The 142,946-nt window shown below is 45.2% G+C and overlaps 22 non-coding genes across 22 annotated transcripts; all 22 read left to right on the forward strand.

Annotated features, from left to right (window-relative positions):
* The first annotated feature begins 3,227 nt into the window (after nt 1-3,227).
* Nucleotides 3,228-3,300, forward strand: TRNAQ-CUG (transfer RNA glutamine (anticodon CUG)). The gene has a single exon. It is a non-coding gene; the product is annotated as a tRNA-Gln (tRNA).
* Nucleotides 3,301-6,790: 3,490 nt separating this feature from the next.
* Nucleotides 6,791-6,863, forward strand: TRNAQ-CUG (transfer RNA glutamine (anticodon CUG)). The gene has a single exon. It is a non-coding gene; the product is annotated as a tRNA-Gln (tRNA).
* Nucleotides 6,864-13,907: 7,044 nt separating this feature from the next.
* TRNAQ-CUG (transfer RNA glutamine (anticodon CUG)) lies at nt 13,908-13,980 on the forward strand. Its single transcript has one exon. It is a non-coding gene; the product is annotated as a tRNA-Gln (tRNA).
* Nucleotides 13,981-21,033: 7,053 nt separating this feature from the next.
* TRNAQ-CUG (transfer RNA glutamine (anticodon CUG)) lies at nt 21,034-21,106 on the forward strand. The gene has a single exon. It is a non-coding gene; the product is annotated as a tRNA-Gln (tRNA).
* Nucleotides 21,107-24,596: 3,490 nt separating this feature from the next.
* On the forward strand, nt 24,597-24,669 carry TRNAR-CCG (transfer RNA arginine (anticodon CCG)). The gene has a single exon. It is a non-coding gene; the product is annotated as a tRNA-Arg (tRNA).
* A 3,491-nt stretch (nt 24,670-28,160) lies between these two features.
* On the forward strand, nt 28,161-28,233 carry TRNAQ-CUG (transfer RNA glutamine (anticodon CUG)). The gene has a single exon. It is a non-coding gene; the product is annotated as a tRNA-Gln (tRNA).
* Nucleotides 28,234-31,712: 3,479 nt separating this feature from the next.
* TRNAR-CCG (transfer RNA arginine (anticodon CCG)) lies at nt 31,713-31,785 on the forward strand. Its single transcript has one exon. It is a non-coding gene; the product is annotated as a tRNA-Arg (tRNA).
* Nucleotides 31,786-35,276: 3,491 nt separating this feature from the next.
* TRNAQ-CUG (transfer RNA glutamine (anticodon CUG)) lies at nt 35,277-35,349 on the forward strand. Its single transcript has one exon. It is a non-coding gene; the product is annotated as a tRNA-Gln (tRNA).
* Nucleotides 35,350-38,839: 3,490 nt separating this feature from the next.
* On the forward strand, nt 38,840-38,912 carry TRNAR-CCG (transfer RNA arginine (anticodon CCG)). The gene has a single exon. It is a non-coding gene; the product is annotated as a tRNA-Arg (tRNA).
* A 3,495-nt stretch (nt 38,913-42,407) lies between these two features.
* TRNAQ-CUG (transfer RNA glutamine (anticodon CUG)) lies at nt 42,408-42,480 on the forward strand. The gene has a single exon. It is a non-coding gene; the product is annotated as a tRNA-Gln (tRNA).
* Nucleotides 42,481-45,970: 3,490 nt separating this feature from the next.
* TRNAQ-CUG (transfer RNA glutamine (anticodon CUG)) lies at nt 45,971-46,043 on the forward strand. Its single transcript has one exon. It is a non-coding gene; the product is annotated as a tRNA-Gln (tRNA).
* Nucleotides 46,044-54,533: 8,490 nt separating this feature from the next.
* Nucleotides 54,534-54,606, forward strand: TRNAR-CCG (transfer RNA arginine (anticodon CCG)). Its single transcript has one exon. It is a non-coding gene; the product is annotated as a tRNA-Arg (tRNA).
* Nucleotides 54,607-58,101: 3,495 nt separating this feature from the next.
* TRNAQ-CUG (transfer RNA glutamine (anticodon CUG)) lies at nt 58,102-58,174 on the forward strand. The gene has a single exon. It is a non-coding gene; the product is annotated as a tRNA-Gln (tRNA).
* A 3,490-nt stretch (nt 58,175-61,664) lies between these two features.
* TRNAQ-CUG (transfer RNA glutamine (anticodon CUG)) lies at nt 61,665-61,737 on the forward strand. The gene has a single exon. It is a non-coding gene; the product is annotated as a tRNA-Gln (tRNA).
* An 8,490-nt stretch (nt 61,738-70,227) lies between these two features.
* On the forward strand, nt 70,228-70,300 carry TRNAR-CCG (transfer RNA arginine (anticodon CCG)). The gene has a single exon. It is a non-coding gene; the product is annotated as a tRNA-Arg (tRNA).
* Nucleotides 70,301-73,795: 3,495 nt separating this feature from the next.
* TRNAQ-CUG (transfer RNA glutamine (anticodon CUG)) lies at nt 73,796-73,868 on the forward strand. The gene has a single exon. It is a non-coding gene; the product is annotated as a tRNA-Gln (tRNA).
* Nucleotides 73,869-77,358: 3,490 nt separating this feature from the next.
* Nucleotides 77,359-77,431, forward strand: TRNAQ-CUG (transfer RNA glutamine (anticodon CUG)). The gene has a single exon. It is a non-coding gene; the product is annotated as a tRNA-Gln (tRNA).
* A 12,056-nt stretch (nt 77,432-89,487) lies between these two features.
* TRNAQ-CUG (transfer RNA glutamine (anticodon CUG)) lies at nt 89,488-89,560 on the forward strand. The gene has a single exon. It is a non-coding gene; the product is annotated as a tRNA-Gln (tRNA).
* A 4,957-nt stretch (nt 89,561-94,517) lies between these two features.
* Nucleotides 94,518-94,590, forward strand: TRNAQ-CUG (transfer RNA glutamine (anticodon CUG)). Its single transcript has one exon. It is a non-coding gene; the product is annotated as a tRNA-Gln (tRNA).
* A 13,512-nt stretch (nt 94,591-108,102) lies between these two features.
* On the forward strand, nt 108,103-108,175 carry TRNAR-CCG (transfer RNA arginine (anticodon CCG)). Its single transcript has one exon. It is a non-coding gene; the product is annotated as a tRNA-Arg (tRNA).
* A 3,492-nt stretch (nt 108,176-111,667) lies between these two features.
* On the forward strand, nt 111,668-111,740 carry TRNAR-CCG (transfer RNA arginine (anticodon CCG)). Its single transcript has one exon. It is a non-coding gene; the product is annotated as a tRNA-Arg (tRNA).
* Nucleotides 111,741-122,354: 10,614 nt separating this feature from the next.
* On the forward strand, nt 122,355-122,427 carry TRNAR-CCG (transfer RNA arginine (anticodon CCG)). The gene has a single exon. It is a non-coding gene; the product is annotated as a tRNA-Arg (tRNA).
* Nucleotides 122,428-142,946: the final 20,519 nt, after the last annotated feature.

Genomic DNA, 142,946 nt, shown 5'->3' on the forward strand with positions numbered 1-142,946 from the left:
GGGACATGGTTCTTAGCACCACGAGCTGCGAGCACGACTGCTGTGCCCACAGAACCCCCTGCACAGACCCTGTAGTGCCAATGTTACAGTTGATCACCCCCCACCTGCCTGTGGGCGCCACCCACTCTTTTCTAGATCTTTACGTTTGTGCATCTGAAATATGAAAGGTTTTCTTATCTCTTTATCTGATTCGTGCTCGTTCATTTTTAGGTTGAGCATAAGTGTACGGCCTCTTGTATACTTTAGTATACTTGTATGTGGGCTTAAAGAGATTTCATTTTCTGGTTTCAGTGTCATTTAAAAATAGTTCCTTTGATAGCGGTCAATCATGCCTATTAGTCCCTCCTTTTTCTCTTTGGGAGCAGGCACCAACTACTGTATAATTATGCTTTGTCCTGAGTATCTTGTCTTTAGGGGACTGCTTTTTTATGTTGTTTCCTGTTTGTGTTCAGGGAAGCTTCTCAAAGCATTCTTGATCTTAGTTTAGCTGTAAACAAGGCTATAAATCAGGCTGTTATCTTGGTCACCTTTGGTTTTGTGGGCTCTCTGCGCCCTCTCTAAGCTGCCTAGTTAATTTTCTCTAGTCTATTGAGTGTGGCTGCTGAGCAAGAACAGAGGTTCACTTGTGGATTTTAGTTAAGTACTTGTTTTAACTCTGGGAAGGTATTGGAGACCTTTAATGAGTAACAGCTACATTACAGAAGGGCATAGTCATTTTTTGGTGGCACGGGGAGATTAAGTGATGTTGAGCTGACGCTGTGACTCAAACCCCGGTCCTTGATTCTAAAGTCTGCAGTTCTAGACTTTGCACCACACCTTCTCCCTGTTGTACCAGGTTTTTGGAGAGTGCGTAAGGCATTCCAGTTCCTTTAATTATTGCAAGGTGGCAGATGGGTTTTATGTTTACATATGGCAGCCGCGCCTTTCTTACGTTCGGCACGGCTCGGCCACCTCCATTTATTACTTACTTAACTACTTATTTTTAATTTGCAAGGGTGTTCTATGGGCCACTGGTGTCCTTTCACATGCTCCTGCTTGAGAGATGAAAGGCCATCCCTGTGGCCTCACTCCAGTCTGCTCCACCTCATCTGAAGAGGCAAGCAAGCACACACATCCACCCTACCCCCCTCACATGGCTTTGTTTGCAAACAGTACAGAGCAGCTTCTGCCCACCAACGATGTGCACAACTACGGCGCTAACCGACAATCTCTCGGCCGATGAACCGCCCCCTTGCCAGCTTAGGCGATGCCCTTAAAATTATTGAACGAATAGTCGCCCCGTGCTGTACTGCGGATGTTCCGTCCATTCTACATCCCTTTCCTCCAGACAATGGGACACCGGAATGTACATCCTACGGGTGAGGCAGCCAGTGGGGTGTTCTTTATGGCAGGCTGGAAGCGAAAAGGATGTAGTAGGAGCACTGGGTCTTTGGGATTTCTTAGTCTGTGAATTAGAAGCGTGAGTGTTGGTGGTACGAGTCGCTATCTTAGCCAGCATCCATACAATCCTGCTCCGGTTCAGCTAGTCATTTGGCATTGTGAATCCTCCTGAATGCCTTGCTCTGCTCGCAGTTTGCTGTAGTTACAAAAAATAGTCATTTTTGGCGACCCATCGGTTGGTGAGTGGAAGACGGTATTGTTACTGAGCATCCGCTTGCAGCAGTAGATGCGATGGAAGAGAAGAACAAGAGAAGAAAACTGCACTGATAGAAAAGAGGAGTTTGTTACATAGTGTCTATGTTTTGAAGAAATTTGGGCCTGATTTAAGGAAAATGGCACTGCACCCAGTGCAGCACCACTTACCTTGCCCCCCTTAGCGCCCCCCTAACGCTACAATGTATGAGCCCCATCTAAGACACGGTCCGCCATGGCGATAGTTAGGGAATTAGAATCAATTTTTTTTACACTTGCTCTAAGCTTTGCAGGATTAGCAACAAAAATGTTGACACTAATCCTGCAAAGCCCATTGACACCCATTGCAAACAATGGTGTTCCTCCTTTTAGCGCCTGCTTTGAGCAGGGGTTAAAAGTGCCGAAAAAAGACGCAAAGAAATCTCCTAGATTTCTTGGTGTCATTTTTTTTATCCCTCTTATGGGGAGCGCCCCCTTTGCACACTTTATGCCTGGCGCAAAGGGTTACAAAGTGGCGCAATGCATGTATTGTTCCACTTTGTAAATTTGGCGCTGTGATTTTGTCCTTGCTGGGCCACACGAGCGTAATAAAAAATATGATGCTCATGTGGTGAAAGGAGGCACTAGGGGCTCGTAAATCTTCCCTTAAATCTTCTCCACAGTCTTTCCTTGCCTTGTGTTTCATACTCATGTTTGTTTTGGTCAGTTTTCTTTCTGGTTATGGTGGATCTGTTCATCTCATTATAAACTTGCATGGCTTATCCCTGATGGCATCACCTAGGGGTCCATTTATGATCCGGCATCTTCATATCTGCCACTAGAAGTCTTGTCATTTATGGGATGTTCATCCAGCCCTGCATTGTTAGCACATAGCAAACAGTGCTCTGTAAATATCAGCTTCAATTTTAAGGTTGAAACCGTACAAGGTGTTGTTGGAATAAGCGCCAGAACTAGTTGTAGGTGTCATGCATTGCATAAAGCCACTCGGCATACATGTGAGTATTTTTAGGGGGATTTTATTTTCTACACTTATTGCATTCGGCTGACGAGACAGCAAAAGCTGCCAGTAGGAAGGTTTCTTTTAAATCAAAGATATGTTCATAGCATGGCTGTGCGTGAGCCCTCCTATCCTTTGGTATTTTCGGGTGCCTCCCACCAGATACAGCATGGGACAGTAGGTCACCCTCTTCAGGCATTGGCCCTCTTTTACTGTTAGTGGGGGCATTTTCATGACCACATGATCACACCCGTCTAAAAAGAGGTGCCAGCGGTTGTGCAATACGACATCCATGCACACATCTACCTACTTCAGGTTTCCATAGGACTCGTCCTCTGCTGACATCATCTGTCACTTTCAGAAGCCTCTGCTTAGGATGACCAGATGCTCAATGTCACAGGGACACGGCTTTTCCAGTTCATGTTTTGATTTAAAGTAGTGCATTCTGGGAGTTGTAGTCATGGTTAGACAAATTGGAACAAGATACCTGATAACTGATATGTACTGACAAAGTCCAGAAAGGGTGCCTCTGTGACTGGTCACTTTATCTCTGACGACCCCTGACACGAGATGTCCTGCACCAACACCTTTTACAACTGGCCCAGTGGCCTAATGGATAAGGCATCAGCCTCTGGAGCTGGGGATTGTGGGTTCAAGTCCCACCTGGGTCGCGTGAGGAGCTGTTTTTTATATCCCTGGAAAATAGGACCAGATGCAAGCTTGTGATATTTATAGAAAATTACGTTCATCAAATTATCTTCAGAGGGTCCGTCTTTGTTATATGAACGCCACCATTTTATGAGTTCTATGTAAGGAGCTGCCTTCCGGCACCTACCACCACCTGGATGGATGCAAGTTTGTCTCATGGCCGTTGACCTACCTAAAAGGGCTTTACCAGCAGGCAAGTTGTCCCAGCAGCAGCCCAAGCACCATAGGGGACATGGTTCTTAGCACCACGAGCTGCGAGCACGACTGCTGTGCCCACAGAACCCCCTGCACAGACCCTGTAGTGCCAATGTTACAGTTGATCACCCCCCACCTGCCTGTGGGCGCCACCCACTCTTTTCTAGATCTTTACGTTTGTGCATCTGAAATATGAAAGGTTTTCTTATCTCTTTATCTGATTCGTGCTCGTTCATTTTTAGGTTGAGCATAAGTGTACGGCCTCTTGTATACTTTAGTATACTTATATGTGGGCTTAAAGAGATTTCATTTTCTGGTTTCAGTGTCATTTAAAAATAGTTCCTTTGATAGTGGTCAATCATGCCTATTAGTCCCTCCTTTTTCTCTTTGGGAGCAGGCACCAACTACTGTATAATTATGCTTTGTCCTGAGTATCTTGTCTTTAGGGGACTGCTTTTTTATGTTGTTTCCTGTTTGTGTTCAGGGAAGGTTCTCAAAGCATTCTTGATCTTAGTTTAGCTGTAAACAAGGCTATAAATCAGGCTGTTATCTTGGTCACCTTTGGTTTTGTGGGCTCTCTGCGCCCTCTCTAAGCTGCCTAGTTAATTTTCTCTAGTCTATTGAGTGTGGCTGCTGAGCAAGAACAGAGGTTCACTTGTTGATTTTAGTTAAGTACTTGTTTTAACTCTGGGAAGGTATTGGAGACCTTTAATGAGTAACAGCTACATTACAGAAGGGCATATTCATTTTTTGGTGGCACGGGGAGATTAAGTGATGTTGAGCTGACGCTGTGACTCAAACCCCGGTCCTTGATTCTAAAGTCTGCAGTTCTAGACTTTGCACCACACCTTCTTCCTGTTGTACCAGGTTTTTGGAGAGTGCGTAAGGCATTCCAGTTCCTTTAATTATTGCAAGGTGGCAGATGGGTTTTATGTTTACATATGGCAGCCGCGCCTTTCTTACGTTCGGCACGGCTCGGCCACCTCCATTTATTACTTACTTAACTACTTATTTTTAATTTGCAAGGGTGTTCTATGGGCCACTGGTGTCCTTTCACATGCTCCTGCTTGAGAGATGAAAGGCCATCCCTGTGGCCTCACTCCAGTCTGCTCCACCTCATCTGAAGAGGCAAGCAAGCACACACATCCACCCTACCCCCCTCACATGGCTTTGTTTGCAAACAGTACAGAGCAGCTTCTGCCCACCAACGATGTGCACAACTACGGCGCTAACCGACAATGTCTCGGCCGATGAACCGCCCCCTTGCCAGCTTAGGCGATGGCCTTAAAATTATTGAACGAATAGTCGCCCCGTGCTGTACTGCGGATGTTCCGTCCATTCTACATCCCTTTTCTCCAGACAATGGTACACCGGAATGTACATCCTACGGGTGAGGCAGCCAGTGGGGTGTTCTTTATGGCAGGCTGGAAGCGAAAAGGATGTAGTAGGAGCACTGGGTCTTTGGGATTTCTTAGTCTGTGAATTAGAAGCGTGAGTGTTGGTGGTACGAGTCGCTATCGTAGCCAGCATCCATACACTCCTGCTCCGGTTCAGCTAGTCATTTGGCATTGTGAATCCTCCTGAATGCCTTGCTCTGCTCGCAGTTTGCTGCAGTTACAAAAAATATTCATTTTCGGCTACCCATCGGTTGGTGAGTGGAAGACGGTATTGTTACTGAGCATCTGCTTGCAGCAGTAGATGCGATGGAAGAGAAGAACAAGAGAAGAAAACTGCACTGATAGAAAAGAGGAGTTTGTTATATAGTGTCTATTTTTGAAGAAATTTGGGCCTGATTTAAAGAAAATGGCACTGCACCCAGTGCAGCACCACTTTCCTTGCCCCCCTTAGCGCCCCCCTAACGCTACAATGTGTGAGCCCCATCTAAGACACGGTCCACCATGGCGATAGCTACGGAATTAGAATGACATTTTTTTACACTAGTTCTAAGCTTTGCAGGATTAGCAATAAAAATGTTGACGCTAATCCTGCAAAGCCCATTGACACACATTGCAAACAATGGTGTTCCTCCTTTTAGCGCCTGCTTTGAGCAGGGGTTAAAAGTGCCGAAAAATGACGCAAAGAAATCTCCTAGATTTCTTGGTGTCATTTTTTTGGTCCCTCTAATGTGGAGCGCCCCCTTTGCACACTTTATGCCTGGCGCAAAGGGTTACAAAGTGGCGCAATGCATGTATTGTTCCACTTTGTAAATTTGGCGCTGTGATTTTGTCCTTGTTGGGCCACACGAGCGTAATTAAAAATATGATGCTCATGTGGTGAAAGGTGGCACTAGGGACTCGTAAATCTTCCCTTAAATCTTCTCCACAGTCTTTCCTTGCCTTGTGTTTCATACTCATGTTTGTTTTGGTCAGTTTTCTTTCTGGTTACGGTGGATCTGTTCATCTCATTATAAACTTGCATGGCTTATCCCTGATGGCATCACCTAGCGGTCCATTTATGATCCGGCATCTTCATATCTGCCACTAGAAGTCTTGTCATTTATGGGATGTTCATCCAGCCCTGCATTGTTAGCACATAGCAAACAGTGCTCTGAAAATATCAGCTTCAATTTTAAGGTTGAAACCGTACAAGGTGTTGTTGGAATAAGCGCCAGAACTAGTTGTAGGTGTCATGCTTTGCATAAAGCCACTCGGCATACATGTGAGTATTTTTAGGGGGATTTTATTTTCTACAATTATTGCATTCGGCTGACGAGACAGCTAAAGCTGCCAGTAGGAAGGTTTCTTTTAAATCAAAGATATGTTCATAGCATGGCTGTGCGTGAGCCGTCCTATACTTTGGTATTTTCGGGTGCCTCCCACCAGATACAGCATGGGACAGTAGGTCACCCTCTTCAGGCATTGGCCCTCTTTTACTGTTAGTGGGGGCATTTTCATGACCACATGATCACATCCGTCTAAAAAGAGGTGCCAGCGGTTGTGCAATACGACATCCATGCACACATCTACCTACTTCAGGTTTCCATAGGGCTCGTCCTCTGCTGACATCATCTGTCACTTTCAGAAGCCTCTGCTTAGGATGACCAGATGCTCAATGTCACAGGGACACGGCTTTTCCAGTTCATGTTTTGATTTAAAGTAGTGCATTCTGGGAGTTGTAGTCATGGTTAGACAAATTGGAACAAGATACCTGATAACTGATATGTACTGACAAAGTCCAGAAAGGGTGCCTCTGTGACTGGTCACTTGATCTCTGACGACCCCTGACACGAGATGTCCTGCACCAAAACCTTTTACAACTGGCCCAGTGGCCTAATGGATAAGGCATCAGCCTCTGGAGCTGGGGATTGTGGGTTCAAGTCCCACCTGGGTCGCGTGAGGAGCTGTTTTTTATATCCCTGGAAAATAGGACCAGATGCAAGCTTGTGATATTTATAGAAAATTACGTTCATCAAATTATCTTCAGAGGGTCCGTCTTTGTTATATGAACGCCACCATTTTATGAGTTCTATGTAAGGAGCTGCCTTCCGGCACCTACCACCACCTGGATGGATGCAAGTTTGTCTAATGCCCGTTGACCTACCTAAAAGGGCTTTACCAGCAGGCACGTTGTCCCAGCAGCAGCCCAAGCACCATAGGGGACATGGTTCTTAGCACCACGAGCTGCGAGCACGACTGCTGTGCCCACAGAACCCCCTGCACAGACCCTGTAGTGCCAATGTTACAGTTGATCACCCCCCACCTGCCTGTGGGCGCCACCCACTCTTTTCTAGATCTTTACGTTTGTGCATCTGAAATATGAAAGGTTTTCTTATCTCTTTATCTGATTCGTGCTCGTTCATTTTTAGGTTGAGCATAAGTGTACGGCCTCTTGTATACTTTAGTATACTTATATGTGGGCTTAAAGAGATTTCATTTTCTGGTTTTAGTGTCATTTAAAAATAGTTCCTTTGATAGTGGTCAATCATGCCTATTAGTCCCTCCTTTTTCTCTTTGGGAGCAGGCACCAACTACTGTATAATTATGCTTTGTCCTGAGTATCTTGTCTTTAGGGGACTGCTTTTTTATGTTGTTTCCTGTTTGTGTTCAGGGAAGCTTCTCAAAGCATTCTTGATCTTAGTTTAGCTGTCAACAAGTCTATAAATCAGGCTGTTATCTTGGTCACCTTTGATTTTGTGGGCTCTCTGCGCCATCTCTAAGCTGCCTAGTTAATTTTCTCTAGTCTATTGAGTGTGGCTGCTGAGCAAGAACAGAGGTTCACTTGTTGATTTTAGTTAAGTACTTGTTTAACTCTGGGAAGGTATTGGAGACCTTTAATGAGTAACAGCTACATTACAGAAGGGCATATTCATTTTTTGGTGGCACGGGGAGATTAAGTGATGTTGAGCTGACGCTGTGACTCAAACCCCGGTCCTTGATTCTAAAGTCTGCAGTTCTAGACTTTGCACCACACCTTCTCCCTGTTGTACCAGGTTTTTGGAGAGTGCGTAAGGCATTCCAGTTCCTTTAATTATTGCAAGGTGGCAGATGGGTTTTATGTTTACATATGGCAGCAGCGCCTTTCTTACGTTCGGCACGGCTCGGCCACCTCCATTTATTATTTATTTAACTACTTATTTTTATTTCGCAAGGGTGTTCTATGGGCCACTGGTGTCCTTTCACATGCTCCTGCTTGAGAGATGAAAGGCCATCCCTGTGGCCTCACTCCAGTCTCCTCCACCTCATCTGAAGAGGCAAGCAAGCACACACATCCACCCTACCCCCCTCACATGGCTTTGTTTGCAAACAGTACAGAGCATCTTCTGCCCACCAACGATGTGCACAACTACGGCGCTAACCGACAATCTCTCGGCCGATGAACCGCCCCCTTGCCAGCTTAGGCAATGCCCTTAAAATTATTGAACGAATAGTCGCCCCGTGCTGTACTGCGGATGTTCCGTCCATTCTACATCCCTTTCCTCCAGACAATGGGACACCGGAATGTACAGCCAACGGGTGAGGCAGCCAGTGGGGTGTTTTTTATGGCAGGCTGGAAGCGAAAATGATGTAGTAGGAGCACTGGGTCTTTGGGATTTCTTAGTCTGTGAATTAGAAGCGTGAGTGTTGGTGGTACGAGTCGCTATCGTAGCCAGCATCCATACACTCCTGCTCCGGTTCAGCTAGTCATTTGGCATTGTGAATCCTCCTGAATGCCTTGCTCTGCTTGCAGTTTGCTGCAGTTACAAAAAATAGTCATTTTTGGCTACCCATCGGTTGGTGAGTGGAAGACGGTATTGTTACTGTGCACCCGCTTGCAGCAGTAGATGCGATGGAAGAGAAGAACAAGAGAAAAAAACTGCACTGATAGAAAAGAGGAGTTTGTTACATAGTGGCTATGTTTTGAAGAAATTTGGGACTGATTTATGGAAAATGGCACTGCACCCAGTGCAGCACCACTTACCTTGCCCCCCTTAGCGCCCCCCTAACGCTACAATGTATGAGCCCCATCTAAGACACAGTCCACCATGGCGATAGTTAGGGAATTAGAATAAAAAAAATTTACACTAGTTCTAAGCTTTGCAGGATTAGCAACAAAAATGTTGACACTAATCCTGCAAAGCCCATTCACACCCATTGCAAACAATGGTGTTCCTCCTTTTAGCGCCTGCTTTGAGCAGGGGTTAAAAGTGCTGAAAAAAGACGCAAAGAAATCTCCTAGATTTCTTGATGTCATTTTTTTGATCCCTCTAATGGGGAGCGCCCCCTTTGCACACTTTATGCCTGGCGCAAAGGGTTACAAAGTGGCGCAATGCATGTATTGTTCCACTTTGTAAATTTGGCGCTGTGATTTTGTCCTTGTTGGGCCACACGAGAGTAATAAAAAATATGATGCTCATGTGGTGAAAGGAGGCACTAGGGGCTCGTAAATCTTCCCTTAAATCTTCTCCACAGTCTTTCCTTGCCTTGTGTTTCATATTCATGTTTGTTTTGGTCAGTTTTCTTTCTGGTTACGGTGGATCTGTTCATCTCATTATAAACTTGCATGGCTTATCCCTGATGGCATCACCTAGGGGTCCATTTATGATCCGGCATCTTCATATCTGCCACTAGAAGTCTTGTCATTTATGGGATGTTCATCCAGCCCTGCATTGTTAGCACATAGCAAACAGTGCTCTGTAAATATCAGCTTCAATTTTAAGGTTGAAACCGTACAAGGTGTTGTTGGAATAAGCGCCAGAACTAGTTGTAGGTGTCATGCATTGCATAAAGCCACTCGGCATACATGTGAGTATTTTTAGGGGGATTTTATTTTCTACAATTATTGCATTTGGCTGACGAGACAGCTAAAGCTGCCAGTAGGAAGGTTTCTTTTAAATCAAAGATATGTTCTTGCATGGCTGTGCGTGAGCCCTCCTATCCTTTGGTATTTTCGGGTGCCTCCCACCAGATACAGCATGGGACAGTAGGTCACCCTCTTCAGGCATTGGCCCTCTTTTACTGTTAGTGGGGGCATTTTCATGACCACATGATCACACCCGTCTAAAAAGAGGTGCCAGCGGTTGTGCAATACGACATCCATGCACACATCTACCTACTTCAGGTTTCCATAGGACTCGTCCTCTGCTGACATCATCTGTCACTTTCAGAAGCCTCTGCTTAGGATGACCAGATGCTCAATGTCACAGGGACACGGCTTTTCCAGTTCATGTTTTGCTTTAAAGTAGTGCATTCTGGGAGTTGTAGTCATGGTTAGACAAATTGGAACAAGATACCTGATAACTGATATGTCCTGAGAAAGTCCAGAAAGGGTGCCTCTGTGACTGGTCACTTTATCTCTGACGACCCCTGACACGAGATGTCCTGCACCAAAACCTTTAACAACTGGCCCAGTGGCCTAATGGATAAGGCATCAGCCTCTGGAGCTGGGGATTGTGGGTTCAAGTCCTGCGTGAGGAGCTGGTTTTTATATCCCTGGAAAATAGGACCAGATGCAAGCTTGTGATAGTTATAGAAAATTACGTTCATCAAATTATCTTCAGAGGGTCCGTCTTTGTTATATGAACGCCACCATTTTATGAGTTCTATGTAAGGAGCTGCCTTCCGGCACCTACCACCAGCTGGATGGATGCAAGTTTGTCTGATGCCCGTTGACCTACCTAAAAGGGCTTTACCAGCAGGCAAGTTGTCCCAGCAGCAGCCCAAGCACCATAGGGGACATGGTTCTTAGCACCACGAGCTGCGAGCACGACTGCTGTGCCCACAGAACCCCCTGCACAGACCCTGTAGTGCCAATGTTACAGTTTATCACCCCCCACCTGCCTGTGGGCGCCACCCACTCTTTTCTAGATTTTAACGTTTGTGCATCTGAAATATGAAAGGTTTTCTTATCTCTTTATCTGATTCGTGCTCGTTCATTTTTAGGTTGAGCATAAGTGTACGGCCTCTTGTATACTTTAGTATACTTATATGTGGGCTTAAAGAGATTTCATTTTCTGGTTTCAGTGTCATTTAAAAATAGTTCCTTTGATAGTGGTCAATCATGCCTATTAGTCCCTCCTTTTTCTCTTTGGGAGCAGGCACCAACTACTGTATAATTATGCTTTGTCCTGAGTATCTTGTCTTTAGGGGACTGCTTTTTTATGTTGTTTCCTGTTTGTGTTCAGGGAAGCTTCTCAAAGCATTCTTGATCTTCGTTTAGCTGTAAACAAGGCTATAAATCAGGCTGTTATCTTGGTCACCTTTGGTTTTGTGGGCTCTCTGCGCCCTCTCTAAGCTGCCTAGTTAATTTTCTCTAGTCTATTGAGTGTGGCTGCTGAGCAAGAACAGAGGTTCACTTGTTGATTTTAGTTAAGTACTTGTTTTAACTCTGGGAAGGTATTGGAGACCTTTAATGAGTAACAGCTACATTACAGAAGGGCATATTCATTTTTTGGTGGCACAGGGAGATTAAGTGATGTTGAGCTGACGCTGTTACTCAAACCCCGGTCCTTGATTCTAAAGTCTGCAGTTCTAGACTTTGCACCACACCTTCTCCCTGTTGTACCAGGTTTTTGGAGAGTGCGTAAGGCATTCCAGTTCCTTTAATTATTGCAAGGTGGCAGATGGGTTTTATGTTTACATATGGCAGCCGCGCCTTTCTTACGTTCGGCACGGCTCGGCCACCTCCATTTATTACTTACTTAACTACTTATTTTTAATTTGCAAGGGTGTTCTATGGGCCACTGGTGTCCTTTCACATGCTCCTGCTTGAGAGATGAAAGGCCATCCCTGTGGCCTCACTCCAGTCTGCTCCACCTCATCTGAAGAGGCAAGCAAGCACACACATCCACCCTACCCCCCTCACATGGCTTTGTTTGCAAACAGTACAGAGCAGCTTCTGCCCACCAATGATGTGCACAACTACGGCGCTAACCGACAATCTCGCGGCCGATGAACCGCCCCCTTGCCAGCTTAGGCGATGCCCTTAAAATTATTGAACGAATAGTCGCCCCGTGCTGTACTGCGGATGTTCCGTCCATTCTGCATCCCTTTCCTCCAGACAATGGGACACCGGAATGTACATCCTACGGGTGAGGCAGCCAGTGGGGTGTTCTTTATGGCAGGCTGGAAGCGAAAATGATGTTGTAGGAGCACTGGGTGTTTGGGATTTCTTAGTCTGTGAATTAGAAGCGTGAGTGTTGGTGGTACGAGTCGCTATCGTAGCCAGCATCCATACACTCCTGCTCCGGTTCAGCTAGTCATTTGGCATTGTGAATCCTCCTGAATGCCTTGCTCTGCTTGCAGTTTGCTGCAGTTACAAAAAATTGTCATTTTTGGCTACCCATCGGTTGGTGAGTGGAAGACGGTATTGTTACTGTGCACCTGCTTCCAGCAGTAGATGCGATGGAAGAGAGGAACAAGAGAAGAAAACTGCACTGATAGAAAAGAGGAGTTTGTTACATAGTGTCTATGTTTTGAAGAAATTTGGACCTGATTTAAGGAAAATGGCACTGCACCCAATGCAGCACCACTTACCTTGCCCCCCTTAGCGCCCCCCTAACGCTACAATGTATGAGCCCCATCTAAGACACAGTCCACCATGGCGATAGTTAGGGAATTAGAATAAATTTTTTTTACACTAGCTCTAAGCTTTGCAGGATTAGCAACAAAAATGTTGACACTAATCCTGCAAAGCCCATTGACACCCATTGCAAACAATGGTGTTCCTCCTTTTAGCGCCTGCTTTGAGCAGGGGTTAAAAGTGCCGAAAAAAGACGCAAAGAAATCTCCTAGATTTCTTGGTGTCATTTTTTTGATCCCTCTTATGGGGAGCGCCCCCTTTGCACACTTTATGCCTGGCGCAAAGGGTTACAAAGTGGCGCAATGCATGTATTGTTCCACTTTGTAAATTTGGCGCTGTGATTTTGTCCTTGCTGGGCCACACGAGCGTAATAAAAAATATGATGCTCATGTGGTGAAAAGAGGCACTAGGGGCTCGTAAATCTTCCCTTAAATCTTCTCCACAGTCTTTCCTTGCCTTGTGTTTCATACTCATGTTTGTTTTGGTTAGTTTTCTTTCTGGTTATGGTGGATCTGTTCATCTCATTATAAACTTGCATGGCTTATCCCTGATGGCATCACCTAGGGGTCCATTTATGATCCGGCATCTTCATATCTGCCACTAGAAGTCTTGTCATTTATGGGATGTTCATCCAGCCCTGCATTGTTAGCACATAGCAAACAGTGCTCTGTAAATATCAGCTTCAATTTTAAGGTTGAAACCGTACAAGGTGTTGCTGGAATAAGCGCCAGAACTAGCTGTAGGTGTCATGCATTGCATAAAGCCACTCGGCATACATGTGAGTATTTTTAGGGGGATTTTATTTTCTACAATTATTGCATTCGGCTGACGAGACAGCAAAAGCTGCCAGTAGGAAGGTTTCTTTTAAATCAAAGATATGTTCATAGCATGGCTGTGCGTGAGCCCTCCTATCCTTTGGTATTTTCGGGTGCCTCCCACCAGATACAGCATGGGACAGTAGGTCACCCTCTTCAGGCATTGGCCCTTTTTTACTGTTAGTGGGGGCATTTTCATGACCACATGATCACACCCGTCTAAAAAGAGGTGCCAGCGGTTGTGCAATACGACATCCATGCACACATCTACCTACTTCAGATTTCCATAGGACTCGTCCTCTGCTGACATCATCTGTCACTTTCAGAAGCCTCTGCTGAGGATGACCAGATGCTCAATGTCACAGGGACACGGCTTTTCCAGTTCATGTTTTGATTTAAAGTAGTGCATTCTGGGAGTTGTAGTCATGGTTAGACAAATTGGAACAAGATACCTGATAACTGATATGTCCTGAGAAAGTCCAGAAAGGGTGCCTCTGTGACTGGTCACTTTATCTCTGACGACCCCTGACACGAGATCTCCTGCACCAAAACCTTTAACAACTGGCCCAGTGGCCTAATGGATAAGGCATCAGCCTCTGGAGCTGAGGATTGTGGGTTCAAATACCACCTGGGTCGTGAGAGGAGCTATTTTTTATATCCCTGGAAAATAGGACCAGATGCAAGCTTGTGATATTTATAGAAAATTACGTTCATCAAATTATCTTCAGAGGGTCCGTCTTTGTTATATGAACGCCACCATTTTATGAGTTCTATGTAAGGAGCTGCCTTCCGGCACCTACCACCAGCTGGATGGATGCAAGTTTGTCTGATGCCCGTTGACCTACCTAAAAGGGCTTTACCAGCAGGCAAGTTGTCCCAGCAGCAGCCCAAGCACCATAGGGGACATGGTTCTTAGCACCACGAGCTGCGAGCACGACTGCTGTGCCCACAGAACCCCCTGCACAGACCCTGTAGTGCCAATGTTACAGTTGATCACACCCCACCTGCCTGTGGGCGCCACCCACTCTTTTCTAGATCTTTACGTTTGTGCATCTGAAATATGAAAGGTTTTCTTATCTCTTTATCTGATTCGTGATCGTTCATTTTTAGGTTGAGCATAAGTGTACGGCCTCTTGTATACTTTAGTATACTTATATGTGGGCTTAAAGAGATTTCATTTTCTGGTTTCAGTGTCATTTAAAAATAGTTCCTTTGATAGTGGTCAATCATGCCTATTAGTCCCTCCTTTTTCTCTTTGGGAGCAGGCACCAACTACTGTATAATTATGCTTTGTCCTGAGTATCTTGTCTTTATGGGACTGCTTTTTTATGTTGTTTCCTGTTTGTGTTCAGGGAAGCTTCTCAAAGCATTCTTGATCTTAGTTTAGCTGTAAACAAGGCTATAAATCAGGCTGTTATCTTGGTCACCTTTGGTTTCGTGGGTTCTCTGCGCCCTCTCTAAGCTGCCTAGTTAATTTTCTCTAGTCTATTGAGTGTGGCTGATGAGCAAGAACAGAGGTTCACTTGTTGATTTTAGTTAAGTACTTGTTTTAACTCTGGGAAGGTATTGGAGACCTTTAATGAGTAACAGCTACATTACAGAAGGGCATATTCATTTTTTGGTGGCACGGGGAGATTAAGTGATGTTGAGCTGACGCTGTGACTCAAACCCCGGTCCTTGATTCTAAAGTCTGCAGTTCTAGACTTTGCACCACACCTTCTTCCTGTTGTACCAGGTTTTTGGAGAGTGCGTAAGGCATTCCAGTTCCTTTAATTATTGCAAGGTGGCAGATGGGTTTTATGTTTACATATGGCAGCCGCGCCTTTCTTACGTTCGGCACGGCTCGGCCACCTCCATTTATTACTTACTTAACTACTTATTTTTAATTTGCAAGGGTGTTCTATGGGCCACTGGTGTCCTTTCACATGCTCCTGCTTGAGAGATGAAAGGCCATCCCTGTGGCCTCACTCCAGTCTGCTCCACCTCATCTGAAGAGGCAAGCAAGCACACACATCCACCCTACCCCCCTCACATGGCTTTGTTTGCAAACAGTACAGAGCAGCTTCTGCCCACCAACGATGTGCACAACTACGGCGCTAACCGACAATGTCTCGGCCGATGAACCGCCCCCTTGCCAGCTTAGGCGATGGCCTTAAAATTATTGAACGAATAGTCGCCCCGTGCTGTACTGCGGATGTTCCGTCCATTCTACATCCCTTTTCTCCAGACAATGGGACACCGGAATGTACATCCTACGGGTGAGGCAGCCAGTGGGGTGTTCTTTATGGCAGGCTGGAAGCGAAAAGGATGTAGTAGGAGCACTGGGTCTTTGGGATTTCTTAGTCTGTGAATTAGAAGCGTGAGTGTTGGTGGTATGAGTCGCTATCGTAGCCAGCATCCATACACTCCTGCTCCAGTTCAGCTAGTCATTTGGCATTGTGAATCCTCCTGAATGCCTTGCTCTGCTCGCAGTTTGCTGTAGTTACAAAAAATAGTCATTTTTGGCTACCCATCGGTTGGTGAGTGGAAGACGGTATTGTTACTGAGCATCTGCTTGCAGCAGTAGATGCGATGGAAGAGAAGAACAAGAGAAGAAAACTGCACTGATAGAAAAGAGGAGTTTGTTATATAGTGTCTATTTTTGAAGAAATTTGGGCCTGATTTAAAGAAAATGGCACTGCACCCAGTGCAGCACCACTTTCCTTGCCCCCCTTAGCGCCCCTCTAACGCTACAATGTGTGAGCCCCATCTAAGACACGGTCCACCATGGCGATAGTTACGGAATTAGAATGAAATTTTTTTACACTAGTTCTAAGCTTTGCAGGATTAGCAATAAAAATGTTGACGCTAATCCTGCAAAGCCCATTGACACACATTGCAAACAATGGTGTTCCTCCTTTTAGCGACTGCTTTGAGCAGGGGTTAAAAGTGCCGAAAAATTACGCCAAGAAATCTCCTAGATTTCTTGGTGTCATTTTTTTGGTCCCTCTAATGGGGAGCGCCCCCTTTGCACACTTTATGCCTGGCGCAAAGGGTTACAAAGTGGCGCAATGCATGTATTGTTCCACTTTGTAAATTTGGCGCTGTGATTTTGTCCTTGTTGGGCCACACGAGCGTAATAAAAAATATGATGCTCATGTGGTGAAAGGAGGCACTAGGGGCTCGTAAATCTTCCCTTAAATCTTCTCCACAGTCTTTCCTTGCCTTGTGTTTCATACTCATGTTTGTTTTGGTCAGTTTTCTTTCTGGTTACGGTGGATCTGTTCATCTCATTATAAACTTGCATGGCTTATCCCTGATGGCATCACCTAGGGGTCCATTTATGATCCGGCATCTTCATATCTGCCACTAGAAGTCTTGTCATTTATGGGATGTTCATCCAGCCCTGCATTGTTAGCACATAGCCAACAGTGCTCTGTAAATATCAGCTTCAATTTTAAGGTTGAAGCCGTACAAGGTGTTGTTGGAATAAGCGCCAGAACTAGTTGTAGGTGTCATGCTTTGCATAAAGCCACTCGGCATACATGTGAGTATTTTTAGGGGGATTTTATTTCCTACAATTATTGCATTCGGCTGACGAGACAGCTAAAGCTGCCAGTAGGAAGGTTTCTTTTAAATCAAAGATATGTTCATAGCATGGCTGTGCGTGAGCCCTCCTATCCTTTGGTATTTTCGGGTGCCTCCCACCAGATACAGCATGGGACAGTAGGTCACCCTCTTCAGGCATTGGCCCTCTTTTACTGTTAGTGGGGGCATTTTCATGACCACATGATCACATCCGTCCAAAAAGAGGTGCCAGCGGTTGTGCAATACGACATCCATGCACACATCTACCTACTTCAGGTTTCCATAGGACTCGTCCTCTGCTGACATCATCTGTCACTTTCAGAAGCCTCTGCTTAGGATGACCAGATGCTCAATGTCACAGGGACACGGCTTTTCCAGTTCATGTTTTGATTTAAAGTAGTGCATTCTGGGAGTTGTAGTCATGGTTAGACAAATTGGAACAAGATACCTGATAACTGATATGTACTGACAAAGTCCAGAAAGGGTGCCTCTGTGACTGGTCACTTTATCTCTGACGACCCCTGACACGAGATGTCCTGCACCAAAACATTTTACAACTGGCCCAGTGGCCTAATGGATAAGGCATCACCCTCCGTAGCTGGGGATTGTGGGTTCAAGTCCCACTTGTGTCGCGTGAGGAGCTTTTTTTTATATCCCTGGAAAATAGGACCAGATGCCAGCTTGTGATATTTATAGAAAATTACGTTCATCAAATTATCTTCAGAGGGTCCGTCTTTGTTATATGAACGCCACCATTTTATGAGTTCTATGTAAGGAGCTGCCTTCCGGCACCTACCACCAGCTGGATGGATGCAAGTTTGTCTGATGCCCGTTGACCTACCTAAAAGGGCTTTACCAGCAGGCAAGTTGTCCCAGCAGCAGCCCAAGCACCATAGGGGACATGGTTCTTAGCACCACGAGCTGCGAGCACGACTGCTGTGCCCACAGAACCCCCTGCACAGACCCTGTAGTGCCAATGTTACAGTTGATCATCCCCCACCTGCCTGTGGGCGCCACCCACTCTTTTCTAGATCTTTACGTTTGTGCATCTGAAATATGAAAGGTTTTCTTATCTCTTTATCTGATTCGTGCTCGTTCATTTTTAGGTTGAGCATAAGTGTACGGCCTCTTGTATACTTTAGTATACTTATATGTGGGCTTAAAGAGATTTCATTTTCTGGTTTCAGTGTCATTTAAAAATGGTTCCTTTGATAGTGGTCAATGATGCCTATTAGTCCCTCCTTTTTCTCTTTGGGAGCAGGCACCAACTACTGTATAATTATGCTTTGTCCTGAGTATCTTGTCTTTAGGGGACTGCTTTTTTATGTTGTTTCCTGTTTGTGTTCAGGGAAGGTTCTCAAAGCATTCTTGATCTTAGTTTAGCTGTAAACAAGGCTATAAATCAGGCTGTTATCTTGGTCACCTTTGATTTTGTGGGCTCTCTGCGCCCTCTCTAAGCTGCCTAGTTAATTTTCTCTAGTCTATTGAGTGTGGCTGCTGAGCAAGAACAGAGGTTCACTTGTTGATTTTAGTTAAGTACTTGTTTAACTCTGGGAAGGTATTGGAGACCTTTAATGAGTAACAGCTACATTACAGAAGGGCATATTCATTTTTTGGTGGCACGGGGAGATTAAGTGATGTTGAGCTGACGCTGTGACTCAAACCCCGGTCCTTGATTCTAAAGTCTGCAGTTCTAGACTTTGCACCACACCTTCTCCCTGTTGTACCAGGTTTTTGGAGAGTGCGTAAGGCATTCCAGTTCCTTTAATTATTGCAAGGTGGCAGATGGGTTTTATGTTTACATATGGCAGCAGCGCCTTTCTTACGTTCGGCACGGCTCGGCCACCTCCATTTATTATTTATTTAACTACTTATTTTTATTTCGCAAGGGTGTTCTATGGGCCACTGGTGTCCTTTCACATGCTCCTGCTTGAGAGATGAAAGGCCATCCCTGTGGCCTCACTCCAGTCTGCTCCACCTCATCTGAAGAGGCAAGCAAGCACACACATCCACCCTACCCCCCTCACATGGCTTTGTTTGCAAACAGTACAGAGCATCTTCTGCCCACCAACGATGTGCACAACTACGGCGCTAACCGACAATCTCTCGGCCGATGAACCGCCCCCTTGCCAGCTTAGGCAATGCCCTTAAAATTATTGAACGAATAGTCGCCCCGTGCTGTACTGCGGATGTTCCGTCCATTCTAAATCCCTTTCCTCCAGACAATGGGACACCGGAATGTACACCCTACGGGTGAGGCAGCCAGTGGGGTGTTTTTTATGGCAGGCTGGAAGCGAAAATGATGTAGTAGGAGCACTGGGTCTTTGGGATTTCTTAGTCTGTGAATTAGAAGCGTGAGTGTTGGTGGTACGAGTCGCTATCATAGCCAGCATCCATACACTCCTGCTCCGGTTCAGCTAGTCATTTGGCATTGTGAATCCTCCTGAATGCCTTGCTCTGCTTGCAGTTTGCTGCAGTTACAAAAAATAGTCATTTTTGGCTACCCATCGGTTGGTGAGTGGAAGACGGTATTGTTACTGTGCACCCGCTTGCAGCAGTAGATGCGATGGAAGAGAAGAACAAGAGAAGAAAACTGCACTGATAGAAAAGAGGAGTTTGTTACATAGTGCCTATGTTTTGTAGAAATTTGGGACTGATTTATGGAAAATGGCACTGCACCCAGTGCAGCACCACTTACCTTGCCCCCCTTAGCGCCCCCCTAACGCTACAATGTATGAGCCCCATCTAAGACACGGTCCACCATGGCGATAGTTAGGGAATTAGAATCAAATTTTTTTACACTAGTTCTAAGCTTTGCAGGATTAGCAACAAAAATGTTGACACTAATCCTGCAAAGCCCATTCACACCCATTGCAAACAATGGTGTTCCTCCTTTTAGCGCCTGCTTTGAGCAGGGGTTAAAAGTGCTGAAAAAAGACGCAAAGAAATCTCCTAGATTTCTTGGTGTCATTTTTTTTATCCCTCTAATGGGGAGCGCCCCCTTTGCACACTTTATGCCTGGCGCAAAGGGTTACAAAGTGGCGCAATGCATGTATTGTTCCACTTTGTAAATTTGGCGCTGTGATTTTGTCCTTGTTGGGCCACACGAGCGTAATAAAAAATATGATGCTCATGTGGTGAAAGGAGGCACTAGGGGCTCGTAAATCTTCCCTTAAATCTTCTCCACAGTCTTTCCTTGCCTTGTGTTTCATATTCATGTTTGTTTTGGTCAGTTTTCTTTCTGGTTACGGTGGATCTGTTCATCTCATTATAAACTTGCATGGCTTATCCCTGATGGCATCACCTAAGGGTCCATTTATGATCCGGCATCTTCATATCTGCCACTAGAAGTCTTGTCATTTATGGGATGTTCATCCAGCCCTGCATTGTTAGCACATAGCAAACAGTGCTCTGAAAATATCAGCTTCAATTTTAAGGTTGAAACCGTACAAGGTGTTGTTGGAATAAGCGCCAGAACTAGTTGTAGGTGTCATGCATTGCATAAAGCCACTCGGCATACATGTGAGTATTTTTAGGGGGATTTTATTTTCTACAATTATTGCATTCGGCTGACGAGACAGCTAAAGCTGCCAGTAGGAAGGTTTCTTTTAAATCAAAGATATGTTCATAGCATGGCTGTGCGTGAGCCCTCCTATCCTTTGGTATTTTCGGGTGCCTCCCACCAGATACAGCATGGGACAGTAGGTCACCCTCTTCAGGCATTGGCCCTCTTTTACTGTTAGTGGGGGCATTTTCATGACCACATGATCACATCCGTCTAAAAAGAGGTGCCAGCGGTTGTGCAATACGACATCCATGCACACATCTACCTACTTCAGGTTTCCATAGGACTCGTCCTCTGCTGACATCATCTGTCACTTTCAGAAGCCTCTGCTTAGGATGACCAGATGCTCAATGTCACAGGGACACGGCTTTTCCAGTTCATGTTTTGATTTAAAGTAGTGCATTCTGGGAGTTGTAGTCATGGTTAGACAAATTGGAACAAGATACCTGATAACTGATATGTACTGACAAAGTCCAGAAAGGGTGCCTCTGTGACTGGTCACTTTATCTCTGACGACCCCTGACACGAGATGTCCTGCACCAAAACCTTTTACAACTGGCCCAGTGGCCTAATGGATAAGGCATCTGCCTCTGGAGCTGGTGATTGTGGGTTCAAGTCCCACCTGGGTCGCGTGAGGAGCTGTTTTTTATATCCCTGGAAAATAGGACCAGATGCAAGCTTGTGATATTTATAGAAAATTACTTTCGTCAAATTATCTTCAGAGGGTCCGTCTTTGTTATATGAACGCCACCATTTTATGAGTTCTATGTAAGGAGCTGCCTTCCGGCACCTACCACCAGCTGGATGGATGCAAGTTTGTCTGATGCCCGTTGACCTACCTAAAAGGGCTTTACCAGCAGGCAAGTTGTCCCAGCAGCAGCCCAAGCACCATAGGGGACATGGTTCTTAGCACCACGAGCTGCGAGCACGACTGCTATGCCCACAGAACCCCCTGCACAGACCCTGTAGTGCCAATGTTACAGTTGATCACCCCTCACCTGCCTGTAGGCGCCACCCACTCTTTTCTAGATCTTTACGTTTGTGCATCTGAAATATGAAAGGTTTTCTTATCTCTTTATCTGATTCGTGCTCGTTCATTTTTAGGTTGAGCATAAGTGTACGGCCTCTTGTATACTTTAGTATACTTGTATGTGGGCTTAAAGAGATTTCATTTTCTGGTTTCAGTGTCATTTAAAAATAGTTCCTTTGATAGCGGTCAATCATGCCTATTAGTCCCTCCTTTTTCTCTTTGGGAGCAGGCACCAACTACTGTATAATTATGCTTTGTCCTGAGTATCTTGTCTTTAGGGGACTGCTTTTTTATGTTGTTTCCTGTTTGTGTTCAGGGAAGCTTCTCAAAGCATTCTTGATCTTAGTTTAGCTGTAAACAAGGCTATAAATCAGGCTGTTATCTTGGTCACCTTTGGTTTTGTGGGCTCTCTGCGCCCTCTCTAAGCTGCCTAGTTAATTTTCTCTAGTCTATTGAGTGTGGCTGCTGAGCAAGAACAGAGGTTCACTTGTTGATTTTAGTTAAGTACTTGTTTTAACTCTGGGAAGGTATTGGAGACCTTTAATGAGTAACAGCTACATTACAGAAGGGCATATTCATTTTTTGGTGGCACGGGGAGATTAAGTGATGTTGAGCTGACGCTGTGACTCAAACCCCGGTCCTTGATTCTAAAGTCTGCAGTTCTAGACTTTGCACCACACCTTCTTCCTGTGGTACCAGGTTTTTGGAGAGTGTGTAAGGCATTCCAGTTCCTTTAATTATTGCAAGGTGGCAGATGGGTTTTATGTTTACATATGGCAGCCGCGCCTTTCTTACGTTCGGCACGGCTCGGCCACCTCCATTTATTACTTACTTAACTACTTATTTTTAATTTGCAAGGGTGTTCTATGGGCCACTGGTGTCCTTTCACATGCTCCTGCTTGAGAGATGAAAGGCCATCCCTGTGGCCTCACTCCAGTCTGCTCCACCTCATCTGAAGAGGCAAGCAAGCACACACATCCACCCTACCCCCCTCACATGGCTTTGTTTGCAAACAGTACAGAGCAGCTTCTGCCCACCAACGATGTGCACAACTACGGCGCTAACCGACAATGTCTCGGCCGATGAACCGCCCCCTTGCCAGCTTAGCCGATGGCCTTAAAATTATTGAACGAATAGTCGCCCCGTGCTGTACTGCGGATGTTCCGTCCATTCTACATCCCTTTTCTCCAGACAATGGGACACCGGAATGTACATCCTACGGGTGAGGCAGCCAGTGGGGTGTTCTTTATGGCAGGCTGGAAGCGAAAAGGATGTAGTAGGAGCACTGGGTCTTTGGGATTTCTTAGTCTGTGAATTAGAAGCGTGAGTGTTGGTGGTACGAGTCGCTATCGTAGCCAGCATCCATACACTCCTGCTCCGGTTCAGCTAGTCATTTGGCATTGTGAATCCTCCTGAATGCCTTGCTCTGCTCGCAGTTTGCTGTAGTTACAAAAAATAGTCATTTTTGGCTACCCATCGGTTGGTGAGTGGAAGACGGTATTGTTACTGAGCATCTGCTTGCAGCAGTAGATGCGATGGAAGAGAAGAACAAGAGAAGAAAACTGCACTGATAGAAAAGAGAAGTTTGTTATATAGTGTCTATTTTTGAAGAAATTTGGGCCTGATTTAAAGAAAATGGCACTGCACCCAGTGCAGCACCACTTTCCTTGCCCCCCTTAGCGCCCCCCTAACGCTACAATGTGTGAGCCCCATCTAAGACACGGTCCACCATGGCGATAGTTACGGAATTAGAATGACATTTTTTTACACTAGTTCTAAGCTTTGCAGGATTAGCAATCAAAATGTTGACGCTAATCCTGCAAAGCCCATTGACACACATTGCAAACAATGGTGTTCCTCCTTTTAGCGCCTGCTTTGAGCAGGAGTTAAAAGTGCTGAAAAATGACGCCAAGAAATCTCCTAGATTTCTTGGTGTCATTTTTTTGGTCCCTCTAATGGGGAGCGCCCCCTTTGCACACTTTATGCCTGGCGCAAAGGGTTACAAAGTGGCGCAATGCATGTATTGTTCCACTTTGTAAATTTGGCGCTGTGATTTTGTCCTTGTTGGGCCACACGAGCGTAATAAAAAATATGATGCTCATGTGGTGAAAGGAGGCACTAGGGGCTTGTAAATCTTCCCTTAAATCTTCTCCACAGTCTTTCCTTGCCTTGTGTTTCATACTCATGTTTGTTTTGGTCAGTTTTCTTTCTGGTTACGGTGGATCTGTTCATCTCAATATAAACTTGCATGGCTTATCCCTGATGGCATCACCTGGGGGTCCATTTATGATCCGGCATCTTCATATCTGCCACTAGAAGTCTTGTCATTTATGGGATGTTCATCCAGCCCTGCATTGTTAGCACATAGCAAACAGTGCTCTGTAAATATCAGCTTCAATTTTAAGGTTGAAACCGTACAAGGTGTTGTTGGAATAAGCGCCAGAACTAGTTGTAGGTGTCATGCTTTGCATAAAGCCACTCGGCATACATGTGAGTATTTTTAGGGGGATTTTATTTTCTACAATTATTGCATTCGGCTGACGAGACAGCTAAAGCTGCCAGTAGGAAGGTTTCTTTTAAATCAAAGATATGTTCATAGCATGGCTGTGCGTGAGCCCTCCTATCCTTTGGTATTTTCGGGTGCCTCCCACCAGATACAGCATGGGACAGTAGGTCACCCACTTCAGGCATTGGCCCTCTTTTACTGTTAGTGGGGGCATTTTCATGACCACATGATCACATCCGTCTAAAAAGAGGTGCCAGCGGTTGTGCAATACGACATCCATGCACACATCTACCTACTTCAGGTTTCCATAGGACTCGTCCTCTGCTGACATCATCTGTCACTTTCAGAAGCCTCTGCTTAGGATGACCAGATGCTCAATGTCACAGGGACACGGCTTTTCCAGTTCATGTTTTGATTTAAAGTAGTGCATTCTGGGAGTTGTAGTCATGGTTAGACAAATTGGAACAAGATACCTGATAACTGATATGTACTGACAAAGTCCAGAAAGGGTGCCTCTGTGACTGGTCACTTTATCTCTGACGACCCCTGACACGAGATGTCCTGCACCAAAACCTTTTACAACTGGCCCAGTGGCCTAATGGATAAGGCATCAGCCTCCGGAGCTGGGGATTGTGGGTTCAAGTCCCACCTGGGTCGTGTGAGGAGCTGTTTTTTATATCCCTGGAAAATAGGACCAGATGCAAGCTTGTGATATTTATAGAAAATTACGTTCATCAAATTATCTTCAGAGGGTCCGTCTTTGTTATATGAACGCCACCATTTTATGAGTTCTATGTAAGGAGCTGCCTTCCGGCACCTACCACCAGCTGGATGGATGCAAGTTTGTCTGATGCCCGTTGACCTACCTAAAAGGGCTTTACCAGCAGGCAAGTTGTCCCAGCAGCAGCCCAAGCACCATAGGGGACATGGTTCTTAGCACCACGAGCTGCGAGCACGACTGCTGTGCCCACAGAACCCCCTGCACAGACCCTGTAGTGCCAATGTTACAGTTGATCACCCCCCACCTGCCTGTGGGCGCCACCCACTCTTTTCTAGATCTTTACGTTTGTGCATCTGAAATATGAAAGGTTTTCTTATCTCTTTATCTGATTCGTGCTCGTTCATTTTTAGGTTGAGCATAAGTGTACGGCCTCTTGTATACTTTAGTATACTTGTATGTGGGCTTAAAGAGATTTCATTTTCTGGTTTCAGTGTCATTTAAAAATAGTTCCTTTGATAGCGGTCAATCATGCCTATTAGTCCCTCCTTTTTCTCTTTGGGAGCAGACACCAACTACTGTATAATTATGCTTTGTCCTGAGTATCTTGTCTTTAGGGGACTGCTTTTTTATGTTGTTTCCTGTTTGTGTTCAGGGAAGCTTCTCAAAGCATTCTTGATCTTAGTTTAGCTGTAAACAAGGCTATAAATCAGGCTGTTATCTTGGTCACCTTTGGTTTTGTGGGCTCTCTGCGCCCTCTCTAAGCTGCCTAGTTAATTTTCTCTAGTCTATTGAGTGTGGCTGCTGAGCAAGAACAGAGGTTCACTTGTGGATTTTAGTTAAGTACTTGTTTTAACTCTGGGAAGGTATTGGAGACCTTTAATGAGTAACAGCTACATTACAGAAGGGCATAGTCATTTTTTGGTGGCACGGGGAGATTAAGTGATGTTGAGCTGACGCTGTGACTCAAACCCCGGTCCTTGATTCTAAAGTCTGCAGTTCTAGACTTTGCACCACACCTTCTCCTTGTTGTACCAGGTTTTTGGAGAGTGCGTAAGGCATTCCAGTTCCTTTAATTATTGCAAGGTGGCAGATGGGTTTTATGTTTACATATGGCAGCCGCGCCTTTCTTACGTTCGGCACGGCTCGGCCACCTCCATTTATTACTTACTTAACTACTTATTTTTAATTTGCAAGGGTGTTCTATGGGCCACTGGTGTCCTTTCACATGCTCCTGCTTGAGAGATGAAAGGCCATCCCTGTGGCCTCACTCCAGTCTGCTCCACCTCATCTGAAGAGGCAAGCAAGCACACACATCCACCCTACCCCCCTCACATGGCTTTGTTTGCAAACAGTACAGAGCAGCTTCTGCCCACCAACGATGTGCACAACTACGGCGCTAACCGACAATCTCTCGGCCGATGAACCGCCCCCTTGCCAGCTTAGGCGATGCCCTTAAAATTATTGAACGAATAGTCGCCCCGTGCTGTACTGCGGATGTTCCGTCCATTCTACATCCCTTTCCTCCAGACAATGGGACACCGGAATGTACATCCTACGGGTGAGGCAGCCAGTGGGGTGTTCTTTATGGCAGGGTGGAAGCGAAAATGATGTAGTAGGAGCACTGGGTCTTTGGGATTTCTTAGTCTGTGAATTAGAAGCGTGAGTGTTGGTGGTACGAGTCGCTATCGTAGCCAGCATCCATACACTCCTGCTCCGGTTCAGCTAGTCATTTGGCATTGTGAATCCTCCTGAATGCCTTGCTCTGCTTGCAGTTTGCTGCAGTTACAAAAAATAGTCATTTTTGGCTACCCATCGGTTGGTGAGTGGAAGACGGTATTGTTACTGTGCACCCGCTTCCAGCAGTAGATGCGATGGAAGAGAAGAACAAGAGAAGAAAACTGCACTGATAGAAAAGAGGAGTTTGTTACATAGTGTCTATGTTTTGAAGAAATTTGGGCCTGATTTAAGGAAAATGGCACTGCATCCAGTGCAGCACCACTTACCTTGCCCCCCTTAGCGCCCCCCTAACGCTACAATGTATGAGCCCCATCTAAGACACGGTCCACCATGGCGATAGTTAGGGAATTAGAATCAATTTTTTTTACACTTGCTCTAAGCTTTGCAGGATTAGCAACAAAAATGTTGACACTAATCCTGCAAAGCCCATTGACACCCATTGCAAACAATGGTGTTCCTCCTTTTAGCGCCTGCTTTGAGCAGGGGTTAAAAGTGCCGAAAAAAGACGCAAAGAAATCTCCTAGATTTCTTGGTGTCATTTTTTTTATCCCTCTTATGGGGAGCGCCCCCTTTGCACACTTTATGCCTGGCGCAAAGGGTTACAAAGTGGCGCAATGCATGTATTGTTCCACTTTGTAAATTTGGCGCTGTGATTTTGTCCTTGCTGGGCCACACGAGCGTAATAAAAAATATGATGCTCATGTGGTGAAAGGAGGCACTAGGGGCTCGTAAATCTTCCCTTAAATCTTCTCCACAGTCTTTCCTTGCCTTGTGTTTCATACTCATGTTTGTTTTGGTCAGTTTTCTTTCTGGTTATGGTGGATCTGTTCATCTCATTATAAACTTGCATGGCTTATCCCTGATGGCATCACCTAGGGGTCCATTTATGATCCGGCATCTTCATATCTGCCACTAGAAGTCTTGTCATTTATGGGATGTTCATCCAGCCCTGCATTGTTAGCACATAGCAAACAGTGCTCTGTAAATATCAGCTTCAATTTTAAGGTTGAAACCGTACAAGGTGTTGTTGGAATAAGCGCCAGAACTAGTTGTAGGTGTCATGCATTGCATAAAGCCACTCGGCATACATGTGAGTATTTTTAGGGGGATTTTATTTTCTACAATTATTGCATTCGGCTGACGAGACAGCAAAAGCTGCCAGTAGGAAGGTTTCTTTTAAATCAAAGATATGTTCATAGCATGGCTGTGCGTGAGCCCTCCTATCCTTTGGTATTTTCGGGTGCCTCCCACCAGATACAGCATGGGACAGTAGGTCACCCTCTTCAGGCATTGGCCCTCTTTTACTGTTAGTGGGGGCATTTTCATGACCACATGATCACACCCGTCTAAAAAGAGGTGCCAGCGGTTGTGCAATACGACATCCATGCACACATCTACCTACTTCAGGTTTCCATAGGACTCGTCCTCTGCTGACATCATCTGTCACTTTCAGAAGCCTCTGCGTAGGATGACCAGATGCTCAATGTCACAGGGACACGGCTTTTCCAGTTCATGTTTTGATTTAAAGTAGTGCATTCTGGGAGTTGTAGTCATGGTTAGACAAATTGGAACAAGATACCTGATAACTGATATGTACTGACAAAGTCCAGAAAGGGTGCCTCTGTGACTGGTCACTTTATCTCTGACGACCCCTGACACGAGATGTCCTGCACCAAAACCTTTTACAACTGGCCCAGTGGCCTAATGGATAAGGCATCAGCCTCTGGAGCTGGGGATTGTGGGTTCAAGTCCCACCTGGGTCGCGTGAGGAGCTGTTTTTTATATCCCTGGAAAATAGGACCAGATGCAAGCTTGTGATATTTATAGAAAATTACGTTCATCAAATTATCTTCAGAGGGTCCGTCTTTGTTATATGAACGCCACCATTTTATGAGTTCTATGTAAGGAGCTGCCTTCCGGCACCTACCACCACCTGGATGGATGCAAGTTTGTCTCATGGCCGTTGACCTACCTAAAAGGGCTTTACCAGCAGGCAAGTTGTCCCAGCAGCAGCCCAAGCACCATAGGGGACATGGTTCTTAGCACCACGAGCTGCGAGCACGACTGCTGTGCCCACAGAACCCCCTGCACAGACCCTGTAGTGCCAATGTTACAGTTGATCACCCCCCACCTGCCTGTGGGCGCCACCCACTCTTTTCTAGATCTTTACGTTTGTGCATCTGAAATATGAAAGGTTTTCTTATCTCTTTATCTGATTCGTGCTCGTTCATTTTTAGGTTGAGCATAAGTGTACGGCCTCTTGTATACTTTAGTATACTTATATGTGGGCTTAAAGAGATTTCATTTTCTGGTTTCAGTGTCATTTAAAAATAGTTCCTTTGATAGTGGTCAATCATGCCTATTAGTCCCTCCTTTTTCTCTTTGGGAGCAGGCACCAACTACTGTATAATTATGCTTTGTCCTGAGTATCTTGTCTTTAGGGGACTGCTTTTTTATGTTGTTTCCTGTTTGTGTTCAGGGAAGCTTCTCAAAGCATTCTTGATCTTAGTTTAGCTGTAAACAAGGCTATAAATCAGGCTGTTATCTTGGTCACCTTTGGTTTTGTGGGCTCTCTGCGCCCTCTCTAAGCTGCCTAGTTAATTTTCTCTAGTCTATTGAGTGTGGCTGCTGAGCAAGAACAGAGGTTCACTTGTTGATTTTAGTTAAGTACTTGTTTTAACTCTGGGAAGGTATTGGAGACCTTTAATGAGTAACAGCTACATTACAGAAGGGCATATTCATTTTTTGGTGGCACGGGGAGATTAAGTGATGTTGAGCTGACGCTGTGACTCAAACCCCGGTCCTTGATTCTAAAGTCTGCAGTTCTAGACTTTGCACCACACCTTCTTCCTGTTGTACCAGGTTTTTGGAGAGTGCGTAAGGCATTCCAGTTCCTTTAATTATTGCAAGGTGGCAGATGGGTTTTATGTTTACATATGGCAGCCGCGCCTTTCTTACGTTCGGCACGGCTCGGCCACCTCCATTTATTACTTACTTAACTACTTATTTTTAATTTGCAAGGGTGTTCTATGGGCCACTGGTGTCCTTTCACATGCTCCTGCTTGAGAGATGAAAGGCCATCCCTGTGGCCTCACTCCAGTCTGCTCCACCTCATCTGAAGAGGCAAGCAAGCACACACATCCACCCTACCCCCCTCACATGGCTTTGTTTGCAAACAGTACAGAGCAGCTTCTGCCCACCAACGATGTGCACAACTACGGCGCTAACCGACAATCTCTCGGCCGATGAACCGCCCCCTTGCCAGCTTAGGCCATGCCCTTAAAATTATTGAACGAATAGTCGCCCCGTGCTGTACTGCGGATGTTCCGTCCATTCTACATCCCTTTTCTCCAGACAATGGTACACCGGAATGTACATCCTACGGGTGAGGCAGCCAGTGGGGTGTTCTTTATGGCAGGCTGGAAGCGAAAAGGATGTAGTAGGAGCACTGGGTCTTTGGGATTTCTTAGTCTGTGAATTAGAAGCGTGAGTGTTGGTGGTACGAGTCGCTATCGAAGCCAGCATCCATACACTCCTGCTCCGGTTCAGCTAGTCATTTGGCATTGTGAATCCTCCTGAATGCCTTGCTCTGCTCGCAGTTTGCTGCAGTTACAAAAAATAGTCATTGTTGGCTACCCATCGGTTGGTGAGTGGAAGACGGTATTGTTACTGAGCATCTGCTTCCAGCAGTAGATGCGATGGAAGAGAAGAACAAGAGAAGAAAACTGCACTGATAGAAAAGAGGAGTTTGTTATATAGTGTCTATTTTTGAAGAAATTTGGGCCTGATTTAAAGAAAATGGCACTGCACCCAGTGCAGCACCACTTTCCTTGCCCCCCTTAGCGCCCCCCTAACGCTACAATGTGTGAGCCCCATCTAAGACACGGTCCACCATGGCGATAGCTACGGAATTAGAATGACATTTTTTTACACTAGTTCTAAGCTTTGCAGGATTAGCAATAAAAATGTTGACGCTAATCCTGCAAAGCCCATTGACACACATTGCAAACAATGGTGTTCCTCCTTTTAGCGCCTGCTTTGAGCATCGGTTAAAAGTGCCGAAAAATGACGCAAAGAAATCTCCTAGATTTCTTGGTGTCATTTTTTTGGTCCCTCTAATGTGGAGCGCCCCCTTTGCACACTTTATGCCTGGCGCAAAGGGTTACAAAGTGGCGCAATGCATGTATTGTTCCACTTTGTAAATTTGGCGCTGTGATTTTGTCCTTGTTGGGCCACACGAGCATAATTAAAAATATGATGCTCATGTGGTGAAAGGAGGCACTAGGGGCTCGTAAATCTTCCCTTAAATCTTCTCCACAGTCTTTCCTTGCCTTGTGTTTCATACTCATGTTTGTTTTGGTCAGTTTTCTTTCTGGTTACGGTGGATCTGTTCATCTCATTATAAACTTGCATGGCTTATCCCTGATGGCATCACCTAGGGGTCCATTTATGATCCGGCATCTTCATATCTGCCACTAGAAGTCTTGTCATTTATGGGATGTTCATCCAGCCCTGCATTGTTAGCACATAGCAAACAGTGCTCTGTAAATATCAGCTTCAATTTTAAGGTTGAAACCGTACAAGGTGTTGTTGGAATAAGCGCCAGAACTAGTTGTAGGTGTCATGCTTTGCATAAAGCCACTCGGCATACATGTGAGTATTTTTAGGGGGATTTTATTTTCTACAATTATTGCATTCGGCTGACGAGACAGCTAAAGCTGCCAGTAGGAAGGTTTCTTTTATGTTCATAGCATGGCTGTGCGTGAGCCCTCCTATCCTTTGGTATTTTCGGGTGCCTCCCACCAGATACAGCATGGGACAGTAGGTCACCCTCTTCAGGCATTGGCCCTCTTTTACTGTTAGTGGGGGCATTTTCATGACCACATGATCACATCCGTCTAAAAAGAGGTGCCAGCGGTTGTGCAATACGACATCCATGCACACATCTACCTACTTCAGGTTTCCATAGGACTCGTCCTCTGCTGACATCATCTGTCACTTTCAGAAGCCTCTGCTTAGGATGACCAGATGCTCAATGTCACAGGGACACGGCTTTTCCAGTTCATGTTTTGATTTAAAGTAGTGCATTCTGGGAGTTGTAGTCATGGTTAGACAAATTGGAACAAGATACCTGATAACTGATATGTACTGACAAAGTCCAGAAAGGGTGCCTCTGTGACTGGTCACTTTATCTCTGACGACCCCTGACACGAGATGTCCTGCACCAAAACCTTTTACAACTGGCCCAGTGGCCTAATGGATAAGGCATCAGCCTCCGGAGCTGGAGATTGTGGGTTCAAGTCCCACCTGGGTCGCGTGAGGAGCTGTTTTTTATATCCCTGGAAAATAGGACCAGATGCAAGCTTGTGATATTTATAGAAAATTACGTTCATCAAATTATCTTCAGAGGGTCCGTCTTTGTTATATGAACGCCACCATTTTATGAGTTCTATGTAAGGAGCTGCCTTCCGGCACCTACCACCAGCTGGATGGATGCAAGTTTGTCTGATGCCCCTTGACCTACCTAAAAGGGCTTTACCAGCAGGCAAGTTGTCCCAGCAGCAGCCCAAGCACCATAGGGGACATGGTTCTTAGCACCACGAGCTGCGAGCACGACTGCTGTGCCCACAGAACCCCCTGCACAGACCCTGTAGTGCCAATGTTACAGTTGATCACCCCCCACCTGCCTGTGGGCGCCACCCACTCTTTTCTAGATCTTTACATTTGTGCATCTGAAATATGAAAGGTTTTCTTATCTCTTTATCTGATTCGTGCTCGTTCATTTTTAGGTTGAGCATAAGTGTACGGCCTCTTGTATACTTTAGTATACTTGTATGTGGGCTTAAAGAGATTTCATTTTCTGGTTTCAGTGTCATTTAAAAATAGTTCCTTTGATAGCGGTCAATCATGCCTATTAGTCCCTCCTTTTTCTCTTTGGGAGCAGGCACCAACTACTGTATAATTATGCTTTGTCCTGAGTATCTTGTCTTTAGGGGACTGCTTTTTTATGTTGTTTCCTGTTTGTGTTCAGGGAAGCTTCTCAAAGCATTCTTGATCTTAGTTTAGCTGTAAACAAGGCTATAAATCAGGCTGTTATCTTGGTCACCTTTGGTTTTGTGGGCTCTCTGCGCCCTCTCTAAGCTGCCTAGTTAATTTTCTCTAGTCTATTGAGTGTGGCTGCTGAGCAAGAACAGAGGTTCACTTGTTGATTTTAGTTAAGTACTTGTTTTAACTCTGGGAAGGTATTGGAGACCTTTAATGAGTAACAGCTACATTACAGAAGGGCATAGTCATTTTTTGGTGGCACGGGGAGATTAAGTGATGTTGAGCTGACGCTGTGACTCAAACCCCGGTCCTTGATTCTAAAGTCTGCAGTTCTAGACTTTGCACCACACCTTCTCCCTGTTGTACCAGGTTTTTGGAGAGTGCGTAAGGCATTCCAGTTCCTTTAATTATTGCAAGGTGGCAGATGGGTTTTATGTTTATATATGGCAGCCGCGCCTTTCTTACGTTCGGCACGGCTCGGCCACCTCCATTTATTACTTACTTAACTACTTATTTTTAATTTGCAAGGGTGTTCTATGGGCCACTGGTGTCCTTTCACATGCTCCTGCTTGAGAGATGAAAGGCCATCCCTGTGGCCTCACTCCAGTCTGCTCCACCTCATCTGAAGAGGCAAGCAAGCACACACATCCACCCTACCCCCCTCACATGGCTTTGTTTGCAAACAGTACAGAGCAGCTTCTGCCCACCAACGATGTGCACAACTACGGCGCTAACCGACAATCTCTCGGCCGATGAACCGCCCCCTTGCCAGCTTAGGCGATGCCCTTAAAATTATTGAACGAATAGTTGCCCCGTGCTGTACTGCGGATGTTCCGTCCATTCTACATCCCTTTCCTCCAGACAATGGGACACCGGAATGTACATCCTACGGGTGAGGCAGCCAGTGGGGTGTTCTTTATGGCAGGCTGGAAGCGAAAATGATGTAGTAGGAGCACTGGGTCTTTGGGATTTCTTAGTCTGTGAATTAGAAGCGTGAGTGTTGGTGGTACGAGTCGCTATCGTAGCCAGCATCCATACACTCCTGCTCCGGTTCAGCTAGTCATTTGGCATTGTGAATCCTCCTGAATGCCGTGCTCTGCTTGCAGTTTGCTGCAGTTACAAAAAATAGTCATCTTTGGCTACCCATCGGTTGGTGAGTGGAAGACGGTATTGTTACTGTGCACCCGCTTCCAGCAGTAGATGCGATGGAAGAGAAGAACAAGAGAAGAAAACTGCACTGATAGAAAAGAGGAGTTTGTTACATAGTGTCTATGTTTTGAAGAAATTTGGGCCTGATTTAAGGAAAATGGCACTGCACCCAGTGCAGCACCACTTACCTTGCCCCCCTTAGCGCCCCCCTAACGCTACAATGTATGAGCCCCATCTAAGACACGGTCCACCATGGCGATAGTTAGGGAATTAGAATCAATTTTCTTTACACTAGCTCTAAGCTTTGCAGGATTAGCAACAAAAATGTTGACACTAATCCTGCAAAGCCCATTGACACCCATTGCAAACAATGGTGTTCCTCCTTTTAGCGCCTGCTTTGAGCAGGGGTTAAAAGTGCCGAAAAAAGACGCAAAGAAATCTCCTAGATTTCTTGGTGTCATTTTTTTTATCCCTCTTATGGGGAGCGCCCCCTTTGCACACTTTATGCCTGGCGCAAAGGGTTACAAAGTGGCGCAATGCATGTATTGTTCCACTTTGTAAATTTGGCGCTGTGATTTTGTCCTTGCTGGGCCACACGAGCGTAATAAAAAATATGATGCTCATGTGGTGAAAGGAGGCACTAGGGGCTCGTAAATCTTCCCTTAAATCTTCTCCACAGTCTTTCCTTGCCTTGTGTTTCATACTCATGTTTGTTTTGGTCAGTTTTCTTTCTGGTTATGGTGGATCTGTTCATCTCATTATAAACTTGCATGGCTTATCCCTGATGGCATCACCTAGGGGTCCATTTATGATCCGGCATCTTCATATCTGCCACTAGAAGTCTTGTCATTTATGGGATGTTCATCCAGCCCTGCATTGTTAGCACATAGCAAACAGTGCTCTGTAAATATCAGCTTCAATTTTAAGGTTGAAACCGTACAAGGTGTTGTTGGAATAAGCGCCAGAACTAGTTGTAGGTGTCATGCATTGCATAAAGCCACTCGGCATACATGTGAGTATTTTTAGGGGGATTTTATTTTCTACAATTATTGCATTCGGCTGACGAGACAGCAAAAGCTGCCAGTAGGAAGGTTTCTTTTAAATCAAAGATATGTTCATAGCATGGCTGTGCGTGAGCCCTCCTATCCTTTGGTATTTTCGGGTGCCTCCCACCAGATACAGCATGGGACAGTAGGTCACCCTCTTCAGGCATTGGCCCTCTTTTACTGTTAGTGGGGGCATTTTCATGACCACATGATCACATCCGTCTAAAAAGAGGTGCCAGCGGTTGTGCAATACGACATCCATGCACACATCTACCTACTTCAGGTTTCCATAGGACTCGTCCTCTGCTGACATCATCTGTCACTTTCAGAAGCCTCTGCTTAGGATGACCAGATGCTCAATGTCACAGGGACACGGCTTTTCCAGTTCATGTTTTGATTTAAAGTAGTGCATTCTGGGAGTTGTAGTCATGGTTAGACAAATTGGAACAAGATACCTGATAACTGATATGTACTGACAAAGTCCAGAAAGGGTGCCTCTGTGACTGGTCACTTTATCTCTGACGACCCCTGACACGAGATGTCCTGCACCAAAACCTTTTACAACTGGCCCAGTGGCCTAATGGATAAGGCATCTGCCTCTGGAGCTGGTGATTGTGGGTTCAAGTCCCACCTGGGTCGCGTGAGGAGCTGTTTTTTATATCCCTGGAAAATAGGACCAGATGCAAGCTTGTGATATTTATAGAAAATTACTTTCATCAAATTATCTTCAGAGGGTCCGTCTTTGTTATATGAACGCCACCATTTTATGAGTTCTATGTAAGGAGCTGCCTTCCGGCACCTACCACCAGCTGGATGGATGCAAGTTTGTCTGATGCCCGTTGACCTACCTAAAAGGGCTTTACCAGCAGGCAAGTTGTCCCAGCAGCAGCCCAAGCACCATAGGGGACATGGTTCTTAGCACCACGAGCTGCGAGCACGACTGCTATGCCCACAGAACCCCCTGCACAGACCCTGTAGTGCCAATGTTACAGTTGATCACCCCTCACCTGCCTGTGGGCGCCACCCACTCTTTTCTAGATCTTTACGTTTGTGCATCTGAAATATGAAAGGTTTTCTCATCTCTTTATCTGATTCGTGCTCGTTCATTTTTAGGTTGAGCATAAGTGTACGGCCTCTTGTATACTTTAGTATACTTGTATGTGGGCTTAAAGAGATTTCATTTTCTGGTTTCAGTGTCATTTAAAAATAGTTCCTTTGATAGCGGTCAATCATGCCTATTAGTCCCTCCTTTTTCTCTTTGGGAGCAGGCACCAACTACTGTATAATTATGCTTTGTCCTGAGTATCTTGTCTTTAGGGGACTGCTTTTTTATGTTGTTTCCTGTTTGTGTTCAGGGAAGCTTCTCAAAGCATTCTTGATCTTAGTTTAGCTGTAAACAAGGCTATAAATCAGGCTGTTATCTTGGTCACCTTTGGTTTTGTGGGCTCTCTGCGCCCTCTCTAAGCTGCCTAGTTAATTTTCTCTAGTCTATTGAGTGTGGCTGCTGAGCAAGAACAGAGGTTCACTTGTTGATTTTAGTTAAGTACTTGTTTTAACTCTGGGAAGGTATTGGAGACCTTTAATGAGTAACAGCTACATTACAGAAGGGCATATTCATTTTTTGGTGGCACGGGGAGATTAAGTGATGTTGAGCTGACGCTGTGACTCAAACCCCGGTCCTTGATTCTAAAGTCTGCAGTTCTAGACTTTGCACCACACCTTCTTCCTGTGGTACCAGGTTTTTGGAGAGTGTGTAAGGCATTCCAGTTCCTTTAATTATTGCAAGGTGGCAGATGGGTTTTATGTTTACATATGGCAGCCGCGCCTTTCTTACGTTCGGCACGGCTCGGCCACCTCCATTTATTACTTACTTAACTACTTATTTTTAATTTGCAAGGGTGTTCTATGGGCCACTGGTGTCCTTTCACATGCTCCTGCTTGAGAGATGAAAGGCCATCCCTGTGGCCTCACTCCAGTCTGCTCCACCTCATCTGAAGAGGCAAGCAAGCACACACATCCACCCTACCCCCCTCACATGGCTTTGTTTGCAAACAGTACAGAGCAGCTTCTGCCCACCAACGATGTGCACAACTACGGCGCTAACCGACAATGTCTCGGCCGATGAACCGCCCCCTTGCCAGCTTAGCCGATGGCCTTAAAATTATTGAACGAATAGTCGCCCCGTGCTGTACTGCGGATGTTCCGTCCATTCTACATCCCTTTTCTCCAGACAATGGGACACCGGAATGTACATCCTACGGGTGAGGCAGCCAGTGGGGTGTTCTTTATGGCAGGCTGGAAGCGAAAAGGATGTAGTAGGAGCACTGGGTCTTTGGGATTTCTTAGTCTGTGAATTAGAAGCGTGAGTGTTGGTGGTACGAGTCGCTATCGTAGCCAGCATCCATACACTCCTGCTCCGGTTCAGCTAGTCATTTGGCATTGTGAATCCTCCTGAATGCCTTGCTCTGCTCGCAGTTTGCTGTAGTTACAAAAAATAGTCATTTTTGGCTACCCATCGGTTGGTGAGTGGAAGACGGTATTGTTACTGAGCATCTGCTTGCAGCAGTAGATGCGATGGAAGAGAAGAACAAGAGAAGAAAACTGCACTGATAGAAAAGAGAAGTTTGTTATATAGTGTCTATTTTTGAAGAAATTTGGGCCTGATTTAAAGAAAATGGCACTGCACCCAGTGCAGCACCACTTTCCTTGCCCCCCTTAGCACCCCCCTAACGCTACAATGTGTGAGCCCCATCTAAGACACGGTCCACCATGGCGATAGTTACGGAATTAGAATGACATTTTTTTACACTAGTTCTAAGCTTTGCAGGATTAGCAATAAAAATGTTGACGCTAATCCTGCAGAGCCCATTGACACACATTGCAAACAATGGTGTTCCTCCTTTTAGCGCCTGCTTTGAGCAGGAGTTAAAAGTGCTGAAAAATGACGCCAAGAAATCTCCTAGATTTCTTGGTGTCATTTTTTTGGTCCCTCTAATGGGGAGCGCCCCCTTTGCACACTTTATGCCTGGCGCAAAGGGTTACAAAGTGGCGCAATGCATGTATTGTTCCACTTTGTAAATTTGGCGCTGTGATTTTGTCCTTGTTGGGCCACACGAGCGTAATAAAAAATATGATGCTCATGTGGTGAAAGGAGGCACTAGGGGCTCGTAAATCTTCCCTTAAATCTTCTCCACAGTCTTTCCTTGCCTTGTGTTTCATACTCATGTTTGTTTTGGTCAGTTTTCTTTCTGGTTACGGTGGATCTGTTCATCTCAATATAAACTTGCATGGCTTATCCCTGATGGCATCACCTGGGGGTCCATTTATGATCCGGCATCTTCATATCTGCCACTAGAAGTCTTGTCATTTATGGGATGTTCATCCAGCCCTGCATTGTTAGCACATAGCAAACAGTGCTCTGTAAATATCAGCTTCAATTTTAAGGTTGAAACCGTACAAGGTGTTGTTGGAATAAGCGCCAGAACTAGTTGTAGGTGTCATGCTTTGCATAAAGCCACTCGGCATACATGTGAGTATTTTTAGGGGGATTTTATTTTCTACAATTATTGCATTCGGCTGATGAGACAGCTAAAGCTGCCAGTAGGAAGGTTTCTTTTAAATCAAAGATATGTTCATAGCATGGCTGTGCGTGAGCCCTCCTATCCTTTGGTATTTTCGGGTGCCTCCCACCAGATACAGCATGGGACAGTAGGTCACCCACTTCAGGCATTGGCCCTCTTTTACTGTTAGTGGGGGCATTTTCATGACCACATGATCACATCCGTCTAAAAAGAGGTGCCAGCGGTTGTGCAATACGACATCCATGCACACATCTACCTACTTCAGGTTTCCATAGGACTCGTCCTCTGCTAACATCATCTGTCACTTTCAGAAGCCTCTGCTTAGGATGACCAGATGCTCAATGTCACAGGGACACGGCTTTTCCAGTTCATGTTTTGATTTAAAGTAGTGCATTCTGGGAGTTGTAGTCATGGTTAGACAAATTGGAACAAGATACCTGATAACTGATATGTACTGACAAAGTCCAGAAAGGGTGCCTCTGTGACTGGTCACTTTATCTCTGACGACCCCTGACACGAGATGTCCTGCACCAAAACCTTTTACAACTGGCCCAGTGGCCTAATGGATAAGGCATCACCCTCCGGAGCTGGGGATTGTGGGTTCAAGTCCCACCTGGGTCGCGTGAGGAGCTGTTTTTTATATCCCTGGAAAATAGGACCAGATGCAAGTTTGTGATATTTATAGAAAATTACGTTCATCAAATTATCTTCAGAGGGTCTGTCTTTGTTATATGAACGCCACCATTTTATGAGTTCTATGTAAGGAGCTGCCTTCCGGCACCTACCACCAGCTGGATGGATGCAAGTTTGTCTGATGCCCGTTGACCTACCTAAAAGGGCTTTACCAGCAGGCAAGTTGTCCCAGCAGCAGCCCAAGCACCATAGGGGACATGGTTCTTAGCACCACGAGCTGCGAGCACGACTGCTGTGCCCACAGAACCCCCTGCACAGACCCTGTAGTGCCAATGTTACAGTTAATCACACCTCACCTGCCTGTGGGCGCCACCCACTCTTTTCTAGATCTTTACGTTTGTGCATCTGAAATATGAAAGGTTTTCTTATCTCTTTATCTGATTCGTGCTCGTAACATTTTTAGGTTGAGCATAAGTGTACGGCCTCTTGTATACTTTAGTGTACTTATATGTGGGCTTAAAGAGATTTCATTTTCTGGTTTCAGTGTCATTTAAAAATAGTTCCTTTGATAGTGGTCAATCATGCCTATTAGTCCCTCCTTTTTCTCTTTGGGAGCAGGCACCAACTACTGTATAATTATGCTTTGTCCTGAGTATCTTGTCTTTAGGGGACTGCTTTTTTATGTTGTTTCCTGTTTGTGTTCAGGGAAGCTTCTCAAAGCATTCTTGATCTTAGTTTAGCTGTAAATAAGGCTATAAATCAGGCTGTTATCTTGGTCACGTTTGGTTTTGTGGGCTCTCTGCGCCCTCTCTAAGCTGCCTAGTTAATTTTCTCTAGTCTATTGAGTGTGGCTGCTGAGCAAGAACAGAGGTTCACTTGTTGATTTTATTTAAGTACTTGTTTTAACTCTGGGAAGGTATTGGAGACCTTTAATGAGTAACAGCTGCATTACAGAAGGGCATATTCATTTTTTGGTGGCACGGGGAGATTAAGTTATGTTGAGCTGACGCTCTGACTCAAACCCCAGTCCTTGATTCTAAAGTCTGCAGTTCTAGACTTTGCACCACACCTTCTCCCTCATGTACCAGGTTTTTGGAGAGTGCGTAAGGCATTGCAGTTCCTTTAATTATTGCAAGGTGGCAGATGGGTTTTATGTTTACATATGGCAGCCGTACCTTTCTTACGTTCAGCACGGCTCGGCCACCTCCATTTATTATTTATTTAACTACTTATTTTTATTTCGCAAGGGTGTTCTATGGGCCACTGGTGTCCTTTGACATGCTCCTGCTTGAGAGATGAAAGGCCATCCCTGTGGCCTCACTCCAGTCTGCTCCACCTCGTCTGAAGAGGCAAGCAAGCACACTTATCCACCCTACCCACCCCTCACATGGCTTTGTTTGCAAACAGTACAGAGCAGCTTCTGCCCACCAACGATGTGCACAACTACGGCGCTAACCGACAATCTCTCGGCCGATGAACCGCCCCCTTGCCAGCTTAGGCGATGCCCTTAAAATTATTGAACGAATAGTCGCCCCGTGCTGTACTGCGGATGTTCCGTCCATTCTACATCCCTTTCCTCCAGACAATGGGACACCGGAATGTGCATCCTACGGGTGAGGCAGCCAGTGGGGTGTTCTTTATGGCAGGCTGGAAGCGAAAAGGATGTAGTAGGAGCACTGGGTCTTTGGGATTTCTTAGTCTGTGAATTAGAAGCGTGAGTGTTGGTGGTACGAGTCGCTATCGTAGCCAGCATCCATACACTCCTGCTCCGGTTCAGCTAGTCATTTGGCATTGTGAATCCTCCTGAATGCCTTGCTCTGCTCGCAGTTTGCTGTAGTTACAAAAAATAGTCATTTTTGGCTACCCATCGGTTGGTGAGTGGAAGACGGTATTGTTACTGAGCATCCGCTTGCAGCAGTAGATGCGATGGAAGAGAAGAACAAGAGAAGAAAACTGCACTGATAGAAAAGAGGAGTTTGTTATATAGTGTCTATGTTTTGAAGAAATTTGGGCCTGATTTAAGGAAAATGGCACTGCACCCAGTGCAGCACCACTTTCCTTGCCCCCCTTAGCACCCCCCTAACGCTACAATGTATGAGCCATATCTAAGACACGGTCCACCATGGCGATAGTTAGGAAATTTGAATCAATTTTTTTTACACTAGTTCTAAGCGTTGCAGGATTAGCAACAAAAATGTTGACGCTAATCCTGCAAAGCCCATTGACACCCATTGCAAACAATGGTGTTCCTCCTTTTAGCGCCTGCTTTGAGCAGGGGTTAAAAGTGCTGAAAAAAGACGCAAAGAAATCTCCTAGATTTCTTGGTGTCATTTTTTTGGTCCCTCTAATGGGGAGCGCCCCCTTTGCACACTTTATGCCTGGCGCAAAGGGTTACAAAGTGGCGCAATGCATGTATTGTTCCACTTTGTAAATTTGGCGCTGTGATTTTGTCCTTGTTGGGCCACACGAGCGTAATAAAAAATATGATGCTCATGTGGAGAAAGGAGGCACTAGGGGCTCGTAAATCTTCCCTTAAATCTTCTCCACAGTCTTTCCTTGCCTTGTGTTTCATACTCATGTTTGTTTTGGTCAGTTTTCTTTCTGGTTACGGTGGATCTGTTCATCTCATTATAAACTTGCATGGCTTATCCCTGATGGCATCACCTAGGGTTCCATTTATGATCCGGCATCTTCATATCTGCCACTAGAAGCCTTGTCATTTATGGGATGTTCATCCAGCCCTGCATTGTTAGCACATAGCAAACATTGCTCTGTAAATATCAGCTTCAATTTTAAGGTTGAAACCGTACAAGGTGTTGTTGGAATAAGCGCCAGAACTAGTTGTAGGTGTCATGCATTGCATAAAGCCACTCGGCATACATGTGAGTATTTTTAGGGGGATTTTATTTTCTACAATTATTGCATTCGGCTGACGAGACAGCTAAAGCTGCCAGTAGGGTAGGTTTCTTTTAATGCAAAGATATGTTCATAGCATGGCTGTGCGTGAGCCCTCCTATCTTTTGGTATTTTCGGCTGCCTCCCCCCAGATACAGCATGGGACAGTAGGTCACCCTCTTCAGGCATTGGCCCTCTTTTACTGTTAGTGGGGGCATTTTCATGACCACATGATCACACCCGTCTAAAAAGAGCTGCCAGCGGTTGTGCAATATGACATCCATGCACACATCTACCTACTTCAGGTTTCCGTAGGACTCGTCCTCTGGTGACATCATCTGTCACTTTCAGAAGCCTGTGCTTAGGATGACCAGATGCTCAATGTCACATGGACACAGCTTTTCCAGTTCATGTTTTGATTTAAAGTAGTGCATTCTGGGAGTTGTAGTCATGGTTAGACAAATTGGAACAAGATATCTGATAACTGATATGTACTGACAAAGTCCAGAAAGGGTGCCTCTGTGACTGGTCACTTTACCTTTGACGACCCCTGACACGAGATGTCCTGCACCAAAACCTTGCACAACTGGCCCAGTGGCCTAATGGATAAGGCATCAGCCTCTGGAGCTGGGGATTGTGGGTTCAAGTCCCACCTGGGTCATGTGAGGAGCTGTACTTTATATCCCTGGAAAATAGGAACAGATGCAAGCTTGTGATATTTATAGAAAATTAGGTTCATCAAATTATCTTCAGAGGGTCCGTCTTTGTTATACAAACGCCACCATTTTATGAGTTCTATGTAAGGAGCTGCCTTCCGGCACCTACCACCAGCTGGATGGATGCAAGTTTGTCTGATGCCCGTTGACCTACCTAAAGGGGCTTTACCAGCAGGCAAGTTGCGCCAGCAGCAGCCCAAGCCACCATAGGGGACATGGTTCTTAGCACCACGAGCTGCGAGCACGACTGCTGTGCACACAGAACCCCCTGCACAGACCCTGTAGTGCCAATGTTGCAGTTAATCACCCCTCACCTGCCTGTGGGCGCCACCCACTCTTTTCTAGATCTTTACGTTTGTGCATCTGAAATATGAAAGGTTTTCTTATCTCTTTATCTGATTCGTGCTCGTTCATTTTTAGGTTGAGCATAAGTGTACGGCCCCTTGTATACTTTAGTATACTTATATGTGGGCTTAAAGAGATTTCATTTTCTGGTTTCAGTGTCATTTAAAAATAGTTCCTTTGATAGTGGTCAATCATGCCTATTAGTCCCTCCTTTTTCTCTTTGGGAGCAGGCACCAACTACTGTATAATTATGCTTTGTCCTGTGTATCTTGTCTTTAGGGGACTGCTTTTTTATGTTGTTTCCTGTTTGTGTTCAGGGAAGCTTCTCAATGCATTCTTGATCTTAGTTTAGCTGTAAACAAGGCTATAAATCATGCTGTTATCTTGGCCACCTTTGGTTTTGTGGGCTCTCTGCGCCCTCTCTAAGCTGCCTAGTTAATTTTCTCTAGTCTATTGAGTGTGGCTGCTGAGCTAGAACAGAGGTTCACTTGTTGATTTTAGTTAAGGACTTGTTTTTAACTCTGGGAAGGTATTGGAGACCTTTAATGAGTAACAGCTACATTACAGAAGGGCATATTCATTTTTTGGTGGCACGGGGAGATTAAGTTATGTTGAGCTGACGCTGTGACTTAAACCCCGGTCCTTGATTCTAAAGTCGGCAGTTCTAGACTTTACACGACACCTTCTCCCTGTTGTACCAGGTTTTTGGAGAGTGCGTAAGGCATTCCATTTCCTTTAATTATTGCAAGGTGGCAGATGGGTTTTATGTTTACATATGGCAGCCGCGCCTTTCTTACGTTTGGCACGGCTCGGCCACCTCCATTTATTATTTATTTAACTACTTGTTTTTATTTGGCAAGGGTGTTCTATGGGCCACTGGTGTTCTTTCACATGCTCCTGCTTGAGAGATGAAAGGCCATCCCTGTGGCCTCACTCCAGTCTGCTCCACCTCGTCTGAAGAGGCAAGCAAGCACACACATCCACCCTACACTCCTCACATGGCTTTGTTTGCAAACAGTACAGAGCAGCTTTTGCCCACCAACGATGTGCACAACTACAGCGCTAACCAACAATCTCTCGGCCGATGAACCGCCCCCTTGCCAGCTTAGGCGATGCCCTAAAAATTATTGAATGAATATTCGCCCCGTGCTGTACTGCGGATGTTCCGTCCATTCTACATCCCTTTCCTCCAGACAATGGGACACCGGAATGTACATCCTAAGGGTGAGGCAGCCAGTGGGGTGTTCTTTATGGCAGGCTGGAAGCGAAAAGGATGTAGTAGGAGCACTGGGTCTTTGGGATTTCTTAGTCTGTGAATTAGAAGCGTGAGTGTTGGTGGTACGAGTCGCTATCGTAGCCAGCATCCATACACTCCTGCTCCGGTTCAGCCAGTCATTTGGCATTGTGAATCCTCCTGAATGCCTTGCTCTGCTCGCAGTTTGCTGTAGTTACAAAAAATAGTCATTTTTGGCTACCCATCGGTTGGTGAGTGGAAGACGGTATTGTTACTGTGCATCCACTTGCAGCAGCAGATGCGATGGAAGAGAAGAACAAGAGACGAAAACTGCACTGATAGAAAAGAGGAGTTTGTTACATAGTGTCTATGTTTTGAATAAATTTGGGCCTGATTTAAGTAAAATGGCACTGCACCCAGTGCAGCACCACTTTCCTTGCCCCCCTTCGCGCCCCCCTAACGCTACAATGTTTGAGCCCCATTTAAGACACGGTCCACCATGGTGATAGTTAGGGAATTAGAATCACATTTTTTAACTAGTTCTAAGCTTTGCAGGATTAGCAACAAAAATGTTGACGCTAATCCTGCAAACCCCATTGAGACCCATTGCAAACAATGGTGTTCCTCCTTTTAGCGCCTGCTTTGAGCAGAGGTTAAAAGTGCCGAAAAATGACGCAAAGAAATCTCCTAGATTTCTCGGTGTCATTTTTTTCGTCCCTCTAATGGGGAGCACCCCCTTTGCACACATTATGCCTTGCGCAAAGGGTTACAAAGTGGCGCAATGCATGTATTGTTCCACTTTGTAAATTTGGCGCTGTGATTTTGTCCTTGTTGGGTCACATGAGCGTAAAAAAAAATATGATGCTCATGTGGTGAAAGGTGGCACTAGGGGCTCATAAATCTTCCCTTAAATGTTTTCCACAGTCTTTCTTTGCCTTGTGTTTCATACTCATGTTTGTTTTGGTCTGTTTTCTTTCTGCTTACGGTGGATCTGTTCATCTCATTATAAACTTGCATGGCTTATCCCTGATGGCATCAGCTAGGGGTCCACTTATGATCCAGCATCTTCATATCTGCCACTAGAAGCCTTGTCATTTATGGGATCTTCATCCAGCTCTGCATTGTTAGCACATAGCAAACAGTGCTCTGTAAATATCAGCTTCAATTTTAAGGTTGAAACCGTACATAGTGTTGTTAGAATAAGCGCCAGAACTAGTTGTAGGTGTCATGCATTGCATAAAGCCACTCGGCATACATGTGAGTATTTTTAGGGGGATTTTTTTTCAAAAATTATTGCATTCGGCTGACGAGACAGCTAAAGCTGGCAGTAGGGTAGGTTTCTTTTAATGCAAAGATATGTTCATAGCATGGCTGTGGGTGGGCCCTCCTATCCTTTGGTATTTTCGGCTCCTCCCCCCAGATACAGCATGGGACAGTAGGTCACCCTCTTCAGGCATTGGCCCTCTTTTACTGTTAGTGGGGGCATTTTCATGACCACATGATCACACCCGTCTAAAAAGAGGTGCCATCGGTTGTGCAATACGACATCCATGCACACATCTACCTACTTCAGGTTTCCATAGGACTCATCCTCTGCTGACATCATCTGTCACTTTCAGAAGCCTCTGCTTAGGATGACCAGATGATCAATGTCACAGGGACACAGCTTCTCCAGTACATGTTTTGATTTAAAGTAGTGCATTCTGGGAGTTGTAGTCATGGTTAGACAAATTGGAAAAAGATACCTGATAACTGATATGTACTGACAAAGTCCAGAAAGGGTGCCTCTGTGACTGGTCACTTTACCTCTGACGACCCCTGACACAAGATGTCCTGCACCAAAACCTTTCACACCTGGCCCGGTGGCCTAATGGATAAGGCATCAGCCTCTGGAGCTGGGGATTGTGGCTTCAAGTCCCACCTGGGTCGCGTGAGGAGCTGTGTTCTATATCCCTGGAAAATAGGACCAGATGTAAGCTTGTGATATTTATAGAAAATTACGTTTATCAAATTATCTTCAGAGGGTCCATCTTTGTTATACAAACGCTGCCATTTTATGAGTTCTATGTAAGGAGCTGCCTTCCGGCACCTACCACCAGCTGGATGGATGCAAATTTGTTTGATGCCTGTTGACCTACCTAAAGGGGCTTTACTAGCAGGCAAGTTGTCCCAGCAGCAGCCCAAGCCACCATAGGGGACATGGTTCTTAGCACCACGAGCTGCGAGCACGACTGCTGTGCCCACAGAACCCCCTGCACAGACCCAGTAGTGCCAATGTTACAGTTAATCACCCCCCACCTGCCTGTGGGCGCCACCCACTCTTTTCTAGATCTTTACGTTTGTGCATCTGAAATATGAAAGGTTTTTTTATCTCTTTATCTGATTCGTGCGCGTTCATTATTAGATTGAGCGTAAGTGTACGGCCTCTTGTATGCTTTAGTATACTTATATGTGGGCTTAAAGAGATTTCATTTTCTGGTTTCAGTGTCATTTAAAAATAGTTCCTTTGATAGTGGTCAATCATGCCTATTAGTCCCTCCTTTTTCTCTTTGGGAGCAGACACCAACTAGTGTATAATTATGCTTTGTCCTGTGTATCTTGTCTTTAGGGGACTGCTTTTTTATGTTGTTTCCTGTTTGTGTTCAGGGAAGCGTCTCAAAGCATTCTTGATCTTAGTTTAGCTGTAAACAAGCCTATTGCATAAAGCCACTCGGCATACATGTGAGTATTTTTAGGGGGATTTTTTTTTCTAAAATTATTGCATTCGGCTGACGAGACAGCTAAAGCTGCCAGTAGGGTAGGTTTCTTTTAATGCAAAGATATGTTCATAGCATGGCTGTGCGTGAACCCTCTTATCTTTTGGTATTTTCGGCTGCCTCCCCCCAGATACAGCATGGGACAGTAGGTCACCCTCTTCAGGCATTGGCCCTCTTTTACTGTTAGTGGGGGTATTTTCATGACCACATGATCACACCCGTCTAAAAAGAGGTGCCAGCGGTTGTGCAATACGACATCCATGCACACATCTATCTACTTCAGGTTTCCATAGGACTCGTCCTCTGCTGACATCATCTGTCACTTTCAGAAGCCTCTGCTTAGGATGACCAGAGGCTCAATGTCACAGGGACACGGCTTTTCCAGTTCATGTTTTGATTTAAAGTAGTGCGTTCTGGGAGTTGTAGTCATGGTTAGACAAATTGGAACAAGATACCTGATAACTGATATGTACTGACAAAGTCCAGAAAGGGTGCCTCTGTGACTGGTCACTTTAGCTCTGACGACCCCTGGCACGAGATGTCCTGCACCAAAACATTTCACAACTGGCCCAGTGGCCTAATGGATAAGGGGTCAGCCTCCGGAGCTGGGGATTGTGGGTTCAAGTCCCACCTGGTTCGCGATAGGAGCTGTTTTTTATATCCCAGGAAAATAGGACCAGATGCAAGCTTGTGATATTTATAGAAAATTACGTTCATCAAATTATCTTCAGAGGGTTTGTCTTTGTTATATGAACGCCACCATTTTATGAGTTCTATGTAAGGAGCTGACTTCCGGCACCTACCACCAGCTGGATGGATGCAAGTTTGTCTGATGCCCGTTGACCTACCTAAAAGGGCTTTACCAGCAGGCAAGTTGTCCCAGCAGCAGCCCAAGCACCATAGGGGACATGGTTCTTAGCACCACGAGCTGCGAGCACGACTGCTGTGCCCACAGAACCCCCTGCACAGACCCTGTAGTGCCAATGTTACAGTTAATCACCCCCCACTTGCCTGTGGGCGCCACCCACTCTTTTCTAGATCTTTACGTTTGTGCATCTGAAATATGAAAGGTTTTCTTATCTCTTTATCTGATTCGTGCTCGTTCATTTTTAGGTTGAGCATAAGTGTACGGCCTCTTGTATACTTTAGTATACTTATATGTGGGCTTACAGAGATTCATTTTCTGGTTTCAGTGTCATTTAAAAATAGTTCCTTTGATAGTGGTCAATCATGCCTATTAGTCCCTCCTTTTTCTCTTTGGGAGCAGGCACCAACTACTGTATAATTATGCTTTGTCCTGAGTATCTTGTCTTTAGGGGACTGCTTTTTTATGTTGTTTCCTGTTTGTGTTCAGGGAAGCTTCTCTAAGCATTCTTGATCTTAGTTTAGCTGTAAACAAGGCTATTATCTTGGTCACCTTTGGTTTTGTGGGCTCTCTGCACCCTCTCTAAGCTGCTTAGTTAATTTTCTCTAGTCTATTGAGTGTGGCTGCTGAGCAAGAACAGAGGTTCACTTGTTGATTTTAGTTAAGTACTTGTTTTAACTCTGGGAAGGTATTGGAGACCTTTAATGAGTAACAGCTACATTACAGAAGGGCATATTCATTTTTTGGTGGCACGGGGAGATTAAGTGATGTTGAGCTGACGCTGTGACTCAAACCCTGGTCCTTGATTCTAAAGTCTGCAGTTCTAGACTTTGCACCACACCTTCTCCCTGTTGTACCAGGTTTTTGGACAGTGCGTAAGGCATTCCAGTTCCTTTATTTATTGCAAGGTGGCAGATGGGTTTTATGTTTACATATGGCAGCCGCGCCTTTCTTACGTTCGGCACGGCTCGGCCAACTCCATTTATTATTTATTTAACTACTTATTTTTATTTCGCAAGGGTGTTCTATGGGCCACTGGTGTCCTTTCACATGCTCCTGCTTGAGAGATGAAAGGCCATCCCTGTGGCCTCACTCCAGTCTGCACCACATCGTCTGAAGAGGCAAGCAAGCACACACATCCACCCTACCCCCCTCACATGGCTTTGTTTGCAAACAGTACAGAGCAGCTTCTGCCCACCAACGATGTGCACAACTACGGCGCTAACCGACAATCTCTCGGCTGATGAACCGCCCCCTTGCCAGCTTAGGCGATGTCCTAAAAATTATTGAACGAATAGTCGCCCCGTGCTGTACTGCGGATGTTCCGTCCATTCTACATCCCTTTCCTCCAGACAATGGGACACCGGAATGTACATCCTACGGGTGAGACAGCCAGTAGGGTGTTCTTTATGCAGGCTGGAAGCGAAAAGGATGTAGTAGGAGCACTGGGTCTTTGGGATTTCTTAGTCTGTGAATTAGAAGCGTGAGTGTTGGTGGTACGAGTCGCTATCGTAGCCAGCATCCATACACTCCTGCTCCGGTTCAGCTAGTCATTTGGCATTGTGAATCCTCCTGAATGCCTTGCTCTGGTCGCAGTTTGCTGTAGTTACAAAAAATAGTCATTTTTGGCTACCCATCGGTTGGTGAGTGGAAGACGGTATTGTTACTGAGCATCCGCTTGCAGCAGTAGATTCGATGGAAGAGAAGAACAAGAGAAGAAAACTGCACTGATAGAAAAGAGGAGTTTGTTATATAGTGTCTATGTTTTGAAGAAATTTGGGCCTGATTTAAGGAAAATGGCACTGCACCCAGTGCAGCACCACTTTCCTTGCCCCCCTTAGCGCCCCCCTAATGCTACAATGTATGAGCCCCATCTAAGACACGGTTCACCATGGCGATAGTTAGGGAATTAGAATAAAAAAAATGTACACTAGTTCTAAGCTTTGCAGGATTAGCACCAAAAATGTTGACGCTAATCCTGCAAAGCCCATTGACACCCATTGCAAACAATGGTGTTCCTCCTTTTAGCGCCTGCTTTGAGCAGGGGTTAAAAGTGCCGAAAAATGACGCAAAGAAATCTCCTATATTTCTTGGTGTCATTTTTTTTGTCCCTCTAATGGGGAGCGCCCCCTTTGCACACTTTATGCCTGGCACAAAGGGTTACAAAGTGGCGCAATGCATGTATTGTTCCACTTTGTAAATTTGGCGCTGTGATTTTGTCCTTGTTGGGCCACATGAGCGTAAAAAAAAATATGATGCTCATGTGGTGAAAGGAGGCACTAGGTGCTCGTAAATCTTCCCTTAAATGTTTTCCACAGTCTTTATTTGCCTTGTGTTTCATACTCATGTTTGTTTTGGTCTGTTTTCTTTCTGGTTACGGTGGATCTGTTCATCTCATTATAAACTTGCATGGCTTATCCCTCATGGTATCACCTAGGGTTCCATTTATGATCCGGCATCTTCATATCTGCCACTAGAAGCCTTGTAATTTCTGGGATCTTCATCCAGCCCTGCATTGTTAGCACATAGCAAACAGTGCTCTGTAAATATCAGCTTCAATTTTAAGGTTGGAACCGTACAAAGTGTTGTTGGAATAAGCGCCAGAACTAGTTGTAGGTGTCATGCATTGCATAAAGCCACTCGGCATACATGTGAGTATTTTTAGGGGGATTTTTTTTTCTAAAATTATTGCATGCGGCTGACAAGACAGCTAAAGCTGCCAGTATGGTAGGTTTCTTCTAATGCAAAGGTATGTTCATAGCATGGCTGTGCGTGAGCCCTCCTATCCTTTGGGATTTTCGGCTGCCTCCCCCCAGATACAGCATGGGACAGTAGTTCACCCTCTTCAGGCATTGGCCCTCTTTTACTGTTAGTGGGGGCATTTTCATGACCACATCATCACACCGGTCTAAAAAGAGGTGCCAACGGTTGTGCAATACGACATCCATGCACACATCTACCTACTTCAGGTTTCCACAGGACTCGTCCTCTGCTGACATCATCTGTCACTTTCAGAAGCCTCTGCTTAGGATGACCAGATGCTCAAAGTCACAGGGACACAGTTTTTCCAGTTCATGTTTTGATTTAAAGTAGTGCATTCTGGGAGTTGTAGTCATGGTTAGACAAATTGGAACAAGATACCTGATAACTGATATGTACTGACAAAGTCCAGAAAGGGTGACTCTGTGACTGGTCACTTTACCTCTGATAACCCCTGACACGAGATGTCCTGCACCAAATCCTTTCATAGCAGGCCCAGTGGCCTAATGGATAAGGCATCAGCCTCCCAAGTTGGGTATTGTGGGTTCAAGTCTGGCGTGAGGAGCTGTATTTTATATCCCGGGAAAATAGGACCAGATGCAAGCTTGTGATATTTATAGAAAATGACGTTCATCAAATTATCTTCAGAGGGTCCGTCTTTGTTATACGAACGCCACCAATTTATGAGTTCTATGAAAGGAGCTGCCTTCCAGCACCTACCACCAGCTGGATGGATGCAAGTTTGTCTGATGCCTGTTGACCTACTTAAAGGGGCTTTACCAGCAGGCAAGTTGTCCCAGCAGCAGCCCAAGCCACAATAGGGGACATGGCTCTTAGCACCACGAGCTGCGAGCACGACTGCTGTGCCCACAGAACCCCCTGCACAGACACTGTAGTGCCAATGTTACAGTTAATCACCCCCCACCTGTGTGTGGGCGCCACCCACTCTTTTAGAGTTTTTACGTTTGTGCATCTGAAATATGAAAGGTTTTCTTATCTCTTTATCTGATTCGTACTCGTTCATTTTTAGGTTGAGCGTAAGTGTACGGCCTCTTGTATACTTTAGTATACTTATATGTGGGCTTAAAGAGATTTCATTTTCTGGTTTCAGTGTCATTTAAAAATAGTTCCTTTGATAGTGGTCAATCATGCCTATTAGTCCCTCCTTTTTCTCTTTGGGAGCAGGCACCAACTATTGTATAATTATGCTTTGTCCTGTGTATCTTGTCTTTAGGGGACTGCTTTTTTATGTTGTTTCCTGTTTGTGTTCAGGGAAGCTTCTCAAAGTATTCTTGATCTTAGTTTAGCTGTAAACAAGGCTATAAATCAGGCAGTTATCTTGGTCACCTTTGGTTTTGTGGGCTCTCTGCGCCCTCTCTAAGTAGCCTAGTTAATTTTCTCTAGTCTATTGAGTGTGGCTGCTGAGCAAGAACAGAGGTTCACTTATTGATTTTAGTTAAGTACTTGTTTTAACTCTGGGAAGGTATTGGAGACCTTTAATGAGTAACAGCTACATTACAGAAGGGCATATTCATTTTTTGGTGGCACGGGGAGATTAAGTGATGTTGAGCTGACGCTGTGACTCAAACCCCGGTCCTTGATTCTAAAGTCGGCAGTTCTAGACTTTGCACCACACCTTCTCCCTGTTGTACCAGGTTTTTGGAGAGTGCGTAAGGCATTCCAGTTCCTTTAATTATTGCAAGGTGGCAGATGGGTTTTATGTTTACATATGGCAGCTGCGCCTTTCTTACGTTCGGCACGGCTCGGCCACCTCCATTTATTATTTATTTAACTACTTGTTTTTATTTCGCAAGGGTGTTCTATGGGCCACTGGTGTTCTTTCACATGCTCCTGCTTGAGAGATGAAAGGCCATCCCTGTGGCCTCACTCCAGTCTGCTCCATCTTGTCTGAAGAGGCAAGCAAGCACAGACATCCACCCTACCCCCCTCACATGGCTTTGTTTGCAAACAGTACAGAGAAGCTTTTGCCCACCAACAATGTGGACAACTACAGCGCTAACCGACAATCTCTCGGCCGATGAACCGCCCCCTTGCCAGCTTAGGCGATGCCCTAAAAATTATTGAACGAATATTCGCCCCGTGCTGAACTGCAGATGTTCCGTCCATTCTACATCCCTTTCCTCCAGACAATGGGACACAGGAATGTACATCCTACGGGTGAGGCAGCCAGTGGGGTGTTCTTTATGGCAGGCTGGAAGCGAAAAGGATGCAGTAGGAGCACTGGGTCTTTGGGATTTCTTAGTCTGTGAATTAGAAGCGTGAGTGTTGGTGGTACGAGTCGCTATCGTAGCCAGCATCCATACACTCCTGCTCCGGTTCAGCTAGTCATTTGGCATTGTGAATCCTCCTGAATGCCTTGCTCTGCTCGCAGTTTGCTGTAGTTACAAAAAATTGTAATTTTTGGTTACCCATCGCTTGGTGAGTGGAAGACGGTATTGTTACTGTGCATCCGCTTGCAGCAGTAGATGCGATGGAAGAGAAGAAAACTGCACTGATAGAAAAGAGGAGTTTGTTACATGGTGTCTATGTTTTGAAGAAATTTGGGCCTGATTTAAGGAAAATGGCACTGCACCCAGTGCAGCACCCACTTTCCTTGTCCCCCTTAGCGCCCCCCTAACGCTACAATGTGTGAGCCCCATTTAAGACACGGTCCACCATGGCGATAGTTAGGGAATTAGAATCACATTTTTTTACACTAGTTCTAAGCTTTGCAGGATTAGCAACAAAAATGTTGACGCTAATCCTGCAAAGCCCATTGAGACCCATTGCAAACAATGGTGTTCCTCCTTTTAGCGCCTGCTTTGAGCAGGGGTTAAAAGTGCCGAAAAATGACGCAAAGAAATCTCATAGATTTCTTGGTGTCATTTTTTTGGTCCCTCTAATGGGGAGCGCCCCCTTTGCACACATTATGCCTGGCGCAAAGGGTTACAAAGTGGCGCAATGCATGTATTGTTCCACTTTGTAAATTTGGCCCTGTGATTTTATCCTTGTTGGGCCACATGAGCGTAAAAAAAAATATGATGCTCATGTGGTGAAAGGAAGCACTAGGGGCTCGTAAATCTTCCCTTAAATGTTTTCTACAGTCTTTCTTTGCCTTGTGTTTCATACTCATGTTTGTTTTGGTCTGTTTTCTTTCTGGTTACGGTGGATCTGTTCATCTCATTATAAACTTGCATGGCTTATCCCAGATGGCATCACCAAGGGGTCCATTTATGATCCGGCATCTTCATATCTGCCACTAGAAGCCTTGTCATTTATGGGATCTTCATCCGGCCCTGCATTGTTAGCACATAGCAAACAGTGCTCTGTAAATATCAGCTTCAATTTTAAGGTTGAAACCGTACAAAGTGTTGTTTGAATAAACGCCAGAACTAGTTGTAGGTGTCATGCATTGCAGAAAGCCACTCGGCATACATGTGAGTATTTTTAGCAGGATTTTGTTTTCTAAAATTATTGCATTCAGCTAACGAGACAGCTAAAGCTGCCAGTAGGGTAGGTTTCTTTTAATGCAAAGATATGTTCATAGCATGGCTGTGCGTGAGCCCTCCTATCCTTTGGTATTTTCGGCTGCCTCCCCCCAGATACAGCGTGGGACAGTAGGTCACCCTCTTCATGCATTGGCCATCTTTTACTGTTAGTGGGGGCATTTTCATGACCACATGATCACACCCGTCTAAAAAGAGCTGCCAGCGGTTGTGCAATACTACATCCATGCACACATCTACCTACTTCAGGTTTCCATAGGACTCGTCCTCTGCTAACATCATCTGTCACTTTCAGAAGCCTCTGCTTAGGATGACCAGATGCTCAATGTCACAGGGACACGGCTTTTCCAGTTCATGTTTTGATTTAAAGTAGTGCATTCTGGGAGTTGTAGTCATGGTTAGACAAATTGGAACAAGATACCTGATAACTGATATGTACTGACAAAGTCCAGAAAGGGTGCCTCTGTGACTGGTCACTTTATCTCTGACGACCCCTGACACGAGATGTCCTGCACCAAAACCTTTTACAACTGGCCCAGTGGCCTAATGGATAAGGCATCACCCTCCGGAGCTGGGGATTGTGGGTTCAAGTCCCACCTGGGTCGCGTGAGGAGCTGTTTTTTATATCCCTGGAAAATAGGACCAGATGCAAGTTTGTGATATTTATAGAAAATTACGTTCATCAAATTATCTTCAGAGGGTCTGTCTTTGTTATATGAACGCCACCATTTTATGAGTTCTATGTAAGGAGCTGCCTTCCGGCACCTACCACCAGCTGGATGGATGCAAGTTTGTCTGATGCCCGTTGACCTACCTAAAAGGGCTTTACCAGCAGGCAAGTTGTCCCAGCAGCAGCCCAAGCACCATAGGGGACATGGTTCTTAGCACCACGAGCTGCGAGCACGACTGCTGTGCCCACAGAACCCCCTGCACAGACCCTGTAGTGCCAATGTTACAGTTAATCACACCTCACCTGCCTGTGGGCGCCACCCACTCTTTTCTAGATCTTTACGTTTGTGCATCTGAAATATGAAAGGTTTTCTTATCTCTTTATCTGATTCGTGCTCGTAACATTTTTAGGTTGAGCATAAGTGTACGGCCTCTTGTATACTTTAGTGTACTTATATGTGGGCTTAAAGAGATTTCATTTTCTGGTTTCAGTGTCATTTAAAAATAGTTCCTTTGATAGTGGTCAATCATGCCTATTAGTCCCTCCTTTTTCTCTTTGGGAGCAGGCACCAACTACTGTATAATTATGCTTTGTCCTGAGTATCTTGTCTTTAGGGGACTGCTTTTTTATGTTGTTTCCTGTTTGTGTTCAGGGAAGCTTCTCAAAGCATTCTTGATCTTAGTTTAGCTGTAAATAAGGCTATAAATCAGGCTGTTATCTTGGTCACGTTTGGTTTTGTGGGCTCTCTGCGCCCTCTCTAAGCTGCCTAGTTAATTTTCTCTAGTCTATTGAGTGTGGCTGCTGAGCAAGAACAGAGGTTCACTTGTTGATTTTATTTAAGTACTTGTTTTAACTCTGGGAAGGTATTGGAGACCTTTAATGAGTAACAGCTGCATTACAGAAGGGCATATTCATTTTTTGGTGGCACGGGGAGATTAAGTTATGTTGAGCTGACGCTCTGACTCAAACCCCAGTCCTTGATTCTAAAGTCTGCAGTTCTAGACTTTGCACCACACCTTCTCCCTCGTGTACCAGGTTTTTGGAGAGTGCGTAAGGCATTGCAGTTCCTTTAATTATTGCAAGGTGGCAGATGGGTTTTATGTTTACATATGGCAGCCGTACCTTTCTTACGTTCAGCACGGCTCGGCCACCTCCATTTATTATTTATTTAACTACTTATTTTTATTTCGCAAGGGTGTTCTATGGGCCACTGGTGTCCTTTGACATGCTCCTGCTTGAGAGATGAAAGGCCATCCCTGTGGCCTCACTCCAGTCTGCTCCACCTCGTCTGAAGAGGCAAGCAAGCACACTTATCCACCCTACCCACCCCTCACATGGCTTTGTTTGCAAACAGTACAGAGCAGCTTCTGCCCACCAACGATGTGCACAACTACGGCGCTAACCGACAATCTCTCGGCCGATGAACCGCCCCCTTGCCAGCTTAGGCGATGCCCTTAAAATTATTGAACGAATAGTCGCCCCGTGCTGTACTGCGGATGTTCCGTCCATTCTACATCCCTTTCCTCCAGACAATGGGACACCGGAATGTGCATCCTACGGGTGAGGCAGCCAGTGGGGTGTTCTTTATGGCAGGCTGGAAGCGAAAAGGATGTAGTAGGAGCACTGGGTCTTTGGGATTTCTTAGTCTGTGAATTAGAAGCGTGAGTGTTGGTGGTACGAGTCGCTATCGTAGCCAGCATCCATACACTCCTGCTCCGGTTCAGCTAGTCATTTGGCATTGTGAATCCTCCTGAATGCCTTGCTCTGCTCGCAGTTTGCTGTAGTTACAAAAAATAGTCATTTTTGGCTACCCATCGGTTGGTGAGTGGAAGACGGTATTGTTACTGAGCATCCGCTTGCAGCAGTAGATGCGATGGAAGAGAAGAACAAGAGAAGAAAACTGCACTGATAGAAAAGAGGAGTTTGTTATATAGTGTCTATGTTTTGAAGAAATTTGGGCCTGATTTAAGGAAAATGGCACTGCACCCAGTGCAGCACCACTTTCCTTGCCCCCCTTAGCACCCCCCTAACGCTACAATGTATGAGCCATATCTAAGACACGGTCCACCATGGCGATAGTTAGGAAATTTGAATCAATTTTTTTTACACTAGTTCTAAGCGTTGCAGGATTAGCAACAAAAATGTTGACGCTAATCCTGCAAAGCCCATTGACACCCATTGCAAACAATGGTGTTCCTCCTTTTAGCGCCTGCTTTGAGCAGGGGTTAAAAGTGCTGAAAAAAGACGCAAAGAAATCTCCTAGATTTCTTGGTGTCATTTTTTTGGTCCCTCTAATGGGGAGCGCCCCCTTTGCACACTTTATGCCTGGCGCAAAGGGTTACAAAGTGGCGCAATGCATGTATTGTTCCACTTTGTAAATTTGGCGCTGTGATTTTGTCCTTGTTGGGCCACACGAGCGTAATAAAAAATATGATGCTCATGTGGAGAAAGGAGGCACTAGGGGCTCGTAAATCTTCCCTTAAATCTTCTCCACAGTCTTTCCTTGCCTTGTGTTTCATACTCATGTTTGTTTTGGTCAGTTTTCTTTCTGGTTACGGTGGATCTGTTCATCTCATTATAAACTTGCATGGCTTATCCCTGATGGCATCACCTAGGGTTCCATTTATGATCCGGCATCTTCATATCTGCCACTAGAAGCCTTGTCATTTATGGGATGTTCATCCAGCCCTGCATTGTTAGCACATAGCAAACATTGCTCTGTAAATATCAGCTTCAATTTTAAGGTTGAAACCGTACAAGGTGTTGTTGGAATAAGCGCCAGAACTAGTTGTAGGTGTCATGCATTGCATAAAGCCACTCGGCATACATGTGAGTATTTTTAGGGGGATTTTATTTTCTACAATTATTGCATTCGGCTGACGAGACAGCTAAAGCTGCCAGTAGGGTAGGTTTCTTTTAATGCAAAGATATGTTCATAGCATGGCTGTGCGTGAGCCCTCCTATCTTTTGGTATTTTCGGCTGCCTCCCCCCAGATACAGCATGGGACAGTAGGTCACCCTCTTCAGGCATTGGCCCTCTTTTACTGTTAGTGGGGGCATTTTCATGACCACATGATCACACCCGTCTAAAAAGAGCTGCCAGCGGTTGTGCAATATGACATCCATGCACACATCTACCTACTTCAGGTTTCCGTAGGACTCGTCCTCTGGTGACATCATCTGTCACTTTCAGAAGCCTGTGCTTAGGATGACCAGATGCTCAATGTCACATGGACACAGCTTTTCCAGTTCATGTTTTGATTTAAAGTAGTGCATTCTGGGAGTTGTAGTCATGGTTAGACAAATTGGAACAAGATATCTGATAACTGATATGTACTGACAAAGTCCAGAAAGGGTGCCTCTGTGACTGGTCACTTTACCTTTGACGACCCCTGACACGAGATGTCCTGCACCAAAACCTTGCACAACTGGCCCAGTGGCCTAATGGATAAGGCATCAGCCTCTGGAGCTGGGGATTGTGGGTTCAAGTCCCACCTGGGTCATGTGAGGAGCTGTACTTTATATCCCTGGAAAATAGGAACAGATGCAAGCTTGTGATATTTATAGAAAATTAGGTTCATCAAATTATCTTCAGAGGGTCCGTCTTTGTTATACAAACGCCACCATTTTATGAGTTCTATGTAAGGAGCTGCCTTCCGGCACCTACCACCAGCTGGATGGATGCAAGTTTGTCTGATGCCCGTTGACCTACCTAAAGGGGCTTTACCAGCAGGCAAGTTGCGCCAGCAGCAGCCCAAGCCACCATAGGGGACATGGTTCTTAGCACCACGAGCTGCGAGCACGACTGCTGTGCACACAGAACCCCCTGCACAGACCCTGTAGTGCCAATGTTGCAGTTAATCACCCCTCACCTGCCTGTGGGCGCCACCCACTCTTTTCTAGATCTTTACGTTTGTGCATCTGAAATATGAAAGGTTTTCTTATCTCTTTATCTGATTCGTGCTCGTTCATTTTTAGGTTGAGCATAAGTGTACGGCCCCTTGTATACTTTAGTATACTTATATGTGGGCTTAAAGAGATTTCATTTTCTGGTTTCAGTGTCATTTAAAAATAGTTCCTTTGATAGTGGTCAATCATGCCTATTAGTCCCTCCTTTTTCTCTTTGGGAGCAGGCACCAACTACTGTATAATTATGCTTTGTCCTGTGTATCTTGTCTTTAGGGGACTGCTTTTTTATGTTGTTTCCTGTTTGTGTTCAGGGAAGCTTCTCAATGCATTCTTGATCTTAGTTTAGCTGTAAACAAGGCTATAAATCATGCTGTTATCTTGGCCACCTTTGGTTTTGTGGGCTCTCTGCGCCCTCTCTAAGCTGCCTAGTTAATTTTCTCTAGTCTATTGAGTGTGGCTGCTGAGCTAGAACAGAGGTTCACTTGTTGATTTTAGTTAAGGACTTGTTTTTAACTCTGGGAAGGTATTGGAGACCTTTAATGAGTAACAGCTACATTACAGAAGGGCATATTCATTTTTTGGTGGCACGGGGAGATTAAGTTATGTTGAGCTGACGCTGTGACTTAAACCCCGGTCCTTGATTCTAAAGTCGGCAGTTCTAGACTTTACACGACACCTTCTCCCTGTTGTACCAGGTTTTTGGAGAGTGCGTAAGGCATTCCATTTCCTTTAATTATTGCAAGGTGGCAGATGGGTTTTATGTTTACATATGGCAGCCGCGCCTTTCTTACGTTTGGCACGGCTCGGCCACCTCCATTTATTATTTATTTAACTACTTGTTTTTATTTGGCAAGGGTGTTCTATGGGCCACTGGTGTTCTTTCACATGCTCCTGCTTGAGAGATGAAAGGCCATCCCTGTGGCCTCACTCCAGTCTGCTCCACCTCGTCTGAAGAGGCAAGCAAGCACACACATCCACCCTACACTCCTCACATGGCTTTGTTTGCAAACAGTACAGAGCAGCTTTTGCCCACCAACGATGTGCACAACTACAGCGCTAACCAACAATCTCTCGGCCGATGAACCGCCCCCTTGCCAGCTTAGGCGATGCCCTAAAAATTATTGAATGAATATTCGCCCCGTGCTGTACTGCGGATGTTCCGTCCATTCTACATCCCTTTCCTCCAGACAATGGGACACCGGAATGTACATCCTAAGGGTGAGGCAGCCAGTGGGGTGTTCTTTATGGCAGGCTGGAAGCGAAAAGGATGTAGTAGGAGCACTGGGTCTTTGGGATTTCTTAGTCTGTGAATTAGAAGCGTGAGTGTTGGTGGTACGAGTCGCTATCGTAGCCAGCATCCATACACTCCTGCTCCGGTTCAGCCAGTCATTTGGCATTGTGAATCCTCCTGAATGCCTTGCTCTGCTCGCAGTTTGCTGTAGTTACAAAAAATAGTCATTTTTGGCTACCCATCGGTTGGTGAGTGGAAGACGGTATTGTTACTGTGCATCCACTTGCAGCAGCAGATGCGATGGAAGAGAAGAACAAGAGACGAAAACTGCACTGATAGAAAAGAGGAGTTTGTTACATAGTGTCTATGTTTTGAATAAATTTGGGCCTGATTTAAGTAAAATGGCACTGCACCCAGTGCAGCACCACTTTCCTTGCCCCCCTTCGCGCCCCCCTAACGCTACAATGTTTGAGCCCCATTTAAGACACGGTCCACCATGGTGATAGTTAGGGAATTAGAATCACATTTTTTAACTAGTTCTAAGCTTTGCAGGATTAGCAACAAAAATGTTGACGCTAATCCTGCAAACCCCATTGAGACCCATTGCAAACAATGGTGTTCCTCCTTTTAGCGCCTGCTTTGAGCAGAGGTTAAAAGTGCCGAAAAATGACGCAAAGAAATCTCCTAGATTTCTCGGTGTCATTTTTTTCGTCCCTCTAATGGGGAGCACCCCCTTTGCACACATTATGCCTTGCGCAAAGGGTTACAAAGTGGCGCAATGCATGTATTGTTCCACTTTGTAAATTTGGCGCTGTGATTTTGTCCTTGTTGGGTCACATGAGCGTAAAAAAAAATATGATGCTCATGTGGTGAAAGGTGGCACTAGGGGCTCATAAATCTTCCCTTAAATGTTTTCCACAGTCTTTCTTTGCCTTGTGTTTCATACTCATGTTTGTTTTGGTCTGTTTTCTTTCTGCTTACGGTGGATCTGTTCATCTCATTATAAACTTGCATGGCTTATCCCTGATGGCATCAGCTAGGGGTCCACTTATGATCCAGCATCTTCATATCTGCCACTAGAAGCCTTGTCATTTATGGGATCTTCATCCAGCTCTGCATTGTTAGCACATAGCAAACAGTGCTCTGTAAATATCAGCTTCAATTTTAAGGTTGAAACCGTACAAAGTGTTGTTAGAATAAGCGCCAGAACTAGTTGTAGGTGTCATGCATTGCATAAAGCCACTCGGCATACATGTGAGTATTTTTAGGGGGATTTTTTTTCAAAAATTATTGCATTCGGCTGACGAGACAGCTAAAGCTGGCAGTAGGGTAGGTTTCTTTTAATGCAAAGATATGTTCATAGCATGGCTGTGGGTGGGCCCTCCTATCCTTTGGTATTTTCGGCTCCTCCCCCCAGATACAGCATGGGACAGTAGGTCACCCTCTTCAGGCATTGGCCCTCTTTTACTGTTAGTGGGGGCATTTTCATGACCACATGATCACACCCGTCTAAAAAGAGGTGCCATCGGTTGTGCAATACGACATCCATGCACACATCTACCTACTTCAGGTTTCCATAGGACTCATCCTCTGCTGACATCATCTGTCACTTTCAGAAGCCTCTGCTTAGGATGACCAGATGATCAATGTCACAGGGACACAGCTTCTCCAGTACATGTTTTGATTTAAAGTAGTGCATTCTGGGAGTTGTAGTCATGGTTAGACAAATTGGAAAAAGATACCTGATAACTGATATGTACTGACAAAGTCCAGAAAGGGTGCCTCTGTGACTGGTCACTTTACCTCTGACGACCCCTGACACAAGATGTCCTGCACCAAAACCTTTCACACCTGGCCCGGTGGCCTAATGGATAAGGCATCAGCCTCTGGAGCTGGGGATTGTGGCTTCAAGTCCCACCTGGGTCGCGTGAGGAGCTGTGTTCTATATCCCTGGAAAATAGGACCAGATGTAAGCTTGTGATATTTATAGAAAATTACGTTTATCAAATTATCTTCAGAGGGTCCATCTTTGTTATACAAACGCTGCCATTTTATGAGTTCTATGTAAGGAGCTGCCTTCCGGCACCTACCACCAGCTGGATGGATGCAAATTTGTTTGATGCCTGTTGACCTACCTAAAGGGGCTTTACTAGCAGGCAAGTTGTCCCAGCAGCAGCCCAAGCCACCATAGGGGACATGGTTCTTAGCACCACGAGCTGCGAGCACGACTGCTGTGCCCACAGAACCCCCTGCACAGACCCAGTAGTGCCAATGTTACAGTTAATCACCCCCCACCTGCCTGTGGGCGCCACCCACTCTTTTCTAGATCTTTACGTTTGTGCATCTGAAATATGAAAGGTTTTTTTATCTCTTTATCTGATTCGTGCGCGTTCATTATTAGATTGAGCGTAAGTGTACGGCCTCTTGTATGCTTTAGTATACTTATATGTGGGCTTAAAGAGATTTCATTTTCTGGTTTCAGTGTCATTTAAAAATAGTTCCTTTGATAGTGGTCAATCATGCCTATTAGTCCCTCCTTTTTCTCTTTGGGAGCAGACACCAACTAGTGTATAATTATGCTTTGTCCTGTGTATCTTGTCTTTAGGGGACTGCTTTTTTATGTTGTTTCCTGTTTGTGTTCAGGGAAGCGTCTCAAAGCATTCTTGATCTTAGTTTAGCTGTAAACAAGCCTATTGCATAAAGCCACTCGGCATACATGTGAGTATTTTTAGGGGGATTTTTTTTTCTAAAATTATTGCATTCGGCTGACGAGACAGCTAAAGCTGCCAGTAGGGTAGGTTTCTTTTAATGCAAAGATATGTTCATAGCATGGCTGTGCGTGAACCCTCTTATCTTTTGGTATTTTCGGCTGCCTCCCCCCAGATACAGCATGGGACAGTAGGTCACCCTCTTCAGGCATTGGCCCTCTTTTACTGTTAGTGGGGGTATTTTCATGACCACATGATCACACCCGTCTAAAAAGAGGTGCCAGCGGTTGTGCAATACGACATCCATGCACACATCTATCTACTTCAGGTTTCCATAGGACTCGTCCTCTGCTGACATCATCTGTCACTTTCAGAAGCCTCTGCTTAGGATGACCAGAGGCTCAATGTCACAGGGACACGGCTTTTCCAGTTCATGTTTTGATTTAAAGTAGTGCGTTCTGGGAGTTGTAGTCATGGTTAGACAAATTGGAACAAGATACCTGATAACTGATATGTACTGACAAAGTCCAGAAAGGGTGCCTCTGTGACTGGTCACTTTAGCTCTGACGACCCCTGGCACGAGATGTCCTGCACCAAAACATTTCACAACTGGCCCAGTGGCCTAATGGATAAGGGGTCAGCCTCCGGAGCTGGGGATTGTGGGTTCAAGTCCCACCTGGTTCGCGATAGGAGCTGTTTTTTATATCCCAGGAAAATAGGACCAGATGCAAGCTTGTGATATTTATAGAAAATTACGTTCATCAAATTATCTTCAGAGGGTTTGTCTTTGTTATATGAACGCCACCATTTTATGAGTTCTATGTAAGGAGCTGACTTCCGGCACCTACCACCAGCTGGATGGATGCAAGTTTGTCTGATGCCCGTTGACCTACCTAAAAGGGCTTTACCAGCAGGCAAGTTGTCCCAGCAGCAGCCCAAGCACCATAGGGGACATGGTTCTTAGCACCACGAGCTGCGAGCACGACTGCTGTGCCCACAGAACCCCCTGCACAGACCCGGTAGTGCCAATGTTACAGTTAATCACCCCCCACTTGCCTGTGGGCGCCACCCACTCTTTTCTAGATCTTTACGTTTGTGCATCTGAAATATGAAAGGTTTTCTTATCTCTTTATCTGATTCGTGCTCGTTCATTTTTAGGTTGAGCATAAGTGTACGGCCTCTTGTATACTTTAGTATACTTATATGTGGGCTTACAGAGATTCATTTTCTGGTTTCAGTGTCATTTAAAAATAGTTCCTTTGATAGTGGTCAATCATGCCTATTAGTCCCTCCTTTTTCTCTTTGGGAGCAGGCACCAACTACTGTATAATTATGCTTTGTCCTGAGTATCTTGTCTTTAGGGGACTGCTTTTTTATGTTGTTTCCTGTTTGTGTTCAGGGAAGCTTCTCTAAGCATTCTTGATCTTAGTTTAGCTGTAAACAAGGCTATTATCTTGGTCACCTTTGGTTTTGTGGGCTCTCTGCACCCTCTCTAAGCTGCTTAGTTAATTTTCTCTAGTCTATTGAGTGTGGCTGCTGAGCAAGAACAGAGGTTCACTTGTTGATTTTAGTTAAGTACTTGTTTTAACTCTGGGAAGGTATTGGAGACCTTTAATGAGTAACAGCTACATTACAGAAGGGCATATTCATTTTTTGGTGGCACGGGGAGATTAAGTGATGTTGAGCTGACGCTGTGACTCAAACCCTGGTCCTTGATTCTAAAGTCTGCAGTTCTAGACTTTGCACCACACCTTCTCCCTGTTGTACCAGGTTTTTGGACAGTGCGTAAGGCATTCCAGTTCCTTTATTTATTGCAAGGTGGCAGATGGGTTTTATGTTTACATATGGCAGCCGCGCCTTTCTTACGTTCGGCACGGCTCGGCCAACTCCATTTATTATTTATTTAACTACTTATTTTTATTTCGCAAGGGTGTTCTATGGGCCACTGGTGTCCTTTCACATGCTCCTGCTTGAGAGATGAAAGGCCATCCCTGTGGCCTCACTCCAGTCTGCACCACATCGTCTGAAGAGGCAAGCAAGCACACACATCCACCCTACCCCCCTCACATGGCTTTGTTTGCAAACAGTACAGAGCAGCTTCTGCCCACCAACGATGTGCACAACTACGGCGCTAACCGACAATCTCTCGGCTGATGAACCGCCCCCTTGCCAGCTTAGGCGATGTCCTAAAAATTATTGAACGAATAGTCGCCCCGTGCTGTACTGCGGATGTTCCGTCCATTCTACATCCCTTTCCTCCAGACAATGGGACACCGGAATGTACATCCTACGGGTGAGACAGCCAGTAGGGTGTTCTTTATGCAGGCTGGAAGCGAAAAGGATGTAGTAGGAGCACTGGGTCTTTGGGATTTCTTAGTCTGTGAATTAGAAGCGTGAGTGTTGGTGGTACGAGTCGCTATCGTAGCCAGCATCCATACACTCCTGCTCCGGTTCAGCTAGTCATTTGGCATTGTGAATCCTCCTGAATGCCTTGCTCTGGTCGCAGTTTGCTGTAGTTACAAAAAATAGTCATTTTTGGCTACCCATCGGTTGGTGAGTGGAAGACGGTATTGTTACTGAGCATCCGCTTGCAGCAGTAGATTCGATGGAAGAGAAGAACAAGAGAAGAAAACTGCACTGATAGAAAAGAGGAGTTTGTTATATAGTGTCTATGTTTTGAAGAAATTTGGGCCTGATTTAAGGAAAATGGCACTGCACCCAGTGCAGCACCACTTTCCTTGCCCCCCTTAGCGCCCCCCTAATGCTACAATGTATGAGCCCCATCTAAGACACGGTTCACCATGGCGATAGTTAGGGAATTAGAATAAAAAAAATGTACACTAGTTCTAAGCTTTGCAGGATTAGCACCAAAAATGTTGACGCTAATCCTGCAAAGCCCATTGACACCCATTGCAAACAATGGTGTTCCTCCTTTTAGCGCCTGCTTTGAGCAGGGGTTAAAAGTGCCGAAAAATGACGCAAAGAAATCTCCTATATTTCTTGGTGTCATTTTTTTTGTCCCTCTAATGGGGAGCGCCCCCTTTGCACACTTTATGCCTGGCACAAAGGGTTACAAAGTGGCGCAATGCATGTATTGTTCCACTTTGTAAATTTGGCGCTGTGATTTTGTCCTTGTTGGGCCACATGAGCGTAAAAAAAAATATGATGCTCATGTGGTGAAAGGAGGCACTAGGTGCTCGTAAATCTTCCCTTAAATGTTTTCCACAGTCTTTATTTGCCTTGTGTTTCATACTCATGTTTGTTTTGGTCTGTTTTCTTTCTGGTTACGGTGGATCTGTTCATCTCATTATAAACTTGCATGGCTTATCCCTCATGGTATCACCTAGGGTTCCATTTATGATCCGGCATCTTCATATCTGCCACTAGAAGCCTTGTAATTTCTGGGATCTTCATCCAGCCCTGCATTGTTAGCACATAGCAAACAGTGCTCTGTAAATATCAGCTTCAATTTTAAGGTTGGAACCGTACAAAGTGTTGTTGGAATAAGCGCCAGAACTAGTTGTAGGTGTCATGCATTGCATAAAGCCACTCGGCATACATGTGAGTATTTTTAGGGGGATTTTTTTTTCTAAAATTATTGCATGCGGCTGACAAGACAGCTAAAGCTGCCAGTATGGTAGGTTTCTTCTAATGCAAAGGTATGTTCATAGCATGGCTGTGCGTGAGCCCTCCTATCCTTTGGGATTTTCGGCTGCCTCCCCCCAGATACAGCATGGGACAGTAGTTCACCCTCTTCAGGCATTGGCCCTCTTTTACTGTTAGTGGGGGCATTTTCATGACCACATCATCACACCGGTCTAAAAAGAGGTGCCAACGGTTGTGCAATACGACATCCATGCACACATCTACCTACTTCAGGTTTCCACAGGACTCGTCCTCTGCTGACATCATCTGTCACTTTCAGAAGCCTCTGCTTAGGATGACCAGATGCTCAAAGTCACAGGGACACAGTTTTTCCAGTTCATGTTTTGATTTAAAGTAGTGCATTCTGGGAGTTGTAGTCATGGTTAGACAAATTGGAACAAGATACCTGATAACTGATATGTACTGACAAAGTCCAGAAAGGGTGACTCTGTGACTGGTCACTTTACCTCTGATAACCCCTGACACGAGATGTCCTGCACCAAATCCTTTCATAGCAGGCCCAGTGGCCTAATGGATAAGGCATCAGCCTCCCAAGTTGGGTATTGTGGGTTCAAGTCTGGCGTGAGGAGCTGTATTTTATATCCCGGGAAAATAGGACCAGATGCAAGCTTGTGATATTTATAGAAAATGACGTTCATCAAATTATCTTCAGAGGGTCCGTCTTTGTTATACGAACGCCACCAATTTATGAGTTCTATGAAAGGAGCTGCCTTCCAGCACCTACCACCAGCTGGATGGATGCAAGTTTGTCTGATGCCTGTTGACCTACTTAAAGGGGCTTTACCAGCAGGCAAGTTGTCCCAGCAGCAGCCCAAGCCACCATAGGGGACATGGCTCTTAGCACCACGAGCTGCGAGCACGACTGCTGTGCCCACAGAACCCCCTGCACAGACACTGTAGTGCCAATGTTACAGTTAATCACCCCCCACCTGTGTGTGGGCGCCACCCACTCTTTTAGAGTTTTTACGTTTGTGCATCTGAAATATGAAAGGTTTTCTTATCTCTTTATCTGATTCGTACTCGTTCATTTTTAGGTTGAGCGTAAGTGTACGGCCTCTTGTATACTTTAGTATACTTATATGTGGGCTTAAAGAGATTTCATTTTCTGGTTTCAGTGTCATTTAAAAATAGTTCCTTTGATAGTGGTCAATCATGCCTATTAGTCCCTCCTTTTTCTCTTTGGGAGCAGGCACCAACTATTGTATAATTATGCTTTGTCCTGTGTATCTTGTCTTTAGGGGACTGCTTTTATATGTTGTTTCCTGTTTGTGTTCAGGGAAGCTTCTCAAAGTATTCTTGATCTTAGTTTAGCTGTAAACAAGGCTATAAATCAGGCAGTTATCTTGGTCACCTTTGGTTTTGTGGGCTCTCTGCGCCCTCTCTAAGTAGCCTAGTTAATTTTCTCTAGTCTATTGAGTGTGGCTGCTGAGCAAGAACAGAGGTTCACTTATTGATTTTAGTTAAGTACTTGTTTTAACTCTGGGAAGGTATTGGAGACCTTTAATGAGTAACAGCTACATTACAGAAGGGCATATTCATTTTTTGGTGGCACGGGGAGATTAAGTGATGTTGAGCTGACGCTGTGACTCAAACCCCGGTCCTTGATTCTAAAGTCGGCAGTTCTAGACTTTGCACCACACCTTCTCCCTGTTGTACCAGGTTTTTGGAGAGTGCGTAAGGCATTCCAGTTCCTTTAATTATTGCAAGGTGGCAGATGGGTTTTATGTTTACATATGGCAGCTGCGCCTTTCTTACGTTCGGCACGGCTCGGCCACCTCCATTTATTATTTATTTAACTACTTGTTTTTATTTCGCAAGGGTGTTCTATGGGCCACTGGTGTTCTTTCACATGCTCCTGCTTGAGAGATGAAAGGCCATCCCTGTGGCCTCACTCCAGTCTGCTCCATCTTGTCTGAAGAGGCAAGCAAGCACAGACATCCACCCTACCCCCCTCACATGGCTTTGTTTGCAAACAGTACAGAGAAGCTTTTGCCCACCAACAATGTGGACAACTACAGCGCTAACCGACAATCTCTCGGCCGATGAACCGCCCCCTTGCCAGCTTAGGCGATGCCCTAAAAATTATTGAACGAATATTCGCCCCGTGCTGAACTGCAGATGTTCCGTCCATTCTACATCCCTTTCCTCCAGACAATGGGACACAGGAATGTACATCCTACGGGTGAGGCAGCCAGTGGGGTGTTCTTTATGGCAGGCTGGAAGCGAAAAGGATGCAGTAGGAGCACTGGGTCTTTGGGATTTCTTAGTCTGTGAATTAGAAGCGTGAGTGTTGGTGGTACGAGTCGCTATCGTAGCCAGCATCCATACACTCCTGCTCCGGTTCAGCTAGTCATTTGGCATTGTGAATCCTCCTGAATGCCTTGCTCTGCTCGCAGTTTGCTGTAGTTACAAAAAATTGTAATTTTTGGTTACCCATCGCTTGGTGAGTGGAAGACGGTATTGTTACTGTGCATCCGCTTGCAGCAGTAGATGCGATGGAAGAGAAGAAAACTGCACTGATAGAAAAGAGGAGTTTGTTACATGGTGTCTATGTTTTGAAGAAATTTGGGCCTGATTTAAGGAAAATGGCACTGCACCCAGTGCAGCACCCACTTTCCTTGTCCCCCTTAGCGCCCCCCTAACGCTACAATGTGTGAGCCCCATTTAAGACACGGTCCACCATGGCGATAGTTAGGGAATTAGAATCACATTTTTTTACACTAGTTCTAAGCTTTGCAGGATTAGCAACAAAAATGTTGACGCTAATCCTGCAAAGCCCATTGAGACCCATTGCAAACAATGGTGTTCCTCCTTTTAGCGCCTGCTTTGAGCAGGGGTTAAAAGTGCCGAAAAATGACGCAAAGAAATCTCATAGATTTCTTGGTGTCATTTTTTTGGTCCCTCTAATGGGGAGCGCCCCCTTTGCACACATTATGCCTGGCGCAAAGGGTTACAAAGTGGCGCAATGCATGTATTGTTCCACTTTGTAAATTTGGCCCTGTGATTTTATCCTTGTTGGGCCACATGAGCGTAAAAAAAAATATGATGCTCATGTGGTGAAAGGAAGCACTAGGGGCTCGTAAATCTTCCCTTAAATGTTTTCTACAGTCTTTCTTTGCCTTGTGTTTCATACTCATGTTTGTTTTGGTCTGTTTTCTTTCTGGTTACGGTGGATCTGTTCATCTCATTATAAACTTGCATGGCTTATCCCAGATGGCATCACCAAGGGGTCCATTTATGATCCGGCATCTTCATATCTGCCACTAGAAGCCTTGTCATTTATGGGATCTTCATCCGGCCCTGCATTGTTAGCACATAGCAAACAGTGCTCTGTAAATATCAGCTTCAATTTTAAGGTTGAAACCGTACAAAGTGTTGTTTGAATAAACGCCAGAACTAGTTGTAGGTGTCATGCATTGCAGAAAGCCACTCGGCATACATGTGAGTATTTTTAGCAGGATTTTGTTTTCTAAAATTATTGCATTCAGCTAACGAGACAGCTAAAGCTGCCAGTAGGGTAGGTTTCTTTTAATGCAAAGATATGTTCATAGCATGGCTGTGCGTGAGCCCTCCTATCCTTTGGTATTTTCGGCTGCCTCCCCCCAGATACAGCGTGGGACAGTAGGTCACCCTCTTCATGCATTGGCCATCTTTTACTGTTAGTGGGGGCATTTTCATGACCACATGATCACACCCGTCTAAAAAGAGCTGCCAGCGGTTGTGCAATACTACATCCATGCACACATCTACCTACTTCAGGTTTCCATAGGACTCGTCCTCTGCTAACATCATCTGTCACTTTCAGAAGCCTCTGCTTAGGATGACCAGATGCTCAATGTCACAGGGACACGGCTTTTCCAGTTCATGTTTTGATTTAAAGTAGTGCATTCTGGGAGTTGTAGTCATGGTTAGACAAATTGGAACAAGATACCTGATAACTGATATGTACTGACAAAGTCCAGAAAGGGTGCCTCTGTGACTGGTCACTTTATCTCTGACGACCCCTGACACGAGATGTCCTGCACCAAAACCTTTTACAACTGGCCCAGTGGCCTAATGGATAAGGCATCACCCTCCGGAGCTGGGGATTGTGGGTTCAAGTCCCACCTGGGTCGCGTGAGGAGCTGTTTTTTATATCCCTGGAAAATAGGACCAGATGCAAGTTTGTGATATTTATAGAAAATTACGTTCATCAAATTATCTTCAGAGGGTCTGTCTTTGTTATATGAACGCCACCATTTTATGAGTTCTATGTAAGGAGCTGCCTTCCGGCACCTACCACCAGCTGGATGGATGCAAGTTTGTCTGATGCCCGTTGACCTACCTAAAAGGGCTTTACCAGCAGGCAAGTTGTCCCAGCAGCAGCCCAAGCACCATAGGGGACATGGTTCTTAGCACCACGAGCTGCGAGCACGACTGCTGTGCCCACAGAACCCCCTGCACAGACCCTGTAGTGCCAATGTTACAGTTAATCACACCTCACCTGCCTGTGGGCGCCACCCACTCTTTTCTAGATCTTTACGTTTGTGCATCTGAAATATGAAAGGTTTTCTTATCTCTTTATCTGATTCGTGCTCGTAACATTTTTAGGTTGAGCATAAGTGTACGGCCTCTTGTATACTTTAGTGTACTTATATGTGGGCTTAAAGAGATTTCATTTTCTGGTTTCAGTGTCATTTAAAAATAGTTCCTTTGATAGTGGTCAATCATGCCTATTAGTCCCTCCTTTTTCTCTTTGGGAGCAGGCACCAACTACTGTATAATTATGCTTTGTCCTGAGTATCTTGTCTTTAGGGGACTGCTTTTTTATGTTGTTTCCTGTTTGTGTTCAGGGAAGCTTCTCAAAGCATTCTTGATCTTAGTTTAGCTGTAAATAAGGCTATAAATCAGGCTGTTATCTTGGTCACGTTTGGTTTTGTGGGCTCTCTGCGCCCTCTCTAAGCTGCCTAGTTAATTTTCTCTAGTCTATTGAGTGTGGCTGCTGAGCAAGAACAGAGGTTCACTTGTTGATTTTATTTAAGTACTTGTTTTAACTCTGGGAAGGTATTGGAGACCTTTAATGAGTAACAGCTGCATTACAGAAGGGCATATTCATTTTTTGGTGGCACGGGGAGATTAAGTTATGTTGAGCTGACGCTCTGACTCAAACCCCAGTCCTTGATTCTAAAGTCTGCAGTTCTAGACTTTGCACCACACCTTCTCCCTCATGTACCAGGTTTTTGGAGAGTGCGTAAGGCATTGCAGTTCCTTTAATTATTGCAAGGTGGCAGATGGGTTTTATGTTTACATATGGCAGCCGTACCTTTCTTACGTTCAGCACGGCTCGGCCACCTCCATTTATTATTTATTTAACTACTTATTTTTATTTCGCAAGGGTGTTCTATGGGCCACTGGTGTCCTTTGACATGCTCCTGCTTGAGAGATGAAAGGCCATCCCTGTGGCCTCACTCCAGTCTGCTCCACCTCGTCTGAAGAGGCAAGCAAGCACACTTATCCACCCTACCCACCCCTCACATGGCTTTGTTTGCAAACAGTACAGAGCAGCTTCTGCCCACCAACGATGTGCACAACTACGGCGCTAACCGACAATCTCTCGGCCGATGAACCGCCCCCTTGCCAGCTTAGGCGATGCCCTTAAAATTATTGAACGAATAGTCGCCCCGTGCTGTACTGCGGATGTTCCGTCCATTCTACATCCCTTTCCTCCAGACAATGGGACACCGGAATGTGCATCCTACGGGTGAGGCAGCCAGTGGGGTGTTCTTTATGGCAGGCTGGAAGCGAAAAGGATGTAGTAGGAGCACTGGGTCTTTGGGATTTCTTAGTCTGTGAATTAGAAGCGTGAGTGTTGGTGGTACGAGTCGCTATCGTAGCCAGCATCCATACACTCCTGCTCCGGTTCAGCTAGTCATTTGGCATTGTGAATCCTCCTGAATGCCTTGCTCTGCTCGCAGTTTGCTGTAGTTACAAAAAATAGTCATTTTTGGCTACCCATCGGTTGGTGAGTGGAAGACGGTATTGTTACTGAGCATCCGCTTGCAGCAGTAGATGCGATGGAAGAGAAGAACAAGAGAAGAAAACTGCACTGATAGAAAAGAGGAGTTTGTTATATAGTGTCTATGTTTTGAAGAAATTTGGGCCTGATTTAAGGAAAATGGCACTGCACCCAGTGCAGCACCACTTTCCTTGCCCCCCTTAGCACCCCCCTAACGCTACAATGTATGAGCCATATCTAAGACACGGTCCACCATGGCGATAGTTAGGAAATTTGAATCAATTTTTTTTACACTAGTTCTAAGCGTTGCAGGATTAGCAACAAAAATGTTGACGCTAATCCTGCAAAGCCCATTGACACCCATTGCAAACAATGGTGTTCCTCCTTTTAGCGCCTGCTTTGAGCAGGGGTTAAAAGTGCTGAAAAAAGACGCAAAGAAATCTCCTAGATTTCTTGGTGTCATTTTTTTGGTCCCTCTAATGGGGAGCGCCCCCTTTGCACACTTTATGCCTGGCGCAAAGGGTTACAAAGTGGCGCAATGCATGTATTGTTCCACTTTGTAAATTTGGCGCTGTGATTTTGTCCTTGTTGGGCCACACGAGCGTAATAAAAAATATGATGCTCATGTGGAGAAAGGAGGCACTAGGGGCTCGTAAATCTTCCCTTAAATCTTCTCCACAGTCTTTCCTTGCCTTGTGTTTCATACTCATGTTTGTTTTGGTCAGTTTTCTTTCTGGTTACGGTGGATCTGTTCATCTCATTATAAACTTGCATGGCTTATCCCTGATGGCATCACCTAGGGTTCCATTTATGATCCGGCATCTTCATATCTGCCACTAGAAGCCTTGTCATTTATGGGATGTTCATCCAGCCCTGCATTGTTAGCACATAGCAAACATTGCTCTGTAAATATCAGCTTCAATTTTAAGGTTGAAACCGTACAAGGTGTTGTTGGAATAAGCGCCAGAACTAGTTGTAGGTGTCATGCATTGCATAAAGCCACTCGGCATACATGTGAGTATTTTTAGGGGGATTTTATTTTCTACAATTATTGCATTCGGCTGACGAGACAGCTAAAGCTGCCAGTAGGGTAGGTTTCTTTTAATGCAAAGATATGTTCATAGCATGGCTGTGCGTGAGCCCTCCTATCTTTTGGTATTTTCGGCTGCCTCCCCCCAGATACAGCATGGGACAGTAGGTCACCCTCTTCAGGCATTGGCCCTCTTTTACTGTTAGTGGGGGCATTTTCATGACCACATGATCACACCCGTCTAAAAAGAGCTGCCAGCGGTTGTGCAATATGACATCCATGCACACATCTACCTACTTCAGGTTTCCGTAGGACTCGTCCTCTGGTGACATCATCTGTCACTTTCAGAAGCCTGTGCTTAGGATGACCAGATGCTCAATGTCACATGGACACAGCTTTTCCAGTTCATGTTTTGATTTAAAGTAGTGCATTCTGGGAGTTGTAGTCATGGTTAGACAAATTGGAACAAGATATCTGATAACTGATATGTACTGACAAAGTCCAGAAAGGGTGCCTCTGTGACTGGTCACTTTACCTTTGACGACCCCTGACACGAGATGTCCTGCACCAAAACCTTGCACAACTGGCCCAGTGGCCTAATGGATAAGGCATCAGCCTCTGGAGCTGGGGATTGTGGGTTCAAGTCCCACCTGGGTCATGTGAGGAGCTGTACTTTATATCCCTGGAAAATAGGAACAGATGCAAGCTTGTGATATTTATAGAAAATTAGGTTCATCAAATTATCTTCAGAGGGTCCGTCTTTGTTATACAAACGCCACCATTTTATGAGTTCTATGTAAGGAGCTGCCTTCCGGCACCTACCACCAGCTGGATGGATGCAAGTTTGTCTGATGCCCGTTGACCTACCTAAAGGGGCTTTACCAGCAGGCAAGTTGCGCCAGCAGCAGCCCAAGCCACCATAGGGGACATGGTTCTTAGCACCACGAGCTGCGAGCACGACTGCTGTGCACACAGAACCCCCTGCACAGACCCTGTAGTGCCAATGTTGCAGTTAATCACCCCTCACCTGCCTGTGGGCGCCACCCACTCTTTTCTAGATCTTTACGTTTGTGCATCTGAAATATGAAAGGTTTTCTTATCTCTTTATCTGATTCGTGCTCGTTCATTTTTAGGTTGAGCATAAGTGTACGGCCCCTTGTATACTTTAGTATACTTATATGTGGGCTTAAAGAGATTTCATTTTCTGGTTTCAGTGTCATTTAAAAATAGTTCCTTTGATAGTGGTCAATCATGCCTATTAGTCCCTCCTTTTTCTCTTTGGGAGCAGGCACCAACTACTGTATAATTATGCTTTGTCCTGTGTATCTTGTCTTTAGGGGACTGCTTTTTTATGTTGTTTCCTGTTTGTGTTCAGGGAAGCTTCTCAATGCATTCTTGATCTTAGTTTAGCTGTAAACAAGGCTATAAATCATGCTGTTATCTTGGCCACCTTTGGTTTTGTGGGCTCTCTGCGCCCTCTCTAAGCTGCCTAGTTAATTTTCTCTAGTCTATTGAGTGTGGCTGCTGAGCTAGAACAGAGGTTCACTTGTTGATTTTAGTTAAGGACTTGTTTTTAACTCTGGGAAGGTATTGGAGACCTTTAATGAGTAACAGCTACATTACAGAAGGGCATATTCATTTTTTGGTGGCACGGGGAGATTAAGTTATGTTGAGCTGACGCTGTGACTTAAACCCCGGTCCTTGATTCTAAAGTCGGCAGTTCTAGACTTTACACGACACCTTCTCCCTGTTGTACCAGGTTTTTGGAGAGTGCGTAAGGCATTCCATTTCCTTTAATTATTGCAAGGTGGCAGATGGGTTTTATGTTTACATATGGCAGCCGCGCCTTTCTTACGTTTGGCACGGCTCGGCCACCTCCATTTATTATTTATTTAACTACTTGTTTTTATTTGGCAAGGGTGTTCTATGGGCCACTGGTGTTCTTTCACATGCTCCTGCTTGAGAGATGAAAGGCCATCCCTGTGGCCTCACTCCAGTCTGCTCCACCTCGTCTGAAGAGGCAAGCAAGCACACACATCCACCCTACACTCCTCACATGGCTTTGTTTGCAAACAGTACAGAGCAGCTTTTGCCCACCAACGATGTGCACAACTACAGCGCTAACCAACAATCTCTCGGCCGATGAACCGCCCCCTTGCCAGCTTAGGCGATGCCCTAAAAATTATTGAATGAATATTCGCCCCGTGCTGTACTGCGGATGTTCCGTCCATTCTACATCCCTTTCCTCCAGACAATGGGACACCGGAATGTACATCCTAAGGGTGAGGCAGCCAGTGGGGTGTTCTTTATGGCAGGCTGGAAGCGAAAAGGATGTAGTAGGAGCACTGGGTCTTTGGGATTTCTTAGTCTGTGAATTAGAAGCGTGAGTGTTGGTGGTACGAGTCGCTATCGTAGCCAGCATCCATACACTCCTGCTCCGGTTCAGCCAGTCATTTGGCATTGTGAATCCTCCTGAATGCCTTGCTCTGCTCGCAGTTTGCTGTAGTTACAAAAAATAGTCATTTTTGGCTACCCATCGGTTGGTGAGTGGAAGACGGTATTGTTACTGTGCATCCACTTGCAGCAGCAGATGCGATGGAAGAGAAGAACAAGAGACGAAAACTGCACTGATAGAAAAGAGGAGTTTGTTACATAGTGTCTATGTTTTGAATAAATTTGGGCCTGATTTAAGTAAAATGGCACTGCACCCAGTGCAGCACCACTTTCCTTGCCCCCCTTCGCGCCCCCCTAACGCTACAATGTTTGAGCCCCATTTAAGACACGGTCCACCATGGTGATAGTTAGGGAATTAGAATCACATTTTTTAACTAGTTCTAAGCTTTGCAGGATTAGCAACAAAAATGTTGACGCTAATCCTGCAAACCCCATTGAGACCCATTGCAAACAATGGTGTTCCTCCTTTTAGCGCCTGCTTTGAGCAGAGGTTAAAAGTGCCGAAAAATGACGCAAAGAAATCTCCTAGATTTCTCGGTGTCATTTTTTTCGTCCCTCTAATGGGGAGCACCCCCTTTGCACACATTATGCCTTGCGCAAAGGGTTACAAAGTGGCGCAATGCATGTATTGTTCCACTTTGTAAATTTGGCGCTGTGATTTTGTCCTTGTTGGGTCACATGAGCGTAAAAAAAAATATGATGCTCATGTGGTGAAAGGTGGCACTAGGGGCTCATAAATCTTCCCTTAAATGTTTTCCACAGTCTTTCTTTGCCTTGTGTTTCATACTCATGTTTGTTTTGGTCTGTTTTCTTTCTGCTTACGGTGGATCTGTTCATCTCATTATAAACTTGCATGGCTTATCCCTGATGGCATCAGCTAGGGGTCCACTTATGATCCAGCATCTTCATATCTGCCACTAGAAGCCTTGTCATTTATGGGATCTTCATCCAGCTCTGCATTGTTAGCACATAGCAAACAGTGCTCTGTAAATATCAGCTTCAATTTTAAGGTTGAAACCGTACAAAGTGTTGTTAGAATAAGCGCCAGAACTAGTTGTAGGTGTCATGCATTGCATAAAGCCACTCGGCATACATGTGAGTATTTTTAGGGGGATTTTTTTTCAAAAATTATTGCATTCGGCTGACGAGACAGCTAAAGCTGGCAGTAGGGTAGGTTTCTTTTAATGCAAAGATATGTTCATAGCATGGCTGTGGGTGGGCCCTCCTATCCTTTGGTATTTTCGGCTCCTCCCCCCAGATACAGCATGGGACAGTAGGTCACCCTCTTCAGGCATTGGCCCTCTTTTACTGTTAGTGGGGGCATTTTCATGACCACATGATCACACCCGTCTAAAAAGAGGTGCCATCGGTTGTGCAATACGACATCCATGCACACATCTACCTACTTCAGGTTTCCATAGGACTCATCCTCTGCTGACATCATCTGTCACTTTCAGAAGCCTCTGCTTAGGATGACCAGATGATCAATGTCACAGGGACACAGCTTCTCCAGTACATGTTTTGATTTAAAGTAGTGCATTCTGGGAGTTGTAGTCATGGTTAGACAAATTGGAAAAAGATACCTGATAACTGATATGTACTGACAAAGTCCAGAAAGGGTGCCTCTGTGACTGGTCACTTTACCTCTGACGACCCCTGACACAAGATGTCCTGCACCAAAACCTTTCACACCTGGCCCGGTGGCCTAATGGATAAGGCATCAGCCTCTGGAGCTGGGGATTGTGGCTTCAAGTCCCACCTGGGTCGCGTGAGGAGCTGTGTTCTATATCCCTGGAAAATAGGACCAGATGTAAGCTTGTGATATTTATAGAAAATTACGTTTATCAAATTATCTTCAGAGGGTCCATCTTTGTTATACAAACGCTGCCATTTTATGAGTTCTATGTAAGGAGCTGCCTTCCGGCACCTACCACCAGCTGGATGGATGCAAATTTGTTTGATGCCTGTTGACCTACCTAAAGGGGCTTTACTAGCAGGCAAGTTGTCCCAGCAGCAGCCCAAGCCACCATAGGGGACATGGTTCTTAGCACCACGAGCTGCGAGCACGACTGCTGTGCCCACAGAACCCCCTGCACAGACCCAGTAGTGCCAATGTTACAGTTAATCACCCCCCACCTGCCTGTGGGCGCCACCCACTCTTTTCTAGATCTTTACGTTTGTGCATCTGAAATATGAAAGGTTTTTTTATCTCTTTATCTGATTCGTGCGCGTTCATTATTAGATTGAGCGTAAGTGTACGGCCTCTTGTATGCTTTAGTATACTTATATGTGGGCTTAAAGAGATTTCATTTTCTGGTTTCAGTGTCATTTAAAAATAGTTCCTTTGATAGTGGTCAATCATGCCTATTAGTCCCTCCTTTTTCTCTTTGGGAGCAGACACCAACTAGTGTATAATTATGCTTTGTCCTGTGTATCTTGTCTTTAGGGGACTGCTTTTTTATGTTGTTTCCTGTTTGTGTTCAGGGAAGCGTCTCAAAGCATTCTTGATCTTAGTTTAGCTGTAAACAAGCCTATTGCATAAAGCCACTCGGCATACATGTGAGTATTTTTAGGGGGATTTTTTTTTCTAAAATTATTGCATTCGGCTGACGAGACAGCTAAAGCTGCCAGTAGGGTAGGTTTCTTTTAATGCAAAGATATGTTCATAGCATGGCTGTGCGTGAACCCTCTTATCTTTTGGTATTTTCGGCTGCCTCCCCCCAGATACAGCATGGGACAGTAGGTCACCCTCTTCAGGCATTGGCCCTCTTTTACTGTTAGTGGGGGTATTTTCATGACCACATGATCACACCCGTCTAAAAAGAGGTGCCAGCGGTTGTGCAATACGACATCCATGCACACATCTATCTACTTCAGGTTTCCATAGGACTCGTCCTCTGCTGACATCATCTGTCACTTTCAGAAGCCTCTGCTTAGGATGACCAGAGGCTCAATGTCACAGGGACACGGCTTTTCCAGTTCATGTTTTGATTTAAAGTAGTGCGTTCTGGGAGTTGTAGTCATGGTTAGACAAATTGGAACAAGATACCTGATAACTGATATGTACTGACAAAGTCCAGAAAGGGTGCCTCTGTGACTGGTCACTTTAGCTCTGACGACCCCTGGCACGAGATGTCCTGCACCAAAACATTTCACAACTGGCCCAGTGGCCTAATGGATAAGGGGTCAGCCTCCGGAGCTGGGGATTGTGGGTTCAAGTCCCACCTGGTTCGCGATAGGAGCTGTTTTTTATATCCCAGGAAAATAGGACCAGATGCAAGCTTGTGATATTTATAGAAAATTACGTTCATCAAATTATCTTCAGAGGGTTTGTCTTTGTTATATGAACGCCACCATTTTATGAGTTCTATGTAAGGAGCTGACTTCCGGCACCTACCACCAGCTGGATGGATGCAAGTTTGTCTGATGCCCGTTGACCTACCTAAAAGGGCTTTACCAGCAGGCAAGTTGTCCCAGCAGCAGCCCAAGCACCATAGGGGACATGGTTCTTAGCACCACGAGCTGCGAGCACGACTGCTGTGCCCACAGAACCCCCTGCACAGACCCTGTAGTGCCAATGTTACAGTTAATCACCCCCCACTTGCCTGTGGGCGCCACCCACTCTTTTCTAGATCTTTACGTTTGTGCATCTGAAATATGAAAGGTTTTCTTATCTCTTTATCTGATTCGTGCTCGTTCATTTTTAGGTTGAGCATAAGTGTACGGCCTCTTGTATACTTTAGTATACTTATATGTGGGCTTACAGAGATTCATTTTCTGGTTTCAGTGTCATTTAAAAATAGTTCCTTTGATAGTGGTCAATCATGCCTATTAGTCCCTCCTTTTTCTCTTTGGGAGCAGGCACCAACTACTGTATAATTATGCTTTGTCCTGAGTATCTTGTCTTTAGGGGACTGCTTTTTTATGTTGTTTCCTGTTTGTGTTCAGGGAAGCTTCTCTAAGCATTCTTGATCTTAGTTTAGCTGTAAACAAGGCTATTATCTTGGTCACCTTTGGTTTTGTGGGCTCTCTGCACCCTCTCTAAGCTGCTTAGTTAATTTTCTCTAGTCTATTGAGTGTGGCTGCTGAGCAAGAACAGAGGTTCACTTGTTGATTTTAGTTAAGTACTTGTTTTAACTCTGGGAAGGTATTGGAGACCTTTAATGAGTAACAGCTACATTACAGAAGGGCATATTCATTTTTTGGTGGCACGGGGAGATTAAGTGATGTTGAGCTGACGCTGTGACTCAAACCCTGGTCCTTGATTCTAAAGTCTGCAGTTCTAGACTTTGCACCACACCTTCTCCCTGTTGTACCAGGTTTTTGGACAGTGCGTAAGGCATTCCAGTTCCTTTATTTATTGCAAGGTGGCAGATGGGTTTTATGTTTACATATGGCAGCCGCGCCTTTCTTACGTTCGGCACGGCTCGGCCAACTCCATTTATTATTTATTTAACTACTTATTTTTATTTCGCAAGGGTGTTCTATGGGCCACTGGTGTCCTTTCACATGCTCCTGCTTGAGAGATGAAAGGCCATCCCTGTGGCCTCACTCCAGTCTGCACCACATCGTCTGAAGAGGCAAGCAAGCACACACATCCACCCTACCCCCCTCACATGGCTTTGTTTGCAAACAGTACAGAGCAGCTTCTGCCCACCAACGATGTGCACAACTACGGCGCTAACCGACAATCTCTCGGCTGATGAACCGCCCCCTTGCCAGCTTAGGCGATGTCCTAAAAATTATTGAACGAATAGTCGCCCCGTGCTGTACTGCGGATGTTCCGTCCATTCTACATCCCTTTCCTCCAGACAATGGGACACCGGAATGTACATCCTACGGGTGAGACAGCCAGTAGGGTGTTCTTTATGCAGGCTGGAAGCGAAAAGGATGTAGTAGGAGCACTGGGTCTTTGGGATTTCTTAGTCTGTGAATTAGAAGCGTGAGTGTTGGTGGTACGAGTCGCTATCGTAGCCAGCATCCATACACTCCTGCTCCGGTTCAGCTAGTCATTTGGCATTGTGAATCCTCCTGAATGCCTTGCTCTGGTCGCAGTTTGCTGTAGTTACAAAAAATAGTCATTTTTGGCTACCCATCGGTTGGTGAGTGGAAGACGGTATTGTTACTGAGCATCCGCTTGCAGCAGTAGATTCGATGGAAGAGAAGAACAAGAGAAGAAAACTGCACTGATAGAAAAGAGGAGTTTGTTATATAGTGTCTATGTTTTGAAGAAATTTGGGCCTGATTTAAGGAAAATGGCACTGCACCCAGTGCAGCACCACTTTCCTTGCCCCCCTTAGCGCCCCCCTAATGCTACAATGTATGAGCCCCATCTAAGACACGGTTCACCATGGCGATAGTTAGGGAATTAGAATAAAAAAAATGTACACTAGTTCTAAGCTTTGCAGGATTAGCACCAAAAATGTTGACGCTAATCCTGCAAAGCCCATTGACACCCATTGCAAACAATGGTGTTCCTCCTTTTAGCGCCTGCTTTGAGCAGGGGTTAAAAGTGCCGAAAAATGACGCAAAGAAATCTCCTATATTTCTTGGTGTCATTTTTTTTGTCCCTCTAATGGGGAGCGCCCCCTTTGCACACTTTATGCCTGGCACAAAGGGTTACAAAGTGGCGCAATGCATGTATTGTTCCACTTTGTAAATTTGGCGCTGTGATTTTGTCCTTGTTGGGCCACATGAGCGTAAAAAAAAATATGATGCTCATGTGGTGAAAGGAGGCACTAGGTGCTCGTAAATCTTCCCTTAAATGTTTTCCACAGTCTTTATTTGCCTTGTGTTTCATACTCATGTTTGTTTTGGTCTGTTTTCTTTCTGGTTACGGTGGATCTGTTCATCTCATTATAAACTTGCATGGCTTATCCCTCATGGTATCACCTAGGGTTCCATTTATGATCCGGCATCTTCATATCTGCCACTAGAAGCCTTGTAATTTCTGGGATCTTCATCCAGCCCTGCATTGTTAGCACATAGCAAACAGTGCTCTGTAAATATCAGCTTCAATTTTAAGGTTGGAACCGTACAAAGTGTTGTTGGAATAAGCGCCAGAACTAGTTGTAGGTGTCATGCATTGCATAAAGCCACTCGGCATACATGTGAGTATTTTTAGGGGGATTTTTTTTTCTAAAATTATTGCATGCGGCTGACAAGACAGCTAAAGCTGCCAGTATGGTAGGTTTCTTCTAATGCAAAGGTATGTTCATAGCATGGCTGTGCGTGAGCCCTCCTATCCTTTGGGATTTTCGGCTGCCTCCCCCCAGATACAGCATGGGACAGTAGTTCACCCTCTTCAGGCATTGGCCCTCTTTTACTGTTAGTGGGGGCATTTTCATGACCACATCATCACACCGGTCTAAAAAGAGGTGCCAACGGTTGTGCAATACGACATCCATGCACACATCTACCTACTTCAGGTTTCCACAGGACTCGTCCTCTGCTGACATCATCTGTCACTTTCAGAAGCCTCTGCTTAGGATGACCAGATGCTCAAAGTCACAGGGACACAGTTTTTCCAGTTCATGTTTTGATTTAAAGTAGTGCATTCTGGGAGTTGTAGTCATGGTTAGACAAATTGGAACAAGATACCTGATAACTGATATGTACTGACAAAGTCCAGAAAGGGTGACTCTGTGACTGGTCACTTTACCTCTGATAACCCCTGACACGAGATGTCCTGCACCAAATCCTTTCATAGCAGGCCCAGTGGCCTAATGGATAAGGCATCAGCCTCCCAAGTTGGGTATTGTGGGTTCAAGTCTGGCGTGAGGAGCTGTATTTTATATCCCGGGAAAATAGGACCAGATGCAAGCTTGTGATATTTATAGAAAATGACGTTCATCAAATTATCTTCAGAGGGTCCGTCTTTGTTATACGAACGCCACCAATTTATGAGTTCTATGAAAGGAGCTGCCTTCCAGCACCTACCACCAGCTGGATGGATGCAAGTTTGTCTGATGCCTGTTGACCTACTTAAAGGGGCTTTACCAGCAGGCAAGTTGTCCCAGCAGCAGCCCAAGCCACAATAGGGGACATGGCTCTTAGCACCACGAGCTGCGAGCACGACTGCTGTGCCCACAGAACCCCCTGCACAGACACTGTAGTGCCAATGTTACAGTTAATCACCCCCCACCTGTGTGTGGGCGCCACCCACTCTTTTAGAGTTTTTACGTTTGTGCATCTGAAATATGAAAGGTTTTCTTATCTCTTTATCTGATTCGTACTCGTTCATTTTTAGGTTGAGCGTAAGTGTACGGCCTCTTGTATACTTTAGTATACTTATATGTGGGCTTAAAGAGATTTCATTTTCTGGTTTCAGTGTCATTTAAAAATAGTTCCTTTGATAGTGGTCAATCATGCCTATTAGTCCCTCCTTTTTCTCTTTGGGAGCAGGCACCAACTATTGTATAATTATGCTTTGTCCTGTGTATCTTGTCTTTAGGGGACTGCTTTTTTATGTTGTTTCCTGTTTGTGTTCAGGGAAGCTTCTCAAAGTATTCTTGATCTTAGTTTAGCTGTAAACAAGGCTATAAATCAGGCAGTTATCTTGGTCACCTTTGGTTTTGTGGGCTCTCTGCGCCCTCTCTAAGTAGCCTAGTTAATTTTCTCTAGTCTATTGAGTGTGGCTGCTGAGCAAGAACAGAGGTTCACTTATTGATTTTAGTTAAGTACTTGTTTTAACTCTGGGAAGGTATTGGAGACCTTTAATGAGTAACAGCTACATTACAGAAGGGCATATTCATTTTTTGGTGGCACGGGGAGATTAAGTGATGTTGAGCTGACGCTGTGACTCAAACCCCGGTCCTTGATTCTAAAGTCGGCAGTTCTAGACTTTGCACCACACCTTCTCCCTGTTGTACCAGGTTTTTGGAGAGTGCGTAAGGCATTCCAGTTCCTTTAATTATTGCAAGGTGGCAGATGGGTTTTATGTTTACATATGGCAGCTGCGCCTTTCTTACGTTCGGCACGGCTCGGCCACCTCCATTTATTATTTATTTAACTACTTGTTTTTATTTCGCAAGGGTGTTCTATGGGCCACTGGTGTTCTTTCACATGCTCCTGCTTGAGAGATGAAAGGCCATCCCTGTGGCCTCACTCCAGTCTGCTCCATCTTGTCTGAAGAGGCAAGCAAGCACAGACATCCACCCTACCCCCCTCACATGGCTTTGTTTGCAAACAGTACAGAGAAGCTTTTGCCCACCAACAATGTGGACAACTACAGCGCTAACCGACAATCTCTCGGCCGATGAACCGCCCCCTTGCCAGCTTAGGCGATGCCCTAAAAATTATTGAACGAATATTCGCCCCGTGCTGAACTGCAGATGTTCCGTCCATTCTACATCCCTTTCCTCCAGACAATGGGACACAGGAATGTACATCCTACGGGTGAGGCAGCCAGTGGGGTGTTCTTTATGGCAGGCTGGAAGCGAAAAGGATGCAGTAGGAGCACTGGGTCTTTGGGATTTCTTAGTCTGTGAATTAGAAGCGTGAGTGTTGGTGGTACGAGTCGCTATCGTAGCCAGCATCCATACACTCCTGCTCCGGTTCAGCTAGTCATTTGGCATTGTGAATCCTCCTGAATGCCTTGCTCTGCTCGCAGTTTGCTGTAGTTACAAAAAATTGTAATTTTTGGTTACCCATCGCTTGGTGAGTGGAAGACGGTATTGTTACTGTGCATCCGCTTGCAGCAGTAGATGCGATGGAAGAGAAGAAAACTGCACTGATAGAAAAGAGGAGTTTGTTACATGGTGTCTATGTTTTGAAGAAATTTGGGCCTGATTTAAGGAAAATGGCACTGCACCCAGTGCAGCACCCACTTTCCTTGTCCCCCTTAGCGCCCCCCTAACGCTACAATGTGTGAGCCCCATTTAAGACACGGTCCACCATGGCGATAGTTAGGGAATTAGAATCACATTTTTTTACACTAGTTCTAAGCTTTGCAGGATTAGCAACAAAAATGTTGACGCTAATCCTGCAAAGCCCATTGAGACCCATTGCAAACAATGGTGTTCCTCCTTTTAGCGCCTGCTTTGAGCAGGGGTTAAAAGTGCCGAAAAATGACGCAAAGAAATCTCATAGATTTCTTGGTGTCATTTTTTTGGTCCCTCTAATGGGGAGCGCCCCCTTTGCACACATTATGCCTGGCGCAAAGGGTTACAAAGTGGCGCAATGCATGTATTGTTCCACTTTGTAAATTTGGCCCTGTGATTTTATCCTTGTTGGGCCACATGAGCGTAAAAAAAAATATGATGCTCATGTGGTGAAAGGAAGCACTAGGGGCTCGTAAATCTTCCCTTAAATGTTTTCTACAGTCTTTCTTTGCCTTGTGTTTCATACTCATGTTTGTTTTGGTCTGTTTTCTTTCTGGTTACGGTGGATCTGTTCATCTCATTATAAACTTGCATGGCTTATCCCAGATGGCATCACCAAGGGGTCCATTTATGATCCGGCATCTTCATATCTGCCACTAGAAGCCTTGTCATTTATGGGATCTTCATCCGGCCCTGCATTGTTAGCACATAGCAAACAGTGCTCTGTAAATATCAGCTTCAATTTTAAGGTTGAAACCGTACAAAGTGTTGTTTGAATAAACGCCAGAACTAGTTGTAGGTGTCATGCATTGCAGAAAGCCACTCGGCATACATGTGAGTATTTTTAGCAGGATTTTGTTTTCTAAAATTATTGCATTCAGCTAACGAGACAGCTAAAGCTGCCAGTAGGGTAGGTTTCTTTTAATGCAAAGATATGTTCATAGCATGGCTGTGCGTGAGCCCTCCTATCCTTTGGTATTTTCGGCTGCCTCCCCCCAGATACAGCGTGGGACAGTAGGTCACCCTCTTCATGCATTGGCCATCTTTTACTGTTAGTGGGGGCATTTTCATGACCACATGATCACACCCGTCTAAAAAGAGCTGCCAGCGGTTGTGCAATACTACATCCATGCACACATCTACCTACTTCAGGTTTCCATAGGACTCGTCCTCTGCTGACATCATCTGTCACTTTCAGAAGCCTCTACTTAGGGTGACCAGATGCTCAATGTCACAGGGACACAGCTTTTCCAGTTCATGTTTTGATTTAAAGTAGTGCATTCTGGGAGTTGTAGTCATGGTTAGACAAATTCCAACAAGATATCTGATAACTGATATGTACTGACAAAGTCCGGAAAGGGTGCCTCTGTGACTGGTCACTTTACCTCTGACGACCCCTGACACAAGATGTCCTGCACCAAAACTTTTCACAACTGTCCCAGCCCTCTAATGGATAAGGCATCAGCCTCCGGAGCTGGGGATTGTGGGTTCAAGTCCCTCCTGGGTCGTGTGAGGAGCTGTATTTTATATCCCTGGAAAATAGGACCAGATGCAAGCTTGTGATATTTATAGAAAATTACGTTCATCAAATTATCTTCAGAGGGTCCGTCTTTGTTATACGAATGCCACCATTTTATGAGTTCTATGTAAGGAGCTGCCTTCCGGCACCTACCACCAGCTGGATGGATGCAAGTTTGTCTGATGCCCGTTGACCTACCTAAAGGGGCCTTACCAGCAGGCAAGTTGTCCCAGCAGCAGCCCAAGCCACCATACAGGACATGGTTCTTAGCACCACGAGCTGCGAGCACGACTGCTGTGCCCACAGAACCCCCTGCACAGACCCTGTAGTGCCAATGTTACAGTTAATCACCCCCCACCTGCCTGTGGGCGCCACCCACTCTTTTCTAGATCTTTACGTTTGTGCATCTCAAATATGAAAGGTTTTCTTATCTCTTTATCTGATTCGTGCTCGTTCTTTTTTAGGTTGAGCGTAAGTGTACGGCCTCTTGTATACTTTAGTATACTAATATGTGGGCTTAAAGAGATTTCATTTTCTGGTTTTAGTGTCATTTAAAAATAGTTCCTTTGATAGTGGTCAATCATGCCTATTAGTCCCTCCTTTTTCTCTTTGGGAGCAGGCACCAACTACTGTATAATTCTGCTTTGTCCTGTGTATCTTGTCTTTAGGGGACTGCTTTTTTATGTTGCTTCCTGTTTGTGTTCAGGGAAGCTTCTCAAAGCATTCTTGATATTAGTTTAGCTGTAAACAAGGCTATAAATCAGGCTGTTATCTTGGTCACCTTTGGTTTTGTGGGCTCTCTGCGCCCTCTCTAAGCTGCCTAGTTAATTTTCTCTAGTCTATTGAGTGTGGCTGCTGAGCAAGAACAGAGGTTCACTTGTTGATTTTAGTTAAGTACTTGTTTTAACTCTGGGAAGGTATTGGAGACCTTTAATGAGTAACAGCTACATTACAGAAGGGCATATTCATTTTTTGGTGGCACGGGGAGATTAAGTGATGTTGAGGTGACGCTGTGACTCAAACCCCGGTCCTTGATTCTAAAGTTGGCAGTTCTAGACTTTGCACCACACCTTCTCTTTGTTGTACCAGGTTTTTGGAGAGTGCGTAAGGCATTCCAGTTCCTTTAATTATTGAAAGGTGGCAGATGGGTTTTATGTTTACATATGGCAGCCTTGCCTTTCTTACGTTCGGCACGGCTCGGCCACCTCCATTTCTTATTTATTTAACTACTTGTTTTTATTTCGCAAGGGTGTTCTATGGGCCACTGGTGTCCTTTCACATGCTCCTGCTTGAGAGATGAAAGGCCATCCCTGTGGCCTCACTCCAATCTGCTCCACCTCGTCTGAAGAGGCAAGCAAGCACACACATCCACCCTACCCCCCTCACATGGCTTTGTTTGCAAACAGTACAGAGCAGCTTCTGCCCACCAACTATGTGCACAACTACGGCGCTAACCGACAATCTCTCGGCCGATGAACCGCCCCCTTGCCAGCTCAAGTGATGCCCTAAAAATTATTGAACGAATAGTCGCCCCGTGCTGTACTGCGAATGTTCCGTCCATTCTACATCCCTTTCCTCCAGACAATGGGACACCGGAATGTACATCCTACGGGTGAGGCAGCCAGTGGGGTGTTCTTTATGGCAGGCTGGAAGCGAAAAGGATGTAGTAGGAGCACTGGGTCTTTGGGATTTCTTAGTCTGTGAATTAGAAGCGTGAGTGTTGGTGGTACGAGTCGCTATCGTAGCCAGCATCCATACACTCCTGCTCCGGTTCAGCTAGTCATTTGGCATTGTGAATCCTCCTGAATGCCTTGCTCTGCTCGCAGTTTGCTGTAGTTACAAAAAATAGTCATTTTTGGCTACCCATCGGTTGGTGAGTGGAAGGCGGTATTGTTACTGTGCATCCGCTTGCAGCAGTAGATGCGATGGAAGAGAAGAACAAGAGAAGAAAACTGCACTGATAGAAAAGAGGATTTTGTTACATAGTGTCTATGTTTTGAAGAAATTTGGGCCTGATTTAAGGAAAATGGCACTGCACCCAGTGCAGCACCACTTTCCTTGCCCCCCTTAGCGCCCCCCTAACGCTACAATGTGTGAGCCCTATCTAAGACACGGTCCACCATGGCAATAGTTAGGGAATTAGAATCACATTTTTTTACACTAGTTCTAAGCTTTGCAGGATTAGCAACAAAAATGTTGACGCTAATCCTGCAAAGCCCATTGAGACCCATTGCAAACTATTGTGTTCCTCCTTTTAGCGCCTGCTTTGAGCAGGGGTTAAAAGTGCCGAAAAATGACACAAAGAAATCTCCTAGATTTCTTGGTGTCATTTTTTTGGTCCCTCTAATGGGGAGCGCCCCCTTTGCACGCATTATGCCTGGCGCAAAGGGTTTCAAAGTGGCGCAATGCATGTATTGTTCCACTTTGTAAATTCGGCGCTGTGATTTTGTCCTTGTTGGGCCACACGAGCGTAATAAAAAATATGATGCTCATGTGGTGAAAGGAGGCACTAGGGGCTCGTAAATCTTCCCTTAAATCTTCTCCACAGTCTTTCCTTGCCTTGTGTTTCATACTCATGTTTGTTTTGGTCAGTTTTCTTTCTGGTTACGGTGGATCTGTTCATCTCATTATAAACTTGCATGGCTTATCCCTGATGGCATCACCTAGGGGTCCATTTATGATCCGGCATCTTCATATCTGCCACTAGAAGCCTTGTCATTTATGGGATCTTCATTCAGCCCTTCATTGTTAGCACATAGCAAACAGTGCTCTGTAAATATCAGCTTCAATTTTAAGGTTGAAACCGTACAAAGTGTTGTTGGAATAAGCGCCAGAACTAGTTGTAGGTGTCATGCATTGCATAAAGCCACTCGGCATAGATGTGAGTATTTTTAGGGGGATTTTTTTTTCTAAAATTATTGCATTCGGCTGACGAGACAGCTAAAGCTGCCAGTAGGGTAGGTTTCTTTTAATGCAAAGATATGTTCATAGCATGGCTGTGCGTGAGCCCTCCTTTCCTTTGGTATTTTCGGCTGCCTCCCCCCAGATACAGCATGGGACAGTAGGTCACCCTCTTCAGGCATTGGCCCTCTTTTACTGTTAGTGGGGGCATTTTCATGACCACATGATCACACCCGTCTAAAAAGAGGTGCCAGCGGTTGTGCAATACGACATCCATGCACACATCTACCTACTTCCGGTTTCCATAGGACTCGTCCTCTGCTGACATCATCTGTCACTTTCAGAAGCCTCTGCTTAGGATGACCAGATGCTCAATGTCACAGGGAAACAGCTTTTCCAGTTCATGTTTTGATTTAAAGTAGTGCATTCTGGGAGTTGTAGTCATGGTTAGACAAATTGGAACAAGATACCTGATAACTGATATGTACTGACAAAGTCCAGAAAGGGTGCCTCTGTGACTGGTCACTTTACCTCTGACGACCCCTGACACGAGATGTCCTGCACCAAAACCTTTCACAACTGGCCCAGTGGCCTAATGGATAAGGCATCAGCCTCTGGAGCTGGGGATTGTGGGTTCAAGTCCCACCTTGGTCACGTGAGGAGCTGTATGTTATATCCCTGGAAAATAGGACCAGATGCAAGCTTGTGATATTTATAGAAAATTACGTTCATCAAATTATCTTCAGAGTGTCCGTCTTTGTTACACGAACGCCACCATTTTATGAGTTCTTTGTAAGGAGCTGCCTTCCGGCACCTACCACCAGCTGGATGGATGCAAGTTTGTCTGATGCCCGTTGACCTACCTAAAGGGGCTTTACCAGCAGGCAAGTTGTCCCAGCAGCAGCCCAAGCCACCATAGGGGACATGGTTCTTAGCACCACGAGCTGCGAGCACGAATGCTGTGCCCACAGAACCCCCTGCACAGACCCTGTAGTGCCAATGTTACAGTTAATCACCCCCCACCTGCCTGTGGGCGCCACCCACTCTTTTCTAGATCTTTACGTTTGTGCATCTCAAATATGAAAGGTTTTCTTATCTCTTTATCTGATTCGTGCTCGTTCATTTTTAGGTTGAGCGTAAGTGTACGGCCTCTTGTATACTTTAGTATACTTATATGTGGGCTTAAAGAGATTTCATTTTCTGGTTTCAGTGTCATCTAAAAATAGTTCCTTTGATAGTGGTCAATCATGCCTATTAGTCCCTCCTTTTTCTCTTTGGGAGCAGCTACCAACTTCTGTATAATTATGCTTTGTCTTGTGTATCTTGTCTTTAGGGGACTGCTTTTTTATGTTGTTTCCTGTTTGTGTTCAGGGAAGCGTCTCAAAGCATTCTTGATCTTAGTTTAGCTGTAAACAAGCCTATTGCATAAAGCCACTCGGCATACATGTGAGTATTTTTAGGGGGATTTTTTTTTCTAAAATTATTGCATTCGGCTGACGAGACAGCTAAAGCTGCCAGTAGGGTAGGTTTCTTTTAATGCAAAGATATGTTCATAGCATGGCTGTGCGTGAACCCTCTTATCCTTTGGTATTTTCGGCTGCCTCCCCCCAGATACAGCATGGAACAGTAGGTCACCCTCTTCAGGCATTGGCCCTCTTTTACTGTTAGTGGGGGCATTTTCATGACCACATGATCACACCCATCTAAAAAGAGGTGACAGCGGTTGTGCAATGCAACATCCATGCACACATCTACCTACTTCAGGTTTCCATAGGACTCGTCCTCTGCTGACATCATCTGTCACTTTCACTAGCCTCTGCTTAGGATGACCAGATGCTCAATGTCACAGGGACACAGTTTTTCCAGTTCATGTTTTGATTTAAAGTAGTGCATTCTGGGAGTTGCAGTCATGGTTAGACAAATTGGAACAAGATACCAGATAACTGATATGTACTGACAAAGTCCAGAAAGGGTGCCTCTGTGACTGGTCACTTTACCTCTGACGACCCCTGACACGAGATGTCCTGCACCAAAACCTTTCACAATTGGCCCAGTGGCTTAATGGAGAAAGCATCAGCCTCCTAAGTTTGGGATTGTGAGTTCAAGTCCAACCTGGGTTACGTGAGGAGCTGTGTTTTATATCCCTGGAAAATAGGACCAGATGCAAGTTTGTGATATTTATAGAAAATTACGTTCATCAAATTATCTTCAGAGGGTCCGTCTTTGTTATACGAACACCACCATTTTATGAGTTCTATGTAAGGAGCTGCCTTCCGGCACCTACCACCAGCTGGATGGATGCAAGTTTGTCTGATGCCCGTTGACCTACCTAAAGGGGCTTTACCAGCAGGCAAGTTGTCCCAGCAGCAGCCCAAGCCACCATAGGGGACATGGTTCTTAGCACCACGAGCTGCGAGCACGACTGCTGTGCCCACAGAACCCCCTGCACAGACCCTGTAGTGCCAATGTTACAGTTAATCACCCCCCCACCTGCCTGTGTGCGCCTCCCACTCTTTTCTAGATCTTTACGTTTGTGCATCTGAAATATGAAAGGTTTTCTCATCTCTTTATCTGATTCGTGCTCGTTCATTTTTAGGTTGAGCGTAAGTGTACTGCCTCTTGTATACTTTAGTATACTTGTATGTGGGCTTAAAGAGATTTCATTTGCTGGTTTCAGTGTCATTTAAAAATAGTTCCTTTGATAGTGGTCAATCATGCCTATTAGTCCCTCCTTTTTCTCTTTGGGAGCAGGCACCAACTACTGTATAATTATGCTTTGTCCTGTGTATCTTGTCTTTAGGGGACTGCTTTTTTATGTTGTTTCCTGTTTGTGTTCAGGGAAGCTTCTCAAGGCATTCTTGATCTTAGTTTAGCTGTAAACAAGGATAAAAATCAGGCTGTTATCTTGGTCACCTTTGGTTTTGTGGGCTCTCTGCTCCCTCTCTAAGCTGCCTAGTAAATTTTCTCTAGTCTATTGAGTGTGGCTGCTGAGCAAGAACAGAGGTTCACTTGTTGATTTTAGTTAAGTACTTGTTTTAACTCTGGGAAGGTATTGGAGACCTTTAATGAGTAACAGCTACATTCTAGAAGGGAATATTCATTTTTTGGTGGCACGGGGAGATTAAGTGATGTTGAGCTGCCGCTGTGACTCAAACCTCGGTCCTTGATTCTAAAGTCAGCAGTTCTAGACTTTGCACCACACCTTCTCCCTGTTGTACCATGTTTTTGGAGAGTGCTTAAGGCATTCCAGTTCCTTTAATTATTGCAAGGTGGCAGATGGGTTTTATGTTTACATATGGCAGCCGCGCCTTTCTTACGTTTGGCACGGCTCGGCCACCTCCATTTATTATTTATTTAACTGCTTGTTTTTATTTCGCAAGGGTGTTCTATGGGCCACTGGTGTTCTTTCACATGCTCCTGCTTGAGAGATGAAAGGCCATCCCTGTGGCCTCACTCCAGTCTGCTCCACCTCGTCTGAAGAGGCAAGCAAGCACACACATCCACCCTACACTCCTCACATGGCTTTGTTTGCAAACAGTACAGAGCAGCTTTTGCCCACCAATGATGTGCACAACTACAGCGCTAACCAACAATCTCTCGGCCGATGAACCGCCCCCTTGCCAGCTTAGGCGATGCCCTAAAAATTATTGAATGAATATTCGCCCCGTGCTGTACTGCGGATGTTCCGTCCATTCTACATCCCTTTCCTCCAGACAATGGGACACCGGAATGTACATCCTAAGGGTGAGGCAGCCAGTGGGGTGTTCTTTATGGCAGGCTGGAAGCGAAAAGGATGTAGTAGGAGCACTGGGTCTTTGGGATTTCTTAGTCTGTGAATTAGAAGCGTGAGTGTTGGTGGTACGAGTCGCTATCGTAGCCAGCATCCATACACTCCTGCTCCGGTTCATCCAGTCATTTGGCATTGTGAATCCTCCTGAATGCCTTGCTCTGCTCGCAGTTTGCTGTAGTTACAAAAAATAGTCATTTTTGGCTACCCATCGGTTGGTGAGTGGAAGACGGTATTGTTACTGTGCATCCACTTGCAGCAGCAGATGCGATGGAAGAGAAGAACAAGAGACGAAAACTGCACTGATAGAAAAGAGGAGTTTGTTACATAGTGTCTATGTTTTGAATAAATTTGGGCCTGATTTAAGTAAAATGGCACTGCACCCAGTGCAGCACCACTTTCCTTGCCCCCCTTCGCGCCCCCCTAACGCTACAATGTTTGAGCCCCATTTAAGACACGGTCCACCATGGTGATAGTTAGGGAATTAGAATCACATTTTTTACACTAGTTCTAAGCTTTGCAGGATTAGCAACAAAAATGTTGACGCTAATCCTGCAAAGCCCATTGAGACCCATTGCAAACAATGGTGTTCCTCCTTTTAGCGCCTGCTTTGAGCAGGGGTTAAAAGTGCCGAAAAATGACGCAAAGAAATCTCCTAGATGTCTCGGTGTCATTTTTTTGGTCCCTCTAATGGGGAGCACCCCCTTTGCACACATTATGCCTTGCGCAAAGGGTTACAAAGTGGCGCAATGCATGTATTGTTCCACTTTGTAAATTTGGCGCTGTGATTTTGTCCTTGTTGGGTCACATGAGCGTAAAAAAAAATATGATGCTCATGTGGTGAAAGGAGGCACTAGGGGCTCATAAATCTTCCCTTAAATGTTTTCCACAGTCTTTCTTTGCCTTGTGTTTCATACTCATGTTTGTTTTGGTCTGTTTTCTTTCTGCTTACGGTGGATCTGTTCATCTCATTATAAACTTGCATGGCTTATCCCTGATGGCATCACCTAGGGGTCCATTTATGATCCAGCATCTTCATATCTGCCACTAGAAGCCTTGTCATTTATGGGATCTTCATCCAGCTCTGCATTGTTAGCACATAGCAAACAGTGCTCTGTAAATATCAGCTTCAATTTTAAGGTTGAAACCGTACAAAGTGTTGTTAGAATAAGCGCCAGAACTAGTTGTAGGTGTCATGCATTGCATAAAGCCACTCAGCATACATGTGAGTATTTTTAGGGGGATTTTTTTTCTAAAATTATTGCATTCGGCTGACGCGACAGCTAAAGCTGGCAGTAGGGTAGGTTTCTTTTAATGCAAAGATATGTTCATAGCATGGCTGTGGGTGGGCCCTCCTATCCTTTGGTATTTTCGGCTCCTCCCCCCAGATACAGCATGGGACAGTAGGTCACCCTCTTCAGGCATTGGCCCTCTTTTACTGTTAGTGGGGGCATTTTCATGACCACATGATCACACCCGTCTAAAAAGAGGTGCCATCGGTTGTGCAATACGACATCCATGCACACATCTACCTTCTTCAGGTTTCCATAGGACTTGTCCTCTGCTGACATCATCTGTCACTTTCAGAAGCCTCTGCTTAGGATGACCAGATGATCAATGTCACAGGGACACAGCTTCTCCAGTACATGTTTTGATTTAAAGTAGTGCATTCTGGGAGTTGTAGTCATGGTTAGACAAATTGGAAAAAGATACCTGATAACTGATATGTACTGACAAAGTCCAGAAAGGGTGCCTCTGTGACTGGTCACTTTACCTCTGACGACCCCTGACACGAGATGTCCTGCACCAAAACCTTTCACACCTGGCCCGGTGGCCTAATGGATAAGGCATCAGCCTCTGGAGCTGGGGATTGTGGCTTCAAGTCCCACCTGGGTCGCGTGAGGAGCTGTGTTCTATATCCCTGGAAAATAGGACCAGATGTAAGCTTGTGATATTTATAGAAAATTACGTTTATCAAATTATCTTCAGAGGGTCCATCTTTGTTATACGAACGCTGCCATTTTATGAGTTCTATGTAAGGAGCTGCCTTCCGGCACCTACCACCAGCTGGATGGATGCAAATTTGTTTGATGCCCGTTGACCTACCTAAACGGGCTTTACTAGCAGGCAAGTTGTCCCAGCAGCAGCCCAAGCCACCATAGGGGACATGGTTCTTAGCACCACGAGCTGCGAGCACGACTGCTGTGCCCACAGAACCCCCTGCACAGACCCTGTAGTGCCAATGTTACAGTTAATCACCCCCCACCTGCCTGTGGGCGCCACCCACTCTTTTCTAGATCTTTACATTTGTGCATCTGAAATATGAAAGGTTTTCTTATCTCTTTATCTGGTTCGTGCGCGTTCATTATTAGATTGAGCGTAAGTGTACGGCCTCTTGTATGCTTTAGTATACTTATATGTGGGCTTAAAGAGATTTCATTTTCTGGTTTCAGTGTCATTTAAAAATAGTTCCTTTGATAGTGGTCAATCATGCCTATTAGTCCCTCCTTTTTCTCTTTGGGAGCAGACACCAACTAGTGTATAATTATGCTTTGTCCTGTGTATCTTGTCTTTAGGGGACTGCTTTTTTATGTTGTTTCCTGTTTGTGTTCAGGGAAGCGTCTCAAAGCATTCTTGATCTTAGTTTAGCTGTAAACAAGCCTATTGCATAAAGCCACTCGGCATACATGTGAGTATTTTTAGGGGGATTTTTTTTTCTAAAATTATTGCATTCGGCTGACGAGACAGCTAAAGCTGCCAGTAGGGTAGGTTTCTTTTAATGCAAAGATATGTTCATAGCATGGCTGTGCGTGAACCCTCTTATCCTTTGGTATTTTCGGCTGCCTCCCCCCAGATACAGCATGGGACAGTAGGTCACCCTCTTCAGGCATTGGCCCTCTTTTACTGTTAGTGGGGGTATTTTCATGACCACATGATCACACCCGTCTAAAAAGAGGTGCCAGCGGTTGTGCAATACGACATCCATGCACACATCTATCTACTTCAGGTTTCCATAGGACTCGTCCTCTGCTGACATCATCTGTCACTTTCAGAAGCCTCTGCTTAGGATGACCAGAGGCTCAATGTCACAGGGACACGGCTTTTCCAGTTCATGTTTTGATTTAAAGTAGTGCGTTCTGGGAGTTGTAGTCATGGTTAGACAAATTGGAACAAGATACCTGATAACTGATATGTACTGACAAAGTCCAGAAAGGGTGCCTCTGTGACTGGTCACTTTAGCTCTGACGACCCCTGACACGAGATGTCCTGCACCAAAACATTTCACAACTGGCCCAGTGGCCTAATGGATAAGGGGTCAGCCTCCGGAGCTGGGGATTGTGGGTTCAAGTCCCACCTGGTTCGCGATAGGAGCTGTTTTTTATATCCCCGGAAAATAGGACCAGATGCAAGCTTGTGATATTTATAGAAAATTACGTTCATCAAATTATCTTCAGAGGGTCCGTCTTTGTTATATGAACGCCACCATTTTATGAGTTCTATGTAAGGAGCTGCCTTCCGGCACCTACCACCAGCTGGATGGATGCAAGTTTGTCTGATGCCCGTTGACCTACCTAAAAGGGCTTTACCAGCAGGCAAGTTGTCCCAGCAGCAGCCCAAGCACCATAGGGGACATGGTTCTTAGCACCACGAGCTGCGAGCACGACTGCTGTGCCCACAGAACCCCCTGCACAGACCCTGTAGTGCTAATGTTACAGTTAATCACCCCCCACTTGCCTGTGGGCGCCACCCACTCTTTTCTAGATCTTTACGTTTGTGCATCTGAAATATGAAAGGTTTTCTTATCTCTTTATCTGATTCGTGCTCGTTCATTTTTAGGTTGAGCATAAGTGTACGGCCTCTTGTATACTTTAGTATACTTATATGTGGGATTACAGAGATTTCATTTTCTGGTTTCAGTGTCATTTAAAAATAGTTCCTTTGATAGTGGTCAATCATGCCTATTAGTCCCTCCTTATCCTCTTTGGGAGCAGGCACCAACTACTGTATAATTATGCTTTGTCCTGAGTATCTTGTCTTTAGGGGACTGCTTTTTTATGTTGTTTCCTGTTTGTGTTCAGGGAAGCTTCTCAAAGCATTCTTGATCTTAGTTTAGCTGTAAACAAGGCTATTATCTTGGTCACCTTTGGTTTTGTGGGCTCTCTGCACCCTCTCTAAGCTGCTTAGTTAATTTTCTCTAGTCTATTGAGTGTGGCTGCTGAGCAAGAACAGAGGTTCACTTGTTGATTTTAGTTAAGTACTTGTTTTAACTCTTGGAAGGTATTGGAGACCTTTAATGAGTAACAGCTACATTACAGAAGGGCATATTCATTTTTTGGTGGCACGGGGAGATTAAGTGATGTTGAGCTGACGCTGTGACTCAAACCCTGGTCCTTGATTCTAAAGTCTGCAGTTCTAGACTTTGCACCACACCTTCTCCCTGTTGTACCAGGTTTTTGGACAGTGCGTAAGTCATTCCAGTTCCTTTAATTATTGCAAGGTGGCAGATGGGTTTTATGTTTATATATGGCAGCCGCGCCTTTCTTACGTTCGGCACGGCTCGGCCAACTCCATTTATTATTTATTTAACTACTTATTTTTATTTCGCAAGGGTGTTCTATGGGCCACTGGTGTCCTTTCACATGCTCCTGCTTGAGAGATGAAAGGCCATCCCTGTGGCCTCACTCCAGTCTGCTCCACATCGTCTGAAGAGGCAAGCAAGCACACACATCCACCCTACCCCCCTCACATGGCTTTGTTTGCAAACAGTACAGAGCAGCTTCTGCCCACCAACGATGTGCACAACTACGGCGCTAACCGACAATCTCTCGGCTGATGAACCGCCCCCTTGCCAGCTTAGGCGATGTCCTAAAAATTATTGAACGAATAGTCGCCCCGTGCTGTACTGCGGATGTTCCGTCCATTCTACATCCCTTTCCTCCAGACAATGGGACACCGGAATGTACATCCTACGGGTGAGGCAGCCAGTGGGGTGTTCTTTATGGCAGGCTGGAAGCGAAAAGGATGTAGTAGGAGCACTGGGTCTTTGGGATTTCTTAGTCTGTGAATTAGAAGCGTGAGTGTTGGTGGTACGAGTCGCTATCGTAGCCAGCATCCATACACTCCTGCTCCGGTTCAGCTAGTCATTTGGCATTGTGAATCCTCCTGAATGCCTTGCTCTGGTCGCAGTTTGCTGTAGTTACAAAAAATAGTCATTTTTGGCTACCCATCGGTTGGTGAGTGGAAGACGGTATTGTTACTGAGCATCCGCTTGCAGCAGTAGATGCGATGGAAGAGAAGAACAAGAGACGAAAACTGCACTGATAGAAAAGAGGAGTTTGTTATATAGTGTCTATGTTTTGAAGAAATTTGGGCCTGATTTAAGGAAAATGGCACTGCACCCAGTGCAGCACCACTTTCCTTGCCCCCCTTAGCGCCCCCCTAATGCTACAATGTATGAGCCCCATCTAAGACACGGTCCACCATGGCGATAGTTAGGGAATTAGAATAAAAAAAATGTACACTAGTTCTAAGCTTTGCAGGATTAGCACCAAAAATGTTGACGCTAATCCTGCAAAGCCCATTGACACCCATTGCAAACAATGGTGTTCCTCCTTTTAGCGCCTGCTTTGAGCAGGGGTTAAAAGTGCCGAAAAATGACGCAAAGAAATCTCCTATATTTCTTGGTGTCATTTTTTTTGTCTCTCTAATGGGGAGCGCCCCCTTTGCACACTTTATGCCTGGCACAAAGGGTTACAAAGTGGCGCAATGCATGTATTGTTCCACTTTGTAAATTTGGCGCTGTGATTTTGTCCTTGTTGGGCCACATGAGCGTAAAAAAAAATATGATGCTCATGTGGTGAAAGGAGGCACTAGGTGCTCGTAAATCTTCCCTTAAATGTTTTCCACAGTCTTTATTTGCCTTGTGTTTCATACTCATGTTTGTTTTGGTCTGTTTTCTTTCTGGTTACGGTGGATCTGTTCATCTCATTATAAACTTGCATGGCTTATCCCTCATGGTATCACCTAGGGTTCCATTTATGATCCGGCATCTTCATATCTGCCACTAGAAGCCTTGTAATTTCTGGGATCTTCATCCAGCCCTGCATTGTTAGCACATAGCAAACAGTGCTCTGTAAATATCAGCTTCAATTTTAAGGTTGGAACCGTACAAAGTGTTGTTGGAATAAGCGCCAGAACTAGTTGTAGGTGTCATGCATTGCATAAAGCCACTCGGCATACATGTGAGTATTTTTAGGGGGATTTTTTTTTCTAAAATTATTGCATTCGGCTGACAAGACAGCTAAAGCTGCCAGTAAGGTAGGTTTCTCTTAATGCAAAGATATATTCATAGCATGGCTGTGCGTGAGCCCTCCTATCCTTTGGTATTTTCGGCTGCCTCCCCTCAGATACAGCATGAGACAGTAGGTCACCCTCTTCAGGCATTGGCCCTCATTTACTGTTAGTGGGGGCATTTTCATGACCACATGATCACACCCGTCTAAAAAGAGGTGCCAGCGGTTGTGCAATACGACATCCATGCACACATCTACCTACTTCAGGTTTCCATACGTCCTCTGCTGACATCATCTGTCACTTTCAGAAGCCTCTGCTTAGGATGACCAGATGCTCAATGTCACAGGGACACAGCTTTCCCAGTTCATGTTTTGATTTAAAGTAGTGCATTCTGGGAGTTGTAGTCATGGTTAGACAAATTGGAACAAGATACCTGATAACTGATATGTACTGACAAAGTCCAGAAAGGGTGCCTCTGTGACTGGTCACTTTACCTCTGACGACCCCTGACACGAGATGTCTTGCACCAAAACCTTTCACAACTGGCCAGGTGGCCTAATGGATAAGGCATCAGTCTCCGGAGCTGGGGATTGTGGGTTCAAGTTGCTTGAAGAGCTGTATTTTATATCCCTGGAAAATAGGAGCAGATGCAAGCTTGTGATATTTATAGAAAATTACGTTCATCAAATTATCTTCAGAGGGTCCGTCTTTGTTTTACAAACGCCACCATTTTATGAGTTCTATGTAAGGAGCTGCCTTCCAGCACCTACTACCAGCTCGATGGATGCAAATTTGTCTGATGCCCGTTGACCTACCTAAAGGGGCTTTACCAGCAGGCAAGTTTTCCCAGCAGCAGCCCAAACCACCATAGGGGACATGGTTCTTAGCACCACGAGCTGCGAGCACGACTGCTGTTCCCACAGAACCCCCTGCACAGACCCTGTAGTGCCAATGTTACAGTTAATCACCCCCCACCTGCCTGTGGGCGCCACCAACTCTTTCTAGATCTTTACGTTTGTACATCTGAAATATGAAAGGTTTTCTTATCTCTTTATCTGATTCGTGCTCGTTAATTTTTAGGTTGAGCGTAAGTGTACGGCCGCTCGTATACTTTAGTATACTTATATGTGGGCTTAAAGAGATTTCATTTTCTGGTTTCAGTGTCATTTAAAAATAGTTCCTTTGATAGTGGTCAATCATGCCTATTAGTCCCTCCTTTTTCTCTTTGGGAGCAGGCACCAACTACTGTATAATTATGCTTTGTCCTGTGTGTCTTGTCTTTAGGGGACTGCTTTTTTATGTTGTTTCCTATTTGTGTTCAGGGAAGCTTCTCAAAGCATTCTTGATCTTAGTTTAGCTGTAAACAAGGCTTTAAATCAGGCCGTTATCTTGGTCACCTTTGGTTTTGTGGGCTCTCAGCGCCCTCTCTAAGTTGCCTAGTTAATTTTCTCTAGTCTATTGAGTGTGGCTGCTGAGCAAGAACAGAGGTTCACTTGTTGATTTTAGTTAAGTACTTGTTTTAAATCTGGGAAGGTATTGGAGACCTTTAATGAGTAACAGCTACATTACAGAAGGGCATATTCATTTTCTGGTGGCACTGGGAGATTAAGTGATGTTGAGCTGACGCTGTGACTCAAACCCCCGTCCTTGATTCTAAAGTCGGCAGTTCGAGACTTTGCACCACACCTTCTCCCTGTTGTACCAGGTTTTTGGAGAGTGCGTAATGCATTCCAGTTCCCTTAATTATTGCAAGGTGGCAGATGGGTTTTATGTTTTCATATGGCAGCCGCGCCTTTCTTACGTTTGGCACTGCTCGGCCACCTCCATTTATTATTTATTTAACTACTTGTTTTTATTTCGCAAGGGTGTTCTATGGGCCACTGGTGTCCTTTCACATGCTCCTGCTTGAGAGATGAAAGGCCATGCCTGTGGCCTCTCTCCAGTCTGCTCCACCTTGTCTGAAGAGGCAAGCAAGCACACACATCCACCCTACCCCCCTCACATGGCTTTGTTTGCAAACAGTACAGAGCAGCCTCTGCCCACCAACGATGTGCACAACTACGGCGCTAACCGACAATCTCTCGGCCGATGAACTGCCCCCTTGCCAGCTTAGGCGATGCCCTAAAAATTATTGAACGAATAGTCGCCCCGTGCTGTACTGCGGATGTTCCGTCCATTCTACATCCCTTTCCTCCAGACAATGGGACACTGGAATGTACATCCTACGGGTGAGGCAGCCAGTGGGGTGTTCTTTATGGCAGGCTGGAAGCGAAAAGGATGTAGTAGGAGCACTGGGTCTTTGGGATTTCTTAGTCTGTGAATTAGAAGCGTGAGTGTTGGTGGTACGAGTCGCTATCGTAGCCAGCATCCATACACTCCTGCTCCAGTTCAGCTAGTCATTTGGCATTGTGAATCCTCCTGAATGCCTTGCTCTGCTCGCAGTTTGCTGTAGTTACAAAAAATAGTCATTTTTGGCTACCCATCGGTTGGTGAGTGGAAGACGGTATTGTTACTGTGTATCCGCTTGCAGCAGTAGATGCGATGGAAGAGAAGAACAAGAGAAGAAAACTGCACTGATAGAAAAGAGGAGTTTGTTACATAGTGTCTATGTTTTGAAGAAATTTGGGCCTGATTTAAGGAAATATCACTGCACCCAGTGCAGCACCACTTTCCTTGCCCCCCTTAGCGCCCACCTAACGCTACAATGTGTAAGCCCCATCTAAGACACGGTCCACCATGGCGATAGTTAGGGAATTACAATCACATTTTTTTACACTAGTTCTAAGCTTTGCAGGATTAGCAACAAAAATGTTGACGCTAATCCTGCAAAGCCCATTGAGACCCATTGCAAACAATGGTGTTCCTCCTTTTAGCGCCTGCTTTGAGCAGGGGTTAAAAGTGCCGAAAAATGACGCAAAGAAATCTCCCAGATTTCTTCTGTCATTTTTTTGGTCTCTCTAATGGGGAGCGCCCCCTTTGCACACATTATGCCTGGCGCAATGGGTTACAAAGTGGCGCAATGCATGTATTGTTCCACTTTGTAAATTTGGCGCTGTGATTGTGTCCTTGTTGGGCCACATGAGCGTAAAAAAAAATATGATGCTCATGTGGTGAAAGGAGGCACTAGGGGCTCGTAAATCTTCCCTTAAAAGTTCTCCACAGTCTTTCCTTGCCTTGTGTTTCATACTCATGTTTGTTTTGGTCTGTTTTCTTTCTGGTTACGGTGGATCTGTTCATCTCATTATAAACTTGCATGGCTTTTCCCTGATGGCATCACCTAGGGGTCCATTTATGATCCAGCATCTTCATATCTGCCACTAGAAGCCTTGTCATTTATGGGATCTTCATCCAGCCCTGCATTGTTAGCACATAGCGAACAGTGCTCTGTAAATATCAGCTTCAATTTTAAGGTTGAAACCGTACAAAGTGCTGTTGGAATAAGCGCCAGAACTACTTGTATGTGTCATGCATTGCATAAAGCCACTCGGCATACATGTGAGTATTTTTAGGGGGATTTTTTTTTCTAAAATTATTGCATTCGGCTGACGAGACAGCTAAAGCTGCCAGTAGGGTAGGTTTCTTTTAATGCAAAGATATGTTCATAGCATGGCTGTGCGTGAGCCCTCCTATCCTTTGGTATTTTCGACTGCCTCCCCCCAGATACAGCATGGGACAGTAGGTCACCCTCTTCAGGCATTGGCCCTCTTTTACTGTTAGTGGGGGCATTTTCATGACCACATGATCACACCCGTCTAAAAAGAGGTGCCAGCGGTTGTGCAATACGACATCCATGCACACATCTACCTACTTCACGTTTCCATAGGACTCGTCCTCTGCTGACATCATCTGTCACTTTCAGAAGCCTCTGCTTAGGATGACCAGATGCTCAATGTCACAGGGACACATCTTTTCCAGTTCATGTTTTGATTTAAAGTAGTGCATTCTGGGAGTTGTAGTCATGGTTAGACAAATTGGAACAAGATACCTGATAACTGATATGTACTGACAAAGTCCAGAAAGGGTGCCTCTGTGACTGGTCACTTTACCTCTGACGACCCCTGACACGAGATGTCCTGCACCAAAACCTCTCATAACTGTCCCAGTGGCCTAATGGATAAGGCATCAGCCTCTAGAGCTGGGGATTGTGGGTTCAAGTCCCACCTGGGTCGCGTGAGGAGCTGTATTTTATATCCTTGGAAAATAGGACCAGATGCAAGCATGTGATATTTATAGAAAATTACGTTCATCAAATTATCTTCAGAGGGTCCGTCTTTGTTATACGAACGCCACCATGTTACGAGTTCTATGTAAGGAGCTGCCTTCCGGCACCTACCACCAGCTGGATGGATGCAAGTTTGTCTGATGCCCGTTGACCTACCTAAAGGGGCTTTACCAGCAGGCAAGTTGTCCCAGCAGCAGCCCAAGCCACCATAAGGGACATGGTTCTTAGCACCTCGGGCTGCGAGCACGACTGCTGTGCCCACAGAACCCCCTGCACAGACCCTGTAGTGCCAATGTTACAGTTAATCACCCCCCACCTGCCTGTGGGCGCCACCCACTCTTTTCTAGATCTTTACGTTTGTGCATCTGAAATATGAAAGGTTTTCTTATCTCTTTATTTGATTCGTACTCGTTCATTTTTAGGTTTAGCGAAAGTGTACGGCCTCTTGTATACTTTAGTATACTTATATGTGGGCTTAAAGAGATTTCATTTTCTGGTTTCAGTGTCATTTAAAAATAGTTTCTTTGATAGTGGTCAATCATGCCTATTAGTCCCTCCTTTTTCTCTTTGGGAGCAGGCACCAACTTCTGTATAATTATGCTTTGTCCTGTGTATCTTGTCTTTAGGTGACTGCTTTTTTATGTTATTTCCTGTTTGTGTTCAGGGAAGCTTCTCAAAGCATTCTTGATCTTAGTTTAGCTGTAAACAAGGCTATTGCATAAAGCCACTCGGCATACATGTGAATATTTTTAGGGGGATTTTTAAAAAAAAATATTGCATTCGGCTGACCAGACAGCTAAAGCTGCCAGTATGGTAGGTTTCTTCTAATGCAAAGGTATGTTCATAGCATGGCTGTGCGTGAGCCCTCCTATCCTTTGGGATTTTCGGCTGCCTCCCCCCAGATACAGCATGGGACAGTAGTTCACCCTCTTCAGGCATTGGCCCTCTTTTACTGTTAGTGGGGGCATTTTCATGACCACATCATCACACCGGTCTAAAAAGAGAAGCCAACGGTTGTGCAATACGACATCCATGCACACATCTACCTACTTCAGGTTTCCACAGGACTCGTCCTCTGCTGACATCATCTGTCACTTTCAGAAGCCTCTGCTTAGGATGACCAGATGCTCAAAGTCACAGGGACACAGTTTTTCCAGTTCATGTTTTGATTTAAAGTAGTGCATTCTGGGAGTTGTAGTCATGGTTAGACAAATTGGAACAAGATACCTGATAACTGATATGTACTGACAAAGTCCAGAAAGGGTGACTCTGTGACTGGTCACTTTACCTCTGATAACCCCTGACACGAGATGTCCTGCACCAAATCCTTTCATAGCAGGCCCAGTGGCCTAATGGATAAGGCATCAGCCTCCCAAGTTGGGTATTGTGGGTTCAAGTCCTGCGTGAGGAGCTGTATTTTATATCCCGGGAAAATAGGACCAGATGCAAGCTTGTGATATTTATAGAAAATGACGTTCATCAAATTATCTTCAGAGGGTCCGTCTTTGTTATACGAACGCCACCAATTTATGAGTTCTATGAAAGGAGCTGCCTTCCAGCACCTACCACCAGCTGGATGGATGCAAGTTTGTCTGATGCCTGTTGACCTACTTAAAGGGGCTTTACCAGCAGGCAAGTTGTCCCAGCAGCAGCCCAAGCCACCATAGGGGACATGGCTCTTAGCACCACGAGCTGCGAGCACGACTGCTGTGCCCACAGAACCCCCTGCACAGACACTGTAGTGCCAATGTTACAGTTAATCACCCCCCACCTGTGTGTGGGCGCCACCCACTCTCTTCTAGATCTTTACGTTTGTGCATCTGAAATATGAAAGGTTTTCTTATCTCTTTATCTGATTCGTACTCGTTCATTTTTAGGTTGAGCGTAAGTGTACGGCCTCTTGTATACTTTAGTATACTTATATGTGGGCTTAAAGAGATTTCATTTTCTGGTTTCAGTGTCATTTAAAAATAGTTCCTTTGATAGTGGTCAATCATGCCTATTAGTCCCTCCTTTTTCTCTTTGGGAGCAGGCACCAACTTCTGAATAATTATGCTTTGTCCTCTGTATCTTGTCTTTAGGGGACTACTTTTTTATGTTGTTTCCTGTTTGTGTTCACGGAAGCTTCTCAAAGCATTCTTGATCTTAGTTTAGCTATAAACAAGGCTATAAATCAGGCTGTTATCTTGGTCACCTTTGGATTTGTGGGCTCTCTGCGCCCTCTCTAAGCTGCCTAGTTAATTTTCTCTAGTCTATTGAGTGTGGTTGCTGAGCAAGAACAGAGGTTCACTTGTTGATTTTAGTTAAGGACTTCTTTTATCTCTGGGAAGGTATTGGAGACCTTTAATGAGTAACAGCTACATAACAGAAGGGCATATTAATTTTTTGGTGGCACAGGGAGAGTAAGTGATGTTGAGCTGACGCTGTGACTCAAACCCCGGTCCTTGATTCTAAAGTCGGCAGTTGGAAACTTTGCACCACACCTTCTCCCTAATGTACCAGGTTTTTGAAGAGTGTATAAGGCATTTCAGTTCCTTTAATTATTGCAAGGTGGCAGATGGGTTTTATGTTTACATATGGCAGCCGCGCCTTTCTTACGATCGGCACGGCTCGGCCACCTCCATTTATTATTTATTTAACTACTTGTTTTTATTTCGCAAGGGAGTTCTATGGGCCACTGGTGTCCTTTCACATGCTCCTGCTTGAGAGATGAAAGGCCATGCCTGTGGCCTCACTCCAGTCTGCTCCACCTCGTCTGAAGAGGTAAGCAATCACACACATCCACCCTACCCCCCTCACATGGCTTTGTTTGCAAACAGTACAGAGCAGCTTCTGCCCACCAACGATGTGCACAACTACGACGCTAACCGACAATCTCTCGGCCAATGAACCAACCACTTACCAGCTTAGGCAATGCCCTAAAAATGATTGAACGAATAGTCGCCCCGTGCTGTACTGCAGATGTTCTGTCCATTCTACATCCCTTTCCTCCAGACAATGGGACACCGGAATGTACATCCAACGGGTGAGGCAGCCAGTGGGGTGTTCTTTATGGCAGGCTGGAAGCGAAAAGGATGTAGTAGGAGCACTGGGTCTTTGGGATTTCTTACTCTGTGAATTAGAAGCGTGAGTGTTGGTGGTACGAGTCGCTATCGTAGCCAGCATCCATACACTCCTGCTCCGGTTCAGCTAGTCATTTGGCATTGTGAATCCTCCTGAATGCCTTGCTCTGCTCGCAGTTTGCTGTAGTTACAAAAAATAGTCATTTTTGGCTACCCATCGGTTGGTGAGTGGAAGACGGCATTGTTACTGTGCATCCACTTGCAGCAGTAGATGCGATGGAAGAGAAGAACAAGAGACAAAAACTGCACTGATAGAAAAGAGGAGTTTGTTACATAGTGTCTATGTTTTGAATAAATTTGGGCCTGATTTAAGTAAAATACCACTGCACCCAGTGCAGCACCACTTCCTTGCCCCCCTTAGCGCCCCCCTAACGCTACAATGTGTGAGCCCCATTTAAGACACGGTCCACCATGGCGATAGTTAGGGAATTAGAATCACATTTTTTTACACTAGTTCTAAGCTTTGCAGGATTAGCAACAAAAATGTTGAATCTAATCCTGCAAAGCCCATTGAGACCCATTGCAAACAATGGTGTTCCTCCTTTTAGCGCCTGCTTTGAGCAAGGGTTAAAAGTGCCGAAAAATGACGCAAAGAAATCTCCTAGATTTCTTGGTGTCATTTTTTTGGTCCCTCTAATGGGGAGCGCCCCCTTTGCACACATTATGCCTGGCGCAAAGGGTTACAAAGTGGCGCAATGCATGTATTGTTCCACTTGGTAAATTTGGCACTGTGATTTTGTCCTTGTTGGGTCACATGAGCGTAAAAAAAAATATGATGCTCATGTGGTGAAAGGAGGCACTAGGGGCTCATAAATCTTCCCTTAAATGTTTTCCACAGTCTTTCTTTGCCTTGTGTTTCATACTCATGTTTGTTTTGGTCTGTTTTCTTTCTGGTTACGGTTGATCTCTTCATCTCATTATAAACTTGCATGGCTTATCCCTGATGGCATCACCTAGGGGTCCATTTATGATCCGGCATCTTCATATCTGCCACTAGAAGCCTTGTCATTTATGGGATCTTCATCCAGCTCTGCATTGTTAGCACATAGCAAACAGTGCTCTGTAAATATCAGCTTCAATTTTAAGGTTGAAACCGTACAAAGTGTTGTTGCAATAAGCGCCAGAACTAGTTGTAGGTGTCATGCATTGCATAAAGCCACTCGGCATACATGTGAGTATTTTTAGGGGGATTTTTTTTTCTAAAACTATTGCATTCGGCTGACGAGACAGCTAAAGCTGCCAGTAGGGTAGGTTTCTTTTAATGCAAAGATATGTTCATAGCATGGCTGTGGGTGGGCCCTCCTATCCTTTGGTGTTTTCGGCTGCCTCCCCCAGATACAGCATGGGACAGTAGGTCACCATCTTCAGGCATTGGCCCTCTTTTACTGTTAATGGGGGCATTTTCATGACTACATGATCACACCCATCTAAAAAGAGGTGCCAGCGGTTGTGCAATACGACATCCATGCACACATCTAGCTACTTCAGGTTTCCATAAGACTCGTCCTCTACTGACATCATCTGTCACTTTCAGAAGCCTCTGCTTAGGATGACCAGATGCTCAATGTCACAGGGACACAGCTTTTCCAGTTCATGTTTTGATTTAAAGTAGTGCATTCTGGAAGTTGTAGTCATGGTTAGACAAATTGGAACAAGTTACCTGATAACTGATATGTACTGACAAAGTCCAGAAAGGGTGCCTCTGTGACTGGTCACTTTACCTCTGACGACCCCTGACACGAGATGTCCTGCACCAAAACCACTCACAAATGGCCCAGTGGCCTAATGGATAAGGCATCAGCCTCCGGAGCTGGGGATTGTGGGTTCAAGTCCCACCTGGGTCGTGTGAAGAGCTGTATTTTATATCCCTAGAAAATAGGACCAGATGCAAGCTTGTGATATTTATAGAAAATTACGTTCATCAAATTATCTTCAGAGGGTCCGTCTTTGTTATACGAACACCACCATTTTATGAGTTCTATGTAAGGAGCTGCCTTCCGGCACCTACCACCAGCTGGATGGATGCAAGTTTGTGTGATGCCCGTTGACCTACCTAAAGGGGCTTTACCAGCAGGCAAGTTGTCCCAGCAGCAGCCCAAGCCACCATAGGGGACATGGTTCTTAGCATCACGAGCTGCGAGCACGACTGCTGTGCCCACAGAACCCCCTGCACAGACCCTGTAATGCCAATGTTACAGTTAATCACCCCCCACCTGCCTGTGGGCGCCACCCACTCTTTTCTAGATCTTTACGTTTGTGCATCTGAAATATGAAAGGTTTCCTTATCTCTTTATCTGATTCGTGCTCGTTCATTTTTAGGTTGAGCGTAAGTATACGGCCTCTTGTATACTTTAGTGTACTTATATGTGGGCTTAAAGAGATTTCATTTTCTGGTTTCAGTGTCATTTAAAAATAGTTCCTTTGATAGTGGTCAATCATGCCTATTAGTCCCTCCTTTTTCTCTTAGGGAGCAGGCACCAACTACTGTATAATTATGCTTCGTCCTGTGTATCTTGTCTTTTGGGGACTGCTTTTTTATGTTGTTTCCTGTTTGTGTTCAGGGAAGCTTTTCAAAGCATTCTTGATCTTAGTTTAGCTGTAAACAAGGCTATAAATCAGGCTGTTATCTTGGTCACCTTTGGTTTTATGGGCTCTCTGCGCCCTCTCTAAGCTGCCTAGTTAATTATCTCTAGTCTATTGAGTGTGGCTGCTGAGCAAGAACAGAGGTTCACTTGTTGATTTTAGTTAAGTACTTGTTTTAACTCTGGGAAGGTATTGGAGACCTTTAATGAGTAACAGCTACATTACAGAAGGGCATATTCATTTTTTGGTGGCACAGGGAGATTAAGTGATGTTGAGCTGAAGCTGTGATTCAAACCACGGTCCTTGATTCTAAAGTCAGCACTTCTAGACTTTGCACCACACCTTCTCCCTGTTGTACCAGGTTTTTGGAGAGTGCGTAAGGCATTCCAGTTCCTTTAATTATTGCAAGGTGGCAGATGGGTTTTATGTTTACATATGGCAGCCACGCCTTTCTTACGTTCGGCACGGCTCGGCCACCTCCATTTATTATTTATTTAACTACTTGTTTTTATTTTGCAAGGGTGTTCTTTGGGCCACTGGTGTCCTTTCACATGCTCCTGCTTGAGAGATGAAAGGCCATCCCTGTGGCCTCACTCTAGTCTGCTCCACCTCGTCTGAAGAGGCAAGCAAGCACACACATCCAACCTACCCCCCTCACATGGCTTTGTTTGCAAACAGTACAGAGCAGCTTCTGCCCACCAACGATGTGCACAACTACGGCGCTAACCGACAATCTCTCGGACGATGAACCGCCCCCTTGCCAGCTTAGGCGATGCCCTTAAAGTTATTGAACGAATAGTCGCCCCGTGCTGTACTGCGGATGTTCCGTCCATTCTACATCCCTTTCCTCCAGACAATGGGACACCGGAATGTACATCCTACGGGTGAGGCAGCCAGTGGGGTGTTCTTTATGGCAGGCTGGAAGCGAAAAGGATGTAGTAGGAGCACTGGGTCTTTGGGATTTCTTAGTCTGTGAATTAGAAGCGTGAGTGTTGGTGGTACGAGTCGCTATCGTAGCCAGCATCCATACAATCCTGCTCCGGTTCAGCTAGTCATTTGGCATTGTGAATCCTCCTGAATGCCTTGCTCTGCTCGCAGTTTGCTGTAGTTACAAAAAATAGTCATTTTTGGCGACCCATCGGTTGGTGAGTGGAAGACGGTATTGTTACTGAGCATCCGCTTGCAGCAGTAGATGCGATGGAAGAGAAGAACAAGAGAAGAAAACTGCACTGATAGAAAAGAGGATTTTGTTATATAGTGTCTATGTTTTGAAGAAATTTGGGCCTGATTTAAGGAAAATGGCACTGCACCCAGTGCAGCACCACTTTCCTTGCCCCCCTTAGCGCCCCCCGAACGCTTCAATGTGTGAGCCCCATCTAAGACATGGTCCACCATGGCGATAGTTAGGGAATTAGAATCACATTTTTTTACACTAGTTCTAAGCTTTGCAGGATTAGCAATAAAAATGTTGACGCTAATCCTGCAAAGCCCATTGAGACCCATTGCAAACAATGGTGTTCCTCCTTTTAGCGCCTGCTTTGAGCAGGGGTTAAAAGTGCTGAAAAATGACGCAAAGAAATCTCCTAGATTTCTTGGTGTGATTTTTTTGGTCCCTCTAATTGGAAGCGCCCCCTTTGCACACATTATGCCTGGCGCAAAGGGTTACAAAGTGGCGCAATGCATGTATTGTTCCACTTTGTAAATTTGGCGCTGTGATTTTGTCCTTGTTGGGCCACATGAGCGTAATAAAAAATATGATGCTCATGTGGTGAAAGGAGGCACTAGGGGCTCGTAAATCTTCCCTTAAATGTTCTCCACAGTCTTTCCTTGCCTTGTGTTTCATACTCATGTTTGTTTTGGTCAGTTATCTTTCTGGTTACGGTGGATCTGTTCATCTCATTATAAACTTGCATGGCTTATCCCTGATGGCATCACCTAGGGGTCCATTTATGATCCGGCATCTTCATATCTGCCACTAGAAGCCTTGTCATTTATGGGATCTTTCATCCAGCCCTGCATTGTTAGCACAGAGCAAACAGTGTTCTGTGAATATCATCTTCAATTTTAAGGTTGAAACCGTACAAAGTGTTGTTGGAATAAGCGCCAGAACTAGTTGTAGGTGTCATGCATTGCATAAAGCCACTCGGCATACATGTGAGTATTTTTAGGGGGATTTTTTTTTCTAAAATTATTGCATTCGGCTGACGAGACTGCTAAAGCTGCCAGTAGGGTAGGTTTCTTTTAATGCAAAGATATGTTCATAGCATGGCTGTGCGTGAGCCCTCCTATCCTTTGGTATTTTCGGCTGCCTCCCCCCAGATACAGCATGGGACAGTAGGTCACCCGCTTCAGGCATTGGCCCTCTTTTACTGTTAGTGGGGGCATTTATGACCACATGATCACACCCGTCTAAAAAGAGGTGCCAGCAGCTGTGCAATACGACATCCATGCACACATCTACCTACCTCAGGTTTCCATAGGACTCGTCCTCTGCTGACATCATCTGTCACTTTCAGAAGCCTCTGCTTAGGATGACCAGATGCTCAATGTCACAGGGACACAGCTTTTCCAGTTCATGTTTTGATTTAAAGTAGTGCATTCTGGGAGTTGTAGTCATGGTTAGACAAATTGGAACAAGATACCTGATAACTGATATGTACTGACAAAGTCCAGAAAGGGTGCCTCTGTGACTGGTCACGTTACCTCTGACGACCCCTGACACGAGATGTCCTGCACCAAAATCATTCACACCTGGCCCAGTGGCATAATGGAAAATGCATCAGCCTCCGGAGCTGGGGATTGTGGGTTCAAGTCCCACCTGGGTCGCGTGAAGAGCTGTATTTTTTTGCCTGGAAAATAGGACCAGATGCAAGCTTGTGATATTTATAGAAAATTACGTTCATCAAATTATCTTCAGAGGGTCCGTCTTTGTTATATGAACGCCACCATTTTATGAGTTCTATGTAAGGAGCTGCCTTCCGGCACCTACCACCAGCTGGATGGATGCAAGTTTGTCTGATGCCCGTTGACCTACCTAAAGGGGCTTTACCAGCAGGCAAGTTGTCCCAGAAGCACCCCAAGCACCTTAGGGGACATGGATCTTAGCACCACGAGCTGCGAGCACGACTGCTGTGCCCACAGAACCCCCTGCACAGAGCCTGTAGTGCCAATGTTACAGTTAATCACCCCCCACCTTCCTGTGGGCGCCACCCACTCTTTTCTAGATCTTTACGTTTGTGCATCTGAAATATGAAAGGTTTTCTTATCTCTTTATCTGATTCGTGCTCGTTCAGTTTTAGGTTGAGCATAAGTGTACGGCCTCTTGTATACTTTAGTATACTTATATGTGGGTTTAAAGAGATTTCATTTTCTGGTTTCAGTGTCATTTAAAAATAGTTCCTTTGATAGTGGTCAATTATGCCTATTAGTCCCTCCTTTTTCTCTTTGGGAGCAGGCACCAACTACTGTATAATTATGCTTTGTCCTGAGTATCTTGTCTTTAGGGGAGTGCTGTTTGTTTCCTGTTTGTGTTCACGGAAGCTTCTCAAAGCATTCTTGATCTTAGTTTAGCTGTAAACAAGGCTATAAATCAGGCTGTTACCTTGGTCACCTTTGGTTTTGTGGGCTCTCTGCGCCCTCTCTAAGCTGCCTAGTTAATTTTCTCTAGTCTATTGAGTGTGGCTGCTGAGCAAGAACAGAGGTTCACTTGTTGATTTTAGTTAATTACTTGTTTTTACTCTGGGAAGGTATTGGAGACCTTTAATGAGTAACAGCTACATTACAGAAGGGCATATCCATTTTTTGGTGGCACGGGGAGATTAAGTGATGTTGAGCTGACGCTGTGACTCAAACCCCGGTCCTTGATTCTAAAGTTGGCAGTTCTAGACTTTGCACCACACCTTCTCCCTGTTGTACCAGGTTTTTGGAGAGTGCGTAAGGCATTCCAGTTCCTTTAATTATTGCAAGGTGGCAGATGGGTTTTATGTTTACATATGGCAGCCGCGCCTTTCTTACGTTCGGCACGGCTCGGCCACCTCCATTTATTATTTATTTAACTACTTATTTTTATTTCGCAAGGGTGTTCTATGGGCCACTGGTGTCCTTTCAAATGCTCCTGCTTGATAGATGAAAGGCCATCCCTGTGGCCTCACTCCAGTCTGCTCCACCTCGTCTAAAGAGGCAAGCAAGCACACACATCCACCCTACTCCCCTCACATGGCTTTGTTTGCAAAAAGTACAGAGCAGCTTCTGCCCACCAACGATGTGCACAACTACGGCGCTAACCGACAATCTCTCGGCCGATGAACCGCCCCCTTGCCAGCTTAGGCGATGCCCTTAAAATTTTTGAACGTATAGTCGCCCCGTGCTGTACTGCGGATGTTCCGTCCATTCTACCTCCCTTTCCTCCAGACAATGGGACACCGGAATGTACATCCTACGGGTGAGGCAGCCAGTGGGGTGTTCTTTATGGCAGGCTGGAAGCGAAAAGGATGTAGTAGGAGCACTGGATCTTTGGGATTTCTTAATCTGTGAATTAGAAGCGTGAGTGTTGGTGGTACGAGTCGCTATCGTAGCCAGCATCCATACACTCCTGCTCTGGTTCAGCTAGTCATTTGGCATTGTGAATCCACCTGAATGCCTTGCTCTGCTCGCAGTTTGCTGTAGTTACAAAAAATAGTCATTTTTGGCTACCCATCGGTTGGTGAGTGGAAGACGGTATTGTTACTGAGCATCCGTTGCAGCAGTAGATGCGATGGGAGAGAAGAACAAGAGAAGAAAACTGCACTGATAGAAAAGAGGAGTTTGTTACATAGTGTCTATGTTTTGAAGAAATTTGGGCCTGATCTAACGAAAATGGCACTGCACCCAGTGCAGCACCACTTTCCTTGCCCCCCTTAGCGCCCCCCGAACGCTACAATGTGTGAGCCCCATCTAAGACACGGTCCACCATGGCGATAGTTAGGGAATTAGAATCAATTTTTTTTACACTAGTTCTAAGCTTTGCAGGATTAGCAACAAAATTTTTGACGATAATCCTGCAAAGCCCATTGAGACCCATTGTAAACAATGGTGTTCCTCCTTTTAGCGCCTGCTTTGAGCAGGGGTTAAAAGTGCCGAAAAATGACGAAAAGAAATCTCCTATATTTCTTGGTGTCATTTTTTTGGTCCCTCTAATGGGGAGCGCCCCCTTTGCACACATTATGCCTGGCGCAAAGGGTTACAAATTGGCGCAATGAATGTATTGTTCCACTTTGTAAATTTGGCGCTGTGATTTTGTCCTTGTTGGGCCACATGAGCGTAAAAAAAAATATGATGCTCATGTGGTGAAAGGAGGCACTAGGGGCTCGTAAATCTTCCCTTAAATGTTTTCCACAGTCTTTCTTTTCTTTGTATTTCATACTCATGTTTGTTTTGGTCTGTTTTCTTTCTGGTTACAGTGGATCTGTTCATCTCATTATAAACTTGGATGGCTTATCCCTGATGGCATCACCTAGGGGTCCATTTATAATCCGGCATCTTCATATCTGCCACTAGAAGCCTTGTCATTTATGGGATCTTCATCCAGCCCTGCATTGTTAGCACATAGCAAACAGTGCTCTGTAAATATCAGCTTCAATTTTAAGGTTGAAACCGTACAAAGTGTTGTTGGAATAAGCGCCAGAACTAGTTGTAGGTGTCATGCATTGCATAAAGCCACTCGGCATACATGTGAGTATTTTTAGGGGGATTTTGTTTTCTAAAATTATTGCATTCGGCTGACGAGACAGCTAAAGCTGCCAGTAGGGTAGGTTTCTTTTAATGCAAAGATATGTTCATAGCATGGCTGTGCGTGAGCCCTCCTATCCTTTGGTATTTTTGGCTGCCTCCCCCCAGATACAGCATGGGACAGTAGGTCACCCTCTTCAGGAATTGGCCCTCTTTTACTGTTAGTGGGGGCATTTTCATCACCACATGATCACACCCGTCTAAAAACAGGTGCCAGCGGTTGTGCAATACGACATCCATGCACACATCTACCTTCTTCAGGTTTCCATAGGACTTGTCCTCTGCTGACATCATCTGTCACTTTCAGAAGCCTCTGCTTAGGATGACCAGATGCTCAATGTCACAGGGACACAGTTTTTCCAGTTCATGTTTTGATTTAAAGTAGTGCATTCTGGGAGTTGTAGTCATGGTTAGACAAATTGGAACAAGATACCTGATAAATGATATGTACTGACAAAGTCCAGAAAGGGTGCCTCTGTGACTGGTCACTTTACCTCTGACGACCCCTGACACGAGATGTCCTGCACCAAAAGCTTTCACAGCTGGCCTAGTGGCCTAATGGATAAGGCGTCAGCCTCCGGCGCTGGGGATTGTGGGTTCAAGTCCCACCTGGGTAGCGTGTGGAGCTGTATTTTATATCCCTGGAAAATAGGACCAGATGCAAGCTTGTGATATTTATAGAAAATTACGTTCATCAAATTATCTTCAGAGGGTCCGTCTTTGTTATACGAATGCCACCATTTTATGAGTTCTATGTAAGGAGCTGCCTTCCGGCACCTACCACCAGCTGGATGGATGCAAATTTGTCTGATGCCTGTTGACCTACCTAAATGGGCTTTACCAGCAGGCAAGTTGTCCCAGCAGCAGCCCAAGCCACCATAGGGGTCATGGTTCTTAGCACCACGAGCTGCGAGCACGACTGCTGTGCCCACAGAACCCCCTGCACAGACCCTGTAGTGCCAATGTTACAGTTAATCACCCCCCACCTGCCTGTGGGCGCCACCCACTCTTTTCTAGATCTTTACATTTGTGCATCTGAAATATGAAAGGTTTTCTTATCTCTTTATCTGATTCGTGCTCGTTCATTTTTAGTTAGAGCGTAAGTGTACGGCTTCTTGTATACTTTAGTATACTTATATGTGGGCTTAAAGAGATTTCATTTTCTGGTTTCAGTGTCATTCAAAAATAGTTCCTTTGATAGTGGTCAATCATGCCTATTAGTCCCTCCTTTTTCTCTTTGGGAGCAGGCACCAACTAATGTATAATTATGCTTTGTCCTGTGTATCTTGTCTTTAGGGGACTGCTTTTTTATGTTGTTTCCTGTTTGTGTTCAGGGAAGCTTCTCAAAGCATTCTTGATCTTAGTTTAGCTATAAACAAGGCTATAAATCAGGCTGTTATCTTGGTCACCTTTGGTTTTGTGGGCTCTCTGCGCCCTCTCTAAGCTGCATAGTTAATTTTCTCTAGTCTATTGAGTGTGGCTGCTGAGCAAGAACAGAGGTTCACTTGTTGATTTTAGTTAAGGACTTGTTTTAACTCTGGGAAGGTATTGGAGACCTTTAATGAGTAACAGCTACATTACAGAAGGGCATATTCATTTTTGGGTGGCACAGGGAGATTAAGTGATGTTGAGCTGAAGCTGTGACTCAAACCCCGGTCCTTGATTCTAAAGTCGGCAGTTCGAGACTTTGCACCGCACCTTCTCCCTGTTGTACCAGGATTTTGGAGTGTGCATAAGGCATTCCAGTTCCTTTAATTATTGCAAGGTGGCAGATGGGTTTTATGTTTACATATGGCAGCCGCGCCTTTCTTACGTTCGGCACGGCTCGGCCACCTCCATTTATTATTTATTTAACTACTTGTTTTTATTTCGCAAGGGTGTTCTATGGGCCACTGGTGTCCTTTCACATGCTCCTGCTTGAGAGATGAAAGGCCATGCCTGTGGCCTCACTCCAGTCTGCTCCACCTCGTCTGAAGAGGCAAGCAAGCACACACATCCACCCTATCCCCCTCACATGGCTTTGATTGCAAACAGTACAGAGCAGCTTCTACCCACCAACGATATGCACAACTACGGCGCTAACCGACAATCTCTCGCCCGATGAACCGCCCCCTTACCAGCTTAGGCGATGCCTTAAAAAGTATTGAACGAATAGTCGCCCCGTGCTGTACTGCGGATGTTCCGTCCATTCTACATCCCTTTCCTCCAGACAATGGGACACCGGAATGTACATCCTACGGGTGAGGCAGCCAGTGGGGTGTTCTTTATGGCAGGCTGGAAGCGAAAAGGATGTAGTAGGAGCACTGGGTCTTTGGGATTTCTTAGTCTGTGAATTAGAAGCGTGAGTGTTGGTGGTACGAGTCGCTATCGTAGCCAGCATCCATACACTCCTGCTCCGGTTCAGCTAGTCATTTGGCATTGTGAATCCTCCTGAATGCCTTGCTCTGCTCGCAGTTTGCTGTAGTTACAAAAAATAGTCATTTTTGCAAACCATCGGTTGGTGAGTGGAAGACGGTATTGTTACTGTGCATCCGCTTGCAGCAGTAGATGCGATGGAAGAGAAGAACAAGAGAAGAAAACTGCACTGATAGAAAAGAGGAGTTTGTTATATAGTGTCTATGTTTTGAAGAAATTTGGGCCTGATTTAAGGAAAATGGCACTGCACCCAGTGCAGCACCACTTTCCTTGCCCCCCTTAGCACCCCCCGAACGCTACAATGTGTGAGCCCCATCTAAGACACGGTCCACCATGGCGATAGTTAGGGAATTAGAATCACATTTTTTTACACTAGTTCCAAGCTTTGCAGGATTAGCAACAAAAATGTTGACGCTAATCCTGCAAAGCCCATTGAGACCCATTGCAAACAATAGTGTTCCTCCTTTTAGCGCCTGCTTTGAGCAGGGGTTAAAAGTGCCGAAAAATGACGCAAAGAAATCTCCTAGATTTCTTGGTGTCATTTTTTTGGTCCCTCTAATGGGGAGCGCCCCCTTTGCACACATTATGCCTGGCGCAAAGGGTTACAAAGTGGCGCAATGCATGTATTGTTCCACTTTGTAAATTTGGCGTTGTGATTTTGTCCTTTTTGGGCCACATGAGCGTAAAAAAAAATATGATGCTCATGTGGTGAAAGGAGGCACTAGGGGCTCGTAAATATTCCCTTAAATGTTCTCCACAGTCTTTCCTTGCCTTGTGTTTCATACTCATGTTTGTTTTGGTCTGTTTTCTTTCTGGTTACGGTGGATCTGTTCATCTCATTATAAACTTGGATGGCTTATCCCTGATGGCATCACCTAGGGGTCCATTTATGATCCGGCATCTTCATATCTGCCACTAGAAGCCTTGTCATTTATGGGATCTTCATCCAGCCCTGCATTGTTATCACATAGCAAACAGTGCTCTGTAAATATCAGCTTCAATTTTAAGGTTGAAACCGTACAAAGTGTTGTTGGAATAAGCGCCAGAACTAGTTGTAGGTGTCATGCATTGCATAAAGCCACTCGGCATACATGTGTTTATTTTTAGGGGGATGTTTTTTTCTAAAATTATTCCATTCAGCTGACGAGACAGCTAAAGCTGCCAGTAGGGTAGGTTTCTTTTAATGCAAAGATATGTTCATAGCATGGCTGTGTGTGAGCCCTCCTATCCTTTGGAATTTTCGGCTGCCTCCCCCCAGATGCAGCGTGGGACAGTAGGTTACCCTCTTCAGGCATTGGCCCTCTTTTACTGTTAGTGGGGCCATTTTCATGACCACATGAAAACACCCGTCTAAAAAGAGGTGCCAGCGGTTGTGCAATACGACATCTATGCACACATCTGCCTACTTCAGGTTTCCATAGGACTCATCCTCTACTGACATCATCTGTGACTTTCAGAAGCCTCTGCTTAGTCTGACTAGATGCTCAATGTCACAGGGACACAGCTTTTCCAGTTCATGTTTTGATTTAAAGTAGTGCATTCTGGGAGTTGTAGTCATGGTTAGACAAATCGGAACACGATACCTGATAACTGATATGTACTGACAAGGTCCAGAAAGGGTGCCTCTGTGACTGGTCACTTTACCTCTGACGACCCCTGACACGAGATGTCCTGCACCAAAACCTTTCACAACTGGCCCAGTGGCCTAATGGATAAAGCATCATCCTCCAGAGCTTGGGATTGTGGGTTCAAGTCCCACCTGGGTCGTGTGAGGAGCTGTATTTTATATCCCTGGAAAATAGGACCAGATGCAAGCATGTGATATTTATAGAAAATTACGTTCATCAAATTATCTTCAGAGGGTCCGTCTTTGTTATACGAACGCCACCATTTTATGAGTTCTATGTAAGGAGCTGCCTTCCGGCACCTACCACCAGCTAGATGGATGCAATTGTGTCTGATGCCCGTTGACCTACCTAAAGGGGCTTTACCAGCAGGCAAGTTGTCCCAGCAGCAGCCCAAGCACCATAGGGGACATGGTTCTTAGCACCATAAGCTGGGAGCACGACTGCTGTGCCCACAGAACCCCCTGCACAGACCCTGTATTGCCAATGTTACAGTTAATCACCCCCCACCTGCCTGTGGGCGCCACCCACTCTTTTCTAGATCTTTACGTTTGTGCATCTGAAATATGAAAGGTTTTCTTATCTCTTTATCTGATTCGTGCTCGTTCATTTTTAGGTTGAGCGTAAGTGTACGGCCTCTTGTATACTTTAGTATGCTTATATGTGGGCTTAAAGAGATTTCATTTTCTGGTTTCAGTGTCATTTAAAAATAGTTCTTTTGATAGTGGTCAATCATGCCTATTAGTCCCTCCTTATCCTCTTTGGGAGCAGGCACCAACTACTGTATAATTATGCTTTGTCCTGTGAATCTTGTCTTTAGGGGACTGCTTTTTTATGTTGTTTCCTGTTTGTGTTCAGGGAAACTTCTCAAAGCATTCTTGATCTTAGTTTAGCTGTAAACAAGGCTATAAATCAGGCTGTTATCTTGGTCACCTTTGGTTTTGTGGGCTCTCTGCGCCCTCTCTAAGATGCCTAGTTAATTTTCTCTAGTCTATTGAGTGTGTCTGCTGAGCAAGAACAGAGGTTCACTTGTTGATTTTAGTTAAGGACTTGTTTTAACTCTGGGAAGGTATTGGAGACCTTTAATGAGTAACAGCTACATTACAGAAGGGCATATTCATTTTTTGGTGGCACAGGGAGATTAAGTGATGTTGAGCTGACGCTGTGACTCAAACCCCAGTCCTTGATTCTAAAGTCGACAGTTCGAGACTTTGCACCGCACCTTCTCCCTGTTGTACCAGATTTTTGGAGAGTGCGTAAGGCATTCCAGTTCCTTTAATTATTGCAAGGTGGCAGATGGGTTTTATGTTTACATATGGCAGCCGCGCCTTTCTTACGTTCTGCACGGCTCAGCCACCTCCATTTATTATTTATTTAACTACTTGTTTTTATTTCGCAAGGGTGTTCCATGGGCCACTGGTGTACTTTCACATGCTCCTGCTTGAGAGAAGAAAGGCCATGCCTGTGGCCTCACTCCAGTCTGCTCCACCTTGTCTGAAGAGGCAAGCAAGCACACACATCCACCCTACCCCCCTCACATGGCTTTGTTTGCAAACAGTACAGAGCAGCTTCTGCCCACCAACGATGTGCACAACTACGGCACTAACCGACAATCTCTCGGCTGTTGAACCGCCCCCTTACCAGCTTAGGCGATGCCCTAAACATTATTGAATGAAGAGTCGCCCCGTGCTGTACTGCGGATGTTCCGTCCATTCTACATCCCTTTCCTCCAGACAATGGGACACCGGAATGTACATCCTACGGGTAAGGCAGCCAGTGGGGTGTTCTTTATGGCAGGCTGGAAGCAAATAGGATGTAGTAGGAGCACTGGGTCTTTGGGATTTCTTAGTCTGTGAATTAGAAGCGTGAGTGTTGGTGGTACGAGTCGCTATCGTAGCCAGCATCCATACACTCCTGCTCCGGTTCAGCTAGTCATTTGACATTGTGAAGCCTCCTGAATGCCTTGCTCTGCTCGCAGTTTGCTGTAGTTACAAAAAATAGTCATTTTTGGCTACCCATCGGTTGGTGAGTGGAAGACGGTATTGTTACTGTGCATCCGCTTGCAGCAGTAGATGCGATGGAAGAGAAGAACAAGAGAAGAAAACTGCACTGCTAGAAAAGAGGAGTTTGTTACATAGTGTCTATGTTTTGAAGAAATTTGGGCCTGATTTAAGTAAAATGGCACTGCACCCAGTGCAGCACCACTTTCCTGGCCCCCCTTAGCGCCCCCCTAACGCTACAATGTGTGAGCCCCATCTAAGACAATGTCCACCATGGCGATAGTTAGGGAATTAGAATCAATTTTTTTTACACTAGTTCTAAGTTTTGCAGGATTAGCAACAAAACCGTTGACGCTAATCCTGCAAAGCCCATTGAGTCCCATTGCAAACAATGGTGTTTCTCCTTTTAGCACCTGCTTTGAGCAGGGGTTAAAAGTGCCGAAAAATGACGCAAAGAAATCTCCTAGATTTCTTGGTGTCATTTTTTTTGTCCCTCTAATGGGGAGCGCCCCCTTTGCACACATTATGCCTGGTGCACAGGGTTACAAAGTGTCGCAATGCATGTATTGTTCCACTTTGTAAATTTGGCGCTCTGATTTTGTCCTTGTTGGGCCACATGAGCGTAAAAAAAAATATGATGCTCATGTGGTGAAAGGAGGCACTAGGGGCTCGTAAATCTTCCCTTAAATGTTCTCCACAGTCTTTCCTTGCCTTTTTCTTCATACTCATGTTTGTTTTGGTCTGTTTTCTTTCTGGTTACGGTGGATCTGTTCATCTCATTATAAACTTGCATGGCTTATCCCTGATGGCATCACCTAGGGGTCCATTTATGATCCGGCATCTTCATATCTGCCACTAGAAGCCTTGTCATTTATGGGATCTTTCATCAAGCCCTGCATTGTTAGCACATAGCAAACAGTGCTCTGTGAATATCAGCTTCAATTTTAAGGTTAAAACCGTACAAAGTGCAGTTGGAATAAGCGCCAGAACTAGTGTAGGTGTCATGCATTGCATAAAGCCACTCGGCATACATGTGAGTATTTTTAGGGGGATTTTTTTTTCTAAAATTATTGCATTCGGCTGACGAGACAGCTAAAGCTGCCAGTATGGTAGGTTTCTTTTAATGCAAAGATATGTTCATAGCATGGCTGTGCGTGAACCCTCTTATCCTTTGGTATTTTCGGCTGCCTCCCCCCAGATACAGCATGGGACAGTAGGTCACCCTCTTCAGGCATTGGCCCTCTTTTACTGTTAGTGGGGGCATTTTCATGACCACATGATCACACCCGTCTAAAAAGAGGTGCCAGCGGTTGTGCAATACGACATCCATGCACACATCTAGCTACTTCATGTTTCCATAGGACTCGTCCTCTGCTGACATCATCTGTCACTTTCAGAAGCCTCTGCTTAGGATGACCAGAGGCTCAATGTCACAGGGACACGGCTTTTCCAGTTCATGTTTTGATTTAAAGTAGTGCGTTCTGGGAGTTGTAGTCATGGTTAGACAAATTGGAACAAGATACCTGATAACTGATATGTACTGACAAAGTCCAGAAAGGATGCCTCTGTGACTGGTCACTTTATCTCTGACGACCCCTGACACGAGATGTCCTGCACCAAAAACTTTCACAACTGGCCCAGTGGCCTAATGGATAAGGCGTCAGCCTCCGGAGCTGGGGATTGTGGGTTCAAGTACCACCTGGGTCGCGTGAAGAGCTGTTTTTTATATCCCTGGAAAATAGGACCAGATGCAAGCTTGTGATATTTATAGAAAATTACGTTCATCAAATTATCTTCAGAGGGTCCGTCTTTGTTGTATGAACGCCACCATTTTATGAGTTCTATGTAAGGAGCTGCCTTCCGGCACCTACCACCAGCTGGATGGATGCAAGTTTGTCTGATGCCCGTTGACCTACCTAAAAGGGCTTTACCAGCAGGCAAGTTGTCCCAGCAGCAGCCCAAGCACCATAGGGGACATGGTTCTTAGCACCACGAGCTGCGAGCACGACTGCTGTGCCCACGGAACCCCCTGCACAGACCCTGTAGTGCCAATGTTACAGTTAATCACCCCCCACCTGCCTGTGGGCGCCTCCCACTCTTTTCTAGATCTTTACGTTTGTGCATCTCAAATATGAAAGGTTTTCTCATCTCTTTATCTGATTCGTGCTCGTTCATTTTTAGGTTGAGCGTAAGTGTACGGCCTCTTGTATACTTTAGTATACTTATATGTGGGCTTAAAGAGATTTCATTTTCTGGTTTCAGTGTCATTTAAAAATAGTTCCTTTGATAGTGGTCAATCATGCCTATTAGTCCCTCCTTTGTCTCTTTGGGAGCAGGCACCAACTACTGTATAATTATGCTTTGTCCTGATTATCTTGTCTTTAGGGGACTGCTTTTTTATGTTGTTTCCTGTTTGTGTTCAGGGAAGCTTCTCAAAGCATTCTTGATCTTAGTTTAGCTGTAAACAAGGCTATAAATCAGGCTGTTATCTTGGTCACCTTTGGTTTTGTGGGCTCTCTGCGCCCTCTCTAAGTTGCCTAGTTAATTTTCTCTAGTCTATTGAGTGTGGCTGCTGAGCAAGAACAGAGGTTCACTTGTTGATTTTAGTTAAGTACTTGTTTTAACTCTGGGAAGGTATTGGAGACCTTTAATGAGTAACAGCTACATTACAGAAGGGCATATTCATTTTTTGGTGGCACGGGGAGATTAAGTGATGTTGAGCTGACGATGTGACTCAAACCCCGGTCCTTGATTCTAAAGTCTGCAGTTCTAGACTTTGCACCACACCTTCTCCCTGTTGTACCAGGTTTTTGGAGAGTGCGTAAGGCATTCCAGTTCCTTTAATTATTGCAAGGTGGCAGATGGGTTTTATGTTTACATGTGGCAGCCGCGCCTTTCTTACGTTCGGCACGGCTCGGCCAACTCCATTTCTTATTTATTTAACTACTTATTTTTATTTCGCAAGGGTGTTCTATGGGCCACTGGTGTCCTTTCACATGCTCCTGCTTGAGAGATGAAAGGCCATCCCTGTGGCCTCACTCCAGTCTGCTCCACATCATCTGAAGAGGCAAGCAAGCACACACATCCACCCTACCCCCCTCATATGGCTTTGTTTGCAAACAGTACAGAGCAGCTTCTGCCCACCAACGATGTGCACAACTACGGCGCTAACCGACAATCTCTCGGCCTATGAACCGCCCCCTTGCCAGCTTAGGCGATGCCCTAAAAATTATTGAACGAATAGTCGCCCCGTGCTGTACTGCGGATGTTCCGTCCATTCTACATCCCTTTCCTCCAGACAATGGGACACCGGAATGTACATCCTACGGGTGAGGCAGCCAGTGGGGTGTTCTTTATGGCAGGCTGGAAGCGAAAAGGATGTAGTAGGAGCACTGGGTCTTTGGGATTTCTTAGTCTGTGAATTAGAAGCGTGAGTGTTGGTGGTACGAGTCGCTATCGTAGCCAGCATCCATACACTCCTGCTCCGGTTCAGCTAGTCATTTGGCATTGTGAATCCTCCTGAATGCCTTGCTCTGGTCGCAGTTTGCTGTAGTTACAAAAAATAGTCATTTTTGGCTACCCATCGGTTGGTGAGTGGAAGACGGTATTGTTACTGAGCATCCGCTTGCAGCAGTAGATGCGATGGAAGAGAAGAACAAGAGAAGAAAACTGCACTGATAGAAAAGAGGAGTTTGTTATATAATGTCTATGTTTTGAAGACATTTGGGCCTGATTTAAGGAAAATGGCACTGCACCCAGTGCAGCACCACTTTCCTTGCCCCCCTTAGCGCCCCCCTAACGCTACAATGTATGAGCCCCATCTAAGACACGGTCCACCATGGCGATAGTTAGGGAATTAGAATCAAAAAAATTTACACTAGTTCTAAGCTTTGCAGGATTAGCAATAAAAATGTTGACGCTAATCCTGCAAAGCCCATTGAGACCCATTGCAAACAATGGTGTTCCTCCTTTTAGCGCCTGCTTTGAGCAGGGGTTAAAAGTGCCAAAAAATGACGCAAAGAAATCTCCTAGATTTCTTGGTGTCCTTTTTTTGGCCCCTCTAATGGGGAGCGCCCCCTTTGCACACATTATGCCTGTCGCAAAGGGTTACAAAGTGGCGCAATGCATGTATTGTTCCACTTTGTAAATTTGGCGCTGTGATTTTGTCCTTGTTGGGCCACATGAGCGTAAAAAAAAATATGATGATCATGTGGTGAAAGGAGGCACTAGGGGCTCGTAAATCTTCCCTTAAATGTTTTCCACAGTCTTTCTTTGCCTTTTTCTTCATACTCATGTTTGTTTTGGTCTGTTTTCTTTCTGGTTACGGTGGATCTGTTCATCTCATTATAAACTTGCATGGCTTATCCCTGATGGCATCACCTAGGGGTCCATTTATGATCCGGCATCTTCATATCTGCCACTAGAAGCCTTGTCATTTATGGGATCTTCATCCAGCCCTGCATTGTTAGCATATAGCAAACAGTGCTCTGTAAATATCAGGTTCAATTTAAAGGTTGAAACCGTACAAAGTGTTGTTGGAATAAGCGCCAGAACTAGTTGTAGGTGTCATGCATTGCATAAAGCCACTCGGCATACATGTGTGTATTTTTAGGGGGATTTTTTTTTCTAAAATTATTCCATTCGGCTGACGAGACAGCTAAAGCTGCCAGTAGGGTAGGTTTCTTTTAATGCAAAGATATGTTCATAGCATGGCTGTGCGTGAGCCCTCCTATCGTTTGGAATTTTCGGCTGCCTCCCCCCAGATGCAGCGTGGGACAGTAGGTCACCCTATTCAGGCATTGGCCCTCTTTTACTGTTAGTGGGGGCATTTTCATGACCGCATGATCACACCCGTCTAAAAAGAGGTGCCAGCGGTTGTGCAATACAACATCCATGCACACATCTACCTACTTCAGGTTTCCATAGGACTCGTCCTCTGCTAACATCATCTGTCACTTTCAGAAGCCTCTGCTTAGGATGACCAGATGCTCAATGTCACAGGGACACAGTTTTTCCAGTTCATGTTTTGATTTAAAGTAGTGCATTCTGGGAGTTGTAGTCATGGTTAGACAAATTGGAACAAGATACCTGATAACTGATATGTACTGAAAAGGTCCAAAAAGGGTGCCTCTGTGACTGGTCACTTTACCTCTGACGACCCCTGACACGAGATGTCCTGCACCAAAACTTTTCACAACTGGCCCAGTGGCCTAATGGATAAAGCATCAGCCTCCAGAGCTTGGGATTGTGGGTTCAAGTCCCACTTGGGTCGTGTGAGGATCTGTGTTTTATATCCCTGGAAAATAGGACCAGATGCAAGCTTGTGATATTTATAGAAAATTACGTTCATCAAATTATATTCAGAGGTTCCGTCTTTGTTTTACAAACACCACCATTTTATGAGTTTTATGTAAGGAGCTGCCTTCCGGCACCTACCACCAGCTGGATGGATGCAAATTTGTCTGATGCCCGTTGACCTACCTAAAGCGGCTTTACCAGCAGGCAAGTTGTCCCAGCAGCAGCCCAAGCCACCATAGGGGACATGGTTCTTAGCACCACGAGCTGCGAGCACGACTGCTGTTCCCACAGAACCCCCTGCACAGACCCTGCAGTGCCAATGTTACAGTTAATCACCCCCCATCTGCCTGTGGGCGCCACCAACTCTTTTCTAGATCTTTATGTTTGTACATCTGAAATATGAAAGGTTTTCTTATCTCTTTATCTGATTCGTGCTCGTTCATTTTTAGGTTGAGCGTAAGTGTACGGCCTCTTGTATACTTTAGTATACTTATATGTGGGCTTAAAGAGATTTCATTTTCTGGTTTCAGTGTCATTTAAAAATAGTTCCTTTGATAGTGGTCAATCATGCCTATTAGTCCCTCCTTTTTCTCTTTGGGAGCAGGCACCAACTACTGTATAATTATGCTTTGTCCTGTGTATCTTGTCTTTAGGGGACTGCTTTTTTATGTTGTTCCCTGTTTGTGTTCAGGGAAGCTTCTCATAGCATTCTTGATCTTAGTTTAGCTGTAAACAAGGCTATAAATCAGGCTGTTATCTTGGTCACCTTTGGTTTTGTGGGCTCTCTGCGACCTCTCTAAGCTGCCTAGTTAATGTTCTCTAGTCTATTGCGTGTGGCTGCTGAGCAAGAACAGAGGTTCACTTGTTGATTTTAGTTAAGTACTTGTTTTAAATCTTGGAAGGTATTGGAGACCTTTAATGAGTAACAGCTACATTACAGAAGGGCATATTCATTTTTTGGTGGCACGGGGAGATTAAGTGATGTTGAGCTGACGCTGTGACTCAAACACCGGTCCTTGATTCTAAAGTCGGCAGTTCGAGACTTTGCACCACACCTTCTCCCTGTTGTACCAGGTTTTTGGAGAGTGCGTAAGGCATTCCAGTTCCTTTTATTATTGCAAGGTGGCAGATGGGTTTTATGTTTACATATGGCAGCTGCGCCTTTCTTACGTTCGGCACGGCTCGGCCACCTCCATTTATTATTTATTTAACTACTTGTTTTTATTTCGCAAGGGTGTTCTATTGGCCACTGGTGTCCTTTCACATGCTCCTGCTTGAGAGATGAAAGGCCATGCCTGTGGCCTCACTCCAGTCTGCTCCACCTCGTCTGAAGAGGCAAGCAAGCACACACATCCATCCTAGCCCCCTCACATGGCTTTGTTTGCAAACAGTACAGAGCAGCCTCTGCCCACCAACGATGTGCACAACTACGGCGCTAACCGACAATCTCTCAGCCGATGAACTGCCCCCTTGCCAGCTTAGGCGATGCCCTTAAAATTATTGAACGAATAGTCGCCCCGTGCTGTACTGCGGATGTTCCGTCCATTCTACATCCCTTTCCTCCAGACAATGGGACACCTGAATGTACATCCTACGGGTGAGGCAGCCAGTGGGGTGTTCTTTATGGCAGGCTGGAAGCGAAAAGGATGTAGTAGGAGCACTGGGTCTTTGGGATTTCTTAGTCTGTGAATTAGAAGCGTGAGTGTTGGTGGTACGAGTCGCTATCGTAGCCAGCATCCATACACTCCTGCTCCGGTTCAGCTAGTCATTTGGCATTGTGAATCCTCCTGAATGCCTTGCTCTGCTCGCAGTTTGCTGTAGTTACAAAAAATAGTCATTTTTGGCTACCCATCGGTTGGTGAGTGGAAGACGGTATTGTTACTGTGTATCGGCTTGCAGCAGTAGATGCGATGGAAGAGAAGAACAAGAGAAGAAAACTTCACTGATAGAATAGAGGAGTTTGTTACATAGTGTCTATGTTTTAAAGAAATTTGGGCCTGATTTAAGGAAAATGGCACTGCACCCAGTGCAGCACCACTTTACTGGCCCCCCTTAGCGCCCCCCTAACGCTACAATGTGTGAGCCCCATCTAAGACAATGTCCACCATGGCGATAGTTAGGGAATTAGAATCAATTTTTTTTACACTAGTTCTAAGCTTTGCAGGATTAGCAACAAAACCGTTGACGCTAATCCTGCAAAGCCCATTGAGACCCATTGCAAACAATTGTGTTCCTCCTTTTAGTGCCTGCTTTGAGCAGGGGTTAAAAGTGCCGAAAAATGACGCAAAGAAATCTCCTAGATTTCTTGGTGTAATTTTTTTGGTCCCTCTAATGGGGAGCGCCCCCTTTGCACACATTATGCCTGGCACAAAGGGTTACAAAGTGGCGCAATGCATGTATTGTTCCACTTTGTAAATTTGGCGCTGTGATTGTGTCCTTGTTGGGCCACATGAGCGTAAAAAAAATATGATGCTCATGTGGTGAAAGTAGGCACTAGGGGCTCGTAAATCTTCCCTTAAAAGTTCTCCACAGTCTTTCCTTGCCTTGTGTTTCATACTCATGTTTGTTTTGGTCTGTTTTCTTTCTGGTTACGGTGGATCTGTTCATCTCATTATAAATTTGCATGGCTTATCCCTGATGGCATCACCTAGGGGTCCATTTATGATCCAGCATCTTCATATCTGCCACTAGAAGCCTTGTCATTTATGGGATCTTCATCCAGCCCTGCATTGTTAGCACATAGCAAACAGTGCTCTGTAAATATCATCTTCAATTTTAAGGTTGAAACCGTACAATGTGCTGTTGGAATAAGCGCCAGAACTAATTGCATGTGTCATGCATTGCATAAAGCCACTCGGCATACATGTGAGTATTTTTAGGGGGATTTTTTTTTCTATAATTATTGCATTCGGCTGACGAGACAGCTAAAGCTGCCAGTAGGGTAGGTTTCTTTTAATGCAAAGATATGTTCATAGCATGGCTGTGCGTGAGCCCTCCTATCCTTTGGTATTTTTGTCTGCCTCCCCCCAGATAGAGCATGGGACAGTAGGTCACCCTCTTCACGCATTGGCCCTCATTTACTGTTAGTGGGGGCATTTTCATGACCACATGATCACACCCGTCTAAAAAGAGGTGCCAGCAGTTGTGCAATACGACATCCATGCACACATCTACCTACTTCAGGTTTCCATAGGACTCGTCCTCTGCTGACATCATCTGTCACTTTCAGAAGCCTCTACTTAGGATGACCAGATGCTCAATGTCATAGGGACACAGTTTTTCCAGTTCATGTTTTGATTTAAAGTAGTGCTTTCTGGGAGTTGTAGTCATGGTTAGACAAATTGGAACAAGATACCGGATAACTGATATGTACTGACAAAGTCCAGAAAGGGTGCCTCTGTGACTGGTCACTTTACCTCTGACGACCCCTGACACGAGATGTCCTGTACCAAAACCTTTCACAACTGGCCCAGTGGCCTAATGGATAAGGCATCAGCCTCTGGAGTTGGGGATTGGGGGTTCAAGTCCCACCTGGGTCGTGTGAGGAGCCGTATTTCATATCCCTAGAAAATAGGACCAAATGCAAGCTTGTGATATTTATAGAAAATTACTTTCATCAAATTATCTTCAGAGGGTCCGTCTTTGTTATACGAACGCCACCATTTTATGATTTCTATGTAAGGAGCTGCCTTCCGGCACCTACCACCAGCTGGATGGATGCAAGTTTGTCTAATGCCCGTTGACCTACCTAAAGGGGCTTTACCAGCAGGCAAGTTGTCCCAGCAGCAGCCCAAGCCACCATAGGGGACATGGTTCTTAGCACCACGAGCTGCGAGCACGACTGCTGTGCCCACAGAACCCCCTGCACAGACCCTGTGGTGCCAATGTTACAGTTAATCACTCCCCACTTGCCTGTGGGCGCCACCCACTCTTTTGTAGATCTTTACGTTTGTGCATCTGAAATATGAAAGGTTTTCTTATCTCTTTATCTGATTCGTGCTCGTTCATTTTTAGGTTGAGCGTAAGTGTACAGCCTCTTGTATACTTTAGTATACTTATATGTGGGCTTAAAGAGATTTCATTTTCTGGTTTCAGTGTCATTTAAAAATAGTTCCTTTGATAGTGGTCAATCATGCCTATTAGTCCCTCCTTTTTCTCTTTGGGAGCAGGCATCAACTTCTGTATAATTATGCTTTGTCCTGTGTATCTTGTCTTTAGGGGACTGCTTTTTTATGTTGTTTCCTGTTTGTGTTCAGGGAAGCTTCTCAAAGCATTCTTGATCTTAGTTTAGCTGTAAACAAGGCTATTGCATAAAGCATCTCGGCATACATGTGAATATTTTTAGGGGGATTTTTTTTTCTAAAATTATTGCATTCGGCTGACCAGACAGCTAAAGCTGCCAGTATGGTAGGTTTCTTCTAATGCAAAGGTATGTTCATAGCATGGCTGTGCGTGAGCCCTCCTATCCTTTGGGATTTTCGGCTGCCTCCCCCCAGATACAGCATGGGCAGTAGGTCACCCTCTTCAGGCATTTGCCCTCTTTTACTGTTAGTGAGGGCATTTTCATGACCACATGATCACACCCGTCTAAAAAGAGGTGCCAGCGGTTGTGCAATACGACATCCATGCACACATCTACCTACTTCACGTTTCCATAGGACTCGTCCTCTGCTGACATCATCTGTCACTTTCAGAAGCCTCTGCTTAGGATGACCAGATGCTCAATGTCACAGAGACACATCTTTTCCAGTTCATGTTTTGATTTAAAGTAGTGCATTCTGGGAGTTGTAGTCATGGTTAGACAAATTGGAACAAGATACCTGATAACTGATATGTACTGACAAAGTCCAGAAAGGGTGCCTCTGTGACTGGTCACTTTACCTCTGACGACCCCTGACACGAGATGTCCTGCACCAAAACCTTTCACAACTGTCCCAGTGGCCTAATGGATAAGGCATCAGCCTCCGGAGCTGGGGATTGTGGGTTGAAGTCCCACCTGGGTCAAGTGAGGAGCTGTATTTTATATCCCTGGAAAATAGGACCAGATGGAAGCATGTGATATTTATAGAAAATTACGTTCATCAAATTATCTTCAGAGGGTCCGTCTTTGTTATACGAACGCCACCATTTTATGAGTTCTATGTAAGGAGCTGCCTTCCGGCACCTACCACCAGCTGGATGGATGCAAGTTTGTCTGATGCCCGTCGACCTACTTAAAGGGGCTTTACCAGCAGGCAAGTTGTCCCAGCAGCAGCCCAAGCCATCATAAGGGACAAGGTTCTTAGCACCTCGGGCTGCGAGCACGACTGCTGTGCCCACAGAACCCCCTGCACAGACCCTGTAGTGCCAATGTTACAGTTAATCACCCCCCACCTGCCTGTGGGCGCCACCCACTCTTTTCTAGATCTTTACGTTTTTGCATCTGAAATATGAAAGGTTTTCTTATCTCTTTATTTGATTCGTACTCGTTCATTTTTAGGTTTAGCGTAAGTGTACGGCCTCTTGTATACTTTAGTATACTTATATGTGGGCTTAAAGAGATTTCATTTTCTGGTTTCAGTGTCATTTAAAAATAGTTTCTTTGATAGTGGTCAATCATGCCTATTAGTCCCTCCTTTTTCTTTTTGGGAGCAGGCACCAACTTCTGTATAATTATGCTTTGTCTTGTGTATCTTGTCTTTAGGGGACTGCTTTTTTATGTTATTTCCTGTTTGTGTTCAGGGAAGCTTCTCTAAGCATTCTTGATCTTAGTTTAGCTGTAAACAAGGCTATTGCATAAAGCCACTCGGCATACATGTGAATATTTTTAGGGGGATTTTTTTTTCTAAAATTATTGCATTTGGCTGACCAGACAGCTAAAGCTGCCAGTATGGTAGGTTTCTTCTAATGGAAAGGTATGTTCATAGCATGGCTGTGCGTGAACCCTCCTATCCTTTGGGATTTTCGGCTGCCTCCCCCCAGATACAGCATGGGACAGTAGTTCATCCTCTTCAGGCATTAGCCCTCTTTTACTGTTAGTGGGAGCATTTTCATGACCACATGATCACACCGGTCTAAAAAGAGGTGCCAACGGTTGTGCAATACGACATCCATGCACACATCTACCTACTTCAGGTTTCCACAGGACTCGTCCTCTGCTGACATCATCTGTCACTTTCAGAAGCCTCTGCTTAGGATGACCAGATGCTCAATGTCACAGGGACACAGTTTTTCCAGTTCATGTTTTGATTTAAAGTAGTGCATTCTGGGAGTTGTAGTCATGGTTAGACCAATTGGAACAAGATACCTGATAACTGATATGTACTGACAAAGTCCAGAAAGGGTGCCTCTGTGACTGGTCACTTTACCTCTGACGACCCCTGACACGAGATGTCCTGCACCAAAACCTTTCATAGCTGGCCCAGTGGCCTAATGGATAAGGCATCAGCCTCCCAAGTTGGGTATTGTGGGTTCAAGTCCTGCGTGAGGAGCTGTATTTTATATCCCTGGAAAATAGGACCAGATGCAAGCTTGTGATATTTATAGAAAATGACGTTCATCAAATTATCTTCAGAGGGTCCATCTTTGTTATACGAACGCCACCATTTTATGAGTTCTATGTAAGGAGCTGCCTTCCGGCACCTACCACCAGCTGGATGGATGCAAGTTTGTCTGATTCCCGTTGACCTACCTAAAGGGGCTTTACCAGCAGGCAAGTTGTCCCAGCAGCAGCCCAAGCCACCATAAGGGACATGGTTCTTAGCACCTCGGGCTGCGAGCACGACTGCTGTGCCCACAGAACCCCCTGCACAGACCCTGTAGTGCCAATGTTACAGTTAATCACCCCCCACCTGCCTGTGGGTGCCACCCACTCTTTTCTAGATCTTTACGTTTGTGCATCTGAAATATGAAAGGTTTTCTTATCTCTTTATTTGATTCGTACTCGTTCATTTTTAGGTTTAGCGTAAGTGTATGGCCTCTTGTATACTTTAGTATACTTATATGTGGGCTTAAAGAGATTTCATTTTCTGGTTTCAGTGTCATTTAAAAATAGTTTATTTGATAGTGGTTAATCATGCCTATTAGTCCCTCCTTTTTCTCTTTGGGAGCAGGCACCAACTTCTGTATAATTATGCTTTGTCCTGTGTATCTTGTCTTTAGGGGACTGTTTTTTTATGTTATTTCCTGTTTGTGTTCAGGGAAGCTTCTCAAAGCATTCTTGATCTTAGTTTAGCTGTAAACAAGGCTATAAATCAGGCTGTTATCTTGGTCACCTTTGGTTTTGTGGGCTCTCTGCGCCCTCTCTAAGCTGCCTAGTTAATTTTCTCTAGTCTATTGAGTGTGGCTGCTGAGCAAGAACAGAGGTTCACTTGTTAATTTTAGTTAAGGACTTGTTTTAACTCTGGGAAGGTATTGGAGACCTTTAATGAGTAACAGCTACATTACAGAAGGGGATATTCATTTTTTGGTGGCACGGGGAGATTAAGTGATGTTGAGCTGACGCTGTGACTCAAACCCCGGTCCTTGATTCTAAAGTCAGCAGTTCTAGACTTTGCACCACACCTTCTCCCTGTTGTACCAGGTTTTTGGAGAGAGCGTAAGGCATTCCAGTTCCTTTAATTATTGCAAGGTGGCAGATGGGTTTTATGTTTACATATGGCAGCCGTGCCTTTATTACGTTCGGCACGGCTCGGCCACCTCAATTTATTATTTATTTAACTACTTGTTTTTATTTCGCAAGGGTGTTCTATGGGCCACTGGTGTTCTTTCACATGCTCCTGCTTGAGAGATGAAAGGCCATCCCTGTGGCCTCACTCCAGTCTGCTCCACCTCGTCTGAAGAGGCAAGCAAGCACACACATCCACCCTACCCCCCTCACATGGCTTTGTTTGCAAACAGTACAGAGCAGCTTTTGCCCACCAACGATGTGCACAACTACAGCGCTAACCGACAATCTCTCGGCCGATGAACCGCCCCCTTGCCAGCTTAGGCGATGCCCTAAAAATTATTGAACGAATATTCGCCCCGTGCTGTACTGCGGATGTTCCGTCCATTCTACTTCCCTTTCCTCCAGACAATGGGACACCGGAATGTACATCCTACGGGTGAGGCAGCCAGTGGGGTGTTCTTTATGGCAGGCTGGAAGCGAAAAGGATGTAGTAGGAGCACTGGGTCTTTGGGATTTCTTAGTCTGTGAATTAGAAGCGTGAGTGTTGGTGGTACGAGTCGCTATCGTAGCCAGCATCCATACACTCCTGCTCCGGTTCAGCTAGTCATTTGGCATTGTGAATCCTCCTGAATGCCTTGCTCTGCTCGCAGTTTGCTGTAGTTACAAAAAATAGTCATATTTGGCTACCCATCGGTTGGTGAGTGGAAGACGGTATTGTTACTGTGCATCCGCTTGCAGCAGTAGATGCGATGGAAGAGAAGAACAAGTGACGAAAACTGCACTGATAGAAAAGAGGAGTTTGTTACATAGTGTCTATGTTTTGAATAAATTTGGGCCTGATTTAAGTAAAATGGCACTGCACCCAGTGCAGCACCACTTTCCTTGCCCCCCTTAGCGCCCCCCTAACGCTACAATGTGTGAGCCCCATTTAAGACACGGTCCACCATGGCGATAGTTAGGGAATTAGAATCACATTTTTTTACACTAGTTCTAAGCTTTGCAGGATTAGCAACAAAAATGTTGACGCTAATCCTGCAAATCCCATTGAGACCCATTGCAAACAATGGTGTTCCTCCTTTTAGCGCCTGCTTTGAGCAAGGGTTAAAAGTGCCGAAAAATGACGCAAAGAAATCTCCTAGATTTCTTGGTGTCATTTTTTTGGTCCCTCTAATGGGGAGCGCCCCCTTTGCACACATTATGCCTGGCGCAAAGGGTTACAAAGTGGCGCAATGGATGTATTGTTCCACTTTGTAAATTTGGCGCTGTGATTTTGTCCTTGTTGGGTCACATGAGCGTAAAAAAAAATATGATGCTCATGTGGTGAAAGGAGGCACGAGGGGCTCATAAATCTTCCCTTAAATGTTTTCCACAGTCTTTCTTTGCCTTGTGTTTCATACTCATGTTTGTTTTGGTCTGTTTTCTTTCTGGTTACCGTGGATCTGTTCATCTCATTATAAACATGCATGGCTTATCCCTGATGGCATCACCTAGGAGTCCATTTATGATCCGGCATCTTCATATCTGCCACTAGAAGCCTTGTCATTTATGGGATTTTCATCCAGCTCTGCATTGTTAGCACATAGCAAACAGTGCTCTGTAAATATCAGCTTCAATTTTAAGGTTGAAACCGTAGAAAGTGTTGTTGGAATAAGCGCCAGAACTAGTTGTAGGTGTCATGCATTGCATAAAGCCACTCGGCATACATGTGAGTATTTTTAGGGGGATTTTTTTTTCTAAAATTATTGCATTCGGCTGACGAGACAGCTAAAGCTGCCAGTAGGGTAGGTTTCTTTTAATGCAAAGATATGTTCATAGCATGGCTGTGGGTGGGCCCTCCTATACTTTGGTATTTTCGGCTGCCTCCCCCCAGATACAGCATGGGACAGTAGGTCACCCTCTTCAGGCATTGGCCCTCTTTTACTGTTAGTGGGGGCATTTTCATGACTACATGATCACACCCGTCTAAAAAGAGGTGCCAGCGGTTGTGCAATACGACATCCATTCACACATCTAGCTACTTCAGGTTTCCATAGGATTCGTCCTCTACTGACATCATCTGTCACTTTCAGAAGCCTCTGCTTAGGATGACCAGATGCTCAATGTCACAGGGACAGAGCTTTTCCAGTTCATGTTTTGATTTAAAGTATTGCATTCTGGGAGTTGTAGTCATGGTTAGACAAATTGGAACAAGATACCTGATAACTGATATGTACTGACAAAGTCCAGAAAGGGTGCCTCTGTGACTGGTCACTTTACCTCTGACGACCCCTGACACGAGATGTCCTGCACCAAAATCTTTCACAACTGTCCCAGTGGCCTAATGGATAAGGCATCAGCCTCCGGAGCTGGGGATTATGGGTTCAAGTCTCGCGTGAGGAGCTGTATTTTATATCCAAGGAAAGTAGGACCAAATGCAAGCATGTGATATTTATAGAAAATTACATTCATCAAATTATTTTCAGAGGGTCCGTCTTTGTTATACGAACGCCACCATTTTATTAGTTCTATGTAAGGAACTGCCTTCCGGCACCTACCACCAGCTGGATGGATGCAAATTTGTCTGATGCCCGTTGACCTACCTAAAGGGGCTTTACCAGCAGGCAAGTTGTCCCAGCAGCAGCCCAAGCCACCATAGGGGACATGGTTCTTAGCACCACGAGCTGCGAGCACGACTGCTGTGCCCACAGAACCCCCTGCACAGACCCTGTAGTGCCAATGTTACAGTTAATCACCCCCCACCTGCCTATGGGCGCCACCCACTCTTTTCTAGATCTTTACGTTTGTGCATCTGAAATATGAAAGGTTTTCTTATCTCTTTATCTGATTCGTGCTCGTTCATTTTTAGGTTGAGCGTAAGTGTACGGCCTCTTGTATACCTTAGTATACTTATATGTGGGCTTAAAGAGATTTCATTTTCTGGTTTCAGTGTCATTTAAAAATGGTTCCTTTGATAGTGGTCAATCATGCCTATTAGTCCCTCCTTTTTCTCTTTGGGAGCAGGCACCAACTACTGTATAATTATGCTTTGTCCTGTGTATCTTGTCTTTAGGGGACTGCTTTTTTATGTTGTTTCCTGTTTGTGTTCAGGGAAGCTTCTCAAGGCATTCTTGATCTTAGTTTAGCTGTAAACAAGGCTATAAATCAGGCTGTTATCTTGGTCACCTTTGGTTTTGTGGGCTCTCTGCTCCCTCTCTAAGCTGCCTAGTTAATTTTCTCTAGTCTATTGAGTGTGGCTGCTGAGCAAGAACAGAGGTTCACTTGTTGATTTTAGTTAAGTACTTGTTTTAACTCTGGGAAGGTATTGGAGACCTTTAATGAGTAACAGCTATATTACAGAAGGGCATATTCATTTTTTGGTGGCACGGGGAGATTAAGTGATGTTGAGCTGACGCTGTGACTCAAACCCCGGTCCTTGATTCTAAAGTCAGCAGTTCTAGACTTTGCACCACACCTTCTCCCTTTTGTACCAGGTTTTTGGAGAGTGCGTAAGGCATTCCAGTTCCTTTAATTATTGCAAGGTGGCAGATGGGTTTTATGTTTACATATGGCAGCCGTGCCTTTCTTACGTTCGGCACGGCTCGGCCACCTCCATTTATTATTTATTTAACTACTTATTTTTATTTCGCAAGGGTGTTCTATGGGCCACTGGTGTTCTTTCACATGCTCCTGCTTGAGAGATGAAAGGCCATCCCTGTGGCCTCACTCCAGTCTGCTCCACCTTGTCTGAAGAGGCAAGCAAGCACAGACATCCACCCTACCCCCTCTCACATGGCTTTGTTTGCAAACAGTACAGAGCAGCTTCTGGCCACCAACGATGTGCACAACTACGGCGCTAACCGACAATCTCTCGCCCAATGAACCGCCCCTTTGACAGCTTAGGCGATGCCCTAAAAATTATTGAACGAACAGTAGCCCCGTGCTGTACCACGGATGTTCCGTCCATTATACGTCCCTTTCCTCCACACAATGGGACACCGGAATGTACATTGGGATTTCTTAGTCTGTGAATTAAAAGCATGAGTGTTGGTGGTACGAGTCGCTATCGTACCCAGCATCCATATACTCCTGCTCCGGTTCAGCTAGTCATTTGGCATTGTGAATCCTCCTGAATGCCTTGCTCTGCTCGCAGTTTGCTGCAGTTACATAAAATAGTCATTTTTGGCTACCCATCGGTTGGTGAGTGGAAGACGGTATTGTTACTGTGCATCCGCTTGCAGCAGTAGATGCGATGCAAGAGAAGAACAAGAGAAGAAAACTGCACTGAGAGAAAAGAGGAGTTTGTTACTTAGTGTCTATGTTTTGAAGAAATTTGGGCCTGATTTAAGGAAAATAGAACTGCACCCAGTCCAGCGCCACTATCCTTGCTCCCCTTAGCGCCCCCCTAATGCTACAATGTGTGAGTCCTATATAAGATACGGCACACCATGGCGATAGTTAGGGAACTAGCGTCAAATTCTTTGACACTAGTTCCAAGCTTTGCAGGATTAGCAACAAAAATGTTCATGCCAATCCTGCAAAGCCCACTGAGACCCATTGCAAACAGTGACGTTCCTCATTTTAACGCCTGCTCTGACCAGGCATTAAAAGTGCCGAAAAAATGACGCAAACAAATCTCCTAGATTTCTTTTTTCCTTTTTTCGGTCCCTCTAACTGGGAAGGCCCCCTTTGCATACATTATGCCTGCCGCATGCATAATGTAGCGCAAAGGGTTACAAAGTGGAGCAATGCGTGTATTGTGCCACTTTGTAAATTTGGCTCTGCGATTTTGACCTCGTTGGGCCACATTAGCGTAGAACAAAATATGATGCTAATGTGGTGAAAGGAGGCAGTAGGGCTCTTAAATCTTCCCCTTAATGTTCTCCACTGTCTTTCCTTGCCTTGTGTTTCATACTCATGTTTGTTTTGGTCTGTTTTCTTTCTGGTTACCGTGGATCTGTTCATCTCATTATAAACTTGCATGGCGTATCCCAGATGGCATCACCTAGGGGTCCATTTATGATCCGGCATCTTCATATCTGCCACTAGAAGCCTTGTTATTTATGGGATCTTCATCCAGCCCTGCATTGTTAGCACATAGCTAACAGTGCTCTGTGAATATCAGCTTCAATTTTAAGGTTGAAACCGTACAAAGTGCTGTTGGAATAAGCGCCAGAACTAGTTGCAGGTGTCATGCATAGGATAAAGCCACTCGGCATACATGTGAGTATTCTTAAGGTCGATTAAATAAGAAAGATTATTGGATTTGGCTTCCGAGATAGCAAAAGCTGCCAGTCGGGTAGTTTTTTTTAATGCAGAGATATATACGTAGACTGGCGTTGTGCCAGCCCTCTTATCCATTGGTATGTTCAGTTGCCTCCCACCACAAACAGCATGGGCCAATAGGTCACCCTCTTCAGGCATTGGCCCTCTTTCTCTGTTAGTGGGGGCATTTTCATGATCACACCCGTCTAAAAAGAGGTGCCAGCGGTTGTGCAATACAACATCCGTGCATACATCTACCTACTTCAGGTTTCCATAGGACTCGTCCTCTGCTGACATCATCTGTCACTTTCAGAAGCCTCTGCTTAGGATGTCCAGATGCTCAATGTCACAGGGACACAGCTTTTCCAGTTCATGGTTTGATTTAATGTAGTGCATTCTGGGAGTTCTAGTCATGGTTCTTGGTTAGACAAATTGGACCAAGATACCTGATAACTGATATGTACAGACAAAGTCCAGAAAGGGTGCCTCTGTGACTGGTCGTTTTATCTCTGACGACCCCTAGCACGAGATGTCCTGCACCAAAGGGTTTCATAATTGGCCCAGTGGCCTAATGGATAAAGCATCACCCTCTGGAGCTGGGGATTGTGAGTTAAAGTCCCACCTGGGTTGTGTGAGGAGGTGTATTTTATACCCCTCTAAAATAGGAAAGGAGACAAGCTTATGATATATATAGTAAATTACGTTCATCAAATTATCTTCAGGGGGTCCGTCTTTGTTATACGAACGCCACCATTTTATGAGTTCTGTGTAAGGAGCTGCCTTCCGGCACCTACCACCAGCTGGATGCATGCGAGTTTGTCTGATGCCCTTCGACCGGACTAAAGGGGCTTTACCAGCAGACATGTTGTCCCAGCAGTAGCTTTCATAAGTGCAGCAGGTGCAGTGGTACCGGGGATCATAGGCCTGAGGGGGAAAGTAAACCGCGATTATTGTTGTATTTCACAGTTTAATGAGCAGCCAGGAGGCCCATTTCCTTCCTTGCACAAGGGACCTTGACCCCCCAGCTAGCCACTTCTCACCTGTTCACGGTTGCCATAAAATGTCCCATCACGCAAATAGAAAGGTTAGGACCTCTGCTGCTGGCTGGCAAGGGCAGCCTCAGGAGCCTGGACTGCTCGAACATTCCTATTCACAAAATGGGCCTAGAACAAGTAGGACTCGCCAGTAGTCTGATGCACGGTCCAGTAATCCAAGTAATCTGGCTGTAGTATGATGAAGGACAAAGCAATTCCTTCGAGGCCTAGGGGCATATTTACAATGTTTTGGCACAGGGCAGAGCCGCAAGGTGTCTTGCTGCACTTCCCTGTATCAAAAGAAAAGTGCAGGAATGCTCCATATCTATAAGATATGGCGCATTCCTGTTCCCTTCCACTGCGCTGACACACAATTGGCTGCCATGCGTCAACAACGGCACCTTTTTCACCATGGTGCAAGGGTGTCTGAGTGGTAGGAATGTTTGTTTTTGAGTAGGAAGGGATATCTTCCTGCATAGAAACAATCAATGGAGGTGTTTTCCTCCCTCTATGTGTGCTGAAGAATGCAATTCACACATAGAAAGAGGAAACAAGCATTGACAACGCCAATATTTCTTGCCTACACAAAATCTATTGACTTTTAGTTTTTTAGCCATGTTGTATAGCAATGCAGCTGTCATGCAGCATGGTTGAAAGCAAAAAGAAAAATTCTATTTTTATTATGGTGCCCTCTAGGGGCTGTTCTCAGCATTATAGTCAAGACACTGCAATATTCACTGCACTCAGAAACTCACCCCATAATGCTTTGTGAGGCATTCCTTTTAAAAAACATTTTGCCCAAACTCACACCACGATGTTCTCTTTCTGTCTAGGTCATCTCTGGATACCCACACTAGGTTGGGGGGACCCAAAAACAATACTATAAAAAATATGATAAATAATGGCAATATTTTTATTTTTTTGCTGCAGATAGAGGAAGAAGGTAAATGGAAGTGCTCTAGTTAAATGCAGGGCCACTGGAATTATGTGGCAGAGAGGATCAAACTTTGCAGCAGGTTTGACCAATTTATGTGGCAAGAAAAGTCCAGTTATGCTTTTACAACGCCAATAGGTCTAACTCAAGCAAATGCGAGACCTATTGTATTGCAATTGCTTGTTATCCCAGCTTTCTCCCTTGTCACTGTTTTCCCATCTTTCTCTTCTTTCATCTTTCTCCTTTCTATCTTTTGCTCTATATCAAAGTCTGCTGAAAAATAAGCCCAGGTCCCCCAAATTTGAATAACTTTAAAGCAGGTACAAGTAACCAATCAAAAACATATCTGCCCATCAGGTTTGACCTGGGCTGTGTCCCTCAGAAGGCTTCCTCTGCTTCCCGTTGCTGTTGCACAGGGGGCTCGCCTCTTTATGTTTTGTTTTTCAATTCATACATATACATGCCAACATTTTGAAACAAGAAAGAGAGAGATTTGGGGGCATTAACGGACCAGAAGCAGAGGCCTTTTAGGCTGGAGACGGCTACAGTTCAGCCATTTCTGACTTAAGAAATCAGGAGTCTCCCGCCTCAGTCGGTGTGTTGGTATGTAGATCCTAAACCACTCCTAAAAGAAGTTAAAACGAACTGAATGCTTACGTACGGATATGTCACCAAACATCCAAGGGGCACATTTACAAGAAACTGGTGCATCAGCACTGATGTGCCAGTTTTCATGCACACCCTCTACCAGCACCTGATACCATAAATTGTGCGTATTTACAATAAGGCACACTATGGCATTTGTTACCACAATAGCGTCAAAATTGTGTATGCTATTGTGACGCTTTGCTGCACTAACATCAAAAATGTTGACGCTAGTGCAGGAGGCCCATAGGTTACCATGGGTGCATCATTTTAACACCTGCTTTGAGGGGGCATTAAAAATGACTCCAAAAGTGGTGCAGTGAAATGTTGTAAATTTCTCTGCTCCATTTTTGCGGGCCTCCTAGTGCCGGAACACCCTCCTCCCCTTGCATTCATTATGTTTGGGGTAGGCATAATGTGCCACAAGGGGGTGCAAAGTGGCACAATGCATGGATTGCGCCACTTTGGAAATATGGCGCTGCAAAAATGCCTGCTATTAGCGTAAAAAAAAGAAATTCTCTAATATGGTGCAAGGAGGTGCCATGGGCTTATAAATATGCCCCCAAGTTTATGTTACAGTAGTAGAATAGTACATAACTCTCGATAATCAGATGTCTTGAAACCCGTGAGGGGTCCATATCTGGAAGTTCAATAAAAATGACTGGTGCTAAAATGTAGTCTACTCTACTAGGCCTCAAGCAGCTCAATTTACACCACACCCCTGGCTCTTTGATGAGGAAACAGCAAACTCTGGGAGCTGGGACCTGTTAATGAGATCTTCATTATTAGAACTAGGCCTACTGGCAAAGTCCTGCAACTACCAGAAATTACCACTTTGTTAGTATTTGTTGGCTCAGTTCTTGTATTGGGAGAATCATATCCAGAAATCAGGCAACCACACAACCCCTTTACATTTAAAAAAAAATAATACCCTCCTCCCCGCCCACCGCCACTGAAACTTAAACACTTGACCTCTAACCAGGAAGCTCTGTATCGCCAGGTTGTATTTCTTTGTTTGATAAGTTTTGTTGTGGTTGAGTGTGCAGTACCAGATGAGGTTGTGACCTTTCCTGTGGTGGTGCCCCTTTCATCCTGTCTGAGGCAGCAAACGTCCTGGTGCGCCTCTCTACTAAGACTCATTCATTCAGATGAACCTCCCTTGATTAAGAGTGGGGAGAGGTGGAGTTTATGGGGAGCTGTGAGCCAGAATGTGTGTTTACTTTACACAAAATGAAGGCTGTGACCATGCTAAGCAGAGTTAACCTTCCCCTCCCCACCTACCTCCTTGTTAGGGCCCCCTCCTCAGCAGTTTACTGGGATGCATGTGTTGAAACTGTCGAGGGTCATGTGCACAGAGACCTCACTGCACAGATCCATGCCCTTCCCTTCACAGAAGCCAGAGTGGGAGCCTTGGGCTTGTTTTAGA

Source organism: Pleurodeles waltl, chromosome 9 (genome assembly GCF_031143425.1).
Source record: "Pleurodeles waltl isolate 20211129_DDA chromosome 9, aPleWal1.hap1.20221129, whole genome shotgun sequence".
Lineage (NCBI taxonomy): Eukaryota > Metazoa > Chordata > Amphibia > Caudata > Salamandridae > Pleurodeles > Pleurodeles waltl.